Source organism: Hyperolius riggenbachi, chromosome 9 (assembly GCF_040937935.1).
Source record: "Hyperolius riggenbachi isolate aHypRig1 chromosome 9, aHypRig1.pri, whole genome shotgun sequence".
NCBI lineage: Eukaryota > Metazoa > Chordata > Amphibia > Anura > Hyperoliidae > Hyperolius > Hyperolius riggenbachi.
In genome coordinates, this window is record NC_090654.1 from 47,147,109 (window position 1) to 47,262,402 (window position 115,294).

General features: G+C 47.0%; 1 protein-coding gene across 4 annotated transcripts; it reads right to left on the reverse strand.

The window, feature by feature from the left end:
• Positions 1–13,937: 13,937 nt before the first annotated feature.
• On the reverse strand, positions 13,938–101,785 carry LOC137531579 (rab GDP dissociation inhibitor beta-like). Of its 4 annotated transcripts, XM_068251524.1 has the most exons (12): positions 60,398–60,553; positions 55,621–55,697; positions 52,906–53,013; positions 52,312–52,408; positions 46,373–46,507; positions 45,927–46,125; positions 44,270–44,401; positions 42,030–42,129; positions 39,611–39,782; positions 36,098–36,242; positions 32,099–32,153; positions 13,938–14,944 (listed from the first exon to the last, which is right to left on the reverse strand). In XM_068251524.1, exons 3-12 carry the CDS (start codon positions 52,990–52,992, stop codon positions 14,792–14,794), a joined length of 1,275 nt encoding a protein of 424 aa, XP_068107625.1. In that variant the 5' UTR covers positions 52,993–53,013; positions 55,621–55,697; positions 60,398–60,553; the 3' UTR covers positions 13,938–14,791. The 4 variants fall into 4 exon arrangements, with proteins under 4 accessions (XP_068107625.1, XP_068107621.1, XP_068107622.1 ...); XM_068251520.1 differs by lacking the exons at positions 55,621–55,697; positions 60,398–60,553 and adding an exon at positions 101,670–101,785; XM_068251521.1 differs by lacking the exons at positions 55,621–55,697; positions 60,398–60,553 and adding an exon at positions 62,244–62,297.
• Positions 101,786–115,294: the final 13,509 nt, after the last annotated feature.

Genomic DNA, 115,294 nt, shown 5'->3' on the forward strand with positions numbered 1-115,294 from the left:
TGACTGCAGGGACATCCTCATCCAGAGTCGCCTGTGTCCCTGACTGCAGGGACATCCTCATCCAGAGTCGCCTATGTCCCTGACTGCAGGGACATCCTCATCCAGAGTCACATGTGACACTGACGTCCTCATCCAGATTCACCCGTGTCCCTGACTGCAGGGGCACCCTCATCCACAGTCACCTGCGTCCCTGATTGCAGGGACACCGTCATCCAGAGTCACCTGTGTCCCTGACTGCAGGGGCACCCTCATCCAGAGTCACCTGCGTCCCTGATTGCAGGGACACCCTCATCCAGAGTCACCTGTGTCCCTGACTGCAGGACCATCCTCATCCAGAGTCACCTATGTCCCTGACTGCAGGGACACCCTCATCCAGAGTCACCTGCGTCCCTGACTGCAGGGACATACTCATCCAGAATCACCCTTGTCCCCGACTGCAGGAACATCCTCATCCAGAGTCACCCGTGTCCCTGACTGCAGGAACATCCTCATCCAGAGTCACCTGTGTCCCTGCCTGCAGGGACATCCTTATCCAGAGTCACCTGTGTCTTTACTGCAGGAGCATCCTCATCCAGAGTCACCTGTGTCCCTGACTGCAGATACATTCTCATTCAGACTCACCCGTGTCCCTGATTGCAGGGACATCCTCGTCCAGAGTCACCTGTGTCCCTGACTGCAGAGACATTCTCATCCAGAGTCACCTGTGTCCCTGACTGCAGGACCATCCTCATCCAAAGTCACCTATGTCACTGACTGCAGGACTATCCTCATCCAAAGTCACCTATGTTCCTGCCGGCAGGGATTTTCTTATCCAGAGTCACATGTGACACTGACGTCCTCATCCAGAGTCACCTGTGTCCCTGACTGCAGGAACATCCTCATCCAGAGTCACCCGTGTCCCTCACTGCAGGAACATCCTCATCCAGAGTCACCTGTGTCCCTGCTTGCAGGGACATCCTTATCCAGAGTCACCTGTGTCTTTACTGCAGGAACATCCTCATCCAGAGTCACCTGTGTCTTTACTGCAGGAACATCTTCATCCAGAGTCACCTGTGTCCCTGACTGCAGATACATTCTCATCCAGAGTCACCCGTGTCCCTGACTGCAGGGGCATCCTCGTCCAGAGTCACCTGTGTCCCTGACTGCAGAGACATTCTTATCCAGAGTCACCTGTGTCCCTGACTGCAGGGACAACCTCATCCAGAGTCACCTGTGTCCCTGACTGCAGGGACACCCTCATCCAGAGTCACCTGTGTCCCTGACTGCAGGGCCATCCTCATCCAGAGTCACCCGTGTCCCCGACTGCAGGGACATCCTCATCCAGAGTCACTCGTGTCCCTGACTGCAGGAACATCCTCATCCAGAGTCACCTGTGTCCCTGCCTGCAGCAGGGACATCCTTATCCAAAGTCATCTGTGTCTTTACTGCAGGAACACCCTCATCCAGAGTCAACTGCGTCCCTGACTGCAGGGACATCTTCATCCAGAGTCACCTGTGTCCCTGACTGCAGGGACACCCTCATCCAGAGTCACCTGCGTCCCTGACTGCAGGGACATCTTCATCCAGAGTCACCTGTGTCCCTGACTGCAGGGACATCCTCATCCAGAGTCACCTGTGTCCCGCACTGCAGGGACATCCTCATCCAGAGTCACCTGTGTCTTCACTGCAGGAACATCTTCATCCAGAGTCACCTGTGACCCCATTTTGCAGTCAGTTGGCTCGCCCATGCCCATCCCCTGTGCAGTCAGTTGGCTTCTCCATCCGCTGTGCAGTCAGTTGGTTCCTCTTATTCCCTGTGCAGTCAGTTGGCTTGGCCATCCCCTGTGCAATCAGTTGGCTTGGCCATCCCCTGTGCAGTCAGTTGGCCTGCTCATCCCCTGTGCAGTCAGTTGGCTTGTCCATCCCGTGTGCTGTCAGCTGTCTTTCCCATCTCCTGTGCAGTCAGTTGGCTTGCCTATCCCCTGTGCAGTCAGTTGGCTTCTCTTATCCCCTGTCCAATCAGTTGGTTTCTCTTATGCCCTGTGCAGTCAGTTGGCTTTGCCATCCCCTGTGCCGTCAGTTGGCTTCCCCATCCCCTGTGCAATCATTTGGCTTCCCCATCCCCTGTACTGTCAGTTAGCTTCTCTTATGCCCTGTGCAGTCAGTTGGTCTCCCCATCCCCTGTACAGCCAGTTGGTTTTAGTGATGAGCACAGACTTTATATAGACGTAATTTTGCATCGAGCTTCTCAATTATGGTGCAAAATTGTAATGTGAAATTTCGGGGAAAATCGTAATTAATTTTTCTACAATTGTAATTATTTGTAATTTGGTGTACATTTTCACATAAGTTTTGCATAATTTTGTGCCGACTTTAGCAGTGAATAGCAAAACACCCTTACATGCTATTGCCAATAAAATTGCAACATACGTTAAGGAGAAAAGTGAGCACAAGTAAAAAAAAACAACATTTTAAAAAGACAAAGAAATGCAAAGGAAAATGTTTTTTAAGCTGTCATTTTTCCCAAGTTTAAAAACCATCTATCTTTGCATTTTTAAAATCAATTTTCTCAAAAACTGCAAGGTCTTTTTGAAAAAAAAATTGGGGGGGGGGGGGGGGGGGGACTATTCGCCTTAAAGCAAACCTGTAATGAGAAAAGTCCCACAGCAGCGGCGAAAAAGCTCCCGGAACGGCAGGGATGTAAATATTTACCTTGCCGGCTCCAGCGCAGGCGCAGTATCGGCTCTCCGCTCGGAGATAGGCGGAAATAGCTGATCGCTGTCAGGTCGCTCTACTGCGCAGGCGCAAGTCTCCTATGCCTGCGTAGTAGAGCGGACCTGACAGAAATCGGCTATTTCTGTCTATCTCCGTGCTGAGAGCCGCAACAGCACCCCCGCTGGAGCCAGGGAAGGTAAATATATTATCCATAACTAGCCCGGATTGCGGGAGGGTTCAGGGGCGAACACGGTAAATCCAGCGCTGGACACTTGGGCGCAGCAGCGCAGGAGACTTGGGCGCAGCCGGCGCCACCATAGGCCGTAATAGGAACTACGGCTATCGCAGGCACAGGGAGTAACTTCACCGCCATCAGAAGACGGACCTGAAGTTGCTTTTAAAACAATAATTCGGCTTCCAGCAATTGCTGGAAGCCGAATTATTTCATTCCCCCACTATCCATGTCGGCCTGGAGGGGGAATAGTAATTAACACGGCCCGGACTTGTGCGGCAGCAGGATCAGTCATATACTGGCTGTGTCGTGCGCCCAAGTCTCCGGCGCCGTTCTCTCTCGTACGCTTCAGGGGAGCCAGCGCTGGATTGCATGCAGCTACAGCAGAGGGGGAAGCCTCTTTGGGACCCTGAGGCTTCCCCCTACCGAGGTGAGTACCCCCAGGGGACGTTTTTTTTTGTTACAGGTTCTCATTAAAGTGTGCCTGAATATAGAACATAATCTCTGCTCTAAAAGATGCACAACAGCATAATAATCTTTTAAATAAAAACATTTCTTTGTTACAGCTGATAGAAATCCTAAAATAAATCTACAGTGCTTCTACTTCCTGGTTCATGGAAGCAGACATTTTGTTAACATCCTGTGCTTTCTAATGAGCTTGTCTGCCATCTCTGCCACGGCAGTCATGTGAAACAGGGGAGAGATCAAGTTACAACTTGTGATTAGACACAAATGAGGGGGAATTAAACAGGCTAAACTCTAAATACATACAGAGTGCATTTATCTATGTTTTTCTTCTGTCCTGTGCAAGAGTTCTGGTCCACTTTAACACGTTTGGTGACGATAGCATGTATGGGAACTTTGCTATTCACCGCTAAAGTCGGCACAAAATTATGCAAAAATGTATGCAAAGTTATGAATGATTGCACAAAATCAATTGAATTTACAAATCGTAATTACCTATAGGCGTAATTGCAAAAATGTATGCAAAATTTTTAGTAATCCTAATTATCTGATTATGATCACCACTATATACTACACTATCTGGGCTCCCAGTGTCTCTGTGTATTTTCTTGAGGTCTACCTTAACTAGTTTACATTCATCTATGAAGATGGAAGGATCTGGATCCTATATAGAGCCTCCCCTCCGTCTCTTCGTTCCCCTGCAGTCCTCTGCTAAAAAGGTTTACCTTCTGAACTTTAAAGTGTACCCGAGGCAACGTGACATGATGAGATAAACATGTGTATGTACAGTGCAAAACATATTAATAACCAGGCTGTTTTACTTGTTTTATTTTGCTGCCTGAAAGTGTTAATTTTTAAAGGACTTACGAGCCCAAATCCGTAAAAAAAGGTCTGTACCTGTATGACGTTTGAAGTCACGGAGGACGCCATCCACTCCCTCCGTGCAGCTCCGCCGGGTCCCCGCTGCTTGTCCTCCCCCTGGCCGGGCCCCGACCCCCCAGCCCGGGTCGGGCTCCTGCCTCCTCAAATATGGCCGCCGGAGGAGGCCGCGGCGGCGCAGTCCGCACCAACGCAAGTGCGGCTGCGCAGATCTAGGGCCTCCCTCCCCAATCCATGCTTTGTGGATCGGGGAGGGAGGCCCTAGAGCTGCGCAGCCGCACTCGCGTCGGTTTCGGACTGCGCAGCCGCGGTCTCCTCCGGCGGCCATATTTGAGGAAGCAGGAGAGCCCGACGTGGGCTGGGGGGTCGGGGTCCGGCCGGGGGAGGACAAGCAGCGGGGACCCGGCGGAGCTGCACGGAGGGTGCGGATGGCGTCCTCCGTACCTTCAAACGTCATACAGGTACAGACCTTTTTTTACGGATTTGGGCTCGTAAGTCCTTTAAGGATGGAAGTGACAGCTTCTGTCTTGTCAGGAACATAGTAAACATCACTGATAAGCAAATTACAGCCATAAACGTTTTCCTGGCAGAATACATTTTTCTACATATTTCTGAGAGCAGAGGGAGAGAGAAAAGGGTCAATACAGGGTTTTTTTTATTTAGGGACACTTAATAGACTGCAACTGAGCAGAGACAACAAAACATTCAATCAAGGTATTTAGAATACTTTCTAAATGTTTAAGTATACAATAAAATCCTGGGATGTCTAAAAAAGTCATTTTTAGGAGTAGGAGGATTAATACAATTGTTTATCTCATCAGTTTATTTTCACCTCAGGTTCACTTTAAGGCTTCCGAAGCACTCAAGGACTCATATGTGCATAATAGGGGTCTGCTCATCTTCGGAAGGCTGCCCGAGGAGGAGTGCGATGAGGTATTTTACCTGCAGGTCGAATCATTTCACCTGGGCGACAGTGGTGGAATGAGGGGATGGAAAGTGGATGTGAAAGGCTCTATAGGATGCAAAACCCTTCCCTCTTCTTAGCTGAGTCTTTTTTTTCTCTTGCTTCAGCGTTGCTTTAAGAGGCAAGCAAGTTATATATTGTATAAATCGCTGATGATAGTGGAAAGCCGAAACCTGGTCAGGAGAGGAGAATGGGCAGTCTTCCTGATCTACCAGTGATGGTGTTTGATTTAAGATGCACTTTACAATTGGGTTCAGGGCCGGGCAGAGGATCCTGAAAGGGGTGGTGCCTAAAGAAAATCTGTAACGAAAAAAACTCCCGTAGGGGGTACTCACCTCGGGTGGGGGAAGCCTCCGGATCCTATTGAGGCTTCCCCCGTCCTCATCGGTCCCACGGTGGCGGCGAAAATCCTCCCGGAGCGGCGGCGACATAAATATTTACCTTTTGGCTCCAGCGCAGGCGCAGTATCCAATCCTTCCCACGGAGATAGGTGGAAATAGCCGATCTCCGTCGGACCGCTCTACTGCGCAGGCGCAAGTCTCCTGCGCCTGCTCAGTAGAGCGGACCCGACGGAGATCGGCTATTTCCGCCTATCTCCGTCAGAAGAGCCGCAAAAGCGCCACCTGCTGGAGCCTGGAAAGGTAAATATTGAACAGGCTGTCTGGTCTGTCGGGCCGCTGTTCAGAGGGCTGCAGCGAGACCCCCGTGGGACAGAGGAGGACGGAGGAAGCCTCATTAGGATCCGGAGGCTTCCCCCTCACGAGGTGAGTACCCCCCAGGGGACGTTTTTGGTTTTACAGTGTCTCTTTAAAGTGTACCAGAGCTCTAACATTAAAAAGATTTTATACACACCTAGGGCTTCCTCCAGCCCCATCTGCCTGGATCGCTCCCACACCGCCTTCCTCCTCTGCCCGCAGCTTCGGGAAATGGATCCCCGCACTTCCGTCAGTCGGAGCCAGTCTGGCGTAAGAGAGGTGCGCCCTCTATGTAGCTCTCCAGCAGCTGCTGGAGAGATACGCAAAGAGCGCACTTCTCCTGCGTAGCTGGCCACAACTAACCTCAGTGACAGGACCCGGTTCCCGAAGCTGCGGGCAGTGGAGGACGGCGGTATGGGAGTGATCCAGGCAGATGGGGCTGGAGGAAGCCTTAGGTATGTATAAAACCTTTTTAATGTTAGAGCTCTGAGTCCCTTTAAATTTGAAAAAGGGGCCCTAATCAATCAACTAATCGTGCTAAATTGTGTATGTAATACCGCCTCTCCAGAAAGCAGTATTAGGCAGTCTTGATTGTGTCAAAATCGAACATATGGGTGTGGTACATTGGTTAGAAGTCTAAATTTTCATTCGAGCAGAAAAAAAAATGATTGAAATTGTCAGATCAAACAATTTTTTAAAAAATTGTAATGTGTGTGTGGCCACCATAACTGTCCATTGTGGAATGGGAACCTCTGGCTGTTACCTCTGCAGTTCAGTGCTCATATCATTCCTATTTACAAGTTACATAGTTACTGGTTCCAGTAGCTAGAGGGGTAGAGCTCGCTCAGCTGTATTGTTCCATAGAGCAACAGGAAAAGGGTGTATGCACTCATATTTTTGGGGTTAGATTTAGCCGGCCCCCCTGACTGCTTCTCCTAAGTCTTGATTGACTCCAAGATCCAAGCATTGGGGGACCACTCACATATGGCACCAGAGGTGGCCTTAGAGTATGTGAGGCCTGAGGCGAGTGTCAAATGCGGGGCCTAAGTGTAGGCCATATACTGTACCACCACACTCACAGGCTTGTCCACCTCTGATGCAGTATGCCTTATTATTGTTTAAAAACATGTACTACCATTCGCCGTTTAATTACATATTTACATTACAATGCAGGCCTTTAACCAACTGATGGGTTCTAGGCTGGCCTGGGATGGGTGCTAGGCTGAATGGGGAGTCCAAAGTTTGTACTTCTATCCAGACACGCTCCCCAGCCAACCTTGTACCCATCCCCATCTCCTCAGCCAGCTTAGAACCCATTCCTTGCTTCCCAACCAGCTTGGCACCAATACCCAACTCTCCAAGGCAGCCTAGCACCCATCCCCAGCTCCTCAGCCAGCCTAGCACCCATCCCCAGCTCCCCAGCCAGCCTAGTACCCATCCCCTGCTTGCCAGCCTAGCACCCATCCCCAGCTAGCCTAGCACCCATCCCCAGTTCACCAGCCAGTCTGGTACCCATCCCCAGCTCCCAAGCCAGCCCAGCACCCAGCCAGCCTAGCACCCATCCCCAGCTCTCCAGCCAGCCTAGTACCCATCCCCAGCCAGCTTAGCACCCATCCCAGTTCTCCAGCCAGCCTAGTACCCATCCCCAGCTCCCCAGCCAGCCTAGCACCCATCCCAGCTCTCCAGCCAGCCTAGTACCCATACCCAGCCAGCCTAGCACCCATCTCCAGTTCTTCAGCCAGCCTAGTACCCATCTCCAGCTCCCCAGCCGACCTAGCAACCATCCCCAGCTCTCCAGTCAGCCTAGTACCCATCCCCAGCTCCCCAGCCAGCCTAGCACCCATTCCCAGCCAGCCTAGCATCCATCCCCAGGTCTAGAGTCAGCCTAGTACCCATCCCCAGCTCCCTAGCCATCGGAGTACCCATCCTCAGCTCTTTGGACAGCTTAGATCCCATCTCTTGCTCCCCAGCCAGCCTAGCAACAATCTACAGCTCCCTAAGGCAGCCTAGCACCCATCTCCAGCTCCCCAGCTGGCCTAGCACCCATCCACAGTTCTCCCTCCAGCCTAATACCCATCCTTAGCCAGTCTGGTTCACACACCAAGATCCCCAGCCAGCCTGTACCTATCTCTAGCTCCCAAGCCAGCCTCAACCTATCCCTAGCTCCCCATCAAACCTAGCACAAATCCCCAGCCAGTCTGGAGGCTCCAGCCTGAGCCCCCTCCAGTTCCAGTCCATGCTCGACTGACCTAAATGCCCCTGGGATTCTCAGGCTGAGGCTATTGCATGTTACCTTAATTAGCACGCTACCAATTGGCAAGCTTCATGTCAGTGCAGAAATTCATTACAAAAATGCAAACGGCATAGTACAATAAAGCATGGTGAAGACGAAAACCTAAGCCATAAAAGTGAGGTCAGTGCAAAATATAAGGTGCATAAAACAAAATAGGAAGATCTAAGTATTTGTAAATGACACACTGCTCAGAACACAAACAGCTAGACTTCTGTAGACCTTTCTTTACCCCCACCAAAATGAGCATGGTATGGTGGGCATGATATGTGGGGCCCTCTTCAGGTGTGGGGCCGAGGAGATTGCCCCACTTGCTCTCCCCCCCCCCCCCAAAGGCCGCCTCTGCATGTCACAAAACCACAGAGGAGGTGAGTATAATCATTTTTCTCAGCAGCAGGATTCCGGTTTTATGTTCTACTGTAAAGTCAGCAGCTAACATCTTGATGAAGGTCTACAGGGGCTGAAATGTTGTCTTGTGTTGGATGAACTCAGCTGATCTGGTTCTTGAAATAGAACACTGTTATTGCGTGCTCATCAGATCCAGTCACACCTGTATCTCTGGAGCATTGCGAAAATTCATCGGTTTAAAGAGACTCTGAAGTCTCAAGGAAAACATCTTTTTATTTAAAGGGAACCTAAACTGAGAAGCATTTGGATTTTTCCTAGTTTCTCTTTAAAGCAGAACTGAATACTTAAAAGAAACAAAGAGTTTCACTTACCTGGGGCTTCTGCCAGCCCCTTGCAGACTTCCTGTCCCACGCCGGTCCTCCACGATCCTCCGTTCTGCCGCCAGCTAGTTTCAGATTAGGTGTTTCAGATCAAGTCAGCTAGGGGTCAGATCAGCTGTTTTGAGGATACACTTGTTATGGGTGTGAAGATTATGATGGCCACAATTGTTTTATGACCCTTGCAAGATGGGCCCCCAGGCTGTGAGGGTCTCAAGGGAGAAAGCAAAGTAAAGGGTGTGAACACCGAGGGCATGGGCGGTGCCAGGGGGGTGTTTTGGGGTGCTGAATATTCAGAGCACCCCCTGAGCACCCGCAGCCGCTCGCCGCCCTGCTCTCTCACCCTTCTCCGTCTGTAGTGCTACAAGAAAATGGCCGTCGATGTCACAAATGCGGACATCGGCGTTCATTTTCTTGTAGCACTACAGAGGGAGAGGAGACGGGGAGAAGCACAGAAGACGCCTGTGACGCAGGAGAGGAGGTGGTGGTGGGAACAGGCATAGAGGCCGCCAGCTCAGAAGGATACACGAGCAGCGGGAGTGGAGGGGGGGGGGAGGGGGAGCAGGCTGGGGCGGCTATACTACCTTTACTGGGGCAGCTACTTACCTATACTGGGGCAGCTGTACTACCTACACTGGGGCAGCTGTACTACCAGCTGTACTACCTACACTGGGGCAGCTGTGCTACCTACACTGGGGCAGCTCTACTACCTATACTGGAGCAGCTACTTACCTATACTGGGGCAGCTTTAACTACCTATACTGGGGCAGCTCTACTACCTACACTGAGTAGCTGTACTACCTACACTGGGGCAGCTCTAACTACCTACACTGGGGCAGCTCTACTACCTATACTGGGGCAGCTCTACTACCTATACTGGGGCAGCTACTTATCTATACTGGGACAGCTTTACTACCTATACTGGGGGCAGCTCTACTACCTACACTGGGGCAGCTCTACTACCTACACTGGGGCAGCGCTACTACCTACACTGGGGCAGCGCTTACTACCTACACTGGGGCAGCTCTACTACCTACATTGGGAAGCTACTTACCTAATACTGGGGCAGCTCTACTACCTATACTGTGGCAGCTTGTACTACCTACGCTAGGGCAGCTCTACTACTACTACACTGGGGAAGCTACTTACCTACACTGGGGCAGCTGTACTACCTACGCTAGGGCAGCTATACTACCTACGCTAGGGCAGCTATACTACCTACGCCGGGGCAGCTATACTACCTACGCCGGGGCAGCTATACTACCTACGCCGGGGGCAGCTATACTACCTTACGCCGGGGCAGCTATACTACCTACGCCGGGGCAGCTGTACTACCTACGCCGGGGCAGCTGTACTACCTACGCCAGGGCAGCTGTACTACCTACGCCAGGGCAGCTGTACTACCTAGCTGGGGCAGGTATACTACCTACACTGGGGCAGCTATACTACCTACGCTGGGGCAGCTATACTACTCATACTGGGGCAGCTATATTACCTATACCCATGGCAGCTGTTACTACCTACACTTGTGGCAGCTTATACTACCTAGGCTGGGGCAGCTATACTAGCTATGCTGGGGCAGCTATACTACCTATGCTGGGGCAGCTATACTACCTAGGCCTGGGCAGCTATACTACCTATGCTGGTGGCAGCTAATACTACCTATGCTGGAGCAGCTATACTTCTTATATCTGGGGAACTATACTACCTATACTGGGGAAACTTTATTACCATATAACATACCCACTATCCAGTGCATAGACATGCCCTTTTGACCACGCCCCTCTTTTGGTGCCGCGCTTTGTGTCGCCGCAAGTTCACAGCCTACCCCTAGAAAAGATTCAGCATCCGCATAGCACCCCCTACAAACATTTCCTGGGGCTGCCCTGACTGAGGAGCAACATCAACGTTTTGCTGGGGTCCCCATGATTTATAGATACGCCCCTGACCACTAGCAAATAAGACCTACATTTCTCCCAGAGTAAAATGCACTATAAGGGCTGGTGCACACTATGAGCGCTTTGAAAAGCGCTTGGCTAATGTATTTGAATGGGATGTAGCACACCAGAGCGATGTGATTTTTCTCCCAAATGCAAACGTGGGTCCTGCAGCATTTCTGCTGATTTCTGAGGCGATTCAGCCTCAATGTTAAGTATAGGAAAGTGGAAAATCCCTGTGAAAAGCACTAGAACAGGGTTATTTTCCAAACATTTTTGTTACAGAAGCTGTTCAGTTCCAGCTCTACTGTAACCTAAAATAAAAAAAAAACAACACCAAAACGCTCCAAAAATCGCTAGGCATGATTAGAAAATCGCTAGGCACATGCCTAGAATCACTCTGAAAAATCACTTAAAAAAAACGATGAGCGTTTGCGAATACACTAACGCTTTTTTGTGTGCACTGGCCCTCTATTATTTTTTTCCTATGTTGCTGTAACTTACAGTGAGAATCCCCCATGAGGAGATGGACTAGTCCAAAACTTGTCAGAGTAGGCAGATTTTTTACTACCAACTGTAAGTGACAGCAAAAAAAGGTAATTTATAGTGCATTTCACTCTAGGACAAATATGCATCTCATGTGTATGTATTTTCAATTTTAACATTTTTCATGATAGTGGTCATTTAACCCTGGAGCTGGATTCAGACTGTAAATTGACGTCAGCAACTGCATTGCTCTGTTAAAAACAGGCCTTCAGGGAACACTGCGGTAGTACACGGTGATCCCTGTCTGGCCACCAGCCATGCAGGAAGTGACACCCGCTTAGCTTACAGTCACTTCCTGCTTCGGGTATGCGGAAGCGTATTGTAAAATTATGCTTCTGTGCATGTGCGCAGCGATGTCACAATGTCAACGTCGTTAAAAGACCCTGCGTGGCCATAGATTAACATGAGTTCTGGCCTGGCGCATATCGCCACAGGTCGCCACGGGTTCCGCACGGTAACATAGTTCTAGCGATAAATTGGCTACTTCCCCATAGTCTTTCATTAAGCTGCGATAGCAGTGCGCCAATTTGCCGCAATGCACCGCGCCAGTGTGAAAGGCCCCTCATGGTCCTTTGGAGTAATAAAAAGATACAAGAAAGAAAAAACATTTCCTTAGTACCCAAAATTAAACTATCATTTATTACTGAAAAAAAAACCAAATAACTCCTATTTCTGTTCACGGTTATCGCATCACTTTATTTGATATTTATCAGGCTAAGCAGTACTGTCAGTTTTATAGTGCACAGGAAAATAACCATCATTTCACACAGATAAGATTTGAAAGTACTGTTGTGATACATTTTATTGACACTTATACTGGGCAAAATGATTAATAATCTGTAACACAATAGCATTTTCATTATAGGTAACAGTTATAGAAAATTACAGAATAAGCGATAGGAAAAGTTGAGTTAAAGAGATCGGCCACATCATGTATATGTGACATCTATGAGTAAAAAAAAAAAGCAAACAATAAAACAAGTCATAGTGACCCAGATAAAACATTTACAATATCCATATAAAATTGACTATGGAATGAAATAAAGGCAGTGAGATATATACAAAGGTTGAACATAAAATCTTCGCAAATAGCAACGTATGAGAAACCAAATCCACCAATCAGAAATTATCCTACATTCCCCCCACCCCTCCCCTTTTAGCCGTCAGAAGTCAAAATCTGAATGGTTGTCCATACACCATAGTTTATTGCTTTGCCTTGTTAAAGGCGAACTGAAGCGAGGGAGATAGCCATATTTATTTCCTTTTAAAGCGGTATTGTCACCATAAAAATCAAATTTCAACAGCAACTGGTCTGAGTGTATTAAGTGATAAAGATGCTAATCCTGCATTCAAAACTTTTGTTGTTGTTATGGTTTGGCGTTATCACATACTTTAGGAGCAATGGCCCTAGTGCCAAACAGTGCCAAAAAGTTGAATGCTGAGAGTTCTTTTGAATGCTGGGAGGTCTTTTTATCTATAATATATTCCTCCTCTTCCATTTATTTCCCTGCCTAGCTGATCACTTCTGTTTACAAGCAAGGCTGAGGTGACTCAGAGATTGGATGTGTAAATACAAAAAAAAAAGACTCTGGGAGGATGGCAGCTAATGAATACACAATGAGCAAGAGAAGGGAGGGGCTGGGGAACAAGAGTCAGGGAGGATATGATGTCAGCATTAGCTTGGCAAGATGGCCACTGCCTAGACTAGGATTTTCTGCTTTTCCTTTGTAAAATTCACAGGAATCATTACATGGATAGCACAATACATCTGTTATGTAAGCAGAAGTAGTATTTATCTACTTATATATGTGTTTTTTATTTCTAGGTTAGCATGGGTGTCACTTGTTCTTTAAGCAATACCAGTTGCCTGGCTATCCTGCTAATTCTCTGCCTCTAATCCTTTCAGCCACAGACCCTGAACAAGCATGCAGCAGATCAGCGTTTCTGACATTATTGTCAGATCTGACAAGATTAGCTGTATTCTTGTTTCTAGTGTTATTCAAAGACTACTGCGGCCAAATAGATCAGCAGGGCTGCCAGGCAACTGGTATTGTTTAAAAGGAAATAAATATGGCAGCCTCCATACACTTCTCACTGTAGTTGTCCTTTAAATAAACTGGGCTGCCAATCTTAAAGAGAACCCGAGACGAATTCATATAAAAAAAAAAATTAGATACTTACCTAAGAAGAGGCATCTGGTCCTCCAGAAGCGTCCCACGTCCTCCTGGAGGCCACCGACGCGGCCCAAGGCCCATTTTAAAGGGACACTTAAGCCAGGAATAAAAAAATAAGTTTTACTTTCCTGGGGCTTCTACCAGTCCCCTGCAGCCACCCCGTGCCCTCGCAGTCACTCTCGGAGCCTCCTGTCCTCTGCCGCCAGCTAGTTTTGTTTTCGCTGACAGGGAGTCAGTGGGCTTTCTGCGCCTGCGCAGGCCTGGCCATGCGCATCCTTCTTTATGTTCCCATCCTCAATAGCATCCTGCACAGGTGCAGGATGCTATTGCGGATGGGAATGTGAAGAGAAATACGCGTGGCCAGGCCTGTCAGCGAAAGTTAAGCTAGCTGGCGGTGGGGAACCGGAGGCTCCATGAGTGACGGCGAGGGCAAGGGACGGCTGCAGGGGGCTGCTAGAAGCCCCAGGAAAGTAAAACTATTCCTGGCTTTAAGGACACCCAAGGTGAAAATAAACTAATGAAAGAAACAATTGTATCTCTCTTCCTTCTCCTAAAAATGACTTTTTAAGATATACCACAGTTTTATCTTATGTTTAAATCTACTTTTTTAAGTTGTAACTGTTTTATTGTTTTTGCTCAATGACACATTCATTGAGGTATGCCAAAGCTAAAATCTATGAACTGTTGACCCGTTTTATCTCTTTCCTGCTCTCAAAAGCTATTTTCTGCTAGGAAAGTGATCAGTGAGGGTCACACTGTAGTCACTTCCTGTCTGAGTCAGGACAGAGTCAGCCACTTACATACCTGATATTTAACTTTTTCAGGCAGAGAGAGAAAAAAAGGAACACAGCATAGTTATTTGTGTGCTAGGCACTGTACATACACATGTCTATCTTATCATGTCACATGTCACTTCGGGTATCCTTTAAGTGTCCCTTTAAGATCCTTGACCGCACTCCGCTTTGTGCACAAGTGTGGCCATACAGCGAAGTGCAGCCACGCTCATACACGGCAGAGAGTCGGCCACGTGTACATATCGGATAAGCTGTTGTCTGATATGTTTTGGTGTATTGTCTGTGCGTGGCAACGGTGGGGGCCAGGAGGACCTGGAATGCCTCTGGAGAAGCTTCCCTCTTCACAGTTAAGTATTTCATTTTTATACTTTAATCCACCTTGGGTACACTTTGCAGTCATTCTGTATCATCGCGCTCTGTTTCCGGATTGGCGCTCATCATGTCCTTGAAGTCCAGTGAAGCGCCCGTCATCCTCTGGAAGATTCCCTTGATGTCGTCACAGGTTGTCTCGAAGTAAGTGGTAGCATCGTATGTTCGGGAGATAAAGATCTACAAAAGAATAAACAGCTTGTCACTAACGTGAACCTGAACTCAGAACTTCTACTCTGCTCTAAAAGATAAGCAGCAGCATAATAAGCTTTAAAGAAAAACATTTCTTTGTTACAGCTTACAGAACTCCTGCAATAAATCTGCAGTGTGTCTACTTCCTGCTTTCATGAAAGCAGACAAAGGGTCAACATCCTGTGTTTACATATCAGCTGTGTCTGCCCAGGACTGCTGAATTTCTGTGCGGACACAGCTGCAAGATCAAATTACACTTGTGATTACTTGAAGATGAGGAGGAAGTAGACAGGCTCTTCTTTCTAAAAACACACAGGCCCATATGCAATTAACCTTTTCTCCTGGGTTTTCTCATAGGCGATAATCTGACATCTTCTATTGATAATAATTGTTCAGCACTTTGCAATTGAAAAAGTACCAAAAAACTAGGTGAAACTGTACTATCAAAATTATTTTAAGTATTTTTTGCTTGCTGGTGGTTTAAAAGACTTTATATTTACAAGTTGCAAGATACCACCTAGGAGAAAACACAGGTGAGACATGTAATTGCATATGGCCCACAGGGTGCAATTCTCTCACTTTTCCTTCAGTCCTGTGCAAGAGTTCAGGTCCACTTTAAGGGCTCATTTCCACTATAGGGAATCCGCATGCGTTGTCCGCATGCGGATTCGCACAGCCAATACAAGTAAATGGGCCTGTTTCCACTTGTGCGTTGTGCGGAGCGTTTTTGTGTGCGGGGAAAATCTGCACGGCAGAAACCGTCAGAATTCGGTCCCCGCACACCGCTAAGCGAATCGCATACAATGTATCTAATAGGAAAATCGCATGCGGTTTTGGCATGCGTTTTTCCCCAGCGATTTCGCATGCGATTTCGCATAGGAGGTAATGTTAATTTACACAGGCAGTGACATGGTTAAAATCGCAGACCTACTACCCTATGCGAAATCGCGGGAAAAAACGCATGCAAAATCGCACCCGCATGCGATTTCGTCTGTGGTGATTTCCCGGCGATTCCACACCGCACAAGTGGAAATGCAGCCTAAAGAGTTTGATTGGCTCTAATTTCCGAGCTGCATTAACCTCTTTTCCACAAACTGTTTACAGCAGGGCTGTGGAGTCGGAGTCGTGGAGTCGGAGTCGTGGAGTCGGGCAATTTTGGGTGCCTGGAGTAGGAGTCGGAGTCGGGAAAAAATGCACCGACTCCGACTCCTAATGAATTTGTAACTGTAATTAAAATAGAAAATATGATAATATGTTCTATTTCTCAGATAATAGTCATTAAAATATGATAATATGTTCTATTTCTCAGATAATAGTCATTAAAAATAATGTATATATACAGTATATATACAGTAATAGCTGTGCTTAGTGCACAAAAATGAAATAAACCAATCAAAATTAGTTACTTGTGCTGCTTCAATAAAGCAGTCCTCGTATTTTTAAGGTCAGATATACATATCTGATTGTGACTGTATATATGATGTGTACACAGGAATCTCTTATATATGTTACGGCCAAAACCAGAAATCGGCCAATTCTAGAATTGGCCGGCCGTTTCTAGAACTGGCCGATTTGACGTCGGCCAAAGTCCAAAATGCTGGGAATTTCTGACATTGGCCGGCCAGTTCTAGAAGCGGCCAAAGTCAGTTGGCCAAAGTCCAAAACGCACAGATCCCAGAACATCCTGGGTCCTGTCCAGCACCATGAATGGCACTCGGAACCTCCTCTCTGCTCTGAAAGATACACAACAGCATAATACCCTTCACAGGAAAAAAAAAAACGTTCTTTGTCACAGCGAATACACAATCCTGCAACAAATCAGCAGCGTGTCTACTTCTTGACGAAAGCAGACAAATTTATCATCCTGCGCTTTAAAATTAGCTGCTCTGCCGCGGCAGTCGAGTGACAGAGGGGAGAGATCAAATTACAGTGGTGATTAGTGATGGCTGGGTGCGCTTCTCTGGGCGCTTTGCATGGCTGGGGGCTTTTCTGGGTGCTTTGCATGGCTGGGGGGGGGGGCTTCGCTGGGCGCGTTGCATGGCGGGGGCTTCACTGGGCACTTTGCATTGCTGGGGGTGCTTTGCATGGCTGGGGGGGGCTTCGCTGGGTGCGTTGCATGGCGGGGGGGGGGGCTTCAATGCACACTTTGCATGGCTGGGGTGCTTCACTGAGCACTTTGCTGCTGCATTGCTGGGGGTGATTTGCATGTAGGGGGGGGGGGGGGGCTGCGCACTTTGCATGGCTGGGGTGCTTCACTAGGTGCTTTGCATGGCAGGAGGGGGGGGGCTTCACTGCGCACTTTGCATGGCTGCGGGTGCTTTGTATGGGGGGGGGGGGGGCTGCGCACTTTGCATGGCTGGGGGTGCTTTGCATGGCTGGAGGGGGGGGCTCTTTTTGGCTGAGAGGGGGGGGGCTTTCGTGTGCGCTGGGAGAGTTGCCTGCACTACTCACAGACCTCAGATCACGGCGACCGAAGAGGCGGGGAGAAGCGGAGAGAGGGAGAGAGGCAGAGCAGCGCTTGCTACCCGCCTGGACCTATACACTTCACATGCGGAAGTGCCAAATGACTGGCGCTTCCGCACTGAAGTGTTCACGTCCTGCGGGTAACTTGTGTGCTTTGCCTCTCTCCGCCTCTCCGGTCCGGTCGCCCTGATCTGAGGTTTGATTAGTGCAGGCAGCGGGGGAGAGCCGAGGGAGCAGGACTTCGGGACTTGGCCGGCCACATACAGCCACAACGAGTTCTGGCCGGCCAAAGTCCGAAATGAGGGGACATTTCTCACATTGGCCGCATCAGCCGGCCACTTCTCGTTTTGACCGGCCAGAACCCGAAGTGGCCAGACTTCGGGTTCTGGCCGTAACATATATACTAAATAACATCTATGCTGTAAGAATAAAGCCTGATGTGTAGCTGTGTCACTAATAGAGATGGTCAACGAGATGGAAATAATTCTGCATTGATGCTGATTTATGCAAATGTATGCACTCCCTTTGCTCATGAAATCAAATAATTTGATATGTTATTAAAATTTGGTTTGGTGACTACAAATTAAAGGGTAACTGAGATGGATGAAAAGTAAAGTTTTATACATATTTTATACATACCTGGGGCTTCCTCCAGCCCCCTTCAGGCTAATCAGTCCCTCGCTGTCCTCCACCACCCGGATCTTCTGCTATGAGTCCTGGTAATTCAGCCAGTCAGCGCTGTCCAGCCGCATGCCGCTCCCACAGCCAAAAACATTCTGCACCTGCGCAATAGTGCTGCACAGGTGTAGTATGCTCCTGGCGGCGGAGTGTGTGCATGCGCACTACGCCTGACTGGCTCAAGTACCTGGACTCATAGCAGAAGATCCAGGTGGTGGAGGAGGACAACGAGGGACTGATTATCCTGAAGGCGGCTGGAGGAAGCCCCAGGTATGTATAAAACTTTAATTCAATCTGTCTCAGGTTTACTTTGTTACACAGTAGTACTATACTCTACATATGCACTCCCCACAGAGCTGCAGGGAATCCACTGAGAATGCTGTGCACATTGAACACAGAGGTGTTGTCTGTTTACAATCTCCTCCTTCCCCTGCAGAGTACCTGCACATCATTCTTACATGTATCCACACTTACATTGCCTAGGGCCTGATAGATGTTCTTTGTTCCGGTTTGTACCTTTTACAAGTACTCGTCTCTTACCAAGGACTAGTTTTAGTCTAAAGGGAATAAATATAGTAGTCTACATATCCTTCTCACTTCAGTTGTCTTGTAAAATTCCTAAGCGTTGGCAGTTAAGAGACGAATTTCATGTTACATACTTTTAATCAACAAAATTGTAATATGCAAATTAGAGGAGTCGGAGTCGGAGTCGGTGGAATCCTAAACTGAGGAGTCGGAGTCGGAGTCGGTGGATTTTTGGACCGACTCCACAGCCCTGGTTTACAGGCAGTGAGATGCCTCTCAAACTCTCACAACTGCTCGCTGCTGCCTGGTAACTGCTCACTGCTGCCTGGCAACTGCTTGCTGAGCACACAGCTCAACAGTTCATGGAAAAGAGGCCTAATGTGCATGCAATCCAGACTTATTGTTATTGACCATCTCTGGCTGTCAGTGCGAAAGGATCTCTGATGGATCGCACACTACTGTAGCTTTTCATGTGTCAGACATCTGCACAAGGGGTTAAACTGGGAGTCGGTTATTCAACAATGACAATTTTCCTTGAGGTCATTTCCTGGCCTAACTTTTAAATATGCACTGAAATAAATAACTAATTTAATAAATATGTTTCAAAGTTATTTTTTATCTGTTAAAAAAAAAGTCACAAAGTTTAAATCATTTAAGAAAAAAATATATACTAGGAAATGGGATGACTTTGATAAGTGAAGGACTTGAATAAAAAAAAAAAAAATACATTTGTGGCTCATTGCACACTATGGGCTTGATTCACTAAGGATAGCGCAGCCCAACAGCATGAGTTAGCTACTGTAAAGCATGCTAGTGAATCACTGTGCTTAAAGCGGATTAGAGATGAAAAACTAACTATAACAAGTAACTTGTCTATATATCTTATCTAAAGTTTAAATAGTTTACACAGCAAATCTAGCTGCATACAGCTTCAACAGTATATGATTATTTCTTCATGTGATACGATGAGGGCAGCCATGTTCTGTTTGTCACATTACACAGGCAAGCTGATAGCATCTCTAAGCCTCAGCCTGTGAAAACTTCACTACCCTCTTCTCCTCCCTTTTTCCTTCTGCCTCTGAAATCTCTGGCTAGTAACACCTCCTCCTCCTCCTGCCCAGACTAAGCTCCCATAAGCCCTTGCTACATGGCGAGAGAGGCTCCAGCCTCAGGGCGCAGTGTAGGAGGGGGCACACACCTCACTCAGCTATCATTCCCCAATTGTGTTTGAAGCAAAGATAAATAAGAAAAGGGGATACATGGCAGCTACTGCAAGCCAGATAACTAGAGATTTGGGGGGTCCTGGGGCGCCTCTTAGTCGACAGGTGGCCACACACAATACAATAAAATGATCCGATTTTACAGTAATTCGATAAATATGATTGGATCTCCCGAAAAAAATCGAAAGCTTTTGTTCAGGGATGGGACGAATCCACAATTTCTTCGAATCCGAATCCGGATCCGAATCTAAAAAGGTTCTCGAATATCTCGAACCTTTCGAATCCCGAATCTAACGAATCCTGCACATAAGAATTGTGCGATCCGTGGTATAGTTACCCGCAGTATAGGTACCCAGGCATAGGTAGTGAGGTAAAGGTGGTTTCAGTATAGCTAGCTAGGTATGGGTGCCTTCAATATTGGTAGCTTTCAGTACAGGTAGCAAGGTATAGGGGCCTTCAGTATAGGTAGTAAGGTGCATGTGCCTTCAGTATAGGTAGGTAGGTAAAGGGACCTTCAGTATAGGTAGAAGGGTATAGAGCCTTAAGTATAGGTAGGTGTATAGGTAGGTATGTAGGTAGGTATAGGGGCCTTTAGGTAGGTAGGTAGGTAAAGGGACCTTCAGTATAGGTAGCAGGGTATAGGGCCTTAAGTATAGGTAGGTATGTAGGTAGGTATAGGGGCCTTTAGGTAGGTGGGTAGGTAGGTATAGGGGCCTTTAGGTAGGTAGTGTAACGATTGTGGAATCGTATTCGCGGTCAGCGCACCAGACGTGCGCTGACGTGGCGGATTTCCTCCACAAGCGTATATTTGAGGACACCCAGGCTAGGTGCTATGCACCTGCAGAGGGCAATTCCCTCCGGCAGATGGCGCTGTGGAGTGCAGGCGAACACAGTCGCTGCACAGCCACAGATGCCAGACGGGAATTGTACAGATCCAGGACAAGGTACGATCAGGCAGGGCTGGATAGCCCACAAGAAACAGAGCAAAGGGACAGAACCAATGTGTGTCCACCAAACTAGTCGCCACCCAGCGACGGTGAACACACATCGGCGGAAACGAATTGGGAATGCAATCGCAAGAATGGCGATTGCCGACAGAGACACAAGACTGAGCAAAACAGGGCACGAGGGTAGCAAAGGCACAGCAAATAATACAATAAGGAGATACGGAAAATAACAAACGCTAGCTAACCGCGAACACCGCACTCATTCGCAACAGTGCACGCGGTTATGCGCGGTCTCCACGTGATAAGCACAATAGAGACAAGCACGCCTAACTAACCATTAACAGACAAACATGAAACAGAGGACGCGAGCGCTTGCTTAACGGTTACCTCACCCAGGGCCGGATTTATACTCTTCAACACCCTAGGCCAGCTATCACCAGGCGCCCCCCCCCCAACAGACATCTAAATGAAGCCTGTTCAAAATTGACCTAACTACGACTGTGGTAGGGATAAGATTTTGAGCTCCTCCAGGTAGGTGGGGAAATGACTACGTAGTCTGTAAAGTGCTGCAGAAGACGCAAGTGCTATTCAAATACAAAATAAAAATATGATAGGACATTAGACCCTGACTATGGCTAAAATTAGATTGCGATCTCCTCTGAGGACATTCAGTGACATGACTATGTACTCTATAAAGTGCTGCAGAAGATGTCAGGGCTATATAAATACATAATAATAATATGGTAGGACATTAGACTATGGTAGGGATTAGATTGTGAGCTCGTCTGAGATCAGTGACATGACTATGTACTTCGTAAAGTGATGCAAAAGATGTCAGTGCTATATAAATACATAATAATGATATGGTAGGACATTAGTGGTGGCTGGGTAGTGTACTGGTTAAGGGCTCTGCCTTTGACATGGGAGACCAGGGTTCGAATCCTGGCTAGGGCAAGTACCTATTCAGTAAGGAGTTCAAGGCAAGACTCCCTAACACTGCAGGGTGGCCTCTTGAGCGTGTCCTAGTGGCTGCAGCTCTTGAGCGCTTTGAGTCCAACAGGAGAAAAGCGCTATACAAATGTTCGGATTATTATTATTATTAGACTATGACTATGGTAGGGATTAGATTGTGAGCTCCTCTGAGGACAGTCAGTGACATTACTCTGTACTCTGTAAAGGTCTGCAGAAGATGTCACTGCTATATAAATACATAATAATGATATGGTAGGAAATTACACTATGGCTATGGTAGGATTAGAGTGTGAGCTCCTCTGAGGACAGTCAGTGACGTGACTATGTACTCTGTAAAGTGCTGCAGAAGATGTCAGTGCTATATAAATACATAATAATAATAATAATCATAATATAGTAGGCCATTAGACTATGACTATGGTAGGATTAGATTGTGAGCTCATCTGAGGACAGTCAGTGACATGACTATGTGCTCTGTAAAGTGCTGCAGAAGATGTTAGTGTTACTAAATACATTGGAAGACATTTACAGATAGTGCTGACAGAGCATGAAACTGAAAATGGGTAGAGAAAGCAACATAGCAAGTGCAGTATGAGACAGGACAAGTGGGCATAAAGATTAGAGGAATGGTGGGAAGCAAGCCTAGAGGGAGAGAATAGAGAGAGTGGGAAATGCAATACTACAACTATTATGTCAGCCTTAGTTATTACAAGTATATGCCAGCTGTAGACGAAAAACATTCTGCCTTTTTACAGTCCCCCACCAATATCACACAACACACATAGAGAAACAGCGCCTGAGCCCCCAGTGTTTCCATTTATCTCCCCAAACAAACATTGCCTTGACCAGTGTGAGAAACTTTCAGACACCAGCAATGCAAGACAAGCAGGCATAAGATGTGTAGAGCTGAGCAGCAGCCTGTCAGTGCTCTCAGCCTCACATTCCTGACGCTGCCTGCAGATTCTGTGCTGCACAACCTGAGGAGGAGAGGCTGCAGCATGATTTCTCATTCAGTGTAATAATGCTCCTGTGATAACTGTAGAGTTGCTCAAACTTTGGTTTCAATTTGCACGACAGCCTCTATTCTCCCTCACCCTGTGCAATGCTGGCTGCTTTGCTGACTCTTTCATGTTTACCTCTCCGTGCAGGCAGGCAGGCACTATTTCATTCCTCCCCCAGGCCAGCAGGTCTGCTCGGAACAGCTCCATACTACCACAATGCCAAGGGGGAGGGGCGGAGAGACGAGCAGACCTGTTGGAGGAGGAAGGAAGTACAGCGTGCACGGAGAGGTAGATAAGAAGAAGCCTCTGCAACCAAGATCAAAAGAACCTACCCGGCTTGTACGGAGGCTATAAATCATCACCTGCGGGGGGGGGGCGGCCGGCCGGCTCGCACAGTTTGTTGGACTCACACCCTGCCCTGCAGAAATAGACTGGTGCTGGGGAAAGTGCAGAAGCTGCACCACTATCCCTCCCTACTCCCAGTGCTCCGCAGGGATCTTTCATCTCCCGCCGCCACACAAGCGAGTCATGTGCCACCTGACTCAGCCTGTCCGCCGCCTGCTGCTTCTCATTTGCAAACAATGCAGGGCGGAAGAGGACAGATCTGGTCTGGCTGCTTACAGCAGGAGGAGGTGCAGTGGAGGCTTCAGCTGGCGGCTGGTCACTTTGATGTTGTTTACTCCCAACACACCTGTCTGCACTGCACGCACTTTCCTGCCCTTCAGCCGCCCCAAACACTGCTGAAATTCTGGCGCCCTAGGCAATGGCCTAGGTTGGCTTGCCAGAAATCCGGTCCTGACCTCACCGAGCCTCCAGCAAGCGTAGCAGACAAGACAGACACATGAAAACAGGGACAAGCGAGAGATAGGATCCACAGCACTAGCGAAAAGTGGCAAGCGCGATCCAGGTACAGAGTAGCAGAACAGAAGGATCCCCAGCGCTAGCGAAAAGTGGCTAGCGCGATCCCAGAAGACAGAACAGAAGGATCCCCAGCGCTAGCGAAAAGTAGCTAGCGCGATCCCAGGAGACAGAACAGAAGGATCCCCAGCGCTAGCGAAAAGTAGCTAGCGCGATCCCAGGAGACAGAACAGAAGGATCCCCAGCGCTAGCGAAAAGTGGCTAGCGCAATCCCAGAAGACAGAACAGAAGAGATAGCTGGTAGCAACCGCTGCACCAGCTATACTCCAAGAACAGAGATCAGAACCATTTCCTGTCGACCACCGTTGGGACAGGACAATGGCAACAGAACAAACAAACAGATAATACAACCTGGCTGAGCTAGAAGGGGAGCCTAAAGCAACCCCCAGGAATTAACTATACTAGATAGCAACGGCTGACACTCCAGCAGTGTCCATCAGGAACAGACCATGGAAGGGAAATGACCAGCCAAGCCTTCTGGGAAACATAAAGCTCTTATAGTGCCAGTCATCAAAGAAGGCAGGTAGGGGATTTGCATAACGAATGTATGCAAATTCCCCAGCAAGAGAACAGACCAGAACTTGCAATGGAAAGACAGGTCTCTGTTCCAGAGTCCTGCAGCATGCAAATCTAAACAATGGTCAAAAGGCTGCCTGCCTGCGCAGGCAGCTGAGCGGATTCTCACAGGTAGGTAGGTATAGGGGGCTTTAGGTAGGTAGGTAAAGGGACCTTCAGTATAGGTAGCAGGGTATAGGGCCTTAAGTATAGGTAGGTAGGTAGGCATAGGGGCCTTAGGTAGGTAGGTATAGGGGCCTTTAGGTAGGTATAGGGGCCTTTATGTAGGTAGGTAGGTATAAGGGCCTTTAGGTAAGTAGGTAGGTATAGGGGCCTGTAGGTAGGTAGGTATAGGGGCCTGTAGGTGGGTAGGTTGGTATAGGGGCCTTTAGGTAGGTAGGTAGGTATAGGGGCCTTTAGGTAGGTATAGGGGCCTTTATGTAGGTAGGTAGGTATGGGGGCCTTTAGGTAAGTAGGTAGGTATAGGGGCCTGTAGGTAGGTAGGTATAGGGGCCTTTGGGTAGGTAGGTATAGGGGCCTTTAGGTAGGTGGGTAGGTATAGGGGCCTTTAGGTAGGTAGGTAGGTATAGGGGGCTTTAGGTAGGTAGGTAAAGGGACCTTCAGTATAGGTAGCAGGGTATAGGGCCTTAAGTATAGGTAGGTAGGTATAGGGGCCTTTAGGTAGGTAGGTGGGTAGGTTGGTATAGTGGCCTTTAGGTAGGTAAGTAGGTATAGGGGCCTTTAGGTAGGTAGGTAGGTATAGGGGCCTTTAGGTAGGTATAGGGGCCTTTATGTAGGTAGGTAGGTATAAGGGCCTTTAGGTAAGTAGGTAGGTATAGGGGCCTGTAGGTAGGTAGGTAGGTATAGGGGCCTTTAGGTAGGTGGGTAGGTTGGTATAGGGGCCTTTAGGTAGGTAGGTAGGTATAGGGGCCTTTAGGTAGGTATAGGGGCCTTTATGTAGGTAGGTAGGTATAGGGGCCTTTAGGTAAGTAGGTAGGTATAGGGGCCTGTAGGTAGGTAGGTAGGTATAGGGGCCTTTAGGTAGGTAGGTGGGTAGGTAGGTATAGGGGCCTTTAGGTAGGTGGGTAGGTAGGTATAGGGGCCTTTAGGTAGGTAGGTAGGTAGGTATAGGGGGCTTTAGGTAGGTAGGTAAAGGGACTTTCAGTATAGGTAGCAGGGTATAGGGCCTTAAGTATAGGTAGGTAGGTAGGTAGGTATAGGGGCCTTTAGGTAGGTAGGTGGGTAGGTTGGTATAGGGGCCTTTATGTAGGTAGGTAGGTATAGGGGCCTTTAGGTAAGTAGGTAGGTATAGGGGCCTGTAGGTAGGTATAGGGGCCTTTAGGTGGGTAGGTAGGTATAGGGGCCTTTAGGTAGGTAGGTGGGTGGGTGGGTAGGTAGGTATAGGGGCCTTTATGTAGGTAGCCCCCCCGTGCCTCCGCTCACCCCCAACCCCCCCCCCCCCCCCACGGCCTCCTCCGTCCCCCGTGCCTCCTCCGCTCACCCCCCCCCCTGCATAAATAAGTATCTACTCACCTTTTCCGTGGAGCGCAGAGCGGCAGACCTCTTCGTTACTTCCCTGTTCCCTCTAGTGGCCAGACCGGCTTTTACTGATGACGTCATTGTAAAAGCCGGTCACTAGGGGGAACCAGGAAGTCAGCGAGAGGTCTGCCGCTCTGCGCTCCGCTCTGGATAGGTGAGTTGTCACTAACTATGCGGGCGGGGGGGGGGGGGCGAGCGGAGGAGGCGCGGGGGTCGGAGGGGGTCGGAGACGGACAGTGCGAGCGGGGGAAGCGGCGGATGCGAGGCGATGCAGCGTCGGGATTCGGCGGATTCGGGTAATGAAAAATGGCGTCGGGATTCGAATTCAGGAATCTCGAATATTTCCCAATATTCGAGGGATTCGTGGATTCGCCGGATTCGTCGTCCCATCGCTACTTTTTTTACATCCGATTTTTATCAATCTGAAATGCCGTAAATTTTTCTTACATTTTTCTAAAGTTTTTATGGTGTGTGTTAGATTGTCAATTTATTAATATACACAACCTAGCAAGTTTCCAATCATTTTTATCATAATTGGGAAAAATTGAACATAGGTGTGTGGTACATTGGTCATATTTTTGAAATATTACAATCAGTCAGAAAAATTGATTGCAATTCTTGAATTGAACAGATATTTAAAAAATTGTATCGTGTGTGGCCACCTTAATAGCAATCAATGTGTGACAGCTGGGGTGGGAGGGATGGAGGGGCGCACTTTGGTGTCTCAGCCTTGGGTGCTGGAGGACCTTGTCCCGGCTCCGAGTGCAACGCTATGGGCCATCGATCTACCACCTCTCCCCACCACGCCCAGTTGACCGGAATTTTCTGTCTGGACCAGTCATAACTTCAGCTGATTTTTTACGCAAATTGATCAAAATTAGTATCGATGCGGCTCATTGCAGTATAGATTTCCAGCAGATTCGATCAGAGCGGAAACTCAAAGAGCATATGGCCAGGCCTGCATTAGCTGGAGAGAGGGAGATTGGAAGGGATGCAGCAGAGACCTGAGAAGGAACAAACCATGGAAACACCAGAACAACCCAAAGGGATACTCAAGATTCAGATTAGTTTCCTCAGAATTGAATAAAAGCTAATATACATGATAAAGACATCTTTATTGGCACTTTGAACCAGGATGACTTTGCAAGCAGTGGCAAGGTTAGCAAACAAGTACAAGTTGTCTCTTGGCAGCTGAGAGTTTGCCAAGGCAGTGTGTTAATCTGTGCCAGCGCCTCTCAGCAAAGCATGCATAGCTAATAGCCCACTTACAGGAGGCCTCTCGCTGGTCACACCAGACTGAGGTGTGCGAGTGTAGCGATCACAGCCCAGCCTCAGCACTCTGATCAGCACAGGCCCTCCAGGCACTCCTCCTGTGTGTACACAGCCTAGTGCACACAACAGAGATTTGTAGCCTGAGGCAATCCGTAAAGATTGTATTGGCAGCAGTTCTGGTCTGGAAGGATCGCTATCCAGACATCCTGAGTGTTGTTCTCTATGGGAAAGGGAGGAGGGGGAGGATCAGCACTTCATTGTTGGAACTTTCTTTCAACTTTCCTCATGAAAAAACGGACATTAAAGGGGCACTATGGCAAAATATTGTAAAATTTTAAATATGTGCAAACATAAACAAATAAGAAGTACGTTTTTTCCAGAGTAAAATGAGCCATACATTACTTTTCTCCTATGTTGCTGTCACTTACAGTAGGTAGTAGAAATCTGACAGAAGCAACAGGTTTTGGACTAGTCCATCTCTTTATGGGGGGATTCTCAGGGATTTATTTATTTTCAAAAGCACTTAGTGAATGGCAGTTACTCTGTCCAACTGCCAAAAAACTGTGTAGGGAAGCTGGCCAGCATCATTGTTTAAATGCTTTTGGGGGAATATCTTTATAAAGAATAAAAGCCTTGCTGCTAATCCCCTATGAAGAGATGAACTAGTCCAAAACCTGTCGCTTCTGTCAGATATCTACTACCTGCTGTAAGTGACAACAACATAGGAGAAAAGTAATTTATGGCTCATTTTACTCTGGAAAAAAAACTTACTTCTTCTTTGTCTATGTTTGCACATATTTTGAAATTTACAATTTTTCGCCATAGCGCCCCTTTAAAGCATTACCGCATGCGGTAATTCTGAAAACAGCTGACTTTACCGAGCACTTAGCAAAATGTCAATTCATAAAAGCTGTTACCGCATGAAAAGCTGACATTCCCGAGCAGTGAGGTAAATTACCGCCTTGTGCGCTGAACACCTCCAATTCATAAAGATTAGAGCAGGCAGTATTGGGATGGAGAATACCGCCTGCTTTGAAGAGGTGATAAGGGTGCGGATAAGAGCAAAGGTAATGGAGAAAGATCTCCCGGGCAGCAGCGTTGAGAACATAACAAACAAGGCTTCCCAGAATACCCCAGGCTGTGTTTAACCTCTTGTGTACTGTTTTCATATGATTTTTACATCAGAAAGCCTGCATGTGTAACAAGTTCTTCTAAGCAGTGGCAATTAAATAAATTGTTTAGAAAGACTAATAGACAGATTCAGTGCAGATTCATGGCAAAGAGAAGCAGTATAACAAAAATTGCACATCTAAAGGGAAGTTGGGGATGCCTCTTTTATTGTAACTCTGTCTCTGCACAGAGAAAATGTATCAACTCGACAGCTTCTCCTGTTGCCACCAGCCTAGTTCAGGAAATCCCCGAACTTCTATCGCAAATGTAAACATTTTTATGAATTAGCACACAAAAGTCTACAATACTGAATGCGGTATTTTCCCTCCAAGATTTTTTTCCCGCACAGCCTTTTATGAATTTATCCCATTGTGGGAAGACATATCGCAGCAGAGGAAACCAACAATACCAGGGCAGATCAGTTCAATTGGGCGCTGTAATCAGCCTGCGTTAATTATCTTTAATCGGGCACCCAATCAGTGACTTGGGTGCCCAATGTGGCTAGTAGGTGATCGGCTACTATATAGTAATTAATGGCTGTGCAGAACAACAACAACAACGAAAACATTTGTAAAGCGCTTTTCTCCCGTAAGATCCAAAGCTCATAAGTTTGTCTAAGATTAGAACATAGTAATATGTGCAGGGGAAAAGGTATGTGATCATAAGTGCCACTGCCAGACTAAATAGGTGGCTTTTCAGTTCTGATTTAAATGTGTCCAGGGTTGGAGCTGTCTTGATTAAGCTTGGCAAGGCATTCCACAGGGTAGGGGCAGCATGACAGAAAGCTCTGGTTCCAAGGGTTTTTAGTTGGACACTGGGGGTGGTTAAGTTATCCTTTTTATCTGAGGTTGTGGGAGGTGTGATGCAGTTGTAACAGGGCCTAGGTCGTGTAGGGATTTGAATGTTAGCATCAGGGACAGTTCTAGACTTTTTGCTGCTCGAGACAAACTTATGAGGATGCCCCCCCCTTCCCCCCCCCCCCATCCCGATTTGGAGTGATCACACAGCACCCAACAATTTACTCTACTTCATTTAATGTTCTCAGTAAGAAAGGGAACATATGCATCAGCTTGAGACATGACATGCTGCAGCACAACACGCTGGCTGGCTGGCTGCGAGTCTGTAACAAACAAACTGCTGCGAGTCTGTGACAAACAAACACCCTCAGCCAGTTGGCCGTCCACCATTCCTCCTTGGTCAGGACAGTAGTGCCAACTTCCCCATTCTGCTGTGCAAGTCAAATTAAACACTGCTGTTTAGAGCTGCTCAAATCCGGAACCGGGAGATACCCGGATAGTTGCTATCCAGATATGATATCTCCCAGTAAACCTGTGCAGGGTGGACGGGGTGGGGTCAATCTTACCTGTCTGACGTCTTCTTCGTCCATCCCTCTGCGCCTCCCACGATGCGCTCCACACGCGTCATGTGATTACAAACACTTCCTCCTTCAACCCGGAAGGAGGAAGTGTTTATAATCACGTGACCGCTGCTTGGACCGCATCGTGGGAGGTGCCGAGGGATGGGCTGAAGAAGACGTCAGACAGGTAAGACTGACCCCCCCGCCCACCTCGCACAGGTAACTGGGAGATATCCGGATAGAACTATCCGGATGTCTCCTGGATCCGGATTTGAGCAGCTCTGCTGCTGTTCTCCTGCCTCTCACCTTCTCACTTACTGTCAGACTCCTCACACAGCACAACAAGCTGCTTTTCCCCAATGAAGACCTCTTCACCTCGCTCTCCTCCTACTCTGACTGCATGCTGTAAGGGTAAACACACAGTACAAACCTACCACCCCTGTAATCACTGCGCTTGATGCAAGTGTTTCACTTTGCTTAATGGGAGAATCGGCCCTGGTTTGCATGCCAATTTTCAAAAGTATTCTCCATTTTATGGGTAGCCGGTGTAGTGAGCAAAGGATCAGTGTTATGAGGAAATGGCAGGGTTGGCTTGTTAACAGTCTTATAGTAGCATTCTATACTAGCTGCAGGCGGTGTAGCATTTGACATGCAGGCAGGCCCGGATTTACCTCATGGGAGCCTATAGGCACAGATGTCCTGGCAACCTAAACTTCAGCCAGGGTGACTAACCTCTAATTTACACTCTCATCAAGACTCTGCATAGGAAAGGAGGGAGGAAGGCGCTCGGGGAGGGGAGTCATCATCAGGCGCCTGTAGACACGTGCCTACAATGCCATATGGTAAATCCAGCCCTGCGTACAGAAAAGCATTTTGCAGCTGTTTTTGATGCTGAAACCAGGATAATTACTGTAAAAGTGGGTATCCTGAATAATTTACTGCATTCTACTATATGTCACTACAGGGCCTCTTTAAGTGTTTACATACATTAAGGCTAATCCTAATGCAGCCTTACTATTATTTTGATTGTATTTCATTAGTTCAGCCCAATTTCTTTAGATTACTCCCACTTTTATAAAAGGTTTAATGTTGGACTTAGGGCTCGTACACATACCTAACGCAGGTTGCCCATCCCCTTGGGCAGGGCCGGATTTAAGCCAAGGCCACCTAGGCCATGGCCTAGGGCAACACAGGAGGAAGGGCACCAAAGCAGCAGGCTAAACTGGTGCAGCATTTGCAAGCTTGCAAATGCTGCAAGGCAGGGAGATCAGGTGAGCTGCCTGTGCAGCAGCCCCCTTGCTCTCTATGCACGTTTTCATTGTGGCCAGCGGTGATGGACTTGTACACTGGAGAGGAGCTGAGAAATGAGGGACACAGATGGCTGCTGTGGTGTGAAGGCGAGCTGGCTACTGACACTGAAAGGTGGGGGATGGGAAAAGGAGGGATTAAGGAAGTCATCTGGCTACCTATACTGGAGGGAAAGGGGGGAGGAGTCATCTGGCTATCTATACTGGGGGGGTCATCGGGCTACCTATACTAGAGGGAAGGGGGAGCGGTCATTTGGCTACCTATACTGGAGGGAGGGAGGGATCTGACTGCCTATACTGAAGGGGGGCGGCTGGTGATAGTGGCCTAGGGCGGTAAAGAGTACAAATCCGGCCCTGCCCTCGGGTGACATTGGTGGGCCGGGCAGCACACACTGTCAGCTGTGGAGTTGACGACTCTTGGCAGAGGGACGATGAGTGACGCATATGTGACGTCACGTGGCGGGAGGGGGGCAAACAATGAGATCAGTGGGGGGGGATAAGCGTCGCTGTAGTTCGGTAGATCTGGCCGGCAGATTGCTCGAGGATTAGGTGTAGGGTGCTGTACACACACCAGATTGTCGGCTGAAGTGGTTGTTATCGCACCGCCTCAGCCGACTTAAGTCAGACATCTGTACGAGGCTTAACTACTTAAGGACCTTACTGATTGAAATCTACGCCCTGTTTTGATGGCTACCTGGCTGCCAGGGCATAGATTTCAATCCATCGATGCCGCATGTTCTCGCCCGACGATCTCGCCGCTGTCTCCCCGCAGCAACTCACTCACAGTCTCTATAATGGCAGAGCCCTGTGAATGGGTCAGGAGCCGATTTCATTGGCTCCTGACCCTGTCTATCAACATAAGTGGCTACCATTGGCTAACATTGATAGGCCGGGTCAGGAGCCAATGAAAGCGGCTCCTGACCGGCTCACAGGAACTCTGCCGTCATAGAGACGGCAGAGTGGGTGGCCCAGGTTCCCAACGTGTGTCCATGACAGCGATTGCAGCGGGTATGTGCGGCGATTCGTCGGTATTCGGCGATATTCCGCTGTTTCTGGTACTAGCGGTCTCTGGTCCTTAAGGGGGCAGAGACCGCTGGTACTTAAGTGGTTAAAAGACGTGGAGCCTATCTTATCTCAAATTAGGACAGCAAGGAATAGGCATAAATTAAGCCTACGGATAAGGTCAACGTCTCTAAATTTGTGCAGTAAGCACCTCACCTGGTTTTTCATCCCATCATGCTTTGGAACGTACTGGTCACTGATGGCAATGAATCTGAAAGAGGAAAAATAGGCTTGAATTCTTACGAGTTCCTGTTAAATAATATATGTGATGTATACATTTACAAGGATGCTCAGGGTGGATTAGTAGTAAATGAATCCATAAAATTATTCAAGCTATAATATCTCAAGCAGCCGGAAAGACATATGACATCATGGCCACTTTGATGAAGCAAGGACTCCCAGGAGACTTCAGTAGACTGGAGGGGTTGATTCATTGCCCATGTTTGGCAGCAGGCACGTGCACAGGGGGGTGCTCTGGGTGCTCAAGCACCCCCCCCCCCTTTTGTACGTATCATTAATGTGGCCTCAGGGGCCGTTTAATCTACATGAGCATACAGGACAAGGACAGCATGCTGAGAAGGGCCGGGACGGCAGGCAGAGAAGAAGCAGGAGGGCATGCAGAAGGGAGCAGCTCCAGGCAGGCTTCGGTACACACATGGTGAGAGAGCTCTGGGCAGCAGACTGAGCAGAGCCTTGTTACATGCTACAGTTTTCAGCGAGGCTCTGCTGCTTGGAACTCTTCCAGTGTGAGCTGAAGCCTGCCTGGAGTTGCTTACAATCTCTGCATGCCGTCCTGCCCCTTCTCTCTGGGTCAGCAGATGTTCTGGTTCCTCTTGAAGTACCCAGCATAGAGGAAGCAGCGGTGGTGGCAAGAGGGCTCTTTGATCTCCAGGGACCATGCTGCCGATTGCCGAACAGTCATGGCTGAAGCCCCGCCCCCATGCCACAACATTCTCACCTCCGTGTATCCTAGGCTCCACCTCCCGCAAGCTCCGCCCACTCTAAGGAGTGCACCGGAACCCCAGAAAGGGATTACTGGAGATGCGTTAAGGCAGCCAGGGCAGGTAAAATGGGGGTCTTCCTGAAAGCTCCCAGAGACCGCCAGCAGCACTCTGTGACCTCTTCTTTCCCTAACAGCACCAGCTCTTTCTCAAACAGCACTCAGTAGCCACTACCCCACCAGCACCCTGTGACCTTCCCCACATTTTCCCTAGCAGCACTGAGTGACCTCTGCCCCCCCCATCAGCACCATCCCCCATACCCCCTGACAGCACCATCTGACCTTCCCCCCTCCCCAGCAGCACTCAGTAGACTCTCCCCCACCCCATGCCAGCACCCTGTGACCATCCCCACCTGTTCCCCAGTAGCACCAAGTGGTCTCTATCCCCCCCCCCCCCTCCCACCACCATGGCAGTATCCAGTGACTTTTTCCCCACCCCTCGACAGCACCCAGTGACAACCCCCCCGCAGTGAGCTCTCCCCCCCAGCAGTACTCAGTGACCTCTCCCCCACACTCCTTGACAGCACCCTGTGACCTTTCCCTCCCAGCCACACTCAGTAGACTCATTACCACCCCACGGCAGCACCCTGTGACCTTCCCCCTCTTTTTGCCAGCAGCACCAAATGATCTCTCCCCCAACCACCACCAACCACCAGTAGCATCCAGTGACCACTCTACACCTCCCCCTCCCCCGCAGCACTTTGTGGCCTCTACCCCTCAACCCCGGCAGAACCCTGTGACCTCACCCCTTCCCCAGGAGCATCCAGTAACCTCTCCTCACCCACAACAGCACCCAGTGACCTCTATCCCCCACCCTCCCAGCCGCATCCAGTGATCTCTTTCCCCTACCCTTTTGGCAGAACCCAGTAACCCCTCAAAGGGTGTGTGGGTGGGTGGGCCCCACAGGTTTTCTTGCCTGGAGTGGTCCCTTCCTCCGGACTTCCTACATATAGTGTCTGCCTGGAGTCAGTGTGTGAAAAAACGCATTTACTTGCCGGCGGCCATACGCCGGTGACAGATCTGCAGGCCAGGGATGGAGCCACAGAAACCTGGTCGTAACTTTCTGGTATTGCCGCGGCTCCACAGTGCACCTCCATGGCAACTGTGTCACACCAATGTGATGTGACATACCAGCAGAGAAACGGCTGCCAGAGGAAGAGACTAACCTGGCGTGAAGAGTAGGAGTGATAGACAGATCTGACTAAGTCTGATTGTGCGACCCTGATGACTCCATTGGTGCGCTTCTTTCACTGTGAGTGTGACTGTGGTGTCGAGACAGTCTCTATTAAGCCAGCAGAGGGGTGCACCGGTGCAATGTAGGGGAATGATGTGGGAGTCGGACTGGGAGGAGGCCCTGACTTTAAACACGATTCCAGAGTAGACATCGTATTGCGATTACGACATATTCCGAAAGCAAAGGAAGATAAAAGCCATATGTTCTGCCATCTCTATAGGGCAAAAATTACGCATGGGGACATTGCTCAATGCCAGCTTGCAAAGGAAACACTGGGCAATAATTCGCTACCTATTATTAGTAATATTGGATGAGCATGTGATATACATATATATACATATATACAATTTTACGCAATCGTAGCAGATTACGATCATCACTACTCAATTCATCATGATTGAAATAGGGCCCATTTTTTAAATGTGAGCACCCCCCACTTATGGATCCTCTGCACGGCCCTGTTTGGCAGAATACTCCATGAGGGACTAGGCTGTCCTGATTGGACCAGTCTGATCTAGTCATTCCTGGTGTGTGCTGCCGAGTGCACATATTTGTGTGGAGTCGCGGTGGGGGGGAGAGACTGGTGTGAGAGGAGAGACTAGGCCAGCTAATCTCAAACTTTTTACCCTGAAGGAACCTTTTCAAATAATTTTCGGATCTCAGGAAAGAATCCTTTTATTATTGGCACGGGCCATATCGGTGCAGGGTGAAGCCAAGAAACGGCTGCAACATGCAGCCAAATGGCAGCATTTGTGGTGGTGGTGTTATTATGAGTGGCTGGATAGTGCACTGGTTAACGGCTCTGCCTTTGGCATGGGTGACCAAGGTTCGAACCCTCGCTAGGGTCAGTACCTATTGAGTAAGGAGTTCAAGGCAAGACTTCCTAATACTGCAGGGTGGCCTATTGAGCGTGTCCCAGTGGCTGCCGCTCTTGAGCGCTTTGGGTCCAACAGGAGAAAAGCGCCATACAAATGTTAGGATTATTATTATTATGCGGCAGAGGACTGCGTCATGTCATGTCTGAGCACAGCTGTGGGCGCTCTCAAATGTGACTACATAGGGGCCGGCGCTGCCTGTCCATCGCTGGAACCGAGGTGCCTGGCCGGTACATGATGAGAGCAGCTGCAGGTGTTGAATTCACTGCCTTCAGCTGCTCATATGAAAGAACCCTTATGGTACCTTTATTCATACCTCTCAACTTTTTGAGATAAGAAAGAGGGACACTTTAACACACGCTCCTGTCACACCTCTAACCACATCCTACCACACCCCTTGTCATGCCCACAAAATAATTCAGAGTCAAATCTGTAGTTTTATCATTCAAACCCCAATAGTCTATTTAAAAAAATTAATTTATCTTAATTTTACCATTTGAAAGTAAGAAATATATGAATTTAATTTTAGTAGAAAAATACATATATTAACACAGAACTGTACATTAGTCTTGAAAAATTAACAAATAAGGAAGAAAGCGGGACAGAGGGACAGGGTTCTTAAAGAGGGACTGTCCCTCCAAAAGCGGGACAGTTGCGGGGTTTGCCTTTATTTGCCCCAACATGATTATTGCTTTCGTTCCGTGAGTATGTATTGAGGCCCAGTCACCTCTTTAGTGTTGTTATTATTTAGTATTTTATAGTGCTGACATCTACTGCAGCGCTTTACAGAGTATATATAGTCTATCCCTCAGGGGGCGCACAATCGAATACCTACCATAGTCATAGGTCCATCATAGTCTAGGGTCAATTTTTGGGTTGAGCTAATTAACTTGTGTGTGTGTGCTGACGAACAACAGCAGCTGAAGGGGCATTGTCAACCCTTTGTCAACCCATTGACCCATTTTGTGAAATGTGCTCGTTTGGCAGTTCAACCTAATTGTCCTTCCCACCAGAAGCAGCACCCCCTCCACTTGGGTTCCGCTTACTTCTGATCAACAGGTTCCAGGAGTTCTAGAGCCGGCTGGATCTCACTCTCAGGATTCTCAGTTTCCACGGTTGTGCTAATTATAGCCACGTACTTCCCATCTGATGCCACACAGTGCGAACAAGAAACCATGCACACGTAGATATCTGTGCAGAGAGAGATATGACAGATTGCAGTTAAAAATCACTCCCAGCTATATATAATACCCATCTACATCCCAGAGAGGACAGGCTGACTGTTCTGTGCCAGAGTCACTGGATACAGCTTCACAGGCTTATGGATGTAGCAATTATTATTTTTAGTCTTCATTTCAACATGTCTATTTAATTTGACAGGCAGTGAGGGTAGGGCACAGCCTCGTACTTTAAAATTAACAATTAGCAGTCTCCATGGTAACAACTCAAACACAGTGATATGATGACTTAGGTGACGAGAACTCCAGGCTTCTAACAAAGCAGGAGAGTGACTTAAAAGAAAACTCTGCTCATGTTAAAGCGTAAAACAAAATTACATAATGAATTGTATGTTTAGTACGGATAGTAAATAGAACATTAGTAGTGAAGAAATAAGTCACATATTTTATTTTCAGTTATGTATTTTTTTTTTATAACATTGCATCATTCTGTCATATTTGCAGTTTATAAACCACACTCTGGCGTATATGCAATTCACTTTTTCCCCTGAGTATTCTCCTACAGGATATTTCATAACTTGTCATAAAATGTCTTTAAAGCCACCAGCAAGCAAGAAAATACTGAAAATAAATTTGATAGTGCTTTTTAAGCAATGAGAGGATGAAAATGTATCTCCTAGGAGATAACGCAGGTGAAAAAGGGAATTGATATGGCCCTCTGTCTTTTAAGCTATACAACAGAGCAGAGCTAATTAACCTTTGAACTTTCCTACGGTAAAACCTTTTCTCAAGCTGTTTCTTGACTGTTTCTTGACTGTTTAAGTTCTCCAGAAAAGTAAACTGTATTGGACCCAAATTGGGGGCAATAGCTCAGAGAAGCTGTACTCTTCCTGTACTGGAAAACAATATGAGACTCTTTTCTTTGCTACTATTGTTCTAATTCTTAGCTTTACTACACATACAATTCATTATGTCATAAGTTTATTTTCAATTCAGGTTTGCTTTAAAAAAAATGTATTGATAAAAATCTGAATGACCTTTCTGAAACATATATAACAGGAAAGTCTTGCCAACCCAGAAGTGATATTTGTCCTGCTACTTAGTTGTTGTTTGTTTTTCTATCTTCAGGTCCTATCTAGCTGGAGGACCATGATACAGCTGTCTTTTATGCTGCCTGTGAAACTATAAAGGTGGCCATACACTGGTCGATTTGCCATCAGATTTGACCAACAGAGATCCCTCTCAGCCTCTCTGATTAAATCTTATCAGAGAGAGATCGTATGGCTGCCTTTACTGCAAACAGATTGTGAATCGATTTCAGCATGAAACCGATCACAATCTGTGAAGCTGCCGCCGCCGCCGCCGCCGCCCCCCCTTGCATACATTACCTGATCTGGCCGGCACGAGTCCCCCGGTCTCTGCTGTCTATTTCTCCGCTCTGGGCTCCAGGGCTGCAGCTTCACTGAACTTCCTGTCCGGGGAAGTTTAAACAGTAGAGGGCGCTCTACTGTTTACACTTCCTGTCCAGACAGGAAGAAGTGAAGCCAGCCGGAACCTAGCAGAGAAGGGATAGCGGGCCACACGGCCAGATAGCCACACGGACGGATTGACAGGAACAATCGATTTTGGACGGAAACCGATCGTTCGGTCAGCGTTTGCGCAACAATTTCACAGCAGATTTGATCACAGTGATTGAATTTGCTGTATATCGGCGGGAAAATGGTTAAGTGTATGGGCCCCTTAAGACTTCCCCCCTGTTAGGGGGGACAGACACCTGTATGAATGTGAGAGTTATCTAATGTAACAAACTCAGGCAACACCTCTTGACATAATACCCTGTGTGGTGCATCCTGGCACTCAATGCCTCAAGCTTCGTACACATGCTAGAGGAAACTCTGCTAAGGCAGGCGATAATGATCTAACGCAGTAGTCCTCAAACTAAGGCCCGTGGGCCGAATGCGGCCCGCCGAGGCTTTTTGACTGGCTCCCCAAACATAAAATGTACAACTTATAGATGCGGCCCACTGCACCTTTGAATATTGGCGGCCCGCATATAGAATAGCAGTGCTGGCACCACCCATCCACATACTGTAGAAGCCAGCAAACAGTCGTTCGCTGGCATCCAATTCTGCATCAGGTGACACTGTTGTCCAACTGGATGGCAGGTTGTCACCTGGGTATGCTTCACTGTCTGGTGCACAAAGACGTTCTTCGGGCGCCGCATGACTGAATGGCTGCTGCTGGGAGTTCTCCTCCAGGCATGATTGGGGGAATCAATAGCTAGATTCCATGTAATGTTTTTCAACATCATCTTATGTATGTTCCAGCCTCTCGGCAATCTAAAGTATGTTGACCCGGCACTTGACCGAAAAAGTTTGGGGACCTCTGATGTAACGTGTGTACAGTGGCCCCCAATGCCCCCTGACGCCTCGCCCATTGCTCAGCCTGGTGGATCGCTTCAACCAAACGACGCATGATGTCACTTCTGTGCCACTGTGGCAGCCTTCTGACCCCTCCACTCACTCAGTTACAAAACAAGTTGCTAGCCTATAGGCTAGCTATGTCTCTTTATAGCTACACCTATTATTAACCCTTTCCAAACCTATGTCAGACTATGTATGATATTGGCTTTTTTCAGCACAGGCCCAACATCGGAGGTACAGCACACAAGCTGTAGCCAGCGCCACCCCCCTCGTTGCCTCTTCGCTCTAGGGTGAGGATGTAGAGACCCCTAGTTCCCTGCCGCTGCAGTACTGAGCACTCGCAGGATCACCCATGTGGCCCCTGCATGCGGACAAACCCAGGATTTTCAAAAGGGGGGGGGGGGGGGGGTTCCTGAAAGGTCTCCCTCAGCCTCGCACAATACAGTATAATAATATGGTAGGACATCATGCTGGGTATACATAATGCAATTTCTGACTGACAGGATCGACAATGGGATCAATTTGGAGCAGTTTGGATACAGATAATAATGAGGACAGCCGACATTGGTAATGAAGGGAAAAGTGAAGCATTCACACAGCAGGGCACAGGGCTGTGCTCATACCTGACTGAGTTAAGTTCAACAGACAAATGCTGCTGCTCCATCCAAAGTCAACTGTAGTAGAGAAAGAAAGGGGGCAGTGCTGTGAGCTGCAGGATACCTACAGATATTCTGGTGTCTCATCTTGTGCCTGTCCCCAGACACTGCACCGGCCCTGGTCTGAGGGGGATTCTGGGCAGCTGTAATCCCCCCCCCCCCCTGTGTTTGCCTATGTGCACAGTAAGTGCTGTGAAGAAATGTGATCCAGAAATTGGATTAGAAAGGGTTACATTTACTCTGTCTACTCATTTGTGAGAAAAAAACATTAAAAAAAAGAGCAGCCACATGCTGCCTCTGACCTGACTTCCTGTTGACCTGTGACTGGGGGATGATGATTTGGCAAGACGTGCACTCATTGGTGTTCCTAATTGGATGGCTGAGGATGCAGATGACTCTGATTACTCGGCCGACCTTCTTCACTTGATCAGGAACATAGCTGGGGTCACAGATGAGCTGCTTACAGTGAGCGATCTGCAATACAAAGGAGACCAGTGTCACTAAATGCAGCGTGGTTCTGATGCAATGTCTCCATGAGAACATCTCCTCAGGGCAAGCCAGGCCCTATAAATAGGATGTCTGTATTTAGTTCCACAGAACTAACATGTCATCTGGTCAACAATCCTGCTATAAATTATACGTGGTGAATAGACAATTCTGCCAGATGTAAGTCAAAGCCACACCCACCCATGTTGGGAAGTTCCTCCCGCTTCTTCAATATTCATTATGGGTTGTTGACAAAAAGAAGGTAGGGGTACCAAGAGATATGATGCGATAGCAATTTATTATGGGTGTGTTATAATGTTATCCAATAGGAAAGGAGCATGGCTGCTGTCCTTTCTTTGAAAGCTATGATTGGTAGATGTAGGGAAGGAGTTCCCTTAGTTCAGACAGGGGGTTCTGCCCCGGTGGATGTTCTTTTCTCTGGATTGAATGGACGGGAGCTGCGAATAGGGTTACAGGACACATGGGAATGCTGGGGACTGGGAATACCCTATAGTCTGAGAGCCATAAAAGCCACATATTTTAAAATGTAATTCCGTTAGAGCCATACAATAGGTTTCAAACTGGGACAGTGCGCATGCGCAGCAGAGGGCTCACGTCCCTGTTGCCATGGTGATGTGTATAAAGTTGATCCACCAGGCAGCGGAAATGTCAGACACGTCTTCAGCTTCTCTTGAGTTTCAGCAACATCAGCAATTTCCCCGAGAGCCAGACAGGAGAAATGCTGACTAACAGCTTGTACAATTAGCTAGCTGACTTGGGGGTTGATTCAGTTTCTGGGACGAGATCCCTGCACTTTGGCCCAATAGGCTGCCTGTTAAAGCGGATCCAAGATTAAAAACTAACTATAACAAGTACGGTAACTTGTCTATATATCTTATCTAAAGTTTAGACAGCAAATCTAGCTGCAAACAGCTTCAATAGAATATGATTATTTCTTCCTGTGAACAATGACAGCAGCCATTTTGTTTGTAAACATTACACACAGGCAAGCTTATCTGCATCTTCAGCACTCAGCCTATGAAAAAAAACCTAATTCCCCTCCTCCTCCCTCCTCACTTCTGCCTCTGAAATCTCTGGCTAGTAATACCTCCCCCTCCTCCTGCCCAGACTGAGCTCCCAAGAGCTCTTGCTACTGTCTGAAAATGCCAATACTCTCTGAAAAGCTGTGAGCGTGGCTTGTTTAGTTTATAGGTAATTAGAGTATTAAAACTAAAACAAAAGAGTATTTGGCTTGAGGAATTCCCTATAAACAATAGGAAAGGAATACAATTATGCAATGAGTAAAAGTTCATCTCGGATCCACAGGCAGCCAATTGGGCCTATCAAAGTGTGGGGATCTCGTTCACTGGAGTCACTGGACCTGTCAGGATCCAGGGTGGGACAACTGGAGCAGTTGTTCGTTTTGGGGTAGCACAAGTAAGTTGGTAGTGCATGCTACAGCAGTAGCATGCATTACTTTGAAAATTGTACTTACAATGCCACATTAAGCTGCACTCCTTGAGCAGTGTAGCTTAGTGAATCAACCCCTACTGATTTGTCTGTGAGCCACATGTAACCATCAAAAGAGCCACATCTGGCTCCCGAACCATAGGTTCCCTACCCCTGCAAGAGCATAACTCCAAACTTTTGAGATAAGAAAGAGGTACACTTTAAGACATGCCCCTGCCACACCTCTTGCCACACCCCAACCACACCCCTCGCCATGCATATCACAAATAATTCAGAAGCAAAAGTAGTTTTATCATGTAAACCACACTGGTCCTTTCTATCATCAGTAGTTTTCCTTCATTTTAACATTTGAAAATAAGAAAAATATAAAATCAAATAGTGGGAATAAAGTTTAGAGTCAATTAAACACATTTCAGTAGAAAAAATACATATATTTAGTTACACAGTTCTGCACATCTGTCCTCAAAGAGGAACAAATGAGGAATAAAGAGGGACAGAGGGGTTGGTTCCCAAACAGGGACTGTCCCAACGAAACGGGACAGTTGGGAGGTATGCCTATAGTATAATCTGTGCATATAGATACTATTTCCCGACCTGTGTCTGACCTCTTTTAGGTGTGTACTTTTATAATGTGTAAAACCTTTAGGCCCCTTTTACAGTATGGGCCTGATGCAGGAAATAGTGGTACATTTTACATGCGCATGGGGGCAACTTGGGTAACCCAATTTTACCACCCGTTTGCGCATCATGCCCTATGATTCTTACCTCTCCTTGGGACTTCACACCAACTACTTTCCCCTTTTCCATCAGAATCTCATCTACGGGTTTGTTGAGCATGTACATTCCTCCATACAGAGCACTCAGCCTAAGGGAGAGAGTAGCCAAATTAAGCTATAAAAAAGGGTCACTCCAAAAAAATAAAATAATATTAATAATAATAATTGTATGACATATCAGTACTACTGTACATAACCCATTTTGTAATAGAAATGACCTTTCCATAGTAAAATTCCAACGTTCCAATGTACATTTTGATATGATCAATTCTGTTTCTTACCAACGATGCGCTCAAATTTTTTGCGCACAGAAGCAATTAGTGTCAGCAATAGATTATGAATGATCCATTAGTGTACTGTTTCAATTACAAATTATAATTCCCTTCAATAAAAAAGAGAACTTGGGGTATATGTACTAAACTGCATTACGCAGAATAATGTGCGTAAAGTTTTACAGTACAGTGTAGAGGTGTAGAGCTTCTTCCCCGCAGCCTGCACTCTCCCGGGAGGCAAGATGGCTGTCGAAGCCCTGCACTGGAGACTATTTGTGTCTCCAGTACAGGGCTTCGGGAGCCATCTTGTCATAACCCTGCACTCTGCCTGTCAGCATGGGAGATGTGCTGCAGGAGGATCGTCGGGGAGCTGCGTGCCAGACCTGCCCAATCCTTATCCCCACCCACCTATATACCTAGACTTAGGGGCGGGCCTACAGCCCTCAGGTAATGGTAGCACCATTAACCCATACAGGAGAGGGCAGTATACACATTCAATTCTATTCAGATAAAACCATACTATCTGCAAAAAGATCATTAAACCCCAGTTTGACCAAGGCATTAGTTTTAGATATCAATAGTGCTTCCTTCTGCAATAATAATTTATCATTCGAACCTCCCCTGGTTAAATTTGAAATTTTAAGTAAACCTGCCACCTGTAGACAGTTTGTAGCATATGGTGCCTTTTCTTTTAATCTGGGGTCACATGGCTATTAAATTCTTGAATCTGTATGCACATAGCGTAGTATGGATACAGAGGCGCCAAAAGGATCCTTTTGGCGCCTCTGTATCCATACAACGCTATATTAAGTCCACCCCTGGTGGAGTGATGTTATCCCCTTTTTTCCTCATCTACGGAGAGCGACTTCTTAAGGCCCGGTTAACATTAGCGTTCTGAGCCAAAAGGATCCGGTGAGCGGATCCGGTCTCTGCTTCACTGGATCCGGATGGCTCTGTCCATGGCCCGGTTCACATAGTGAAAACGGATCTGATCAATGATTGATCGGATCCGTTTTCACTCAGCAAATACACACCTAATCTTCAGTAGCAGCCGGTGGTAGAGACTTCCTCTTCTTCCACGATGACTACACAGCGCGTCATGGACGCGGAAGAAGGCGGAAGCCTCTACCGCCGGCTGCTACAGAGGTTTAGGTATGTATAATCCCTCTCTCACCCACCCTCCCGGCTGCTGCACCCTCCCTCACCCTCCCGTCGCTCAGGTTCGTGTCGGCCCATACCCCTATCCCCCATGGAACGGTCCGTTTCTTCACTAGTGTGAAGAAATGTTCAGTTTCCCATTGCCCCAATGCTGCAGCATGTTTTGTCCGGATCCGTTCCGCTAGGCAGAACGGTCCTGAAAATTAGGGCCTGCAGCAATTTTTAGATCCGGGGACCGGAAAGTACGGAACGTATCCGTACCAACGGACGCATGAGAATGGATCCATAGGTTAACATGGCTCGATGGACGTATGTCTTTTTTCAACCAAAATAACTATGTAACTATGTAACATTGGATCCTTTCACATCCGTTCCATTTGTACAGTACACGTTCCGGTCCGCAAAAAAAAATGCTAATGTGAACCTGGCCTAATCCTGAGTGGGGTCAGGTCTAATCTCCCCACCTACCTATACAGTGGTTGCCTTGGAGGTAACCCACGCTTTGTGAGTATATCTTATAACTCTATCATACTTCATTTCAGCTACCAGTACATACTACACTATATTTGGCTCTTGGTGTCCCTACTCTGTGTTCTGTATGCATATCATGGCTAACTTAACTTTTGTATCTGGGAATGGGGGAAGTGGGGTTTACAATGGCTACTTAACATGCATATATGGAGGCATAATGGTTGTTTATTTGTGGTATTTAAAAAGATCAGATATGGTTTTTTAGGACTGCTCTATTGGACTTATGTGTACATAATTCCAATATATGATTTTGGACACTTTTCCCTACCTGGCAAATCCTTGCGGCAGTTCTCCCAGTCCATAGAGCGGGTATAAATAAGGGCTTTTTGTGTATTTAGCCAGACAGTCACAGTACAGCTTGATCCGGTTCATGGTTTCCAAACAGGGCAGATCCAAATAGCTACAGAATAAAAACAGAACTTCATATTGACTTCATAGTTTAAATTACCCTTATGGATGTGTAGACATGAGAGGAACGGCTCTTTAGAAGGTGAATGCGTCCTGTGTGGGATTAAATGATATATACAAGCAGGGCCATTTTTAGGCATAGCCAAACCAGGCACATGCCTGGAGTGACACCTGCAGGAGGGGGCACCACAGAGCGATTCTCAGCACATATTATTATACACAGCTACTAGATATAACACATAAATTGGCACTGCTTGTTTGCGTAACAATGATGGCAGCTGCTATTAATGTGCTAATTAAGCAGTCATTATTTTAAGTTTAGTCTGTATTCAATTTTGAATTTCTGTCTTATAAAACCCAGGCTGTACATAAATAGTATAAGGTTTATAAAGTGGCTACAAACCCCTCATAAACATTATAGGAATGTTTTTTATGTGGGTTCATGGGCTCAATGAGTTTGGGTTGTGAGGTGTATCTAGCCTGGAATAATTTATGTATCGTTTGTAGACTTATTTTGAGAAATAACATCATTTCTGTAAAAAAAAGGTATCAATTTGTTAGGTGACAGCAAAACAAATGAAATTTGATTGGGAGGTAGAGGGTGGAACAGAAGAAGCCAGGCCAGGTCACAAAGATGGCCAGAAACAGAGACAGTCAACTTAGAAAGTTCACTTTAGTTTTTGATATACTTTTTTTTTTTACAGTAGATACCAAGGCTGTAGAGTCAGAGCAATTTTTTGGTACCTGGAGTTCGATTTGGAGTTGTTTTTTGTACCCACTCCATAGCCCTGCAAGGGCTGTGGAGTCAGAGTTGAGGAGTTGGACCAATTTTGGGTACCTGAAGTCGAAGGTGGTGGTTTCATAAACTGAGAAGTCGGAGTTGGATAATTTATGTATCGACTTCACAGCCCTGGTAGATACAGCTGATGATATCAGTTCTGTGAGCATTTGCACTCATGGCCGGATTTACCATAAGGCACTGTAGGCACGTGCCTACAGGCACCCAATGAAGGAAAGGCAGCTCACTTCCCTCCCAGAGCACCTCCCTCCTTCCCTATGCAGAGTCCTGATGAGAGTGTAAGTGAGAGGTTACTCACCCAGCTCTCGGCATTCCACTGACCAGATCTCCCTTCAGTCAGGGGCACCTCTAGCTACTTAATACCGAGGTTCCTCTAGTTGCCCAATACTTAGGCCACCTCTAGCTACTTAATATTGAGGTACTTCTGGCTACTTAATACTAAGGGGCACCTGTAGCTACCTATGATGGGCAAGAAAAGTAAGGGAGAAGTGACAGCTGGGCCAGCCAGCACACCTGCAGTGCAGTTCGGTGGTGGTTTAAAAATTCATGGAGGGTGAAGTCTAAGGTGCCAGGACATCTGTGCCTATAGGCTCCTGTGATGTAAATCCGGGCCTGCCTGCACTGTTAAACAGTAAGGAGGACCATCAAAGAAATAGAGTAAAACTAGGGAAAAAAAACATAAAAAATCCACTTCTGCCTTAAAATATTGTTTACTTACTCATCATTCCTGTACAAAGCCAGAGCGTGACCTATGAAGGACGTAACGTCAGGACTCAGGTCAAACCTCCGGTACACTTCCCTCATGTTCATCCTCTTGACATCAATGTCTTGGTGTGTCTTCACATCATGTTCGTTGAAGTTCGCCACAAAGAGCAAGAACTTGCGATACCGTCTCTTATCAAACATGCCCAGTAAGTCTTTATATGGAGACAAAAAGGTAAAGAACACAGTAAGAAGGGGCTTACCAGAGTACATCACCTGCTCATTTATGAGCACCCATTCACCAGATACCACCCCAAATCGCCAAAGACCAAAGTCCACACATCAGTCACAAACCAGCGGCCACTTAACAAATACCGTTACCCATGTATCATAGACCAACGGCCACTTAAGAAATACCCTTGCCCATTTATCATAAGGCACTACACACTAGTGCTTACTCACCAGAGACCAGCGCTTCTTCTTCTGTACAGGGTACCTTGTAGATACGTCCGGCTCTATATACATAACTTCCATCCACCACTTTGAAGTCAATATATCGAGTCACTTCTGTGTATAATAGTATCTTCACCAGCTGTCCTAACATGAGCAGAAAAAAAGTGGGCAACAGGCCGCAATATAAACTACTTATGAAATAGATTGTTATGTGTCTAAAAGTGTTTCTTGGTTTTGAATAGACTTGGATAGTGAGCACCTCTGCTAAGTGTTCGTGGTGTCGGTGTCGTTTTCATGGAGATTTCACCTTACTTGCTGTCTGGGTCGCTAAAACAGGAAGTGACAGGAATCCTTTCCAATTGAAACACAGAGAGGATTACAGCCTTTGCAGAAACCCTTATCACTCACTCCCAGTGGTTCTCACTTCCCAGGCCCGTAGGTGTGAATGGGCGCTACTTTACTTATGGCACATAAAGCGGTTTCACTCAGTTTGAACAAAAGTACCTTTGTCCCACATATAAACTGTACATGAGAAAGGGTAGCTATGCCCATCCTGCTTAGGGACCATGATTGAAAAGGTGAAAAGGTGCTGAGGGGAGTGTTCAATTTACATACTATCATTAAAAGGAAATCTTAAAGAGAATCTGTACTCTAATATTCTTACAATAAAAAGCATACCATTCTATTCCTTCTATAATTGAAGTCCAGCGCACATCTCCTATTAACACACACACAGTCCCAGATATGATTTTGGGACTGTGTGTGTGTTAATAGGAGATGTGCGCTGGACTTCAATGATAGAATATCTGTGGAGTATTGCTGTACTCAGGTTTAAGCGCACTCTGCTGATAGTGGGAAACAGATGTATCTAAGAATCAGTGCGCTTTGATTATTTAATAATAACATTCTATTCCTTATTTTCTCCTGGGTCCCTCTGTGCTGTTTCTGCCACTCCCTGCTGCAATCCTGGTTTGTAATGAACAGTTTTAGGCAGTGTTTACAAACAAATGACTGGCTTCTGTAACGATCGGTGTAACACAGAGAGGGTCTGATTACCGGTGATCTGCAGTATCACCGAGAATGCAGAATATACCCGATTATTGATGATCTGCAGTGTCACCGATAATCAGATATATATTCTAACCTCTGGACACCTGAGAGATAAGAGTGTTTCGGTGTAACAGTAATACTTTGAGTATTGCACCTGTGGGGCAGGTGCGAGGCAGTACAAGTACTGCACAAGAGACAAACTCCTTCCACTAGCCTGGACTCTCCCGAGAGAGGAGCTAGGCTGAGAGTAGGAAGGACAGAGTGTGAGTGCATGCCCGTTTCTAGCCCTGTGCGGGGCGTGCCACCGCCCGGGGCGCTGTTGGGAGGGGTGCGCTGTAATGGAGGGGGGAAGCACCGTAGCCGTGGGGAGGGCAACCCGACCTCTCCCTCCCTCCCTCTCCCGGGCCGCCCTCCGTGCTCCCCCCTCAGATGTATAGTGAGCAGCAGCAGCCAGGGAGGGAGCGCTGTATACAACATACCTCCCTGGCTCCAAGCGCTGCTCTCTCGCCGCCGGTCTTCTTCTCTCTGCATACATGCTTATACACACGCTGCTTCCTGTTTAGCCGGAAGCAGCGTATGTATACGCGTGTAGGCAGATGGGAGAAGACCGGCGGCGAGAGAGCAGCGCTTGGAGCCAGGGAGGTATGTTGTATACAGTGCTCCCTCCCTGGCTGCTGCTGCTCACTATACATCTGAGGGAGGAGCACGGAGGGCGGCCCGGGAGAGGTCGGGTTGCCCTCCCCGCGGCTACGGTGCTTCCCCCCTCCATTATGGGGGACAGCTACCTATCTAACCTATCCTGGGGGGCACCTACCTAATCTAACCTACGCTGGGGGGCAGCTACCTATCTAACCTATCCTGGGGGCACCTACCTATCTAACCTACGCTGGGGGGCAGCTACCTATCTAACCTATCCTGGGGGGCACCTACCTAATCTAACCTACGCTGGGGGGCAGCTACCTATCTAACCTATCCTGGGGGGCACCTACCTAATCTAACCTACGCTGGGGGGCAGCTACCTATCTAACCTATCCTGGGGGGCACCTACCTAATCTAACCTACGCTGGGGGGCAGCTACCTAATCTAACCTATCCTGGGGGGCACCTACCTAATCTAACCTATGCTGGGGGGCAGCTACCTATCTAACCTATCCTGGGGGGCACCTACCTAATCTAACCTACACTGGGGGGCAGCTACCTATCTAACCTATCCTGGGGGGCACCTACCTATCTAACCTACGCTGGGGGGCAGCTACCTATCTAACCTATCCTGGGGGGCAGCTACCTAATCTAACCTACGCTGGGGGGCATCTACCTATCTAACCTATCCTGGGGGGCACCTACCTAATCTAACCTACGCTGGGGGGCAGCTACCTATCTAACCTATCCTGGGGGGCACCTACCTAATCTAACCTATGCTGGGGGGCAGCTACCTATCTAACCTATCCTGGGGGGCACCTACCTAATCTAACCTACGCTGGGGGGCAGCTACCTATCTAACCTATCCTGGGGGGCACCTACCTAATCTAATCTACGCTGGGGGGCACCTACCTAATCTAACCTACACTGGGGGGCAGCTACCTATCTAACCTATCCTGAGGGGCACCTACCTAATCTAACCTACGCTGGGGGGCAGCTACCTATCTAACCTATCCTGGGGGGCACCTACCTAATCTAACCTACGCTGGGGGGCAGCTACCTAATCTAACCTACACTGGGGTGCAGCTACCTATCTAACCTACACTGGGGGGCACCTACCTAATCTAACCTACACTGGGGGGCAGCTACCTATCTAACCAACACTGGGGGGCAGCTACCTATCCTGGGGGGCAGCTACCTAATCTAACCTACACTGGGGTGCAGCTACCTATCTAACCTATACTGGGGGGCACCTACCTAATCTAACCTACACTGGGGGGCAGCTACCTATCTAACCTATACTGGGGGGCACCTACCTAATCTAACCTATGCTGGGGGGCAGCTACCTATCTAACCTATACTGGGGGGCAACTGTCTAATCTAGCCTATACTGGAAGGGGGGGGGGCAGCTACCTAATCTAACCTATACTGGGGGGCACCTACCTATCTAACGTATACTGAGGGGAACCTACCTATCTAACCTATACTGTGGGGGGCAGCTACTTATCTAACCTATACTGGGGGCACTTATCTAACCTGTATTGGGGGCACCTACCTACCTAGCTAGCCTATACAGGTGACAACTATACTGGCTACCTATATTGGAGACACCTACCTAAATGACCTATACTGGGGGCACCTACCTATCTAACCTATGCTGGGGGCAACTATTCTGGCTACCTATATTAGAGGCACCCACCTAGCTAACCTGTACTGGGGCACCTACCTATCTAACTTATACCGGGGGCGCCTGCCTATCTAACCTATACTGGGGGCAACTATACTGGCTACCTATACTGGAGGCACCTACCTGGCTAACCTATAGCGGGGGCAACTATACTGGCTCACCTATGCCTGGCTACCTATACTGGGGTACCTATTCTTGGCTACCTATACTAGGGGGACCTATACTAAGTGAAACTAGACCTGGCTAACCTATACTGCGGGCACCCATACCTTGCTCCGGGGGGGGCGCAATTTTTACACCCTCGCCCTGGGTGCATTTTAGCCTAGAAACTGCACTGTGTGAGTGACACCAAAGAGAGGGTGTCACTAACAGGTCTGGAAACTGCCTCTAACAGTAAGGCCAGTTCTCGAAGTCGGGCAAGCCAGGTCGTTAACACACAGACAAATAAGGTACAGATTCAGGAGACAGATACGGAATCCAATGAACAGGCAGGGTTGGCAACGGAGAATCAGAATAGCAAGGTACAGAATCAGGAGGCAAATACAGAGTCCAGGAACGAGCAGAGTTTGGCAACAGGAAATCAGAAATAGCAAGGTACAGAATCAGAGTTCAGGAGGATAGTCAGGCAAGCAGAAGGTCATAACAAATAATACAGATCAATATTCCTAACACTAAAGTGTGAGCTCCGTGATCATCAACACCTTTGGAAACTATGCTAGAACACAGATACTGACAAGGTCTGAGTGCTACCATGTAGTGATCGCAACGACAGACACCAGAGAATTGACCAGCACCCAGTATTTATACATCAGCGCTTCCAGCGTCTCCCCTAAGTGCTGGACCAAGGAAAAGTGGTGGAAATGTCAGCTGACCAGCTTGGTCAGCTGACCTTCTTCTGGCTGTCATATAAACTCTGCCTCTCAGCGCGCGCGCGCGTCATTCTGAACCTGTGTGGACTATCAGTCCCAGCCACACCAGTCATGCTTTGCAATGTCTCTCCTGGCCTGCACGCGGAGTGAGACGCACCGCTATCAGCACATGCGGTGGCCTCCCCGCGCCTGGTCAGACTGTCAGTAGCAGGCCTGTGCGCGCAAACCGCCGCGTCAGACGCTCCGGTTTCTCCGCGTTCCGCTATGCCAGCCGCGGAAACAGCCGCCTCATCCTGCGTCCATGCGGCGGCTTTTCCGCATTTTTCCACACTTCTAACCACAGTATCATAGGCTGAGAACAGCTTACTGTGTGACTCATGCAGAGCTTGGAGGGGGTGTGTAAAGCTTCTGCCAATGACAAGCAGTGCTGCACATTCCACACATTCCAGCCTCAGCCCGACAGACACGACAGAGGGAAGGAGATAAGATTTATTACAGAGACAGTGCAAGTAGGAAAGGCTGCAGTAAGACAGGCCACATTAGAACAGGTATAGGAACTTATAGGATAGAAGAAATAAAGCTTAAAATTTTGTTACAGGGTCTCTTTAAGCAAAATACCTGTATAATGTGGCCAGTGTAAGAATCTGTTCTTGCAATGTAAAATCCTCATTTATTTCTCCTTTAAGAAATATTCCAGAGTTGCTTACCTGGTGCTTATTCAGGTCCCTGAAATTCTCCTGGTCTCGGCATCATTTCATATTGCTCCCTTCCTCCGCTGTCCACCTCTGAAGACTGCATGCGTGACCATATGCCGTGTGCCTCCTCCATCATGCTCCTTTGACTGGGAGAATTCTGTGCTTGCACAGGATCATAAATTGCTACAGCATATGCGCAGGGCCACGCATGCACAGGCTATGCTATGCAGTAGTCGGCGACTGGCAAAGTTGTCCAGCTTTCGAAGGGGTACAGCAGAGAAATGGAGTGGCGGGAATAATTGCGAGGGACCAGGACTTCATGGGGCTAGAAGAAGCCCCAGTTAAGTAACTGGCCACATTATACTTCGAATAACATTCCCTTTACCTGCTGGGCGTTCTGATTCCCGCGGCGGGCTTTTTTCACCCAATTTTTTTTTATTTTATTATGTAGCTAGCCTATCGCTAGCTACATGATTCCCTGCTCCCTCCCTCCCACCCTTCCAATCGCCGCCGGCGATCATGCCCATCAGGAAATCCCGTTCTGAACGGGATTTCCTACAGGGCTTCCCCGTCGAACGGAGTAACGGCATTGACGTCATGACATCACAGGTAGTCCCGATCCACCCCATAGCGCAGCCTAGCGGTGATTGGCCAGGTTGCGCAAGGGGTCTGCGGGGGGGCCATCTTTCGCGGCGGGTAGCAGCGGATCGGCGGCGATCGAAACAAACACGCAGCTAGCGAAGTGCTAGCTGAGTGTTTGAAAAAAATAAATGGTGCAAATCGGCCCACTAGGGCCGGAGCGGTGCACAGTGGTGTTACTGGAAGAGCTTAGCTCGTCCAGAACGCTAGAGAGGTTAAGCCCCCAGGATGTAGCAAAACGTTCACAATAAGTTTGATATTATTTCTCTACCTACTTTTTAGTACTTTTTTTAATTAAACCAAGAACACAGTATAGCCCTTGCAGTGGAGTCTTTGAGGAATATTTGGCCCATTCTACGACTCTTCTTACCATTGGCCAAAAGGAACTTGGGTACCAGATCTACATTCCACTCTCTGCCTCTGCCCATTGGCTCGGGAGGACCAATCACATTGAACCTTCGGTAAAGCTGCAGAGGAAAATGAATGATATCAATAACTGATGTCTGAGATAGATGGATAGATAGACAGATGGATAGATAGATATGAATAGACTGACAGACAGACAGACTTGGTTTAGGAGTTAGTTACAAGTACAGATGCAAATCATTCTGGCTTGCATGCAAATTTAATGCAAATTATATGCAACTTAGACAACTCAAAAATCGGCAGGTGTAAATTTCCAAGCTGTTTACAATTTGAATGAACATTTTCTTACAAACACATGAACTAAATTGGAGAAATATCGGTATAACTTGAATTAACAATCCTTATTGGCCCATTTCAATGGTACTATAGAACTTAAATTATAAATTGTAATACTTTACAAATAAACAAAGCGCAGTGCATTATAAGTGCATAGTGCAAGTGACATAGTAGCTACTAGCTAGCCTACTTGGCTTACAGTAAACTTGTATGTTTAGTGACATCTATCAATCATAGCTCAGGAAGGTTCTGCCAATCCCACCTCTTCCAGCGGTGTGATCGTAGCTGTCTCTCCCCCGTAGTAATTGTTCCGATCTATGTGCAGAACTTTCTTGCCATTGACAGACATGATCCCCGACAAAACACACTCCTAAGCAAAGAAATACAATTCATGAATGCAATTATTTAACAATGTTAATAGTCAGAGGCGGGACAAGGTCCTCCAGCACCCAAGGCTGAGACACCAAAGTGCGCCCCTCCATCCCTCCCACCCCAGCCATCACACACTGATTGCTATTAGACTAAAAGGGCCACAGGGCCCACAACCTCCCAAACACCTAAATATCTAGTTATCTGGCTTGCAGTCACTGCTATGTATCCCCTTTTCTTATTTCTTTCTGCTTCATACACAATTAGGAATGACAGCTGAATGAATTGTGCGCCCCCCTCCTACACTGCGCCCTGAGGCTGGAGCCTCTCCAGCCTATGCCTCGGCCCGGCCCTGTTAATAGTAAACTTAGTGCCATTACCACACACTTCCTAAACTAATTTAGCTTAAAGAGAATCTGTACTGTCCGATTTGTGCAATAAAAAACATACCAATCGAGTCACTGTGATCTCCTGGATCCCTCTTTGCCATTTCCGCCGCTCCCCACCATGATCCTGGCTTTTAACCGCCAGTTTTAGGCAGTGTTTACAAACAAAAAAACATGGCCGCTAACCAGGAAGTGATGTTTGTGTATATCTCATGTTACAGTATACTACAAGTTTTTATTACATAGTGAACTCCAGTCAGAGATTCTCAGTTTCTCAGCATGGGCACGTCCCTTCCCCCTCAGACAAGCAGAAATTGAGAGCAAAGACCTGTCTGTGACTAATAAACAAAGCACATACACAGAGCCTGCAGGGGGCATGGAGGGGGTGTGCATAACTTCTCCCTATCACAGCAGAGGCAGTGCATTCCTCTCTGGCTCGACAAAGCTTGGCAAAGAAAAGAAGATTAGATATATTACAGAGACAGTGCAACTAGAAAAGGCTGCAGTAAGCCAGAGCACATTAGAACTGGTATAGGAACTTATAGGATAGAAGAAATAAGGCTGAACATTTTGTTACAGAGTCTCTTTGAAGGAAACATGAAGGGACTTTAAAAAAGGAGTTTCTCTTACCGTACCTGGGACTTTGGCCAGCCCCCTACAGCCGCACTGTGCCCGCGCTGGTCCCTCGCTGCGGCTAAGTTTTGGTATTGCCGACTTGCAAGTCGATGGCCACTGCACCTGCGCAGACCTGGCCACGCCGCCTTGATCGCGTTCCCGTTGGCAGGAGCATCCTGCGCAGGCACAGTGCAAACCTTATACTGCGCAGGACGCTCTCAGTGACGGGAGCATGAACGAGGGTGCGCGGAGGCTGGCAGAAGCCCCAGGTAAGTGAAATTATTTTTTTTAAAGTCCCTTCAGGTTTTCTTTAAAGCGGTTTGAAGCTCTGACAAAATTTTCAACAAAAATGTGTTTTCCTACTTTTTATAACCCATACAATTATCATATTTGCTTTTGTGCACAAGTATTAGGGCCCGTTTCCACTATAGCGGTGCGGAATCGCCGGGAAACTTACCGCAGACGAAATCGCATGTGGGTGCGATTTCGCAGGCGTTTTTTTACCGCGATTTCGCATGCGATTTCGCATAGGGTAGTATGTATGCGATTTTAACCTTGTCACTGCCTGTATGAATTATCATTGGTTCCTATGCGAAATCGCGGGGAAAAAACGCATGCCAACAACGCATGCGATTTCCCTATTAAATACATTGCGTGCGAATCGCATGCACTCCACACGCAAGCGAATTCTGAGGGCTCTGCAGTGCAGAAAAATCCTGCACAGAAACACGCTCAGGAAAAATGACAAGTGGAAACAGTCCCATTCACTTGTATTGGCTATGCGAATCCGCATGCAGACAACGCATGCGGATTCGCGATAGTGGAAACGGGCCCTAAGGGCCCGTTCACACTGCACGCGTTTCCAGCCGCGTTTTGGAAATGCATGCAGGAGGCCAACTCGCACGACATCAGACAGTACATAGAGTGCACTGTCTGATGTTCACACTGCATGCGTTCCGGACTTGTGCGGTCCGGGAACGCATGCAGGACGCAGATTTTGTCAAAACGCGCGGCTGTCCCATTCACTTTTCAGTGATGGGATCAGCCACGCAACGCACACAAACGCGGATGGCGTGTGTTCGTACGCGTTGCGGTCCGCACGCATGGCCATCCGCATTTGTGATCTGAACGGGCCCTAAATATTCATTTATATATTATAACTTCCCAAAGTTCAGTTAATTTTCTTTGAAAGCTGCTGGTGCATTTTATTTATAACTGTTGTCATTCTGTTGTAAATGCTGCCAGCAGTTATTTCTGATCTGTTTTTCAGCCCGGACTCATCAGCTGAAGTCCTGCACAGCCAGAGAATGTTTACATAAATGTGTCAAGTAAAGAATGTGTACACAAGATAAGATTATAAGCAGTTCGGATGCGGGTTCTCCCTGCAGAAGAAAGAGTCAGCCCTGTGATGTAACCCTTTGAATGCTGTTTTACTAAACAAAAAACATTGTGTTAGTATATTGTATGCTGTAAATAATCTTTTAGAGCAAAGAAGAAATTCTGGGTTATATTCCGCTTTAAAGAGGAACTGTAGTGAAAGTAACATAATTAATAAAATTGCTTATTTTTACAATAGAATATTTAGTCAGTGTTTGTCCATAACTTACATTCTGAAATTCATCATTGGAGGCAACATCTTTAGTCCTGCCAGGTGATCTGTAGGGAATGTTCTTTACCGAGAGTTCTATGCACAAAGGGAGATACTGCTTGCTTGGCAATTGGAAAAAGCCATTATTTCCCACAATGCAATGAGGTTCACAGACAGCAAATTGTCAGGACTATGGTCATGACATCACCTTGTGGGAGAGGTTTCACCACAATATCAGCTATACAGACCCCCTGCTTCCCCCCTTCCCCCCCCCTCCCATGATGTATTTGAGAAAAGTTAAAGATTTCTCATGGGGGAGGATCAGCAACTGATTGTAATGAAGTTAAATCATTGGTTAAAGTTCCTCTTTAAATTCAAACACCTACTTTTGAAGTTTGTGACCAAAAAGAAAGCTTTTTCTGTCCCCTTGCAGATTTTGCACTGATATCCAAAGCAGTTACAGGGAACCTGAACTGAGTAAAATGATTTAAAATAAATGCATTTTGTACCTGCTAATAAATGTTACATACTTACATTGCCATCAGTTCCACTCAGAAGCTCACCATTTTCTTCTAACAATGATTGCTTCCAGTTCTGACTAGATTGTTAGTTATGTGATCGTGAATGCCAGACTAAACAGGTGGCTTTTCAGTTTTGATTTAAACGTGTCCAGGGTTGAAGCTATCTTAAGGTTGGCAAGGCATTCAACAAGGTAGAGGCAGCATGACAGAAAGCTCTGGCTCCAAAGCTTTTAAATTGAATTCTTGGGGTGGTCAACTTATACAGTATATTATTATTAGTTATTAGTTCTAATCACCAAGGTATGAAATACTCTCAGTCACCTAGGGATTAACATTGTACAAGGTCTTAACAAACAGTCAGCCATTTTGTGTGTTGCCAGCTATGTTGGAAATATTACTAATCGCGTGTCCAAATAATGCAATTTCTTATTTCCCTAGATCTGTGACCGGTTTTAGTGTGGCCCTGACTGTGAGTTTGGATGATACCAAGTTACTGTATCTATTCAGTGTAAATGATGATAAATGGCATTACTGTGAGGAGTTTTTTCCGGTATGTATTGCCTGAGACTCCAGTATAGTCAAAGTATTTGTGTCCTGGTGACAAATGGTGTTTGAATATGCAGCAGAATGACCTAGAGCGGGGGACTGTCACCATCTATCCCTCTTAATGGCAGAATCTTGGCAGTGATATTACACATTAATCTTCCCTAAGAAGCAGCTATTTATAACTCTATACGAATTGCATTCATGAGCAGTTTAGGTTAAAAAATTGCCATAAACCCATCTTTTACATTTACAGCACTAAATCTATCCTCTGCTTGAAGAGAAACTCCAATGTTTAAATGACAGGACACGAAGAAACTCCTCCCATGAATTTGTAAGTTATTCAGACTTTAGATATATACCGTAGATATATTGAGGAGGGCACTTCAGCTCATAAGCTAAACCCGAAAGCTGTGAGGGAACATTGCCGAATGCCAACTATCTCAGGAGAGTCACATGACAACCTGAGCAGCCACTATTAACACAGACGGGGAAGAGGTGGGACTTTCACCACGCAGTGCAGAATTTGATTGGTTAGTCTAGGGCAGGGGTCTGCAACCTTTAAGACATAAAGAGCCACTTGGACCCGTTTCCGAAAAGAGAAAAAAACTGGGAGCCGCAAAACCATTATAAAACAAATCTAACACTGCATATATATTGTTTCTTACCTTAATGCTATATACAGGAACAGATATGACCCCCATATGCACAAATCGTTAGCAGATATGACCCCCATATGCACAAATCGTTAGCAGAAATGACCCCCATATGAACAAATCGTTAGCAGATATGACCCCCATATGCACAAATCGTTAGCAGATATGACCCCCATATGCACAATCCTTCGCAGATATGACCCCCATATGCACAATCCTTCGCAGATATGACCCCCACCATATGCACAATCCTTCGCAGATATGACCCCCATATGCACAATCCTTCGCAGATATGACCCCAATATGCACAATCCTTCGCAGATATGACCCCCATTTGCACAATCCTTCGCAGATATGACCCCCCATATGCACAATCCTTCACAGATATGACCCCCATATGCACAATCCTTCAGAAGATATGACTCCCATATGCACAATCCTTTGCAGATATGACCCCCATATGCACAATCCTTCGCAGATATGACCCCCATATGCACAATCCTTCGCAGATATGACCCCCACATGCACAATCTTTCGCAGATATGACCGCCATATGCACAATCCTTCGCAGATATGACCCCCATTTGCACAATCCTTCGCAGATATGACCCCCCATATGCACAATCCTTCACAGATATGACCCCCATATGCACAATCCTTCAGAAGATCTGAAAAGAAAAACCCATTTACTCACCTCATCAGAAGACACGTTCTCCTCCTGTTACGACCTCCGGTCCCGACCTGGCGCGCAACTCCCACGATCCTCTTCCTACGTCATGTCCTGCGTCACGTCCTGTCTGATTAACACTGCAGAGCTACGGCAAAATGGCCGCCCGAAGCCCTGCACTGCACTGGTCCGGCGGCATCTCTGATAGGCTGCCGGCCAGCGACACCACAAGTCACGCGCGGGCCTCAGCCACCGGAGCCGCAGCCACCGGAACCGCCTAGGAGCCGCGGCGAAGGTGAAAAAGAGCCGCATGCGGCTCCGGAGCCGCGGGTTGCCGACCCCTGGTCTAGGGGTTCTCAAACCGGGTGTCGCTGCACCCCGGCGCGCCTTCGAGCACCTCCCAGGGCTGCCTTAGCATTCATGCCCATCCTTTGTGCATTGCTATCAGGTAATGCAACCGCACATTGATATACTGTAAAATGAAACTGCATTACCCGCCAGTTAACCTTTCATCCCGGCAGCTGTGGTTGAAGTTGGAGATCAGAGGAATCGGGGTGGAAAGACAGATCAGTGGATAGGTAAGGAAATGTTTCTTCAGCTAATGGGGGTAACTTACAATCTGGAATGGTTGCCAAGGTGATGCTGCATAATTAAAGGGGGTGTTACTAACTGCAGTCCCCGCGTGGGGAAATGTCTATGTGCTCTACAAGATTGACTTTTTATCCTAATGTTCATTCGGGGGGTGCTGCAAAATAGGGGGTCACTGAATATTTGGAGAGGGGTTGCTGACAGAAGGGGAGTCATTGACTACTTGAAGGGGGGATGCTGCCTATTATTCACCACTAGCCACTTCAAGGGGGACTAGCGGCCTAATAAGGGTCATAACGGCATTTCGGTAGGGGTCAAGGGCACCATTACCCCCAAAAGTTTGAGAACCACTGCGTTAGTCATTTTGGAAATTACGAGATGGACAGAGTAGGAGGTGGCCGGTGAATGAAATACAGATCTGATACAATTACTACTTACAAGCCTGGGTTGCTAATAGGTAGGTACAGTGTCAAGCATGTGGAGAATTCCATCTCTATGCGGGTAGGATACCTACTTCAGGATATGATGGGTCGTTTTCAAAAAACAAAAACCGGGGAATACTTTAAACAAGATGCATGCGACACTTTATTCATTGACCTGTAGAAGCAGTCATGTTCCCCTTCCCCTTCCAGCTGCCCACTATTTATCCAGGGGAAGGTGTGGAGATAGCATCTGTGGCTTCAGTAAACTCTTTAAAGCATTGAATACAACCCCCCCCCCCTCCCCCGCTGATGAAAGCCTTTTGCTAATGTGTGCAATATAATAATTACAAAAGCGCTGCGTAATATGTTGGCGCTTTATAAATACAATAAATAAATAAATAAAAATAAATAAATAAAAGTCCTTAACTGCCTGAAATTTCTTCGGGCCGGGCAGACCTCGGAAGTAGGTGGAATTAGGATAATAAAGGCCGCTGCAAAACTTTTAAATGTAAAAAGAAGAGTTTTTTTTTATAATGAGCCACATTGTTGGTATGTATATTTAATATGCTGTTGAGATGCCCTGGGTAATAAAAATGATGCTTGGTTCACTGTAACCTCCAGTTTGAGGTAAGATTGTTTATTATCCCACGTCCGTATTTGCATTATTGCATAACCTTTGAGGCTCCTTCTTCCACCTTGTATACTTGATGGACAGAGTAGTCACTAACAGATGTCTAGGCACTGGCTGATATTAAAATAAAAATCAGATCTATTTCATTATTATCATCACACACCAAAATCTTACAGATAAGCAATGGAAGGCGCCATAGTCAAGTTATGCCAACTTCCTATCTGATCTAGGAATAGGGGGTGCAGCTAGGCCAAGGGGAACCAATCAGTCTTTTGATGCCTCACCCACAGCAGGGGCCTCTTTGACTTGTGTGGCTTCCACTGCCTCCCTGTCACTCACACAGCCCTCAGATCAGTGGCACGTGAACAGAATAAAGAGTGTTGCAGTGACCACGGAGTACACTTCAGATGTGGAAGTGACATCACTTCCTGCATTTGAAGTGTGATGCATGGTGTGCGCTGCCCTCCTCTCTTCAGGTCGCTGCTTAGACACACCTATACTGGGGATAGCTATCTATACCGGGGAGGGGGGAACATACTTGGATACCTATACTGGGGGGGAGGGGTGATGGGAGAGGTGTGTGCACCTGTGGAAGGGCCACAAATGATGTGCTGCTTGGGGCCAAAAAGCCTTAGCAGCACTGCTGGGAATTCTAGGCCTATGTGCAACCCCTGGGATGAGGCCTCGGGCTTTTGTTGTTGTTGTTATGAAGAAAATAAGGCTAATCCCTCCTTCATGACACGCTAGATTGATATATAAGCCACTGACCGGTGCCGAGGTCCCAAATCCTCCTAAGAGCTTAAATTTGACAGCTTCTCTGATCAGCTGGTGATGTCAGCTATACAGACCGTTGTGCGCAGGTTGATGTGCCTGCGTTTCATGAACTATCATCAGTGGTATTATCAAGCTGAGGCCTCATGCATGGAGGTGTTTCTTCCTTAGCAACCAAATCTCAACTTTTATACCTTACAGTGGAGGTGTGAGAGTGACAGGATTATTCTCATTGGTTGATGTGGGTACTGCACATAGATGTATGCATTTAATGGTGTTTAATTAATGAGTGTCTTGTTTTAGGTGGTATAGTTAACATTATACCTGAATTAAAGAAGAGTTCCACAATATTTCATGGAATTGAATAAAAATAAAATTTGTAATTCATATCTTTTCAAATTTTGTGAACTGTCAGAAGTTGCAAAAGTATTTACCGTATTTTTCAGACTATAAGATGCACTTTTTCTCCCCCAAAAGTCCAAATAAAGGGAGTCCCCGACTTACAATCGCCCACCGCAACAAACCACCTACCTGCTGCGATGTCAGGGACTCCCGGTACTGTCTTCGGTGTCCTCCTGCACTCCCTCTGTGTAATGTAAGTAGCAGCGGCGGCCGCGTGTGTCTCTCACCTGATCCTGGGAGCCCACGGCGATCAGCGCCTTCTCCTCTCAGGTAGAGATGGGCCGAATGGTTCCAGGCGAACTTTAGGTGGTTCGCGTTCGCCGGCGAAGGCGAACTTTTGCGGAAGTTTGATTCGCCCCACAATGCTCTATTGAGCAGAACTTTGACCCTCTACTTCACAGTCAGCAGGCACATTGTCACCAATCAGACTACACTAACTCCTGGAGCCCAACCCCCCCTTTATAAAAGGCAAGGTTCTCCTGTCGTTTTACTCACTCGTCTGCCTACAGTAATTAGTAAACAAAAAGCCAGGATCCGCACCGTCTAAAACCAGGTATTTATTAAAGCTCTTTAAAACATCTCAAAGTAGTAAAAAGTGTGCCGGGTCACCATTGACACACGGCGTTTCGGATATACTCCTTCCTCAGAATGGTTCCAGTACACATTACCACATATACTCTAGCCTATCCAATATATATGGAGGCAGAGGACCTAATGGAAAACTGCAACCTGTCGAAAATAATTTGCATACATACATATTCATGTCTGCAGTGACCAATGGAAATTTGTAAACAATGCAGAGGTAACATATTAGAGACAACTGAATATAACTAGCATCTAGCTGATCGGGCCTCAGGAGGCCCCCATAAGTGAATCTACGCATCAAAGGCACTACCTTGGTTGTCCAAGACATGAGAAACACATCTAATGGACCCCTCCAGTCATTGTGCCAGATGCCGTAGCGGGGTCGGCTGATCCAAAGCCCTGCCGACTAACTCCGCATCATCTCCTCATTCAAGCACTCCTTCAGCCTCCCAGCCAATCAGCAAGTCACCACTGTATCGACCCCCTAGGCTAAGCCTATGGGAAAGTCGCCGCCAGCGTCCGCTCATAGGACTAGTCTTGTAGCCAATGGGTGTCGCGCCGACAGCGTCCGCATCCAAGACCACGTATAGCGTCATCACCAAGGCGGACAAATCGCCGCAATACGCCCATACGTATAGCTCTAAGCCAATCAGTGTGGCGCCGACCGCGTCCGCCTCAAAGACTAGATGACGCACCAAACTCCCCTCCTATCAAAGGAAGGCCTACAGCGTCCGCAAAAAACAGCTGTTCCCGGCGAATAGATATAACAAAATGGACAACTAGTGCCCCCTATATGTCATGCATAAAATATAACACTGTGAGCCTGCCTCCGGCACCACTCCAGCGTTCTACTTACAGTGGAATATTCAGTTATCTCACCCATGCGACCTCCTTCACGCCATTGTAACCACCTGCAAAATAAAAACACATAATATATAAACCAAACATATTAGCAACCAAATTTAACAGATGCAGTGTTCACAATAAATTGCTTAAATCATAATCCCTATTCAATCCTTTGGGCTCTAGTGTATCCAGTTTCTTAATCCAATAATTCTCTCGCTTCAATAATAATTTGTGTCTATCCCCTCCTCTCCTCTGTATCGGAACTCCCTCCAAAACCTGTACTCTAAGTTGTGACAAACTATGCTGGTGAGTTGTGAAATGTTCAGATACTGACAGATCCATGTTTTTTGTTCTAATATTAGACTTATGAGAGGCCATACGGTCTCTCAAAGCCTGGGTAGTTTTTCCAATGTAGCCCATCCCACAGGGGCACTTCAACATATAAACAACATATCTAGACTCACAGGTAAAAAAACCTTGTATTTTAAACTTCGTTCCCCTACTGGGATGGGTAAAGGTGTCACCCCTACAGATAAAACTGCAGAGGTGGCAACCTAAACATGGAAACGTCCCTTTACGCACCATTATTTGTTCTCTCTCTGGACCTATATCACTCTTAACTAAAATGTCCCGCAATGAAGGTGCCCGTTTATATGACATAAGGGGATAATTGGAAAATTCTCGAACATGAGGTAATCCCTCTCTCAGCATTGGCCAAAATCTATTAACTATCTTTGCTATCTCATCTGAAAGAACATTATAAGTAGTTACACATGACACTCTCTCACTATAGTCAGTCTTAGTACTCCTTTGTCCAGTTCTCCAATTTTTGCCAGTTTGCATCTTAATATCACCTTCCAAACAAGTAATTGGATATCCCCTGGCCAAAAATTTGTACTTCATCTCTTCCAAACGAGATGCTTTTAATACAGGGTCATTAACAATACGTTCAATTCTTTTATATTGCCCCTTAGGAATATTAATTTTTACATGGGGAACATGAAAGCTGGAAAAGTGGAGGACTGAATTCCTATCCGTTGGTTTGGTGTACAGGTCTGTAATCAAATGATCTTCCTGTCTAATCACCCAAGTGTCTAAAAAACTGACTCTATCATGGCTACTCTCAATTGTCAGTCTAATAGCTGGACAAGATACATGTAGTTGATCTTTAAAGGCCTCAAGGCTCGAACGTGGCCCCGCCCACAAGCAAAAAATATCATCAATATAACGGCGCCACAACAGGGCATGCTTACAATTAAGCAGCTAAGTAAGAATATGGCAATAACTATCCGTGCAGCTGATAAAGGCGGAGCAGTTGTTATACAAAATACCAGTTCATACAAAAAAGAGATTCTTTCCCAGTTGAGCGATGAAAATGTTTACTTAAGAGTAACCATTGATCCTACGAATGAAATCAGGAGTAAGATTGGACAGTTGTTGAATCGAGCTGAAGAGAATATGCTAATTGATGGAGAATTGAAGAGATTCCTAACGAAAGAACATCCAAGGATCCCGATAATTTATACATTGCCGAAGATACACAAGAGACTCCAAGATCCCCCCGGTCGCCCGATAGTGTCCGGTGTGGACTCGATTTTTTCTAACATAGCCATTTTTTGGGATAAAATCCTTAACCCTATAGTGCTTACTCTGGACTCTTACTTAAGAGACACTCAGCATTTTTTACATTCTATCTCCAACATACAGGGTCTTGATGATGAAGTGTTGTTAGTGACTATGGATGTGAACAGTTTATATACTTCCATACCTCACGATGTGGGCCTAGAAGCCATTGAACACTATTTACTAATTAGCACAGATTTTGATAAGTAACAAAGATCTTTTTTGATGGCGTTGTTAGATCTGCTATTGAGAAACAATTATTTCCTCTTTGGGGATTCCTTCTATGTGCAGCAGAGGGGTACGGCGATGGGCTCGAACGTGGCCCCGTCCTATGCTAACTTATTTATGGGTTTGTATGAGGATGCTTTTGTTTATTCCAGTTTTCTTTTTTGTAAGCATGCCCTGTTGTCGCGCCGTTATATTGATGATATTTTTTGCTTGTGGGCGGGGCCACGTTCGAGCCTTGAGGCCTTTAAAGATCAACTACATGTATCTTGTCCAGCTATTAGACTGACAATTGAGAGTAGCCATGATAGAGTCAGTTTTTTAGACACTTGGGTGATTAGACAGGAAGATCATTTGATTACAGACCTGTACACCAAACCAACGGATAGGAATTCAGTCCTCCACTTTTCCAGCTTTCATGTTCCCCATGTAAAAATTAATATTCCTAAGGGGCAATATAAAAGAATTGAACGTATTGTTAATGACCCTGTATTAAAAGCATGTCGTTTGGAAGAGATGAAGTACAAATTTTTGGCCAGGGGATATCCAATTACTTGTTTGGAAGGTGATATTAAGATGCAAACTGGCAAAAATTGGAGAACTGGACAAAGGAGTACTAAGACTGACTATAGTGAGAGAGTGTCATGTGTAACTACTTATAATGTTCTTTCAGATGAGATAGCAAAGATAGTTAATAGATTTTGGCCAATGCTGAGAGAGGGATTACCTCATGTTCGAGAATTTTCCAATTATCCCCTTATGTCATATAAACGGGCACCTTCATTGCGGGACATTTTAGTTAAGAGTGATATAGGTCCAGAGAGAGAACAAATAATGGTGCGTAAAGGGACGTTTCCATGTTTAGGTTGCCACCTCTGCAGTTTTATCTGTAGGGGTGACACCTTTACCCATCCCAGTAGGGGAACGAAGTTTAAAATACAAGGTTTTTTTACCTGTGAGTCTAGATATGTTGTTTATATGTTGAAGTGCCCCTGTGGGATGGGCTACATTGGAAAAACTACCCAGGCTTTGAGAGACCGTATGGCCTCTCATAAGTCTAATATTAGAACAAAAAACATGGATCTGTCAGTATCTGAACATTTCACAACTCACCAGCATAGTTTGTCACAACTTAGAGTACAGGTTTTGGAGGGAGTTCCGATACAGAGGAGAGGAGGGGATAGACACAAATTATTATTGAAGCGAGAGAATTATTGGATTAAGAAACTGGATACACTAGAGCCCAAAGGATTGAATAGGGATTATGATTTAAGCAATTTATTGTGAACACTGCATCTGTTAAATTTGGTTGCTAATATGTTTGGTTTATATATTATGTGTTTTTATTTTGCAGGTGGTTACAATGGCGTGAAGGAGGTCGCATGGGTGAGATAACTGAATATTCCACTGTAAGTAGAACGCTGGAGTGGTGCCGGAGGCAGGCTCACAGTGTTATATTTTATGCATGACATATAGGGGGCACTAGTTGTCCATTTTGTTATATCTATTCGCCGGGAACAGCTGTTTTTTGCGGACGCTGTAGGCCTTCCTTTGATAGGAGTTTGGTGCGTCATCTAGTCTTTGAGGCGGACGCGGTCGGCGCCACACTGATTGGCTTAGAGCTATACGTATGGGCATATTGCGGCGATTTGTCCGCCTTGGTGATGACGCTATACGTGGTCTAGGATGCGGACGCTGTCGGCGCGACACCCATTGGCTACAAGACTAGTCCTATGAGCGGACGCTGGCGGCGACTTTCCCATAGGCTTAGCCTAGGGGGTCGACACAGTGGTGACTTGCTGATTGGCTGGGAGGCTGAAGGAGTGCCTGAATGAGGAGATGATGCGGAGTTAGTCGGCAAGGCTTTGGATCAGCCGACCCCGCTACGGCATCTGGCACAATGACTGGAGGGGTCCATTAGATGTGTTTCTCATGTCTTGGACAACCAAGGTAGTGCCTTTGATGCGTAGATTCACTTATGGGGGCCTCCTGAGGCCCGATCAGCTAGATGCTAGTTATATTCAGTTGTCTCTAATATGTTACCTCTGCATTGTTTACAAATTTCCATTGGTCACTGCAGACATGAATATGTATGTATGCAAATTATTTTCGACAGGTTGCAGTTTTCCATTAGGTCCTCTGCCTCCATATATATTGGATAGGCTAGAGTATATGTGGTAATGTGTACTGGAACCATTCTGAGGAAGGAGTATATCCGAAACGCCGTGTGTCAATGGTGACCCGGCACACTTTTTACTACTTTGAGATGTTTTAAAGAGCTTTAATAAATACCTGGTTTTAGACGGTGCGGATCCTGGCTTTTTGATTTTGATACCCCTGTGACTCCAGGGTAGATCACAGCACGTCATCATTTCCATTGGTGCGGATGCAACTATAGTGTTTACAGTAATTAGTTAAGGGACAGCTGCTGACAGACTCTGCTAGGGAGAGTTTAGTTAGGATCTTGTAGATTTGTTCCTAGCTGATTGTTATTCCCTATCCTCCCTCCTCTCTCACTCCCTCCTCCCTCACTCCCTCCCTCTTCCCGGAGGGAGGAGGGTCTCATCTTCCAGGGAATTGTAGTATTTCAAAAGCCAGCTTACATTCCGTGGCTGGGAATTGAACCGAGGCTGGGCTGGGAATTGAACGCAGGTCTCAGTGTGCGGTAGGTTACTCATTTAACTACTATACCACCAGGGGTCTAGTCCTGAGAAAAGAAGTGAGTGGACTCACTTGGAGAACTCCTGCGTGCCAAAAAATGGGCGTGGTCAAGCACACCATGGGCGTGGTCATGGGTGGGGCCAAATATACATGACCCTTTTCGGGGTTGCCTCTAGTCATTTTGTCATAGGCGAGAAATCCTGTGGAGCCATTCCCCCCCCCCGTGATTGCCCCCCAGCCCCATTCCCCCCACCCCCAAAACCCCTAAAAATAATCATAATGCAGCAGCGTTTCACCAGAAAATCAGAAAATACACTTATTGCGGCATGGGTTCACCAGAAAATAGTTGTAATGCAGCAGAGCGTTTCACCATAAAATATACTTATTGCGGCATGCACTCACACACACCACACAGTATACACACACACACTATACACACACACACCACACACACTATACACACACACACACACACACACACACACACACACACACTATACACACACGCGCACACACACTATACATACACAGGGTCGGACTGGGACACTAAGGGCCCACCAAGGAAGTTTCAGCCTGGGCCCCCCCCCCCCGATCCCACTCCCCCCCCCCCCCCATTTTGAGCTCACATACACATGTACTCTAGAAATTTTGCATGAGTTTATGGTAGGGAAAAGATCGTGAGCACTTCTGAGGACAGTCTCCAGTAGGGATATGTCCACACCGCAGCGAAAGTAAATGGGTGTCACCACGCACTGGAACATCGGCGTGGTCACGATGAGTCATAGGCAGACTTAAAAAAAAAAAAAACACAACATAAGTAGCGGTGTTATTCACAGAGATTAGGTCCGACCAGATACATTTTAGATAAAATATTCAAGTAGTTACATGCCTCATGATAATTCATCAAGTAGTCAAATCGCAGCAGATTTTCCGACAAAATGCAATCAGGTTGGCGGCAGATACCCCCACAACATGCAATCAGGTTGGTGGCAGATACCCCCACAAAATGCAATCAGGTTGGCGGCAGATACCCCCACAACATGCAATCAGGTTGGCTGCAGATACCCCCACAAAATGCAATCAGGTTGGCGGCAGATACCCCCACAAAATGCAATCAGATTGGCGGCAGATACCCCCCAAAATGCAATCAGGTTGGTGGCAGATACCCCCCCCCCCCCCCAAAAGTGGGCAACAGTGACCAGAAAATCGTAATGTGGGCAGCAGACACCTGAAAATCGCAATGTGGGCAGCAGTGACCAGAAAATCGTAATGTGGGCAGCAGACACCTGAAAATCGTAATGTGGGCAGCAGACACCAGAAAATCGTAATGTGGGCAGCAGACACCAGAAAATCGTAATGTGGGCAGCAGACACCAGAAAATCGTAATGTGGGCAGCAGTCACCAGAAAATCATAATGTGGGCAGCAGACACCTGAAAATCGTAATGTGGGCAGCAGACACCTGAAAATCGTAATGTGTGCAGCAGACACCTGAAAATCACAATGTGTGCAGCAGACACCTGAAAATCACAATGTGTGCAGCAGACACCTGAAAATCACAATGTGTGCAGCAGACACCAGAAAATCACAATGTGTGCAGCAGACACCAGAAAATCACAATGTGTGCAGCAGACACCAGAAAATCGCAATGTGGGCAGCAGACACCTGAAAATCGTAACGTGGGCAGCAGTTACCAGAAAATCACAATGTGGGCAGCAGACACCTGAAAATCGCAATGTGGGCAGCAGGCACCAGAAAATCGCAATGTGGGCAGCAGTGACCAGAAAATCGTAATGTGGGCAGCAGACACTTGAAAATCGTAATGTGGGCAGCAGACACCAGAAAATCGTAATGTGGGCAGCAGTCACCAGAAAATCGTAATGTGGGCAGCAGACACCTGAAAATCGTAATGTGGGCAGCAGACACCTGAAAATCGTAATGTGTGCAGCAGACACCTGAAGATCACAATGTGTGCAGCAGACACCTGAAAATCACAATGTGTGCAGCAGACACCAGAAAATCACAATGTGTGCAGCAGACACCAGAAAATCGCAATGTGGGCAGCAGACACCTGAAAATCGTAACGTGGGCAGCAGTTACCAGAAAATCACACTGTGGGCAGCAGACACCTGAAAATCGCAATGTGGGCAGCAGGCACCAGAAAATCGCAATGTGGGCAGCAGTCACCAGAAAATCGCAATGTGGGCAGCAGTGACCAGAAAATCGTAATGTGGGCAGCAGACACCTGAAAATCGCAATGTGGGCAGTAGACACCTGAAAATCGTAATGTGGGCAGCAGGTTGGCAGCGGGCAAAGATCGGCGGGGTGGGGCGGAAGCCACCCCCCTCCCTCACCTAGGGGCCCCCCCTCCAGAATTGCAGCCAGCGGCAGCACCGGGGAAGAATTACTTACCAGCATGATGGAGATCCGTAGCTCTGCGTGCCGCTGGCTGGTCTCTGTCTCCTGAACTGACTGTCCAATCACGCTCTCGCAGTACTTCCTGCGAGAGCGTGATTGGACAGTCAGTTCAGGAGACAGAGACCAGCCAGGCAGCCAGCGGCACGCAGAGCTACGGATCTCTCCGTCATGCCGTTAAGTGATTCTTCCCCGGTGCTGCCGCTGGCTGCAATTCTGGAGGGGGGGGGGGGAGCGCGGAAGGGGGGCCCCTAGGTGAGGGAGGGGGGGGAGGCTTCCGCCCCTCCCCGCCGATCTGTGCACAATGTCCCCCCTTCCTGCGCTTAACCCCTCTCCTTTTTAGCACTGGGGCCCCCAGGAGGCGGGGCGGCCGGGGCCCACCGATGGGACCATCGGTGGTTCGGTGGGCCTGTCCGAGGCTGTACATACACACACACTATACACATGCGCACACTACACACACACTATACACACGCACACACTATACAAACACACACACACTATACATACACATACACACACACACACACACACTATTTATTATTTATTTATTTATTGTATTTATAAAGCGCTAACATATTACGCAGCACTATACACACGTACACACACAGTACACACTATATACACACTATACACACGCACAGTACACACACACTATACACACACACACTACACACACACACACACACACACAGTGCAGTTTCTAGGCTAAAATGCACCCAGGGCGAGGGTGTAAAAATTGCGCCCCCCCCCCCCTAGGTTAGATAGGTAGGTGCCTCTCAGTATAGGTTAGATTAGGTAGGTGCCCCCTAGTATAGGCTAGATTAGACAGGTGCCCCCCAGAATAGGTTAGATTAGGTAGCTGCCCCCCAGTATAGGTTAGATAAGGTAGCTGCCCCCCCAGTATAGGTTAGATAAGGTAGCTGCCCCCCCAGTATAGGTTAGGTAGGTGCCCCCCAGTATAGGTTAGATAGGTAGCTGCCCCCCAGTATAGGTTAGATTAGGTAGCTGCCCCCCAGTATAGGTTAGATTAGGTAGCTGCCCCCCCAGTGTTGGTTATATTAGGTAGCTGCCCCCCAGTGTAGGTTAGATAGGTAGCTGCCCCCCAGTGTAGGTTAGATAGGTAGCTGCCCCCCAGCGTAGGTTAGATTAGGTAGGTGCCCCCCAGTGTAGGTTAGATAGGTAGCTGCCCCCCAGCGTAGGTTAGATTAGGTAGCTGCCCCCAGTATAGGTTAGATAGGTAGCTGCCCCCCAGCGTAGGTTAGATTAGGTAGCTGCCCCCAGTATAGGTTAGATAGGTAGCTGCCCCCCAGTGTAGGTTAGATTAGGTAGGTGCCCCCCAGTGTAGGTTAGATAGGTAGGTGCCCCCCAGCGTAGGTTAGATTAGCAGCTGCCCCCCAGCGTAGGTTAGATTAGGTAGGTGCCCCCAGAATAGGTTAGATAGGTAGCTGCCCCCCAGTATAGGTTAGATTAGGTAGCTGCCCCCCAGTGTAGGTTAGATAGGTAGCTGCCCCCCCAGTGTTGGTTATATTAGGTAGCTGCCCCCCAGTGTAGGTTAGATAGGTAGCTGCCCCCCAGTGTAGGTTAGATAGGTAGCTGCCCCCCAGCGTAGGTTAGATTAGGTAGGTGCCCCCCAGTGTAGGTTAGATAGGTAGCTGCCCCCCAGCGTAGGTTAGATTAGGTAGCTGCCCCCAGTATAGGTTAGATAGGTAGCTGCCCCCCAGCGTAGGTTAGATTAGGTAGCTGCCCCCAGTATAGGTTAGATAGGTAGCTGCCCCCCAGTGTAGGTTAGATTAGGTAGGTGCCCCCCAGTGTAGGTTAGATAGGTAGGTGCCCCCCAGCGTAGGTTAGATTAGGTAGGTGCCCCCAGAATAGGTTAGATAGGTAGATGCCCCCAATAATGGAGGGGGGAGCCGCAGGGAGGGCAGCCCGACCTCTCCCTCCCTCTCCTCTCCCGGGCGCCCTCCGTGCTCCCCCCTCAGATGCAGAGTTCGTGAGCAGCAGGGAAGCGCTGTTTACAACTCACCGGCTGCCTGGCTCCAAGCGCTGCTCTCTCGCCGCTGGTCTCCCCTCTCTGTATACATACTGATACACGCTGCTTCCGGCTACAGGAAGCAGCGTGTATCAGTACGTATACAGAGAGAGAGAGAGAGAGGAGACCAGCGGCGAGAGAGCAGCGCTTGGAGCCAGGCAGCCGGTGAGTTGTAAACAGCGCTTCCCTGCTGCTCACGAACTCTGCATCTGAGGGGGGAGCACGGAGGGCGCCCGGGAGAGGAGAGGGAGGGAGAGGTCGGGCTGCCCTCCCCGCGGCTCCGGCTCCCCCCTCCATTATAGCGCCCCCCTCCCAACAGCGCCCCGGGCGGCGGCACGCTCCGCACGGGGCAAGAAACGGGGCTACACACACACACACACACACACACACACACACACACACACACACACACACACACACACACACACACACACACACACACACACACACACACACACACACACACACACACACACACACACACACACACACACACACACACACACACACACACACACACACACACACACACCTCTACCTATGTCCTCCCCTTCACCACCATCTCTACTAATTCCTGCTTTCGCTACATTATAGTGTGTCTGAGCCCTTATGCAGAGAAATAATGAGGAGAGAAAAGTTGAAAGAGAGGGAAGAAGATGTTTGCCTCACCAGGATTGCACTTTTATTAAGCTTTCCTGTATGACAAGAAGACACAGCCAGCCAGCACTAGGGGAAGAGGGAAACAAAAGGTGAATGAAGGAGGCTGGTGCACACCAAGAGTGCTTCTGAGCGCTTTTCAAATCGACAGTGATTTGAAAAGAGCTGGGCTATTGTTACCCTATGACGGTGTTCCCACAGCAGCGTTGGGATTTTTTCTAATTTTTTGGAGCGATTCTTTCAAAAATCGCTTCACAAAGTCGCATTCGCAAACTGTTAGCGATTGCTATTGCGATTTTGTCGTGCACTAGCCCAGAGAGAGGCGGAGTGGAGAAACTTAGAATAGCCTGAGATGGAGCAGAGAGCTTATCTGTATTACAGTCCTACATTACACAGAGACTACTTACCTGTAATAGGATTCCTGTCCCTGGCGGTCTCTCACACAAGTCAGAAAGCAGCCCTCCTGGAGTGTAGGGACTGTCAACATTTTTCCACTTGTTTAACACCTTATCTGCACAGGCAGTCATTTTAACAATGGTGAGAGACCAGACAGATGTTTTCCCACAGACCCTCCAGGCAAGCTCTGCATTATGTTGTGTATATTTACCAGCTTGCCTGCCCTCTAATTGCACTTTTATCTGCTAGCTCAGTGTTTGACATTGCCTTACAACAACAAACCTGAATACACCAGGCACTGGACCAGCCCTAAATCACTGAATGAAAGGCGACCTGGGGGGCAGTCCATGCCTGGCTGCTACACTAAGTCTCTCTAAATCCACGGAGTTACCAGTAGCAGAGAGAGAGAGAGAGAGAGAGAGGAACTGACTTAATCAGTCAGGACTCAGAAGCTGATGCTGTACTCCAATGGATCCCTGACTGAGTGAGCTGGAACTGAGTGAGCTGAGACCAGTGCCTTCTCTCACTGACTCATTCATTACTGCGGTTCTTTGAATCATTGAGCTGAAGGAACTGAATTAATCAGCTATGAGTGGAGTCAGGCGCTGCTTTTAGCTGCTGTTGTAATCTGACCCCTGAGTGAGCTGAGAGGCATTTCTTATCTCACTACTCAGTGCAACTGTCGCCCTAGGCAAAAATTTATAGCTGCCTAATGGCTGAGACGGCTGTGTTAGCAGTGATCTAAATGGTCTGCCGAGGAAGTTTGAGCTCTGCCGTAGTGTATCCCCCAAAAATAGATGTAATCTGACAGCATTTCACCAAAAAGACACATAATCTGGTAGAAGTTCCTCCAAAGTACAGATAATATGGAAGTGGTTCCCCCAAAATAGACAATGTGGCAGCAGCAGTTCCACCAACATACACATAATTTGGAAGCAGTTCCCCAAAAAACCTGGCAGCGGATCACCCAAAATACACGTAACACCCAAAGGACATATAATCTGGAAGTAGTGGTCCCCCAAACATACACAATCTGGCAGCAGTTCCCCAAAATACACGTAATCTGGCAGCAGCCGTTCCCCTAACATACACATAATCTGGCAGCTGTTCCCCAAAATACATAACAGCGGTTCCACAAAAATGCAGATAATCTGACAGCGGTTCCCCCAAAATAGGTACCCCCAGGTAGCCAGGTCTATAGGTGTCCCCAGTATAAGTAGCCATGAGTATAGTAGTCCCCAATATATGTAGCCAGAGGTATAGTTGCCTAGTATATGTAGCCAGGAATATATGTGCCCAGTATATGTAGCCAGTGGGATATGTCCCCAGTATATGTAGTCAGGGGTATATGTGCCCAGTATATATAGCCAGGGGTATATGTGCCCAGTATATATAGCCAGGGGTATATGTGCCCAGTATATGTAGTCAGGGGTATATGTGCCCAGTATATATAGCCAGGGGTATATGTGCCCAGTATATATAGGCAGGGGTATATGTGCCCAGTATATATAGCCAGTGGGATATGTGCCCAGTATATATAGGCAGAGGTATATGTGCCCAGTATATGTAGCCAGTGGGATATGTGCCCAGTATATGTAGGCAGGGGTATATGTGCCCAGTATATGTAGGCAGGGGTATATATGCCCAGTATATGTCGCCAGGGGTATATATGCCCAGTATATGTAGCCAGGGGTATATATGCCCAGTATATGTAGCCAGGGGTATATATGCCCAGTATATGTAGGCAGGGGTATATGTGCCCAGTATATGTCGCCAGGGGTATATATGCCCAATATATGTAGCCAGGGGTATATATGCCCAGTATATGTAGCCAGGGGTATATATGCCCAGTATATGTAGGCAGGGATATATATGCCCAGTATATGTAGCCAGGGGTATATATACCCAGTATATGTAGGCAGGGGTATATGTGCCCAGTATATGTAGGCAGGGGTATATGTGCCCAGTATATGTAGGCAGCGGATTATGTGCCCAGGTAGCCAGGTGTGCCCCCAGCAGGAGGGGAGCAGCGCAGAGAAGGAGAGCTATGGGGACAGCGGGGATGGCAGACATCTCCTCCCCCCATCCCTCACCTTCGTGCTCCCCTTCCTGCCTCTCCCCTCCAGTGTTTTGAAGTGTCGGGCCCGGCGGCGAAAGTGGGCGGAGACTTACCGCGTTCCAGTCGCATGGGACGCTCCACTCTGTGTGCGACTAGTCTGGTCTTCTAGCCGCACACAGAGCGGAGCGTCCCATGCGACTGGAACGCGGAAAGTCTCCGCCCGCTTTCGCCGCCGGGCCCGACACTTCAAAACATTGGAGGGGAGAGACAGGAAGGGGAGCACGAAGGTGAGGGATGGGGGGGGGGAGATGTCCGCCCATCCCCGCTGTCCCCATAGCTCTCCTTCTCTGCTCTGCTCCCCTCCACACAAGCCAGGGTGAACGGCGTTCACGCTGAAGAAAAAGTGGGTGGACGCCGTTCACCCGCGTCCACGCAGGACTCGACCCCTGTATACCACCAACAACACTACATGCTGAAGCCAGCCTAGCATGTACCATTATGATCAATCCAAGAGAAAAATTAGCTTGCTTAATCCACGGAATTGTACTATATCAAAAGCCAGTTTACATACCGTGGCTGGGAATTGAACCCAGGCTGGGCTGGGAATTGAACCCAGGTCTCAGTGTGCGGTAGGTAACTCATTTAACCACTATACCACCAACAACACTACATGCTGAAGCCAGCCTAGCATGTATCATTATGATCAATCCAAGAGAAAAATTAGCTTGCTTAATCCACGGAATTGTACTATATCAAAAGCCAGTTTACATACCGTGGCTGGGAATTGAACCCAGGCTGGGCTGGGAATTGAACCCAGGTCTCAGTGTGCGGTAGGTAACTGTAATGATCTGCGGGCGATTTCCAGTCAGCGCACACCACGTGCGCTGAAGCAAAGGAAATCGCCACAGTCACAGAAGTAAAGTACCCAGTATAGATTTGTAGAGGAGAATTCCAACCAGCAGATGGAGCTGTGGAGTACAGAGGGATAAGTCCTCTGTACCGCCACAGATGCTAGATTGAAATTGTACGATTGAGCAAGACTGGACAACAGAGGAGAATTCCAACCAGCAGATGGAGCTGTGGAGCACAGAGGAACAAGTCCTCTGCTCAGCCACAGATGCCAGACTGAAACTACACGATCGAGCAAGACTAGGCAACAAAGTAGCAACTCCAATCTAGTTGCCACCCCGCGACGGCAGACGCATCACATCAGAGCAGACCAGAGTGAGAAAGCATAACGCAAGAGAGGTGTAACGAATGGTGTCAGCATACAGAGAATATCTGATTATTGGTGATCTGCAGTATCACCAACAATACAGATGCTATACCTGATTATATGGTGATCTGCAGAATCACCAATAATACACGTATAGCTTGACACAGGACACCTAATGTAGTGTAAATGTTTGGTGCAACAGTAAGATAAGTGATCTCCCGAGGAGCGGGAGATACAGACACCACTGCAGCCGAGAATTCCCTGAAGATCCGGGAATTGGACTGCACTGCAGCCAGTGGACACCTGAGGAGCAGGTGGCCTCTGACTATGTCGAAACTAACCTCTTTAAGAGGAAGAGATGGAGACTGTACTGCCGCCAGGGATTCCCTGATGGATTTGGGATCAGACCGTACTGCAGCCAAGGATTCCCTGATGGGCTGGGCATCAGACTGTACTGCAGCCAGTGGACTCCTATGGGTTAGAGCCCTCTGACTGGACTGCAGGAGGTCTTACTGTGGAGCAGGTAGCCCTTACAGTAAATGGACACCTAGAGGGTTGGTGTCATAGGGAGTACAGTGAGGCTGCTCACCCAAGGGACGAGTGACAGCCAGAAGGGTCATACAGGCCGAGTCGGCAACACACGAGCAGATAAGGTACATAAACAGAAGACTGATACGGCATCCGGGTTCAGGCAAGTATGGCAAAGGGTAGACAGATAGGCAAGGTACCGAATCAGTAGGCAGGAGAGTGGTCAGCCAAGCCAGGGATCATAACAACAAACCATATAGCACAATCCTAGTATGAGGTGTGAGGTCCTTGGTCTCAACACCCGGGAACTAGTCTAAATAATAACAGTAGTAACACAGTTCCTAATCTTAGGTGAGAGGTCCATGGTCTCAACACCCTGGAACTAGTCTAGATAATAACAGTAGTAACACAGCTCCTAAACTTAGGTGTGAGGTCCTTGGTCTCAACACCCGGGAATTAGTCTAGATAATAACAGTACAATAATACAATAGAGGTAAAGCGGAATCTGGCTAAGTGTGAATTCCCAGCTCCAGCTGGTTCTAACACACTGTAAGATCTGACTGAGGTCTGAGTGTTTACATGTAAGTATTCGCAACGACAGACAACCTGCAACTGAGAAGCAAGTTCTATATATACTTGCAGCTCTCCACAGCGCCGCCCCAGCCACTCAGCCAATTTGGAGTCCAGTTGGGATCAGCTGATCGGCCTGATCAGCTGATTCCCCTTCTGCTGGCATAAAGGTCCTGTCGCCTGGCGCGCGCACGTGTAGCTCTCCATCTGTGTGCACTAGAAGGACCAGGCGAACCAGTGACATGTTGCTGCGCGGAAAACGCAGCCGACTTGCACGCGGAGACAGCCGCCCTGCCGCTTGCCCGCGCGGCGGTGTCTCCGCTATTCATTACAAGAGGCGATCGCTATCAGCAACACAAGACAGAACATGAACTGAGTAAGGAAGACACAGCAAATAACCACAATCTGAACGCCAAGGAAAATAACAAATGAACTAGCTAAACGCGGTCCCCGCACGATATGCGCAACAGAGACAAGCACGTTAACGGTACGGCCACCGCACGTTAAGCGCAACAGTGGCAAAACGTACCAACCCTGACTAACAAGTGAACATGGAGAACAAAGACAAACAAATAACGCGAACACTTGCTAATCGGTTGCCTCACACCAGACAACAGCAAGCGTTTGTTCTAGACAAGACAGACTGAAGGAGTAGCCAGTATCAACTGCAGCTAAGGTTATACTCCAAGAGTCAGACAAGGGAGATCCACCACCTCTACCGCTAGGGCGAATGCAATCTAGGAGCAAGACCGAACGATTCACTGTCAGCCACCGCAGGTGACAGTACAATTGCAAGGACAGGACAAGACAAAACAGGAATAAACAGTACAAGTAATAGAGAACCTGACTGCAATAAAGGGAGTGCAAAGTGCACTCCCCAAGAATTAACTACACTAGAATATTCGCAACAAGATACAAAAGAGGCAGAGGCTCCAAGGTAATCTCACCAAACAGAAACCATGTCGAGCAAGGAATTCTGGGAGGAAGTGACATTTATACTGGAAACCTTCAAAGGAAGCAGACAAGCAGCTTGCAAGATAAGTAGATGCAAATCAGTCAGCCTTGCAAACTGACAGAAAGGCCTTTTTTCCCTGGACTGAACCATGCAAGCTGCATAGGAAACCAAATTGTCCAGGGAATCAAGGCCAGCAGAGCGGATTCTGACAGTAACTCATTTAACCACTATACCACCAACAACACCACATGCTGAAGCCAGCCTAGCATGTACCATTATGATCAATCCAAGAGAAAAATTAGCTTGCTTAATCCACGGAATTGTATATCAAAAGCCAATTTACATACCGTGGCTGGGAATTGAACCAAGGTCTCAGTGTGTGGTAGGTAACTCATTTAACCACTATACCACCAACAACACTACATGCTGAAACTTCTTGGAGCAGACTTACCTCCTCCCTCCAAAAGACACACATACACCCCCATAAAATCATTCAACAGCAACTGCATGCACAGTCTTTGTGGTACACAGTCTGTGTGGCACAATTGGTTAGTGCTTTTGGCTATTAACTGAAAGGTTGGTGGTTCAAGCCCACCCAGGCATGGCCTTGCCTTTTGTGTTCAACAGTTGTCCGAAGAGAACCCCAGATAGCCAGGTAGATTCATCTCTCTCTCTCTCTCTCTCTCTCTCTCTCTCTCTCTCTCTCTCTCTAGTAGGGATGGTCACCGCTTTCTGCGGAATTGTATTTTCCGCGTTTTTAGGCGGAAATTGGTCATTCTGTTCCATTTGGTCGGACCGGAATTGCTTTTTCAATCTGGCGGAATTCCAAAATTGCCTGTGAAATTCTGCCGGTATCCATTGATGGTTTTAAGCTGAAAATTCACTTGGCATCAAGAGAGAGAGAGATCATTATTCTCTTGGGTATATCACAATGGTACATGCTAGGCTGGCTTCAACATGTAGTGTTGTTGGTGGTATAGTGGTTAAATGAGTTACCTACTGCACACTGAGACCTGGGTTCAATTCCCTGCCCAGCCTGGGTTCAATTTCCAGCCACGGTATGTAAGCTGGCTTTTGATATAGTACAATTCCGTGGATTAAGGAAGCTAATTTTTCTATTGGATTGATCATAATGGTACATGCTAGGCTGGCTTCAGCATGTAGTGTTGATGGTGGTATAGTGGTTAAATGAGTTACCTACCGCACACTGAGACCTGGGTTAAATTCCCAGCCCAGTCTGGGTTCAATTCCCAGCCATGGTATGTAAGTTGGCTTTTGATATAGTACAATTTGGTGGATTAAGCAAGCTAATTTTTCTCTTGTATTGATCATAATGGTACATGCTAGGCTGGCTTCAGCATGTAGTGTTGTTGGTGGTATAGTGGTTAAATGAGTTACCTACCACACACTGAGACCTGGGTTCAATTCAATTCAGGGTTCCGTCTCGTGCGCTCCTGCGACTGAGTAAGGAGGCGGAACGGGGGAGCGCGGATGTGCTAACACGCACCCGGGAGCCAGATGGATGGGCATTGGACATCCACATGTATAAGATATGTGTGAACTACCTCTGAAGGCGTAAGTGAGATTGTTTATTGCGTACAGAGGCATTATCAACAGTATTACGCTATATGCGGTTTCTCTCTTTTATGTTTTTATGGAGCAAATTTTAACAGTGAGAATAAAGGAAAGACCTTGTGAGAGGCCTTTTGTAAGCTACTAAGGATCGTACTTTTGATTGGCTATAACACAAAGCGCAGTTTCCACCTGTGATAAGAGAGGTGGGCTACATCTGGTGAGCAGTGTGGCTTGCAATACGCTGGAGTGGCACGTTTGATGAGTGTTAACACAGAGGCACGGTGTTTGCAGCTCCTGAATTGTTCTACTGTTTGAACTATATTACCCTATGTGGAGTTCCTCTCTTTTTCTTCAGAAATAACTGGATTTGGCTAAAATGCTGTGCCCAAGACCCACCTGAGAATTGAGGTGGTCATAATCTGGTGAGCATTTAGTGAGAGGGGCAAGGGAGACAGATTGATTAATCACCTGGGGAGCACAAGTCACTGGTGGCCTTTTGGGAGCTGGAATAGCTCAATATACAGACTGAACAATATTGCCCTATGTGGAGTTTGTTTTTTATTACAGGACTGGAGAGCGCAGCAATACAACTGAAATATACCATCCTATCACTGGACTTTTTTGCAGCGATCCCATTGACTGTATATACAAAGTGGTAATCATTGTATGACCTGTGGCGCAGTGTTTTAAGATTTGATAAGCTCAGTGACCCTTGACCTACATACAGGTGAATCCAATTATGAGAAAGAGTATTTAAGGGTGTCAATTGCAAGTTTCCCTCCTCTTTTAAGTTTCTCTGAAGAGTAGCAACACAGGGGTCTCAAAACAACTCTCAAATGACCTGAAGATAAAGATTGTTCACCATCATGGCTTAGGGGAAGGATACAGAAAGCTGTCTCAGAGATTTCAGCTGTCTGTTTCCACAGTTAGCAACATACTGAGGAAATGGAAGACCACAGGCTCAGTTCAAGTTATAAGGCTTGAAGTGGCAGACCAAGAAAAATCTTGGATAAACCGAAACGACGAATGGTGAGAACAGTCAGAGTCAACCCACAGACCAGCACCAAAGATCTACAACATCATCTTGCTGCAGATGGAGTCACTGTGCATCGTTTAACCATCGTTTCGGCACACTTTACATAAGGAGATGCTATATGCGAGAGTGATGCAGAGGAAACCTTTTCTCCGCCCACAGCAGAAATAGAGCCGTTTGAGGTATGCTAAAGCACATTTGGACAAGCCAGCTTCATTTTGGAAAAAGGTGCTGTGGACTGATGAAGCTAAGATTGAGTTATTTGGGCATAACAAGGGGTGTTGCATGGAGGAAAAATAACACGGCATTCCAAGAAAAACACCTGCTACCTACAGTAAAATATGGTGGTGGTTCCATCATGCTGCAGGGCTGTGTGGCCAGTGCAGGGACTGGGAATCTTGTCAAAGTTGAGGAAAACATGGATTCACTCAGTATCACCAGATTCTGGAGACCAATGACCAGGAATTAGTGACAAAGCTGAAGCTGCCCCAGGGCTGGATCTTTCAACAAGACAACAACCCTAAACACTGCTCAAAATCCACTAAGGCATTGCAGAGGAACAAGTACAATCTTTTGGAATGGCCATCTCAGTCCCCAGACCTGAAAATAATTGAAATTCTGTGGTTTGAGTTAAAGAGAGCTGCCCATGCTCGGAAGCTATCAAACTTGAATGAATTAGAGATGTTTTGTAAAGAGGAATGGTCCAAAATACCTTTAACCAGAATCCAGACTCTCATTGGAATCTACAGTAAGTGTTTGGAGGCTGTAATTTCTGCAAAAGGAGGATCTATTAAATATTCATTTCATTTCTTTTTTGTGGTGCCCAAATGTATGCACCTGCCTAATTTTGTTTAAACAATTATTGCACATTTTCTGTAAATCCAATAAACGTCATTTCACTTCTCAAAAATCCCTGTGTGTGTGTTTACTATATGATATATTTAACTGACATTTTTTATTGTAACAACCAACGATTTATATAGGAAAATCATGAAAATTAATAAGGTTGCCCAAACTTTCGCATCCCACTGTACATATCCTCTATAATAAAACCCAAGTGTCTCTGCGTCCCATGTCCCTGTGTTTGTGTTTTGTAGCACTGCGCATGTACAGGGAGGAATGCAGAGACACTGAAGGGGAGGATGGGGTGGCCGTGTGTGCGAGTGCGGCGGGATACGCGCATGGCACGAGGGTGTGCGCGTGGTAGGCGGGTGCGCGAATGCACGCGGCGGGCAGGTTTGCGCATGCGCGCGGCAGGCGCGCAGAGACAGACCTAGCCTGTTTTTAAACGGGCTAAGGTCACTAGTATTACAATAAAAGAGGCCAAAAGATGAATTCCTCCAACATTATAAATACAGTAATTGTACCAACAACACACTTTGGCAGGGCCCTCCCTTCTTATGTATCCTACTTAATTGTGCACTCTACCTACAGAATAATGTGAACTTGTATTATTGGGACTACTACACCAATGTATGATCCAGCATTGTGTGTCTTATTGGTTATCAGGGGCCGGCGCTGCCATAAAGGCAAATGGGGTAATTGCCCCGTGGGCCTCGACCTCTGCAGGGCCCCCTCGCCGCTGAACCTGCTAAATTCTGCCTGTTCCCCCCCGCTTGCATTGCTCCCCAGGGCCCTTGCGTGATAAGCCACAGCCGTAAATTATTCACCTGTCCCGGCGGGCGGCAGCGGCTACACAGTCCGGGCACTGTTCCCACACAGTCCTCCTCCTTCTCTGTGACCCGACGCATGTTTACGCATAACAGGAAGAGGACAATGTAGAATGAGTGTCTGGACTGTGCTGCCGCTGCTCACTGGAACGGGTGAGGAGAGGTAAGTGCTGCGTACGGGGGGGGGGGGGGGGTTTGGGCAGGGGGCCCCCAATTCAGTTTGCCCCGGAGCCCCTTAAACTGGCCCTGTTGGTTTTTACCTGTATTGTGTTGTTGGTCACCCATGTTATCATTGTCTGTTATTTTATTTATTGTACAGTGCTGCATAATTTGTTAGCGCTATATAAATCCTATAAATAATAATATTAATCTTTCAGTGAGCTTCTGGATAACAGCTATAAGGATTAGGGCTGTTAAGGGATATGGAGTGCTGCCCATTCCAGGGGTCCCAGATTTTTGCAAACAAGGGGGTGGATTCTCTGATTGAAGAAGTGATCTTCTCCATAATATAAATATAGTGAACTTTGCTGATTTGCTGATCTGCCCTCGACGGGGTGTTGTACCTCCATGTCTTGGCCAGCAAAGTTTTGGAGGCATTGCAAAGTTTTGGACCTCCATGTCTTGGCCAGCAAAGTTTTGAAGGCATTGCAAAGTTTTGGACCTCCATGTCTTGGACAGAAAAGTTTTGGTGGCATTGCAAAGTTTTGGACCTCTATGTCTTGGCCAGCAAAGTTTTGGAGGCATTGCAGATCTGGCCTAGGAGTTTGTTCTGGTGTTTGATCAATTGGGAATGGGTTTTGTCGAATAAGGCCAGAAATCAGTTACCAATGGCAGTGCCACCAGCAGTGTGCCTAGTCCATAAGTGTGTGACAATCACAAAAACACAAATTTGAGGACAGATTGTTTTTTCTAATCGAATCTGCCAGTAGTCTATTGCTCCAACATATCTTATCGATTGATTTTGAGCAGTTTGTTATTCAAAATCTGACTGAACATGTTGTAAAATGTTCATGCGACGGGGGCAGGGCTGCAGTGGCGTGGGATCGATGGCCCATAGCACCGCATCACGCAGTTCAATTGATACTCAATAGATTTCTTCTATATAAAAATTGAGCTCACCATTTATGGTAGGAATCGATCACTATCCAATCGAATCCCAGCCAGATAGGGATTGATTAGGAATATTGTGACGCAATTGACACTTGGATGATTAACTTTATGGTCAGTTTCCTGAAATTATAGAACTCAACTCGCTAACATATACTGTAGTTAAGAGACACGCATACATGAAAAAAGATTCAGATAGTAAAATATTTGTAATATTTACTGATATACTATGATTAAACCTAACCCTACTCTCACTCAGAACCTTCCACTACCAATCAGTTGTCCCCATTTTTGCCCATTTTTGCCAGTTGTCCCCATTTTTGCCTGATGAAGCGGGCTTGACCTGCGAAACGCGTTGCATTTTTGTTTGGGGTACCGTATGTCATGATCGCTGCTGCAGCAGGTATTGCTGGAAGTAGTAGTGCTGCAGCTCAGGCAGTTCTGATCTCTTTCCATGCAAGCTGCATAGCTTTGTCTGTCTTTCCCTGCTGTCAGCTTGTGACTGATTATCATTCACCTGTGTGGGAATCTGCATGTCTGCTCCCATTGGATGACCTCAGTATAAAGATCTGCTTCCTGCAGGACTCCTCGGGTTTTCATAGCTTCAGTTTAAGCCTGTCTTGCTGTTGCTTCAGCCCCCGATCGTGTTTCTTGTTCTAAGGATACTTTGCTGGTCTTTGCATCATATATTGGTTCATTGCCAATATATATGCAAACCAGCACGTTTATTATTTTCCTTGTATTCGTGTTACGTTGATACATCAGTGTAGCTGATGTATACGTACACGAACTGTTTATATCCTGTGTGCAGTTAGTCAGCTTTCCAGCACGTTTTGGTAGGTTGTGCGTATCGTGATCACCCGTGCTGAGTTAGTTACCCTGCTCCTGGTTCTGTTTGTGGATTGCGTTCATCTCTGCGAAGAGATAACGAATCCTTCTGAATCCTGTTCTGTTACCGTTTGTGGATTGCGTTCATCTCTGCAAAGAGATAGCGAATCCTTCTGAGTCCTGTTCCCTGTATTACTCCTGTCCTAGTCAGAGTTCCTGCTTATGTCATATATCGGTTCATTGCCGATATATACATATGTTAGTCAGACGTTACAAATAGTTTCATTGATAGCTGTAATTGTAATACGCTAGGAAAACATACTTATTGTATTTTTGTCTGTGTTACGTTCATCTATCTCGATCCTGCTATTTCCTGACTATCCTGTCCTGTCTTTGTGAGGCACGCCATCGCTGCAACGCATTGGCTGCCTCATTCCAGTCTGTCTTGTTGTGGACGCTTGCTGTCACTAAGTAGCGGCTAGCTAGCAAGCGTTCATTCTGTCTACCTGTCCTGATCTCCTCAGTTCTGGTTTATGCACTCAGCGCTACCTTGCGCTGAGACGTTATCGCAAAAGTATTGTTTGTGGCTGTCGGATCTGCACCGGCTCTGTGCGCCACAATCTCCTTTTGGAGTCAGTCCTCCCCTCCACTATACTAGGGATAGCCTGTTTCCTTGTGCTAGTGTGTGTACCTCCTCCACGTCAGCTCATGCGTTGCATGCTGACTGTGGAGAATACACCACCAAGCCTTACATTATGAAAACCCCATTACCAATCCCCATTGTGGGGGGGATTCCCAGAAAGTATGACACTGTTAACTATGGTTCGTGTTCCTTTAAGAAATTTGAAGAACTTAACTCTGAAACAGAAAATGAGTTTTTCTCTGAATGTGCCAATCCCGATCTCCAAGCGACTCCTGTTTCAACCTGGGCACTCCAACTAAGTTATATTTTGTTTAAAGGGGAATTATTTCAGTGGGCATTTGATGTTCTCAATCATTCCGATTTGAAAGAGAGACCGCTGGAATTTCTAGCGTTTGTGATCCATAACTGGTTGCGCATAGATCCATTGCCTTTTCCTCTAAATGAACTCCTGGCAGCAGGCCAATCAGCTTCCCCTTCAATTGTTTGCAAAAATGATCAGCAAGCAGAGAGTGTTCCTGATAATTTTCCTGCAGCTTTGAATAAATCACCAAAGGCAGCAGGGTCTAAGGCAAAACGCAAACGTTCTAAGAAACGTGTCCGATCTGCAGAGTCGTTATCCTTAGCGACTGAGACCTATAATGAGATTCTGCCATTAACAGATAATGAAATGCAATTGTCTTTCAGGGGAGTTAAATGGACTTATGAAACTACTAATGAACTTTCCTCCCTGGCTAGGGAAAATAAAGATTTTTGTTTAAAAGAATTATCTGAGTATGATTATGAGGAGATATTACAGAGTATTGAACAAATCAACTTATTTGTGAACCAAGGGAAGTTTGCATACACTACAGTTCAACACTTGCTACAGGTATTGGAGATTCTTAAGAATAAGGAATCTGCCAATCACCTGCTAATTAACCCTATACATGTGCCTGCCACAATCATATCTGCAGACTGTGATCAGCCTAAATGTTTCGCTGTTAAGTATGCATGGGATCCTCCATTCGAGAGGGGAGAGATGGAAGCCCTAGTCTGTGAATGGAAGAATGATTCAAGTTCATTTTGTCAATTTTACAGTGCAAAAAGTGAAATGGTATTGAATGCATGCATTAAGTCAGCCTATAACCTAATAGAGACTGGTGTGTGTAGGTATGACTGTGTGGCTCCTTTGATTGATGTGTGGGAACTGATTTTGGATGATTTTTTTGTGACTCCGAATTCGCAAATTTGGCGTTCTGACCCGCCTGCTTCAGCACCTTTCGCTGATTCAGCAGGTGATTCGGAGCTCTTTTTGTGTGAAATTGAAGTTCCTGCAATTCCACCCTGTACCATGGATAACTCAGTGTTACTTCCCAGTAAAACAGAAGCCACTGATACTTTCTTAACCTTGCCCTGCACAAATTTCTCAGCAGAGAATCCAGAGGTCCTGCTGACTTCCGAGTCCAGTCTAGCCAGTACTCATGAGTCTTTGTTCAGTGAAACAGACACCAGAAAAATCTTGCCTGCCTCTGCAAACACTTCTGCAGAAATTACCTGTGTTAATAAAGTTCAACTCCTGTCTGATCCAGCAGATGCCAATAGATGCACTACATCAGTTTCCGAGTCCCAGCAATCCTGTCTAGAAACCTCAGAACCCCAGCATCTGAATTTTCCAATTTTACAAATGAATGGTGATTCAGATGCGCAAACATTGTGTCTTGATCTTCCTGTTTCTACACCTCGCTCTAGTTTCGTGAATAGCTCAGAGCATCTGCTATGTGAACCTGAAATCGCAGAATTATTACCTTGTTCAGAAAATGTTCCAGTAAATTTGCCCTGTATCGTGAATAGCTCAGAGCATCTGCTATGTGAACCTGAAATCGCAGAATTATTACCTTGTTCAGAAAATGTTCCAGTAAATTTGCCCTGTACCATGAATTGTGCAGTAGATCTCTCCTATGAAGCTCAGGTCACAGAATCCTTATGCTGTCCAGCAGGTGCTTCCATGGTTTTGCCCTGCAATATGGACTGTTCAGTGATGCTGTCCAGTGAAGCTGGAGTCGCAGAGTCCTATGCTTCACCCAGTACTTTGGATACTTCAAACCCTCTAGCAGAAGACTCTGAGGCACTGCTTACCTCAGTGGGTGTTGCAGCAATATTCACTTGTTTAGCAGCTGTCTTAGAATTAAAGTCCACTCTAAATAAACTTGATGAATCTTTGTCTGATGAAGCAGAAGTCATTGAAATATTGTCCTCGTCAGCATGTGTCTTAGATACCTTGCCCTGTACACAGTCTGTTTTAACCAATGTTGTTGAGTCCCTCTCCAGTGTTGTAACAGCCGAGGAACTCCAGCCCTGTCCTCTGAATGTTTCAGAAGTCTTGCCCTGTAACATGGATAATTCTGATTCTCTGGTCAAAATAACAGAAGTCTCAGAATTTCAGTCTGATTTAGTAAGTGTTCCTGAAAACCTGCCTGGTATCTTGGAAAATTCTGATTCTCTGGCCGGTGTGGCAGAGATTCCGGAGTTCCCTTCCTGTCCAGGGAATTCCTCAGATTTGCCCAGTTCAGTGGGGGATGCTGTAATATTGACTTGTTTTGCAGCTACTTTGGAGCCCCAATCCCAGGTACTAGATGAGTCTCTGTCCAGTCCAGAGGAAGTTGTGGAATCCCTATCTAGCTCAGTTCATACATCAGAAGACTTGTCCTGTCTTGTTTATGCCCCTGAACCTGATTTGTTAATAACCTTGCTAGAATCAGCGACATCCAAGTCTGTTCCTGCATTCTTCAGTGAGAGTCCAGTGCTTGTGAAGTCTAGTCATGATGAATTTTTGTCCAGTCCTGGTTTCGGTCCTGAGGTTCACAGTTCCTTGACATGCCCAGAGGTTTCTCTTGTGCCAGTGTGCCCAGATGTGCTTTGTGTGCCAGAATGCCCAAGTGTGTCTAAGGAGTTAGCATACTCGGATGCTTCTTTAGGGGAGACATGTTCTGATGTTGCCAGTCTGCCTGCATGCCCAGAGATGGTTCTGGTCCCTGAAAGCCCTGATCTTGATGTTTGTCCTTGTAACCCTGACTCGGGAATTGCCATAGGTTCCATGGGGATTCTTGATAGTTCTCCATGTGAGCCTAAAGGGCGTTCTGACCTTTTGGGATCTCTTTGGAGCTTTAAAGTGTTCTGGGAGATCTCTGAGGAAGCTTGTCCTGGTACCTTGGACTGGTTCAACAGTGGGTTTTGTGTTGGTAAAGACAGTTCCGGTGGGCATTGCAAAGGCTTTGGCATTTTTGGACGGTCCCTGGAAGGCAGTGGGTATCGCTCAGAGAGCTTCGGGGGGCTTTCTTCTGGAAATCTTGGTTCTGATGGGTGTCACACTGAGACTTGTAGTACTGATGGGCATGGTTCTGTAGGTTCTGGTTCTGATGGGTCCAGTCTTGTGATGACTGATTCTGGAATTTGGTCTTGCCGGGCTGTCCCGGTCATCATGAATTATCAGTTAGGTTGTCTCCGTGGGAAGGTCAGTTTTGAGAGGCGTCTGGTATCCGCCTTTAAGGGCGGGGGTACTGTCATGATCGCTGCTGCAGCAGGTATTGCTGGAAGTAGTAGTGCTGCAGCTCAGGCAGTTCTGATCTCTTTCCATGCAAGCTGCATAGCTTTGTCTGTCTTTCCCTGCTGTCAGCTTGTGACTGATTATCATTCACCTGTGTGGGAATCTGCATGTCTGCTCCCATTGGATGACCTCAGTATAAAGATCTGCTTCCTGCAGGACTCCTCGGGTTTTCATAGCTTCAGTTTAAGCCTGTCTTGCTGTTGCTTCAGCCCCCGATCGTGTTTCTTGTTCTAAGGATACTTTGCTGGTCTTTGCATCATATATTGGTTCATTGCCAATATATATGCAAACCAGCACATTTATTATTTTCCTTGTATTCGTGTTACATTGATACATCAGTGTCGCTGATGTATACGTACACGAACTGTTTATATCCTGTGTGCAGTTAGTCAGCTTTCCAGCACGTTTTGGTAGGTTGCGCGTATCGTGATCACCCGTGCTGAGTTAGTTACCCTGCTCCTGGTTCTGTTTGTGGATTGCGTTCATCTCTGCGAAGAGATAACGAATCCTTCTGAATCCTGTTCTGTTACTGTTTGTGGATTGCGTTCATCTCTGCAAAGAGATAGCGAATCCTTCTGAGTCCTGTTCCCTGTATTACTCCTGTCCTAGTCAGAGTTCCTGCTTAAGTCATATATAGGTTCATTGCCGATATATACATATGTTAGTCAGACGTTACAAATAGTTTCATTGATAGCTGTAATTGTAATACGCTAGGAAAACATACTTATTGTATTTTTGTCTGTGTTACGTTCATCTATCTCGATCCTGCTATTTCCTGACTATCCTGTCCTGTCTTTGTGAGGCACGCCATCGCTGCAACGCATTGGCTGCCTCATTCTAGTCTGTCTTGTTGTGGACGCTTGCTGTCACTAAGTAGCGGCTAGCTAGCAAGCGTTCATTCTGTCTACCTGTCCTGATCTCCTCAGTTCTGGTTTATGCGCTCAGCGCTACCTTGCGCTGAGACGTTATTGCAAAAGTATTGTTTGTGGCTGTCGGATCTGCACCGGCTCTGTGCGCCACAATCTCCTTTTGGAGTCAGTCCTCCCCTCCACTATACTAGGGATAGCCTGTTTCCTTGTGCTAGTGTGTGTACCTCCTCCACGTCAGCTCATGCGTTGCATGCTGACTGTGGAGAATACACCACCAAGCCTTACACCGTATAATAAATGTATTAATATTTTTATATGATAAACATGATCTCTGGTCTGCTTTTGGAAGATGAGCCCACCACTCACTCCAAGCAATTTTAAAGGTTTTATGAAGTTTTATCCTGCTGGCGCCTCTGTTCCACATTCAGTTCCACTACCAATGCCCAACCCTAACCCCTCCCTGGTGGTGGTGCCTAACCCTAAGACCCTTTCCCCCAGTACTGCCTAACACTAAGAACCCCCCTAGTGCTGGCTAACCCTAACCCTCCCCAGTGGTTCCTAACTAACCCTAACCTCCTCCCGTGCCGAAACCTTAAAGGGGAACGTCAGCCTAAACAAACATATTGTCATTTAGTTATGTTAATTATAATAGATAGGTAATATAATCTCTTACCCACCCTGTTTTAAAAGAACAGGCAAATGTTTGTGATTTCATGGGGGCAGCCATCTTTTTCATGGGGGCAGCCATCTTTTTGGTTGAAAGGAGGTGACAGGAAGCATGAGACACAGTTCCAACTGTCCTGTGTCCTGATCACCCTCCCAGCTGCACACGCTAGGCTTCAAATCTCAAATTCAAAATTAAAAAACAAAAATTTGCACCAAAACAGCAGAATGAGAACAACAACATCAGAAATCCCATCATGCTTTGTACAGCATCAGGGGAAAAATGCCCGGGCAGTTTTCTTCTGTGCAGCTAAAAATGAGGCTTGGATAAGAAAAACAAAGTTCTGATGCTGTGAAACTGTTAAAGAAACACCAAGCCTTTTCAGTGCTGCTGAGTAGATTTTTAGTCTGGAGGTTCACTTTAACAGTTGCCGCGAGTTGTGACAAAAAAAGTAAATTTCTACGCCCGCTATTTAAATCCGCAATTTGCATATCTGCATGCGCCTATTGGCACTAAAAGCTACCTTCTTTGCCGCAAATCGGGCACCTCTGGGTGCATAAATTTACCTTCTTTGCCGCATATTGCAGCCATTATAAAAGCCACGATATGTGACAAATAAGGGAAATTTTGGCACCCGGAGGCGTCTATGGCGGCATTACTTTTTCCGTAAGGGTTCCTCCGCCCTTTTTTTCCTGATTCGACCAAACACTCCCTCCTTCGTAGAGCTCTAAACTACTTTTTGGTCAATCATTTTGCTTTTTTTTTTTAAATTGTAAGTTGTTCTTTATTTTGCAATATGTAAGGGGAGGATTCCTGAAAGGTCTCCCTCAGCAACGCACGGCACAACAGTATAATAATATGGTAGGACATCATGCTGGGTACACATAATGCAATATCCCATCCTACTGACAGGATCTGACAATTATTTTCTAAATGTCCAATCTGCTCCCGATCGACAATGTGATCGATCAGGAGCAGTTTGAATACAGATAATAATGAGGACAGGCAACATTGGTAATGAAGGGGAAAGTGAAGCATACACACAGCAGGGCACAGGACTGTGCTCATAACTGACTCTGTAAAGTTCCCCAGAGTTTCTCCATGCTCTGTACACACGCTAATGCTCCATGCTCTGTACACACGCTGCTGCTCCATGCTCTGTACACACGCTGCTGCTCCATGCTCTGTACCAGGGCCGGATTACCGACCAGGCAACAAAAGCAGTCGCTTGGGGCCCCATTCAGAGTCAAAGGGGCCCCATTAGCACATAAACCAGCCCTTGCCATCCTGTCAGCGGTGGCTGGATGTTATAATGGTTAAAGGGACTCTGAGCAGTGCAGTAACTATGGAAAGATGCATATCATTTTAAAGCTCTTTTTCTCCTCTTTCCAATGATATATAAACAGCTGCTCTATGCCTTTTAGTTTTTGATATTTTCACGATCGAAATCACGGCCACAGGACAACTTTTCTCCAAAGTTGGCAGCTCGATTCAGCACAATGCAATGAAATATAAGGAACCCAGGGGGATATAATTACAAACATCATGCTGGTAGGTGTGAGGATGTAATGAATTAGTTGTGGGTATGCTTAAAGGCATATCCACAGGCACTGCTTGGAGTCCCTTTAAAGGGGAACTGAAGAGAGAGGTGTATGGAGGCTGCCATGTTTATTTTCTTTTAAGCAATACCAGTTGCCTGACAGCCCTGTTGATCCTCTGCCTCTAATACTATTAGCCCCTGAACAAGCATGCAGCAGATCAGGTGTTTCAGACTTTAAAGTCAGATCTGACAAGACTAGCTGCATGCTTGTTTCTGGTGTTATTTAGATACTACTGCAGAGATATAGACCAGCAGGGCTGCCAGGCAACTGGTATTGATTAAAAGGAAATAAATATGGCAGCCTCTGTATACCTCTTACTTCAGTTCCCCTTTAAGGGCTCTGCCGCTGACACAGGAGACCAGGGTTCGAATCTCAGCTCTGCCTGTTTAGTAAGCCAGCACCTATTCAGTAGGAGACCGTAGGCAAGTCTCTCTAACACTGCTACTGCCTATAGGGCGCGTCCTAGTGGCTGCAGCTCTGGTGCTTTGAGTCCACCAGGAGAAAAGCGCGATATAAATGTTATTTGTCTTGTCTTGTCAAATGATGCCGTGCGCTGCTGATTGTCTTCAGAGCCAGGCTCTCCTCCTAGGTCCCCCTCCTGCTACTGTGCGCTCTGCCGCTGCCCACTCCACCCTCCCTTCCCACAGAGAACCACAGCTGCAGCAAGAATGATAGCAGCAGATGGCAAACGCTCACTCACCTATCCATGATCCAAGCAATAGAGATCCCCTCATCTGAAACCCATCTGTCTCTTCTACAGTGCAGCCGCTCGCTCTGAACTTCCTGATTCTCAGATCAGACATGAAGTAGGAAGTACTAATAGTAGTAGTAACAGAGCGGCAGCACTCTAGAGGAGACAGATGGGCTCCGGATGACGGGACCTCTATTGCTTGGATCGCAATAGGTGAATGTGATTCATCTGGTGCTGTCATTCTCCCCCACTGCGGCTGCCTTCTCTGCTGGACTATCGTATTCACTGGGATGGAGGCTGCATGGTGGCTGTCTAGTTTGGGAGGTAATTGGTTGTTCGGTGGTGGGAGTGGTTATGTAATTCTGTCTGGGGAACGGCTTCCGGTTTGGCGGTGTCCAGAGCTTTCTGCTATTGCCAGGCTGGAGATGCAGGGGAAAAGTGCTGCTGCTGTGATATCTGGCGACCTCTTCACAGGGGTGCCCCAGCCCCTGAGTGCAAATGTCCCAGCCATTCATCTCTCACTCTGCATTTTGCCGCTGCTATTCCCTGCATTGTGCACCCACAGAGGAAAGCGTGCTGTTGCCCATAGCAACCAGTAGCTCGGCTGCCCGGTGTGTGCGACATATTGCTGTGCAGCTGCATCTTCTGATTCTATTACGACATGATGGGGGGGCCCAAATCAGTTACTTTGCTTAGGGCCCCATTTAGCCTTAATCCGGCTCTGCTCTGTACACACGCTGCTGCTCCATGCTCTGTTCACACGCTGCTGCTCCATGCTCTGTACACACACTGCTGCTCCATGCTCTGTACACACGCTGCTGCTCCATGCTCTGTACACACGCTGCTGCTCCATGCTCTGTACACACACTGCTGTTCCTTGCTCCTTGCTCTGTACACACACTGCTGCTCCATGCTCTGTACACACACTGCTGCTCCATGCTCTGTACACACACTGCTGCTCCATGCTCTGTATACATGCTGCTGCTTCATCCAAAGTCAACTGTTGCAGGGAAAGAAAGGGGGCAGTCCTGCGAGCTGCAGGATACCTGCAGATATTCTGGTGTCTCAACTTGTGCCTGTCCCCAGATACAGCACCAGCCCTGGCCTGAGGCAGTTATAACCCCCCTCCTGCGTTTGCCTATGATATAATCCAGAAGGAGGAAATTTGGAATAATGATGAATAGTTCCTGGTAATAGGCCCCTTGGGCTTTCTATATATATATATAGCAGTGGCTGGATAGTGTAATGGTTAAGGGCTCTGCCTCTGATGTAGGAGTCCTGGGTTCAAATCCTGGTTCTTCCTACTCAGTAAGCCAGCACCTATTCAGTAAGGAGTTCATTGGGCAAGACTCCCTAACACTGCTACTGCCTACTGAGTGCGCTCTTGTGGCTGCCTCACAAGCGCTTTGAGTCCGACAGGAGGAAGGTGCTATACAAAAAAAGGAATTATTATATATATATATATATATATATATATATATATATATATATATATATATATATATATATATATATATATATATATATATATATATATATATATAGTTCATCACTGGGCCAATCACAGCACTCTCTAAGTAGCGGATAGCGGATTGAATTCAGCCTGCATGAGAGGACAGCGATGGCTGCCAAGACCGCCCGCATTTAATGAATCAAGGCCATAGTTTATACCCGATTGTTTTCTATATCTGAGTCCCTGGAAATTAGTCTGCTGGGGGTGTGCAGGAGGTCCAGCGGTAGCAGGGGTGTCCTGATGATCCTCTCAGCAGCGTTGATCACTTTTTGAAGTTTGAGCCTGTTGCTAGCGGTTGCACCCGCGTACCAGATAACAATGGACAGACTCATTGGTGGCAGAGTAGAAACAAGTCAACAGTTCTCGCAGTATCTGCCCACCACCGCCAGATGCATGGACACCTTTACACACACCGTCACTTTAAAAAGTTTAATCCGTGGTCATATACAACACTGCAGCAGCCAGAGGGGTCACACCGACAAAGCGTTTTCTACGTAGCATGCATCTCTATAACATATGGCCCCACTCAGTTTGCTGCAGTGAACTAAAAATAAACTGCAGCATCTGTTGAGCTTTTTGTTTTATAGAACAAACAAATGTCTTTAAAAATATTGTTGGCCATATTTCTCGTAATAGCCGCAGCCCTGGAAAAAGTTTGCTTAGTATAGCTGGAGCCAAGCAGAGACAGAAATAGGATGACAATACTTAAAATATTAATATGCTGTCAACCCAAAACTGACCCTTGCTCTGCACAATATAGTCATAAGACAGCACTGATTGCCCCTATGTGATTACGCTATTGATATGGCGCTGCCTGATTGCCTGGTATTTTACCTGTATCCTTCCTGCCCCACTATAGTGGTACCCATTGCTGTGTGTGGTTGCAATACTTGTAATCTGTTATCTGCACATCATGTCTGAAAGAAAAGAACAGGAAGGCAATGGGACACAGAGAGGAGTAACTAGACCTGATGTGCTGATAGCAAATCACAGGTTGTAGAGGTGCCCTTACATCAGGCGATGTATGGGCAGATCGACCAAGATTCAGATGTTTCTCTGATCAAATCTGATCAGAGAGAGATCTGTTGCCTGTCCATGTTGCCTGTAGCCGTGATGTCATGCGCAATCGCAGTGCGCTTTCAGCCGCGGGAATGAGCTGTAGGACACGCGCAGCCGAGCCAGCACCTGCGCACTAATGCCCCACTCCAGAGACTTGGAAGAGGATGCCGGAGGACATTTAGGTAGGATTAGAGGGGCAGAGTGCAGATTGCAGAACAAGGGAAGCGGTATGCATCAGGACAGCTGCCAGTACATGCCCGCTCCCCCCTTCTCACCTACTTCATTCAGCTCTATCTTTTAAGGAGTGAATTAAGCGAAATCATCTCAGTTTTGAATTTTTTTTAACCATTTCAGCCCGCGGGGATTTTTCACCTTCTGCATCAAAGCAATTTTCACCTCCCATTCATTCGCTAAGAACTTTATCACTACTTGACACAATTTATTGATCTATATCTTGTTTTTTTCCACCACTAATTAGGCTATCTTTGGGTGGTACATTTTGCTAAGAATTATTTTTTTATAAATGCATTTTAACAGGATTAATAAGAAAAAACAGTTTTCGTCCATTACAGGATCTTCTCAAAAAATTAGCATATTGTGATAAAGTTCATTATTTTCTGTAATGTACAGATAGACATTAGACTTTCATATATTTTAGATTCATTACACTACAACTGAAGTAGTTCAAGCCTTTTATTGTTTTAATATTGATGATTTTGGCATACAGCTCATGAAAACCCAAAATTCCTATCTCAAAAAATTAGCATATTATATCCGACCAATAAAAGAAAAGTGTTTTTAAAACAAAAAAAGTCAACCTTCAAATAATTATGTTCAGTTATGCACTCAATACTTGGTCGGGAATCCTTTTGCAGAAATAACTGCTTCAATGCGGCGTGGCATGGAGGCAATCAGCCTGTGGCACTGCTCAGGTGTTATGGAGGCCCAGGATGCTTCGATAGCGGCCTTAAGCTTATCCAGAGTGTTGGGTCTTGCGTCTCTCAACTTTCTCTTCACAATATGCCACAGATTCTCTATGGGGTTCAGGTCAGGAGAGTTGGCAGGCCAATTGAGCACAGTAATACCATGGTCAGTAAACCATTTACCAGTGGTTTTGGCACTGTGAGCAGGTGCCAGGTCATGCTGAAAATGAAATCTTCATCTCCATAAAGCTTTTCAGCTTTATGGAGATGGTGTGTATTTGAATCTAAAATATGGTGTGTATTTGAATCTAAAATATATGAAAGTCTAATGTTTATCACTACATTACAGAAAATAATGAACTTTATCACAATATGCTAATTTTTTGAGAAGATCCTGTATAGCTTTAAAATAAACCACGCTACCATAATTAAAACCTATGTATTTTATTTGCCTGTTTGTCTCGGTTATGACACCATTTAAATTTTGTCCCTATCACAATGTACGGCGCCAATATTTTATTTGGAACTAAAGGTGCATTTTTTCCGTTTTGCGTCCATCACTATTTACAAGCTTATCATTTAAAAAATGTTCGTAGTATACCCCCTTCAAATGCATATTTAAAAAGTTCAGACCCTTAGGTAACTATTTATGATTTTTTTTGTTTTTTTTTAATTGTAATTTTTTTTCCATAAATTTTTTTATTTGGGTAATATTATGGTGTGGGAAATAAACAGTTACTTTTTAATGTTATTATATGTGTAAATTATAATGTCAAAAATATGTTGATGTAGTTTTACTATTTGGCCACCGTGAGTTTTTTTTTCTCCTTGTGCTTCTCGCTAACCGGAAGCACAAGGAGTACGCGGAAAAGTGCATTGGCAGAAAGACTGAATCCTCTAGTAAGCTTTGGTTTTTCTGCTGGGGACACGGATCGGTGATCGGGAACCATGTTCCCGTTCACTGATCCCAGGGCTACCGGGGGACACCACGGGGGCACAGGGGCGCGCCGAAGCGCGGCACCGCAGCAGAGCAGCTGAAATCAGCTTAATTTTGAAATTTGAGATGAGATTTCACTAAAGCAAAATCTCCTGCCCTATGATATACTTACCGTGAGCTTCCTCCAGCCCCTTGAAGCCGACATGTCCCACGCCGCATCTCCGATCGCAGCCGCCAGCCCGGGGTCTGTGCCGCATGCAGAGGCCGACTTCCTCTACTGCGCCTGCACAAGGTCCGCTGTCAATCAAGTCCACGTTGTCCGCAGCGTACTGTGCAGGCACAGTAGTTCTGCGCCTGCACAGAACGCTGTAGACAACTTGGACTTAATTGACAGCGGCGCTTCACGCAGGAGCAGTAAGGACGACCTCGAGGTCGGCCTCTGCACCGGCAGGGACCCCAGGCCGGGGGCTGAGAGCGAAGCTGCTGCGTGGGACATGTCAGCTGCAAGGGGCTGGAGGAAGCCCCAGGTAAGTAGATCGGGGAGTAGTTTATATTGATGACTCCTTTAAATGTTATGCTGTTGCTTAACCTTTACAGCAGAGAGGAAGTTCTGAGTTCAGGTCCGCTGTAAAGTGACCTTGTACTATAAAATGCTGTTGCCCCACCCAGCATGCTGCTGACAACATTAGGTGCCAGCTTCCTAAATTCAGCTCCACACGCCAATCACGACCAGATGTGTCACTGGACCAAGATCAGACTTGAGAAACTTAACAGACCTGAAAAACACAGCGGCCTGGAGGCTGGCAGGCAGGTTCAGCACAGTACTGCACTCTAAAGCTGGCTATGCGATGCTGCAATCAGCCTTAGGGCAACAATGTTCTTTTGTAATGGGCATGGCAGCCACATTTAAAGTACTAAGTGTTCCAATCTCAACTCCCGGCATGATTTCCTAGTCTTCTGCAGACACTCATTTACAGAACTTGTTTTTTTTTATTTGTGTACAACCTATTTGACACTTGTGCGAAAACGGACGATTCCTCTGCCACAAATTCAGATGGAATTTGGCAGCTTATAGAAGTCTATGCAGAGCATCCAAATTTGTGGCCGAGGAAAAATCTGAGGCCCTGCAGCATAATATCGCGCAACTAGTCCGAATCCCATAGCCATGCATAGTGCGATTCCCATAGCCGTTCATAGCGCGGCTAGAGGGATTCGGCTGCGAGACACGAGCAGCTGTACCGGCATCGCGTCTCGCAAGACGCATGCTGCCCACAAGTGGAAACGGGGTCTATATCGTGTTTAAATTACCTGGTTTCGAAGTCCTTTCACTATTCAACTTCCTGCCACATAGACTTCTGCATCTTCAGATTCAAATCTTCTAATAAAGATGTGTCTGTGCCACGCCCAACTGCTCATACCGTTGCCAACACACTGCAGAGTCTGCATCGCCTCTGCGTCATTGTGTCATAATCACTTGCTCCAATACGCGTTGCAGGGTAGCGTGGCCAGTCCCATTCTTTATCCTTTACTTATATAAAGCGGTTGGTTTGCACTCAGCAACTTCCTGGTCAGTCACTTTAGAGCGATGGAAGATGATGTCTGGGGTGTGGCAGAAGAGAGGGGGAGTGTTATGTACTGGGGGGGGGGGGGGGGCATAAATCCTCTGTGTGGCCAGATGGGTGCAGCCTTGGAGACCAGATGGGTGCCCCGAAGGTGACTGCAGGGTGCGATTTGATAATCTGAGGCTAGGTACAGATACAACAGACAGTAGACGCAGTGGCGTAGCTAAGGAGCTGTGGGCCCCGATGCAAGTTTTACATGGGGCCCCCCAAGCACTCTATACATAGCAATTGATACGGCATGCCAAAACCTGCCAATGGCAACTACAGTGTCAGAGGTGCAAGAAGAGGCTGGGAAACAGTTTGTTAGTGATTACTACTATTCACAGTATCTATAGAAATGATTATTATGAGCACAGGACCAATAGAGAGGTAATAATGTAGATGAGGGAGAGCCCTTCGGGGCCCCTCTGGCCCAAGGACCCCGATGCGGTCGCTACCTCTGCACCCCCTATTGCTACGCCCCTGAGTAGACGTAGTGAGGGATAAGCCAGGAGTCCGTTAACAGGAAATCAGTCCAAATCAGGTGAGGTAAAGGAACGTAAGACAATCGGATAGTCAAGGTAACGACAAGGATCAAAGCCAGGATGTCAGTTCATAAAGGTAAGTCTTTCAGGACACAGGAACATAGGAAACCTGATGTGATGCTCAGGCAGCGACCATCAAACAAGGAAGTCTTTATAAAACATAATGCAGGAAGTGAGCTCACCTGCTCACATGCAAACAGGGATGCATAGCACATTCCAAACACTACATGGTGCGGGAACGCCTAAAGGTCCTAGAAAGGAAAACAGTTCTGTAGTCAAAGTCCTGAGCCGGTGGGTTGCCACAGGCAACCACTTGCTGAAGCGTGACAGGGAGTTTTAAGTCCTCCAAACCAACCCATCCTGTGGGGTAGTCACGGGACCTGTATTTATTATATGACCTCATGAACAGGGGGTCTTGCTGGAGAGTCACCATGGGTGGAGGGGGTATGAATGTAGAGAACACCAAAGTTTTTTTTTCTGGGGCCCCAACGATTAGTAGTTACACCTGGACGTCCATCTGTCCACCTTCCCACCTGCAGTGACACCTCTGAGGAGCAATTTAACATTGAACTGATTTACTGCAGAAAGGGGTTAGAACCTCTTTTTGGGATTTTATAACTGGCTGTGCCTGTTTTAGAGAGAATTCCCATTCCTATCCTGATAGTGAGGGGTTAAAGTGTACCCAAGGCAACGAAGTGGCATGTTGATAAAATAATGTATACCGTATTTTTCGAACTATAAGACGCTCCTGGTCATAAGATGCACCTAGGTTTAGAGGACAAAAACCAGGGGAAAAATATATATACTAAACCTGGTGCATCCATGGTGAAGGAGCATCTTGTGGATTATGCCCCCTTGTACCTCTTGTGTCCCTCTGTGTCCTCCTCTTGTCCTCTGTGCATCTTGTGTCTCCCTGTGTCCTCCCCTGTACCACTTGTGTTCCCCATGTGTCCGCCTCTGTCCTCCTTGTGTCCTCCTCTATGCCCTTTTGTGTCACCCTGTGTCCTTCGTTTGTCCCCCTGTGTCCTCCTCTGCATGGGCACAGTACAGGGAGTCCCCGACATTGCAGCGTGTATGAGATTCGTATTGGCAGCGTTCACAAGTCAGGAACTCCCTGCATTCGGACTGTAAGACGCAGTGACTTTCCCCCACTTTTGGGGGAGAAAAAGTGAAACTTATAGTCCCAAAAATACAGTATGTACAGTGCAAAACATATTAATAACCAGACTGTTTTATTTTTTATTTTGCTGCCTGAAAGAGTTAATTTTCAGGCATGCAAGTGACAGCTTCTGTCTTGTCGGTACCTTGTTGGGAATATAGTAAGCCTCACTGATAAGCAAATTATAGCCATGAAAGTTACAACTTCTGAGGGAAAGGGAGAGATAGAAAGAGGTCAAAAGTTCATGTATTTTAACTCTGGGACACATAGTAGACTGCCAATGAGCAGCAACAATAAAACATTCAATCTACTTTGTCACTTTTAGAAGTAGGAGGATAAATACAATTGTTTTTCTCATCAGTTTATTTTCACGTTCACTTTGTTTTTTCAGTGGGGACAAAAAACAGCATTATACTGTATGAAGTTTTTTTTACTGTACAGTGTGCAGGATTTTTAGTTTTTACTACTGTCCTTAATTTCCTGTTTCTGGGTCTACCAAGGCTAAAGCAAACCTGTTACTTGAACTGGGGTGGCCGCACTGCGTAGGCACAGGACAGCTTGTGCCTGTGCAATAGCTTGAAGCTGTTCATACTCGGTGGAAAAAGAAGAGCCCAGGAGCGTAGCAGTAGGGGGTGCAGAGGTTGTGACCGCATAGGGGCCCTTGGGCCAGAGGGGCCCCGAAGGGCCCTCCCTCAACTGAAGTATTAGCTCTTTATTGGTCCTGTGCTCATAATAATCACTTCTATAGATACTTTGAATAGGGGTAATCAATCATTAACAAACTGTTCCCCATCCCCTTCTTGCACCTCTGACACTGTAGTTGCCATTGGCAGGTTTTGGTGCGTCATATCAATTGTTATGTATAGAGTGCATCGGGGGCCCCAATGTAAAACTTGCATCGGGGCCCACAGCTCCTTGGCTACGCCACTGGTAGCTACTACGCAGCCGTAAGTCATTTTACGTCTTTCTGTGCAGTGCAGCCGTACTCCGTCAAGAAGCCCTTGTTGAGGAGGTTTTGGGGGTCCCAGCGTTGGAATGGTAAGGTGGATGGGCGAAGCCTCTGGATTACCCTTCTACTGAGGTAAGTATCTATTTGGGGCACTTTTTTACCCTGCAGATATATTTTAATGTGAAAACCACAGATTTCTCAGGGTCAGGAAGTGAGGGAAACTCTGCCCCCAGTGGTGACCCAGACAGCAGTAAATTGTTCAAGGGGCTATATGTGCAGAGGCGTAGCTATGGGGGGGGGCAAGGAGGACATATGTCCCCGGGTGCAGCACTGTGAGGGCACTCCGTGCAACCAGCAGGGACACAAGGGGAGGGGGGGGGGGGGTGCAGCGGGACATATCCCCCAACCTGCGGCAGTCCCGCAGAATTTGGGTCAGTTGGGGAGGTCTGCTTCACATCTATAACATGTAGCCACTAAAACACTTGATCTGAAGAAAGGGGGATAAGAAATTGGGGTCCCCCACACCACTTGGCCCCCAGTCGCAGGAGCTCCCCCCCCCCCCCCCCCAGTTCTGCCCCTGGCCCCATGTGGTCAGGTGCAGGGGCCTTGGTGTGGGTGCGATCTCTGTTTTTCAAAATAAAACTGATCCTTAGAATAAAGAAGTGCACAGACCGATGGCAAAATACAGAAAACCATAAAAGTCAATGCAATTAGAGATCACTATATCCATCCAAAAACAGTTTTCGATTGATGCATAGGCTCTACATTATTGCAGGCTGCACATTACTACCACTATGTAAAAATGCTGATAAATGTGATGAGCAACTAAGGAGCTTGGGACTCCAGTGTGAGTTTTACATGGGGCCCCAAGCACTCTATTTATAGGGAGCTCCAAAACCTATCAAGGACAGCTGTAGTGTCAGAGAGGAGTAATCAGTGTAAGGAAACCATTTGTAAAGGATTCAACAAGGTACATACAGAGGTGATCATTACCAGCATAGCACCAATTAAAAGCTAATAAGATGACTGAAGGAGGACCCCTTGTGGGCCCCTCTGGTCCAGGGGCCCTGGAGTGGTTGTAACCTCTTCATCCCCTATTGCTACGCCACTGGTGATGAGGAATGCAGCAAGGACAGATGCCTGACCCCTACCTTCAGTCCTGTCCCCAGCACAATGACATCATACTCTTCCTCCATGCCAGAGTCAGGTCCCTCAGTCACATCCGCAGCTCCGTGTGCTTTCCCTCCACCACACAGCATGAGAGACCGCTGCCCTAATCTTATCTGCCAGACACTGATAAGCCGGTCACTCACCCCCTGACCCAAAGCTATAATAATCCATGTGAGCACAGCCATCACAGCTCTCTGCCCAGCCTGGGCGAGGAGTGCAATACCCACACACACAACTCTGCAGTAACAATAATACTTATAATATCCACTTAGGGATTTCTAGTGGGAAAATTCCATTTGTTTATTTAGAAACAAAACTCTGTTTTCAAACTTCTTCAGACTGTAATGATAATAATAAGAAAGTATAAGTAACAGTAAAGTTGGCATTACTCAATAATATACAATACAATGACATTTGTAAAGCGCTTTCTCCCATAGGACTCAAAGCGCATAGTTGTGTCTCAGATCAAGTCAAGGTTTCAGCCTGGACTGTTACAGAGGGAATAGTCAGGTGTTCAGAAATGCCAGACTAAAGAGGTGGGTTTTCAGTTTGGACTTAAATGCTTCCAGGCCAGGGATGGAGACGTCCTGATTGGGTGTGGCAGGGGGTTCCAAAGCGTAGGGGCAGCATGACAGAAGGCTCTGTCTCCAAAGGCTTTGAGGAGGACTCTAGGGGTGACCAGGTTATTAGAGCCATTTGATCTAAGATTGTGGAGGCTGTGATGCAGTTGCAACATGTCCTTCAGGTAACCAAGGCCCAAATGGTGCAAGGATTTCAGTGTCAAATTCAATAAACCAATCTTAAAGGGGAACTGAAGTAAGAGGTATACGGAGGCTGCCATATTTATTTCCTTTTAATCAATAGCAGTTGCCTGGCAGCCTCTGCCTCTAATAATATTAGCCAAAGCCCCCGAACAAGCATGCAGCAGATCAGGTGTTTCAGACTTTAAAGTCAGATCTGACAAGACTAGCTGCATGCTTGTTTCTGGTGTTATTCAGATACTACTGCAGAGAAATAGACCAGCAGGGCTGCCAGGCAACTGGTATTGATTAAAAGGAAATAAATATGGCAGCCTCCGTATACCTCTTACTTCAGTTCCCCTTTAAACAGAAGTCTCCATTTCATCGGGAGCCAGTGGAATGAGTGAAGGTTTGATGTTATGTGGCAATGACGGGGTTGTCTCGATGTATGGCCAGGTTAACCATTTTAAGGTGCACATTAACAATGCAATAGTTTCATCAGATGCGATCATTCAATTAGATTTGGTGGACAAAATGTAATCGGAAGGTAATTATTGACCGTTCACATAAACCGGTCTTTCTCTCTTCAGATAGCAATTCTAACATTTCAATCAATGTGATGGCTCCTGGCCTACTCCTGTGTTTGGCTTCACCGAGAGCGCTGGTATCACATTGCTCGGCACATGCGACGTCACACATGGGCTAGTGCCATTTGGTACAGGTACAAAGGGAGTAAGAGGTGCCCAAGAGTGTATAAAACTAAGTTAAAAACAAATAAAAGAAAAAGGGTGGAGGTGGCTTACCTCAATAACGACAAATTCTCATATGTTAATATAATGAATTTTTAATAACCACAGACAACGCGTTTTGTGGATCTCTGCCCACTTCCTCAGGCCAAAGAAAGTGACGAAGGGTCTCAAAAGCCAGGGGCAGAGCACTTCTCTCCAGGTGCACACGGTGATGGCGGACATCAGAGGAGGCCAGGAGTTGTGCCGACAGGTGAGATTTGAAAACGCTGCCCATGGGCACGTTGGGGGGACACTTTACTTTGGGGGGATACCAACACTGGGGCACTCGCACTGGGGCCCATAGCTTCTTACTTACACCACTACCTGACTGCATCACATGCTGCGGCTGATGATTTTGACTGTTCCAACTCCATGCTGCATAACTTTGCAGAAAATAAACATAACATTTGCATAAATGTAACACTTTTAGCATCTCAATGACCATCTCTAATAGTCAGGGAGGGGCTGGGAAGCAGTACCACCTGGTCTTTGGTTGGGAGTAGAACTGGCCAGTGAAGTTCTAATAATACTTACATGCAAAATTGTATGCAGCTTGGAAATGAGCCAATAAAATGGACATCCTGCCAGTTTTGATTGGTCCAATTCTAGGCTGCATACAATTTGCATGAAAACCAGGAAAACAAAAGTTTGCTTTCTTAAAGAGAATCTGTATTGTTAAAATCGCACAAAAGTAAACATACCAGTGTGTTAGGGGACATCTCCTATTACCCTCTGTCACATTTTCGCCGCTCCCCGCCGCATTACAAGTGGTTAAAAACAGTTTTAAAAAGTTTGTTTATAAACAAACAAAATGGCCACCAAAACAGGAAGTAGGTTGATGTACAGTATGTCCACACATAGAAAATACATCCATACACAAGCAGGCTGTATACAGCCTTCCTTTTGAATCTCAAGAGATCATTTGTGTGTTTCTTTCCCCCTGCATCTCTCATGCACTGAAGTTTCAGGCTGCTCTTTTCTTCCTGCAAACAGCGTTGCCCTTGTCTGTAATTCTTCAGTATGTGAAAGCCCAGCCAGCTCAGAGGACGATTTATCCAGCTTGTAAAAGATAAGAGAGACGAGAGAAGCTGCTCTCATCTAAATAACACACAGGCGGTGTGCAGAGAGGGGCCTGGAAGGGGGAGTTCATAGCAGAACCACAACACTGAAGAACTTGGCAGCCTTCCAGACACAGGCTGACAAGTCTGACAAGAGAAAGATACATTGATTTATTACAGAGACAGTGATAGTATAAAGTGCTGCAGTAAGCAAGAACACATTAGAATAGCTTTTGGAACTTGTAGGATGATAAAAAACAGGATGAAATTTTTGTTACGGAGTCTCTTTAAAACAAAGTATTTGCGATAATTCAGATTGGAGTGAGCTCCGAGGAGTCTCCCACAATGCATCACTGCTGACTATATGCATATTAATCATTGTTAGCCTTATGCCGCAAATACACGGGTCAACCGGCAGCTCGATTAGCCGCCGGATCGACCCCAGCCGCGTCCCCGCTCGTCCGCATCGAACGATTACCGCTCGCCCCCGCCAGCGCTTCCTTATCAGCGCTCGATTCCCTGCCATTGTCTGCAGGCGGGAATCGAGCGGGCGAGGGTTGAGTGGCTTGATCGGGCCAGCTGAATATTATCAGCTGGCCGGCCGGATCAGCTGGTCGATACACAGTACAGAAACGTACCATGTATCCCCAGCATTGGAAGCTAAACACAACTCCAAATCCACTGGAATGCAATGATGTGTCAGCTTGTAATTAGAACAGAGCCATAATAATCCAACATGCATACAGACTGTTTCAGATTGGTTGATCCTCATCAGTGCATGGAATGGATTAATATAAAGTAGGACTTGAAAAACCCAGAGGTACAGACTAACCAACAAGCTCACGGTGAACCAGAACTCATTGGAGTGTGTAAGGGGCTACAATGGTCCCCAAAAAAAAACCTTAATAAAAATGCATGTAAAACAAAAGTTTGCTTTCTTAAAACAGAAAGAATTTGCGATAATTCAGGTTGGATTGAGCTCTGAGATGTCTCCCAGTGCATCACTGCTGGATATATGCAAATCAACTGTTGTTGCCCTTAGGAGCTCAACACACCCCCAGAACCGCTGGAATGCAATATGTCAGGTTGTAATAAGTACAGAGCCATAATAATCCAACATGCATACAAACTGTTTCTGATGGGTTGATCCAATGAGTTCTGGTTCACCATAAGCTTGCTGGTTAGTCTGTACCTCTGGGTTTTTCAAGTCCTAGTCTATAGAGCCAAATTAATCCATACCATGCACTGATGAGGATCAACTAATCTGAAATAGTCTGGATGCATGTTGGATTATTATGGCTCTGTACAAATTACAAGCTGACACATCATTGCATTCCAGCGGATCTGGAGGTGTGTTTAGCTTCTAAGGATGACAATGGTTAATTTGCATATATTCAGCAGTGATGCTTTGGGAGACATCTCAAGCTCACCCCATCCTGAATTATCGCAAATACTTTCTGTTTTAAGAAAGCAAACTTTGTTTTCCATGCATTTTAGTAAGGGGGCTTATTGGACCATTGTAGCCCCTTACACACTCCAATGAGTTCTGGTTCACCATTAACTCATGAAAACCAGGATTCCTTTGGAAATTTCTGGAAGGGGCAGTGTTGCTGGTAAATGCCAGCCATAAATTATGTTGCTGAACATGGAGTATTTTCCAGTGGTTAGCATGAGTACAGAACGTTCTGATGCTCAGAAACACTTTTTGGATGATGTTCTAAACAGCCCTTTGAATATGAGATATTCTTAACAGGACAACATCGCCGCCTGCTGATAAAATGCAGTACCGACATGCAAAACGTTTTGCAGTAAAAATTCAAAATTGAAGTATAGGCAGACCTGCTGATTTCTTTGGCTGAAGTCTGCAGTAGTGTCTAAATCACATACCTGAAACAAGCATGCAGGACACCCAGATTTCAGGGATCGATTTTGGGAAGTTACCATTGGAAAATTGATCTTGTTATTGAGGAGCTGTTTGGACATGTACAAACAATAGTGTTTAAAGTGTAAGAAAAGAGAAGTTGTATATCCTGCGCTAGCTTCAGCTAGGTATGGCCCTTTAAATGTGTGTTATGCCCACGGTGCTGCTCCCTCCACTGGGTGGTGCCAGAAATCTAGTGTATGGGGAACAAGAAAACAAGGGTGTGCTCCTATGGTGCATTAACTTTTTATTTGATAATTCCACGCTAAAAACAATTTGCACTTACAGTGTATGTGCAAGTTTTGCACATGTAGGGGGCCGCCAGCGAGTATCACCCACGTCTTGAGCCTGGCCAGGGCTTCAAGGATCCGTCTGCGATGGAAAGCAGGGGGACTGGGGACCAACCGCCGGCTCCTACACCTCTCGGCAAGCCGTCTGATCATCACAACGCGTTTCGGCGCTTAGCCACGCCTTCTTCCGGTGACGCGACGGCTGCCATTAAAAAGATGCTGGGGGAGCTGGTTGCTGCCTTGTGGGTGGGAGTGTAGCAGACGCTTTTTGGAACAATAAAGTTTTAATTGCCATAATGCGGCTAAAAGAGTTACAATTTGGATACTAATTTTAAATTTTATTATGTTATAGCTACTATCAATAAAGTTAATATTGTGTATGCTCACCAACCTCGATTAGTCCGAGCTGTGGCATTGAAATCAGAAGAGGAATGGGAAAAGGGGGTGGAGACGCTGCGGAGCAGTACTCGCTGACAGTTTACATCCATAACATTAAAACCAGTTGGACGAAGCGCGACCCCTGGCAGTTTGCCCAGCGGTTAATTTACGTTTACTTTCCGCATATCATCCTCTGTTATTAAACATTTTAGATGCATTCAACTTCGGTGTACAGATTAATATATACTACACTCAAAACCTATAAAATTGCCTTTGGAAAAATAAAATATATTATATAAAACTTGTGATGGTTCCTTCATTATACATTTAAAAAACTTTTTTACACAAAACTTTTTTACAGAGAACTTTTTTTATACAGGTTGCCAGAATACATACAAATTAATGTAGAGGTTTTGGAAGTCGTGGGTGATACTCGCTGGCAGCCCCCTACATGTGCAAAACTTGCACATACACTGTAAGTGCAAATTGTTTTTAGCGTGGAATTATCAAATAAAAAGTTAATGCACCATAGGAGCACACCCTGGTTTTCTTGTTCCCCATACACAGTGCTTAAAGTGTGCCAGAGCTGACTAACAATAAAAGTTTTATACATACCTGGGTCTTCCTCCAACCCCATCCGCACGGATCACTCCCATGCCACCATCCTCCGCCCTCTCCTGCTCCGGTAAAGGAGCAGTCCTGGCCAGTCTGACGCAAGAGAAGGGCCTGTCTCCACTTGTCAGTTTTTCTGTGCATCAGTTTTTCTGCATAAGTTGTCTGACAGTTTTGCATTGCTGTCAAAAATGCATTCAAGTGTGAACTATCTCATTGATGAACCACTTCACCTCCAAGCGTTTTTCCCCTTAAAAAAACAGAGCAATTTTCACCTGTCAGCTCTCCTTCCATTCATTCACTTCTAACTTTATTCCTACTTATCACAACAAAACAATCTATATCTTGTTTTTTGGCCACTAAATTAGGCTTTCTTTGGGGGGTACTTTTTGCTAAGAATTATTTTATTCTAACTGAGTTTTAACAGGAAAAATAAGAAAAAAGTGTAAAAAATTCATTATTTCTCATTCATATAGTTTTAGGCCATTATAGTTTTAAAATAATACATGCTACCTTAATTAAAACCTCTCAAAAGAAAAAAGACTAGCCTGACAAGCACCACACCATGCCAAAGTGTATAAATGTATGAAAGGTATATCTTTATTGAAACAACACAAGATAAAACCATATAAAAACAAAACCATGGGTCTGGGGTCCCAAATGATGATAAACAGTAAATAGACGCACCAGCACTGATAATGCAATACAAGATAATAGCACAGTGCATATAGTGGTTAATGCAATACAAGATGATAGCACAGTGCATTTAATGGTTATATAATAACAAAAGCTCTCTACAGTGCCAGATGATGTAATATAACAATAAACAGCGACAATGATTCAATGTTCCAAGATTGTATATGTACATAAAATATATTATATAGTGCAAAATAGCAATGAGGTAGTATGTATAACAAGCAATAATGCAAAAACAAAGTGACACGTGCACCTGTGACAAAATATATTTGTAAATGTATATACAAAACATGCAATACAATGATAAATTCTGTGGGAATAACAGGGAATAATCAACAATGGATGCGCCAAAAATGGCGTAGTGAAACACAAGAGTGCAGAGGAACAGCGAGATACTCACAATGAAGGGCACGAGAGAGAAAAAATGGGACCCCTAGACGCAGGGAACGCCTTAGTGCACCTAGCGGGAAGACACCCGCTTCTGAGGAGGCCTTAATTAAAACCCACACATTTTATTTGCCCATTTGTCCAGTTTATTACAATGTTTAAAATTATTCCCTAGTACAATGTATGGCGACAATATTTTATTTGGAAATAAAGGTGCATTTTTTCAGTTTTACATCCATCACTAATTAGTCCATGATTAGGGGCTTGTAAAAAAAAAGTTTAAAAAGTAACAGTAATATACCTTCTTGACATACATATTAAAAAAGTTCAGTCCCTAAGGTAACTATTTATGTTTAATTTTTTCTAAATATACACACACACACACACACACACACACACACACACACACATATATATATATATATATATAATTATTTTATTTTTTTTATTTTTGTAGATGTAATTTTACTATTTGGCTACAAGATGTCCTCGCGCTTAACTTTCCTATACATAGAAAATGCACAGAAAACCTGACGAGTGGAGACAGCAGAGCCGGGACAAGGTCCTCCAGCACCCAAGGATGAGACACCAAAGTGCACCCCTCCATCCCTCTCACCCCAGCCGTCACATGCCCATTGCTATTAAACTAAGAGGAGCCCCAGGGCCCCCAACACCTTTATCTGTAGTTATCTGGCTTGCAGTCACTGCCATGTATCCCATTTTCTTATTTCTCTCTACTTCAAACACAATAGGGGAATGATAGCTGAGTGAGTTGTGCGCCCCTTCCTATATTGCACCCTGAGGCTGGAGCCTCTCTCGCCTCTGCCTGGCCCTGGAGACATGCCCTTACTCTGCACCCAAATTTCTCATCAGCTTAAAGAGAGCCCAAGGTGTGCTCAAAAAATAAAAAGTAGGCTACCTGATCTGTGGGGCTGAGTGGATCAGATAGCCGCAAAAACCACCGCTCCATGCCGCTCCTTTGGGCCGCACTGGCCCACTTTCACTTTTGTGACCTATAGGTCATGGCGTAGGGATGAGAGATGCGTGCTCTCATCTAGCGTGCAGGGAGGCGGGGAGCAGCAGGGGGCATGGCAATAGAGAGTGAGCTGCCCAATGGCAGCTCTGGAAATCCTGTAAGAACGCCCCTGGCAGGCATTTGGAACAGGGAATCCCTCTCCCTGTGTTTACCTCCGAGATGGCGACAAATGAGGTCGTCAATCTCAGGGGGCTATAGCGCTGCATGGGGGGGGGGGGGAGGTTCAGAGAGCGGCGGGGACACAGAGGTATGTTATGAGGCAGAGAACATGCCTTTGTGTCCCATCTTCCCCCCATTCTGCCCACCTCGGGTTCTCTTTAAAGAGACCCTTAGCACTCATTAAAAGGATCCCCCGGTGTCCTTCTGACTCCTCTCCCGGTCCTGCTAGCAGCTCCTTTATGGTACAACTTCGGTCTGAAGTCGTCAGGGCTTCTTCCCGGGTTTGCCGATATACGTAATCACGCTGGCCGGGTACGGGTCATTACGCCGTGCTTGCGCAGGACTCTCACGCTGGCGTGATGACGTGTAGCTGGCCGGCATGATTATGCATATCGGCAAAGAGGGAACTTCAGGCTGAAGTCGTACCATAACGGAGAATGGGCCTCTTGGTCCCTTCCACGGTCCCGCTGGAGGCTTCGGCACCTGGTGCCTCATCACGTGGTCACCGTAAGCATCCTGCGCATGCGTAGTTCAGTCTTTAGAGAACCGCGCATGCACAGGATGCTTACAGCGACTGGCAAGAGGATGCACGCCAGGTGCGCACACATGTGAAGTCACCAAATTACCAGAGCTGCTAGCGGGACCACGGAAGGGACCAAAAGGATGCCGGGGGACCTTGCGGGCTACGGGGGTCTGGAGGAGGCCCCAGGTAAGTCCAGATTTTCAATTAATGACTCTGCTCAGGGTCCCTTTAAGTTGAACTTTAAGTCTATAATATAAAAATCCCAGTGCAGTAATGCGATTATTCTTGGAAATACAATCTGTTATTTGCAGCTGTTATGAATGTCAAGTATAGATGGTCTAATCACTAGGAAGAGAAGAGCTCCAGGATCTAAATTCTGAGGAAATAGTAACGAGCAATTGTGATATCACGCAGAGAATTTCTATTTGTTTCTGACAGAGGTATCCAGGCAACAGCGAGAATTCCACCACTGGCTTCACTGGAATCCTCCTTCTAATTACTATGGAAACCTTCTATTTCGCTTCTTGAATGTCATCATCATCATTTCCTTGATAAAGGGTAAATTGAGGTGAAGTCACAGACGATAACCACACACTCTCTAATTGGATTGAGTAATGAGTGTGCTAGCCCACTGCCATCTTTGTAGTTTTAGAATTTAATTAAATCATCTATTTAGATTATATGCAAACCAGGTGACCCTCACACTGCACACAGTTGTTGGGAAGATTGTCCTATGATTCCTTAAAGCGCAACATACATTTAGAAAACTGATTTCCCAAATTCCTAATGACTATATAGCAGGGGCGTTCCTTCCATTGAGCGCCAGGGGGCGTGGCGCACCAGGTGACCCACAGGGAGGGGGGTATCACAAAGGCCTCCCAAAGAGGCTATGAGTAGGAGGGGAAGCAGCACATGAAGGATGGGCAGCAGGTACAGCGGTGGGGAGGGGGGCCAGAACCCCCCCTCTCTCACCTGAGTCCCCTCCTTCTACACTCTGCCCCCTCCAGATATGCGGGAGACAGGCAGACGTGACGTGCGGGGAATAACTCACCTCAATTCCGCGTTCCAGGCGCTGGGGTGCTGTGTCACCGTTGCCACAGGTCTCCGTCTTCAGTGCCACCCACTGTGCTTCCTGATTAGCTGAAGCACAGTGAGCAACATTGAAGGCGGAGACCTGTGGCACGTGACGATGATGCAACGTTCCAGTGACTGGAACGCAGGAGTGAGGTGAGTTATTCTCTGACCTGCCTGCTGCCCGCATATCTGGAGGGGGAAGAGGGCAGAAGGAGGTGACCCAGGTGAGGGGGGGTTTCTGGCCCACCTCCCCACTGCCCCTCCTTCTTGCACTGCTTCCCCCTCCTGGGGCCAACTATACTAGCCATACTGGGGGCAACTATACTACCTAAGACTGAACTCCTAATCTTCCCGCCACGTGCTGCTTCACCCGCCACTGACCTCTATGTCACTGTCAATGGCACAATCATTCATCCAACCACACAAGCCCGCTGCCTGGGTGCATAGCCGGCCTTTGACCTGAGCGACCGGAGCGGTCGCTCAGGGCGCCGGCTTCCAAGGGGGTGCCTATAGCTGGTTGCCTATACTGAGGTAAACACCTGATTTCCTATACTTGGGGCACCTATGGCTGGCTACCTTTATTGAGGGCACCAACACCTTTCTACCAATACTGGAGGCACCTATGCCTGGCTACCTATGGGGGGGGGGGGGGGTGGAGGCCTTCAACTGACTTCCTATACTGGGGGCACCTATGCTTGGCAACCTATATTGAGGGCACCTACACAGGAGATCCTATATTGGGGGCACCTATACCTGGCTACCTACCTATGCTTGAGTCTGAGGACGGTTTTTGGGTAGGGCGCACTGCGGCTATAACACGTGGTGCAAATTGTCGGTGCTGTGCTATCATTCTAAATGGGGGTGGGGTGGGGGGATGAAGGGGGGGCACAAAAATCAGGTTTCGCTCAGGGCGCTGTGAAACCTAAGGCAAGCCCTGCCTGGGTGTCACCCTGGACTCGACCCTCTCCTTCACCTCCCACATCCAAACCGTAGCTAGAGCCTGCTACTTACACTTACACTTACGCAACATCTCCAAGATCCGGCCTTTCCTGACCTCAGACACTGCCAAACTCCTTGTCCATGCCCTCATCATCTCCCGCCTGGACTACTGCAACTCCCTCTTGTCAGGCCTTCCTCAAAACCGCATCGCCCCCCTAAAATCCATCATGAACGCTGCAGCCAGACTCATCTACTCCTCCCACCGCTCTGTCTCCACGACTTCCCTACGCAAAACCCTTCATTGGCTTACAATTCACTTCAGAATTAGCTTCAAGGTCCTATGTTTGGCATACAAATCCATACACAAGTCCTGCCCAACCTACATCTCTGACCTGGTCAGCAGATATACACCTGGCCCCCACTTCGCTCCTCTAACGACCTCCTCTTAACCACCCCACGCATCTCCCATGCCAGACTGCAAGACTTTACTAGAGCTGCCCCCATCCTGTGGAACTCTCCCACTGCCCATCAGGCTCGCTCCCACCTTCAACACCTTCAAAAAAGCACTCAAAACTCACTTCTTCAAGGAGGCCTACATCAACTCAACACTACCCTAATCCTTTCTGCCAATAACTTCTTGATGCACCCCCTCCTTCCGTGTCACCAACCCCTCCCTCTAGATTGTAAGCCTTTTGCAGGGCCCTCTCCCCTTGTGTATCATACTTGACTGTGTGCACTTTACCCAGAATTGGGAACTGGTAATTTTTACCACTACCACTCCAGTTTATGATCTGGCATTGTACTACTATCTGCATTGTGTTGTGTATCTTATTGCTTGTTACCTGTATTGTTGTATCTATGATTTGTTACCTGTATTGTTCTGTCACCCCATTTATCATTGTCTGTAATCCTATTTATTGTACAGTGCTGCGTAATATGTTGGCGCTATATAAATCTAATAAATAATAATAATAATAATACCTGCACTGGGGGCAACTATACTACCTACACTGGGAGCAACTATACTACCTACACTGGGGGCAACTATACTACCTACACTGGGAGCAACTATACTACCTACACTGGGAGCAACTATACTATCTACACTGGGGGCAACTATACTACCTACACTGGGGGCAACTATACTAGCTACACTGGGAGCAACTATACTACCTACACTGAGGGCAACTATACTACCTACATTCGGGGCAACTATACTACCTACACTGGGGGCAACTATACTACCTACACTGGGGGCAACTATACTAGCTACACTGGGGGCAACTATACTAGCTACACTGGGGGCAACTATACTACCTACTTTCGGGGCAACTATACTACCTACACTGGGGGCTTGCCATCTTACATAAAATGAATAATCCAGTTCAGTTTAAAAGCACTATACAGCTAGTTTTAGACTATACAGTTGTTGCACAGCTTTCTGTCTTTTCCATGCACATAGAAGCTCTCTAAGGCTGCTTTCACAGTGGGACGTTACAGGCGCACGTCAGAGCAGCCTGTAACGCACCCCCACCGCACAGCAATGAAAAATCAATGGGCTGTTCACAGTGCCCACGTTCTGTTACACAGTAACGCTTCACGTCAAGACAACGTACTGCATGCAGTACTTTATATGCGGCTAAGCCGCGTTAGACTGGTTGCACATGCTCAGTACGGGTGTTTTTTTTATTTTAGGGGCGGAGAGGAGGCGGGGAGAGGTCGCTACGCAGCCAGGTACACGGCCGCTGATTGGCTGGCGGGAACACGTGATGCGGAGAGCTCCGCTCACGTCACTGGCGTAACAATAGGGCCTGCAGCCCCTGCACCCGCGGGGAGGCCCGGCCCCCCTCCTGGGGCCCGCTCGGGCCGTTTTGTGGGGGTTGGAGGGGACGCAGCATGAGGGGGAAGCCATGCAGCAATTCGGCGGGGAGGGGGGAAGGTCCCCCCCCCCCCTCACCTCGGGGCTCTCCCCTCTGGGCTCCCCTCCGCCTTAAATCTAAGTCCGGGCAGTGTCTGGGCAGCGGCGGGCAATCTTCGGGTGATCCGGATAGTAGTTATCCGGATGACACCCAGTACTGCTGTGCTGTGCGGGCTGGGCGGAGGATCAAGCTTACCCTTCTGACGTTTTCTCCGGCCGTCCCTCGGCGCCTCCCACGATGCGTTCCACTCGGCGCTCACGTGACTTCAAACACTTCCTACTTCCGGGTTGAAGGAGGAAGTGTTTGAAGTCACGTGAGCGCCGAGTGGAACGCATCGTGGGAGGCGCCGAGGGACGGTTCGGAGAAGACGTCAGAAGGGTAAGCTTGATCCTCCGCCCAGCCCGCACAGCACAGCAGTACTGGGTGTCATCCGGATAACTACTATCCGGATCACCCGAAGATTGCCCGCCTCTGCCCAGACACTGCCCGGACTTAGATTTAAGGCGGAGGGGAGCCCAGAGGGGAGAGCCCCGAGGTGAGGGAGGGGGGGGGGACCTTCCCCCCTCCCCGCCGAATTGCTGCATGGCTTTCCCCTCATGCTGCGTCCCCTCCAACCCCCACAAAACGGCCCCGAGCGGGCCCCGGGGGGGGGGGGGGGGGGGCGCTCAGAAATTCTGCAGGGGGGCCCGGTGGGGCCTAGTTACGCCCCTGGCTCACGTGGTCTCCGCAGCGGCTCCGACAGAGCAGGCGCACCAAGAGCTGCTTGTAACGCGGCTCTTGGTAGCGTCCTGCTCTAACACCACCAGGCGTTGCGTTAGGGGCAGATTATGTGCCCTATAACGTCCCCTAAACGCAACATCCTGGTGTGTAAGTAGCCTAAAGCTTCATCTCCTGCATTCAAGGATGAAATAATTATCTTGGCTTACTTCTGCACCTCAGTGCAATACATACCAATGGGGTTAATTCACAAAGCTTACTTATTTTTCACTTTAAAGAGAACGTGTAATAAAGAATAGTGCCCTTGGGGGTACTTACCTCGGGAGGGGGAAGCCTCTGGATCCTAATGAGGCTTCTCCCATCCTCCTG

Excerpts from the sequence above, each read along its gene's own strand:
- LOC137531579 (XM_068251520.1), bottom strand. The coding sequence starts at position 101,777 with ATGCTGTGTGGTGGAGGGAAAGCACACGGAGCTGCGGATGTGACTGAG. Across the intron at positions 46,126-46,372 it reads AGAAGAAGCGCTGGTCTCTG|ACTTACTGGGCATGTTTGAT; the intron begins GTGAGTAAGCAC and ends CTCCATATAAAG. Across the intron at positions 42,130-44,269 it reads CTGCCGCAAGGATTTGCCAG|GCTGAGTGCTCTGTATGGAG; the intron begins GTAGGGAAAAGT and ends TCTCTCCCTTAG.